The sequence below is a fragment of the Pipistrellus hanaki genome (assembly GCF_964339955.1).
Source record: "Pipistrellus hanaki genome assembly, chromosome: 5".
Classification (NCBI taxonomy): Eukaryota; Metazoa; Chordata; class Mammalia; order Chiroptera; family Vespertilionidae; genus Pipistrellus; species Pipistrellus hanaki.
In genome coordinates, this window is record NC_140507.1 from 43171019 (window position 1) to 43311154 (window position 140136).

The window sequence follows — 140136 nt, forward strand, 5'->3', positions numbered from 1 at the left end:
GTACCTCAAAATTTCTGAGACTAGGTTAATAGCCCTTTGGCCATAGAAAAGGGAAATGGATGATGACAGCAAAATGCAAAAATCACTAAAGTGATTCCTGCCCCCCCACCACAAGTTATTCTGTTGTTCCAATCATGCAACAATCATAGGATAGATAAATCAGTGTATTTTCTGCCCTCTGCACTATTTTTAAAGGGATTTCCAGGAACCTAGAATATGAATTGCTTTTTCTAAATTTTTTTTATCTCAACTTGTCATGTTTTCTTTATTTCATTGGTTCAATATCTATGACCAAATTTGTCTATGCTTCCTTTATAAATGAAATATTTCCCATGATCAATAATAGTATGTTTTCTAGGAAATAGTGACTAGGACATTTATAGCAGGCTTGACACTTTCAAAGTTAACTTTCCTAGCAATACTTATCAGTTCAAAGTACAAACAACAACAACAACGGAATGGAATCATGATTTCTTAAGACTACAGTTGGGGAGAGAAGCCTTTGAGCAATGCAAGAGCCATCAAAAGACCTGAAAAGATCAGAGGAGCTGCCTTCTCCTCATCCTTGTGTGAGACCAGTTGAGAAACAGGTCTCCTGCAAGGAAGTGGGATCGAGGTGAGGTAGGAATACAAGACTGCTGGTTAAATGAAATAACACAGCACGGGTTAATAATAGAAAAAGAAAAGAAAGAATTACTGGCACACGAAGAAAGAAAAAGGTCTGACGCACCCCCATACCATTAATAGGATATATTTAGGAGAAGCAATTTTATAAAAATACAGACCAGTGGCATGGCATACTCTGTAACCATTTCATTTTATTGTTTATTTTTTTAGTTTTGTCATAGCCTATCTAATGGCTCAAATTCTAATATATAAAAATAAATATTGTCTACTCATAATACTTGATGCCTCCTCATTTTATTGACAAATCTGTACATTGGAGAATTAAAAAGAAAACTCATTAAATATTAAGTGACATACAGATTCATGGTCCTTCAATGTTTGCATCCTAATGTACTAAATACACTATGTGAGTGGCCGTGAACCAACTCACTAATCCTCTCCTATTTTACTGTTAATTTGGTTACATGAGGCTAGACTGTATCACTGGATAAACATTTAGGAAGAAAAGATGCCTACTTAGCTGAAATGTCACAAACTAGTTCATCTATTTTGGCCCTCAATCGCCACTTTAAGCCAACTCAATACTAGCACAAAATCCGCAGCCAGTTTGGAACTGATACTCACTCCTGGCAAAGTCATTTATAGTCCAAACAAATTCTCTCATTTCTTATCATTATGAATACAATTACTCTTTCTTTACAAATTATTTTTTTGTTAATCCTCACCCAAGGGTATTTTCCCCCATTGATTTTGTTTGTTTGTTTGTTTGTTTGTTTGTTTTAGAGAGGGGAGGGAAAGAGCAATCACCCCTGTGAGACACATCAATTGGTTGCCTCCCGCATGAGCCCGGACTGGATGAATTGAACCTGCAACCCAGGTATGTGCCCTTTACTGGGAATCTAACCTGAGACCTTTCAGGGAGTGGGCCGATGCTCTAACTACTGACCACCTGCTAGGGCATTCCTAAAAATTTCTCTTAAAATATTGGCTGATGATGCCTGGCCGGCATGGCTCATTGGTTGAGAGTCAACTTATGAACCAGGAAGTTACAGTTTGATTCCCAGTCAGGGCACATTGCGTGGATTGTGGGCTCGATCCCCAGTGGGAGGTATGCAGGAGGCAGCCAATCAATGACTCTCTTGCCTCATTAATGTTTCTATTTCTCTCTCTCTCTCTCTCTCTCTCTCTCTCTCTCTCTCTCTCAGATCAATAAAAATATATTTTTAAAAAATATTGGCTAATGGAGTACTTTGGCGTAGCAATTTTTTTATTTTTTAAAGTTTTTTAAATTGTACTTTTATTGATTTCAGAGAGAAAGGAAGAGGGAGAAAGAGATAGAAACATCCATGATGAGAGAGAATCATGATTGGCTGCCTCCTGCAAAGTCCCCCAGTGGAGATCCAGCCCACAACTCGGGCATGTGCCCTTGACCAGAATTAAACCTAGGACCTTTCAGTTCGAAGGCCAATGCTTTATCCACAGAGCCAAACCGGCTAGGGCAGCATTTCTTCCTTTGAGGAAAAATATAGCAAATACTAACAATATGCAGTAAAATGTAAGAACACAATTCCTGTCTTTAAAACATTTACAACATAAATGATGATACTTAGCATAAAAATCCCACTCCAAAGGTATAGGTATTATTGTTGTCATTGTATTGCCATTATTGTCTTTATTAAAACCTCTTGCCTTAGCAGGGATGATGGCAAACGTGAGTAAAAAAGTCTGTAGGTTAAATGCATATTTTATGTATCTACTATGCACTCCATTAACATAAAAATAGTTAACATTCCTAGAGAGTTTACTGTGATCCAAACACTATGCTTAGAAGTTGTATAATCCTCGCTTCAGGCTTGTAAAGGAGCATTGCCAACCCTGTTTTAAAAATAAGCTGATTGAGCCGAAACCAGTTTGGCTCAGTGGATAGAGCATCAGACTATGGACTGAAAGGTCCCAGGTTTGATTCCGGTCAAGGGCATGTACCTTGGTTGTGGGCACATCCCCAGTGGGGGTGTGCAGGAAGCAGCTGATAGATGACTCTCTCTCATTGATGTTTCTAACTTTCTATCCCTCTCTCTTCCTCTCTGTTATAAATCAATAAAATACATTTTAAAAAAAATAAGCAGATTGAGTTCAGAGAGGTGAATAGAATGCTCTTGGTTGCATCTCTAAGAAGTGGTGTGGACAAAATTTAAACCCAGGCTTAACTAACTCTAACGTTTGCATTGTTTTAACTATTTCTGAGAGTTTACATTTGATGCATTCTAGCCATTGAAGTTTTAGTAGGAAAAAAAAATCTCAGTCTCTAGGAGGTGAAATATATGAATTGTTATACTATATGACAATATCTGTCAGCTAAAGAAACATAATTTAAACCTGAGACTAAACTCCATGTCCTAGTTCTCATTTCAAAATGATTAAATATATTCTTTCCCTGCTGGACTATCATCAGAGTGGCATATGATATGCCTGGAATCTACCATATAGTCCCAAATGGCCTGAGGGCAAAAGCTACTTTCATGCCATTAATTTCTAAGCGAAAGCTGAAAGGCCAAAAATCACAGGTGAAAATCGCTCTGGCGAGATTTTTCAGTTCAATTTCATTCTCCCTCGAGGTTCAAACAAACTTCAGATAATCATCTTGAACTTGGTGATGAACCAAACTCAGATTCAGGCTATGGCTTCTAAGAGGGTCAGCTCTTTCATTTAGAATAAGGCAGAGCTTAAAGTGACAAGCCAAATGGGGTCAGATGTTCAATACTTGGCAAAACCTCAGCTGTCGCACTGAAACAATGTTGACAAGATGGCAGGCTATAAAACAAATTCCCTGGGGAGGCTACTGATATTATTCTCACTTTCCCTTGTGTCGAATGCCCAGCCTCGCTGCTTTCTGGAGCATGTGCCAATCACGGACAGCACATACTAGGAACGGCAAGGACGGCACAACATGCTACGCTGATTCTGGCATCAGGAGCTGGTCCGTGTACATAGGGGGACTTCCTTGGCCCCCAACGCAAGATAAAGCATGCTGCTCACACACCGTCCCAAGGGATCAGAAGGCAGCCAAAGCCATGGCAGTCCTCACGCTCCAGAGCTTAACCCTTTCCAGTCAAGTTCTTTGACTAAAGTGGGAGCCAAACACCACTAATGCTTCCTCTAGAGCAGTGGCTCTCAACCTTCTTAATGCCCGACCCTTTAATACAGTTCCAATGGTCTTAGGCTCTATAGCAGGTTGAGAACTGCTACTAGGGTCTGCTAAAACCATCAGAAAACACAGATATTTACATTACGATTCACAACAGTAGCAAAATTACAGTTATGAAATAGCAACAAAAACAATTTTATGGTTGGGGGTCACCACAACATGAGGAACTATGTTAAAGGAGTCGCGGCATTAAGAAGGTTGAGAATGACTGCTCTAGAGTCTAGAGTCTAGACAATCCACTTCCGCCACTGCTTTGAGAATGTAGATTGACTTCAGTTAGGCAGCCTCCATCCAACTTTCTGATAAACAAGAAGCTAGCTTACCCACATTGAGTTAAACACCATGTAGGGGTTAGAAATCTGGATCCGTTAACTGTTTGTGTGGTGCCAGGTCTCTAGTAAATTAGCTTGGACAGCTTCAAGTATATCCTAAAGCTTTAGCCCAAATCATGGTAATAGTTAAGCTTTGAGTTTCATGAGCTTTCAGGTGTATGTACCATAATCAAGTGTAGGTAGAAAGCTAGCCACACTGTGAGGAAAATTAAGTTTTTGATACATTTTTCTTTTGTTCAGAACTAATTGACTATCCTGAAGACATAAAAAAAAAAAATAGAGAATAATAAGGAGAAAAATATAATGCCAATAAATAGAATTTGATTTAAGGTGAGATTGCTTTAAATGGCTCACATTGTCTTTGCCTTTAGGGTCTAAACTAATAAAAAATTGACAACTCATGTATGTTTCAATTATAATATTCTGAAGTTGGCTCATAGGTAACTCAGTCAGGTTATTGGGGTGGCCCAAACACCAGGATACCAGGTAGATGGCATTATTACAATGAAAAGTTTAAAAACTATTAAAATGATCAAGAGAAACATTGACAAAAGTTATCTTAGAATAACCCATCCATAGGCTATTTATCTTGTTAGACTCTCAGAATATTAAAGCTATCGAGAAAGAAAAGGTTAGACCTTAGCCCTGGCTGGGTGGGTCAGTTGGTTAGAGCATCATCCTGTGCACTGAAAGGTTGCAAATTCGATTGCCTTTCAGGGCCCATGCAGGTTTAATCCCTAGGTTAGGTGAGGTGCATATGGGATGCGACTGATAGATGTTTCTCTCTCTCTCTCTCTCTCTCTCTCTCTCTCTCTCTTCCTTTCTCTCTAAAGTCAATAAAAACATGTCCTCTGGAGAGGATTAAAAAAAAAAAAAGCTAGACCCTGAAAGGGTCATAAGATGCTCTGATTTGGTCATTTATGGATGGGCTACGTTGCCTCATTTGGAGGCTGCCTCAAGGGTGCTAAGGAGAGAGAGCACCTGGCTGCCACATCTGCTTTACCAGGAGGAGCTCCCATCACTCTTCTACCTGTTGGTCTTTTTAAGAAGGTGTGCTCTTGGATAAACAAAATGGTGCTGCTCAGGGAAAAATTAAAAACATGCATCTTGTCCATACTACTCAGTTTATGAGTAAAATGAACTTGACAAAGGTGAAATGATTAGGCCAATGCCACCTACCTCATGAATGACCAGCCGGTCAGCACTGGGATCCAGCACTGCCTGATCCCAGAGCACATCGGCCCTTTCAGAAGAGAAAAGCCCAGTTTTGCTCATGTGGTTGTTTCTTCTGTTTACAGTATCCAACTTCCCTCCCTTTTCTCCTGAGATGTCCAACCCATTTTTCCAATATAAATCCATAAAGCATTTTTGGAACCCCAGTTATTTTTACTCATTAAATCACACAGCTGAGCACTTACCAAAGTCTGAAGGAAAACTCAGGGAGGACCTGGCTTGTTCCTGAGGGAAATGCTAAGTGAGGGTGAGAATTTCTCTTCCTCTCAGGATCAGCATGATTGGGTCATCATCATCATCATCATCATCATCATCATCATCCCTTACATTTAAATTCCACTGTATAATGGTTTGTTAACATGCATGTTGCTTCATATGATGACCAATTAATATGTACTCTTAAGCATCTTAATAAACTGAGTGCTGGGATAATAAAAAATCTCTTTGTACTTTGACATAGATGCCTTGTCACCATTCAAATTGCTTGGCACATGCAATTCTCTCTTTAAATTTTTGAAATCATCTCTCACTCCTCCTGTTACTTTTTTTTTTTTAAGCATCTGTTTAACAAAGAGACATGGTTACAGAAAACAATCTGCAGATTACAGATTAACAAAACTAGAATCACAGAGTCCCAATGGTAAAGAGATAAGAGCTGAAATTGGAACAACTTTGGATGAACGGCAGGGTGCTATATCCCTGAATGACTTCCTGCAACTCTTGATGTTAATGACCAGGGCCTCCTTCTTGAACCTTCCACTCCCTTTGTTTTATAAATCCTGCTCTCTTCTATGCTCTTTAAAACTTCTTTCTAAGAGCCATTTTATAGCTTTGCTGACCTTTCACATATTTTCATATTATACTTTGGGGTACCTGCTCCTGACATTCTTTTCTTTCTTCCTTCTCATCTTCCAAGATACACCTCAAATACCACTTCCTTTCTAAAGTCTTTCCTACCATCCAGGCTGGAATTATGTGTTCCTTCCTCTTTTCTTTTTTAAAAACATATTTAGTTTTTAAACAGGTTATGCATTCACATGGTTCAGAACCCCAAAACACAAGTAGGCATGCAGTGAGGTATTCTGCTATTGTTTTCTATCATCTAATATCCCTTCCCATCAGTTGATTTTTGTGTTTCCAAAGATATCTATAATAATAAAAGAGTAATAATATGCTAAATAGACCGGATAGCTGAATGACCTTCTGGATGGTCATTCTGGACATCCTTTCCAGACGACCTTCTAGATAAAATCGCCGCAGCAGTGGCCAAGGCAGAGCCAGTTAGAGGCAATCAGGCAGGCAGGCAGTCTGATTAAGGGTGATCAGGCAGGCAGATGAGTGGTTAGGGATGATCAGGCAGGCAGAGTGGTTAGGGGCAATCAGGCAGGCAAGCAGAGTGGCTAGGGATGATCAGGCAGGCAGGCAGGTAAGCAGTTACGAGCTAGCAAGTCCCAAATTGCGAGAGGGATGTTCTGACTGCTGGTTTAGGCCCAATTCCACAGAGATTCCAGTGATATCAGGCGTAAACTAGCAGTCAGACATCCCCCGAGGGTCTTAGACTATGAGAGAGTGCAGACCAGGCTGAGGGACCCCCCAAAACATACACATCGTACACGAATTTCATGCACCAGGCCTCTAGTTTATACATAAATAAGTTAAGATAAGTATAATTTTTCTCTGGTTTTACACAAGTGATAGCATATTATAGGGTAAGTTCTCCACATTGCCTTTTTTCACTTAAAAAATGTGTTTTGGAGAGAGGTGCTTTCATATTAATACACATAGCATCATTTTCTTAGGGCTATAGAGTATCTATTGTAGGATTACAACATAGTGTACTTAATTAGTTTCCTACTGTTGACCTTGAAGTTGTTATTAACTTTTGTTATTCTGAGCAATGATACAATTAATAACCTTATAATATGTCACTTTGTGAATATGTTCTAATATACCTATAGAATTGGGGAATTGTTCTTATCAAAGAATATAAGATTTTGATCAACATCTTCAATTGTCTTACAAAAAGTATACACATTTATATTTTCTCAAGCAATATGTGAAGTGTTTTGTCACACATTCTTGACAACAAAGCATTATCAAATTTAGATCTTTGTCAATCTCAATAGGTAAGAGATTTTATTTTAGTGTAATATAAATTTGTATTTTCTTTGTTATAATTATCTTTTTACAGTTTTAAGGGTTATGTATATCTCCTTTAATGATTTATTTGTTTTGATCATTTCCACATTTTTGTACTGGGTAATCATATTCACTGATAGATGCTCTTTACATTTTAGTGAAATTAGATGTTTTTCTATCAATATGAGTTGCAATTTTTTTTCTAATTTCTGCTATTAAGTTTTGACTGCTTATAGTAACCCTAATTTTCTAGCTGCTTATTAACTATTAATTTATTATTGAACTCATGTTATATGTTTCTGTATTTGCTATTATAAAGAAACAAATATTGTTGATATTAGACTTTGAGGATCTCAATAGAAGATATCATTTCTTATTCAACTTTCAATGTCTTTTCTGTGTTAGCTCAATGCCAGGCACCTAAATGTCTCCAATAAATTTTCTGTGAATGGATCATTTGGGTTTGTTTGTATTCTTTTCTTTTGAGCTTAAATTGATGTTAACTTTGTATGGTACTAGCTGCATACAACAGCATTTACAGCACTGCTTTGTTGTGGCTCTACTTCTTTCCCTATTCAATTGACACTTAACTGAACAATAACAAGCAGAAATTATTCATCTGATCGGTTTTTATTTGAGGTACAATTCAAAATATGTTGTGTGTGAACGTGCAATGTGTAGAGGGTAGAAATGGATGAAGCAAGCTCACATAGCCATTGAAGGGCCTCAGCTTCTTTTCAATCTATAAAATAAATTAAGTGCCAGAATAAAGCCTCCTTGAACCTACTGAAGATTTGGGGCTAAGAGCCCTAGTCCCTCAAAAAATCTAATCAAAATGATAGCTTTGAAGTAAGTCAATATAAATTCAAGAAAATAAGACACCTGCCCTTCAGTAAATCCAACATCAGTCAGTACTATGTCTGTTTCTCTTTATTTCCCTCCTTGTATATCTGCACTACAAATTTCAGATTATCTTTTTTTTATGGGGGAAAAAAAGTGAAAAGTTAATTTTTCTAGTGTCAGCCAACTATTCTCATGCGTCTGTTTCTCAAGTGTTTCTGAAGTGGAATGAAAAGTACTGTGACCCCTCAGGTGGACTGTAAAACAAAGGCTTTATATACTTGCAGAAGGTGGAGAAGGAAGGTGTGTGATTCCACACACATGTTCATCCATAACGTTCCCCTTGGCTCGGATGTCCCCTTGCTTATTTGGTCTTAAGGTCTCTGTGCTAGAATGCAATTGCATAAGAGAAATTTACTCTGACTTACCTTCCCTTTGCCATTCTTTCTTTTCTTTCCTTTTTTTTTTTTTTTGTTACTGATGATTGCACAAAAAATAAACAGTTTCCTGAGGGTGCTTACCAGCACTCCAATATGCCAGGGCAAGGACCCTTTTTCTAGAAAATGAAATAAACATACAGAAACTAAGAACTCTTGTCAAAATTATTCCACTGTGAAATTAGTTACATTCCACAAGAAAATATAATCGTGCCAAAGGTTTCTTTCTTCAGTGACTCTCACATAAACTGCAGTGAAGCGGGGATGGGAGGGTGATGTTCAGCTTCAGAAGCTATCAGTGCCATTGGCTACCTAAACCCATTCATATTTGATTATTTTCAGTCTACAGCGAGTCCTAATATAACCTTGGCAGATATTTCTTTGGTTCATTGAATAAAACATTCACATCAGTCTATGATTGTGTTGGCCTGTCCTGGCTATAATGAACAGAGCAACTGATTAAAAATATTCCTCAAAATAACTGGTGTATAATATACTTCCAAACAGAAGACGCATGACAGAGATGATCCAACAGGGAGCTGCCAAGTGTACTGTTCCCTGGGAGGTTTTTTCAATATCCCTTAAACACGCTGCTCGGAACTAACTGAACCACAGCTCTGCTGTCAGCAGAGCATGGGACTCTTGAGATTGTCTCCATTTCCATTCAGGCTCTGCCAGTTCAAACTAAAGACTTCCATGGGGTTAGTACATATTTCCATTTTTTTCTGGTGCTGTCTACTTTCTCTTTAAAATTATTGTATTTTTAAATTACAGTTGACATACAATATTATATTAGTTTCAGGTGTACAACCCCATGATAAAGAAATTTATATAATGTATGAAGTGATCACTCTGATAAATCTAGTACCCATCTGATACCACATATAGCTATTACAGTATTATTACTATAATAGCTATATGTGAAAGCCTATGAAGGCCTGGTGCACGAATTCATGCACTGGTGGGGTCTGGTTGATCCTGCCCTGATGGGGGCCTATTGGGGCTGGATCAGCTGGGGGAAGAGGCTGCAAAAGGTTGGCCACTGGCCCTGCCCCAAATCGGGGCCCAATCAGGGCAAAGCTGGCCAGGAGGAGGAGCTGTGGGTGGTTGTCCAGCTGGCCCCCACCCCAATTAGGATGTAGGGGGGCAATCAGGGGTTGGGCCAGCTGTGGGGAGGGGCTGAGAGAGGTTGGCTGGCTTGTCCCAACCCAGATCTGGCCAGGCCCAGCTGGGGGGAGTGGCTAGTCCCCAATTGGACTGGTTGGCTGGCCTTAGTGCATATCATAGCAACCAGTCATTCCCATCATTCTGGTTGTTCGGGTGTTCCCATCTCTTGGCTTTTATATATATATAGATATTCCCTATGCTGTACTTTACATCCCCATGACTATTAAATAACTAGCAATTTGTACTTGCAAATTCCTTCACCTCTAACCTCCCTCCCATCTGGCAACAATCAAAATGTTTCCTGTACTTGTGAGTTTGTTTCTGTTTGGTTGGTTACTTTGGTTTTTAGATTCCACATATATGTGAAATCATTTGTCTTTTTCTATCTGACTTATTTCACTCTATACAGTACCCTCTAGGTCCCTCCATGTTGCTACAGATGGCAAGATTTCATTCTTTTTTATGACTGGATCATATTCCATTATAGTACGAATGTACCACTTCTTTAGACATTCATCCTTTGATGGGCACTCAGGTTGCTTCCTTGTCTTAGCTATCATAAATAATGCTGTAAAAAACTTATAGATGTATATGTCTTTCTACTTAGTGCTTTGGGTTTCTTTAGATAAATATCCAAAATACTTTCTCCTTTATAAGCAATCCATTTCCCTCTCAATGATGCTTGAGCCCTTTATGAATGTGATATTCTGAAAAGCACTGTGTTCTAACAAGCATTCCCTACCTGCATCATCACCCTCATCTCCAGAAAGCCTTTCTCCTGTGCATGCAGTTGTGAATGGCACTATGAAGATAATCGGCTAGACGCCACCCTCTTTCATATAAGAATGCATCATGGAAAACACACACAGACATATACTGAGTATCTAGAGAGAGAAATGAATGCAAACAGTAAATTCTACTTAGAATCCCCCATTTGATTCCCATGTCCTATCAAGTCAAATATAATTTCCTCAGCCTGTCATTCTGAGGTTTCCACAATATGAGCCTAAATTACTATTTTTCCAGTCTGACTCACCAATCTCTATGAATATCTCCTATTCCTAGTAAACCAGATGACCCGCAGTTCCTGTGTAATGGTGTTTTCCCATTATCTGATCCTGTCTCCTATAAGCAGAGAATCAGGGCCCTGGAGTCAACTAATCTGTAATACAAGGTGTTAGGTGCCATCTCAATGGGAAGGGAGGAGGCGCATAGGAAGGAAGTGGTTTTCTTGTCATCTTATCAAATAAGCAGCTGGGAGTGATCTGAGTCAGAGCATCTCTCAGAGTCACCTATGACAAATTCATGTAGATCATGCAAATAAGTTGTCATTTTAAGTGAGTGCTGCAGAAATGAGGATTCTGTAATGAAACCAGAAAGACAGACAGGGAAGAGGAGTCATGTTTCAAAGTGGAGGGGCTGAGATGCAATGGAAAGCTGTGTAAATGAGAGGAGAGATGAAACAAATTCCTATAGTGGCTGCTGGGTACAGAGAGCTAAGTATGTGAATGGAACTGAATGCACCTCAGTACTTATACCCATGGCATTCTTTGTGCAAGGAGCATCCCCCTCCACTGGTTCAAATCATATCCATTATTCAAATCCCACCATAAATGTCACCTTTTCCATGAAACCTTGTTCTGTCCCTTTCAAAGAGGCCATCCTTCCCTCCTCTGCACTCTATCAGAGGTGGTCGGTGCTTCTTGATGGCCTTCCTTACATAGGTTGTGTTATACAGTCTTTGATCTGTGCCTTTACTATATTTTGTACACTGTAAATAATGAACTTGTTCTTTTCTAATATCAACTATAGCAATTATAAAACCTTGATGCATAATTGTTACTCAATAAATATTGTTAACGTGACTTTAACATGCAGATGACAAACAGTTATGTTTATGATATATGAAATAAGGAGAAGGGTAACGGTCCAAATATAGCTCTGGATAGTCTCCCAGTTGGCCAGTATCATTGGAATTCCTCCAATATGTTTTATAGAGATAACTAGATATGCTCAGCTTGTATTAAATATACTTCCCATTCCTCCTGGGCCTAGTCAATCAATTTGTTAACTTGTCAGAATAAAAATATTCACTATAATCTTGAGGTGTTGAGAGAATATTGAATATATATTACCATGAAAATATAAGAATGTCCACTTTAATTCTCTCTCTCTCTCTCTCTCTCTCTCTCTCTCTCTCTCTCTCTCTTTTTTTTTTTTTTTTTTTTTTTTTTCAGCATAGCCAGGAAACCATTTCATCCCACTGAAAAGAGTGATACCAAGACTACTTTAGGTTATGTTTTAATGAAAATTGAGTGTTCTTTCTTAGTTCAATAATCCTATCTCAATACATTATCCCTTTGTTAAGTTTAGTATTTTAGAAATATTTGCTTGAGATATATATTCATATAAATGAAAGGTAGGATCCATAGAAAAAATCTTATAGTATCAGGAATAAAATACCCCTTAAATGTTCTCTATGTTGGGTGCTGGGAAGATTGAGGAAAAATATTCAGCAAACTTATAGTAAAGACTAGTAGACATTATAAAATGTATTTTATGATTAAATATTACCCCCAGATTTATCCTATTTTCCCTACTTTTTGTTGTAGTTATGTTAATCCTCATCCCATAATATTTGTTCAACTGTTTTTTTTAGAGAGGGTTGAAGGGAGAAAGGGAAGAAGGGAGGGAAAGAGAGGGAGAGAGAAACATTGATATGAGAGAGACACTTCATTTGATTGCTTCCTGTTTGCATACTTGCCAGGGCCAGAGATAAAACTCATTTTTATATTACTTATACCCTTCAGTATGCAGGCCAACACTCCAACCACTGAGTCAAGCCAGCCAGGGCCTACTTATTCTTTCATTCTTCAATTTTCTTATAAAGTTGTTTGTTTGTTTTATAAGCCCTTTAAATACTTTTCATTTAAACAATGTGGGGTACAAATAATAAACACATATTAAAGTGACCCAGTCTTTAGATAAATCTAAAATCTATTTATCTCCTAATTTGCTCCTAACATTGAGGTAAACCTTTTATTTATTCACTCTATCTTTCACTTTATCCTCTAAGGATAAGATAAATAAAACTCATATGCCACCTACCTCATGTTTATAATCTATACTAATAATAGCCTAGGACTCAGGGGTCTTCAAACTACGGCCCGCGGGCCACATGCGGCCCGCAGAGGAGTCTGATCTGGCCCGCCAGGTTTTTTGGGCAGTGAGTGCAGCCGAGGTGTTACAGTAGGAATTAGTAGTTCATATAGTCCGGCCCTCCAGCTCTCTGAGGAACCGTGATCTGGCCCCCAATTTAAAAAGTTTGAGGACCCCTGGTAGGTGGTCATCAGGTCCTCGCACGTCACACCCTAACATTGTCACAGATGGCCATCACAAGATGGCTGTGAACACAGCGGAGATAAGGCCCAGTGGAGAAGGCAGTTCCTGGCAGTAGAGCAGTTATGGGCAATCAGGCCAGCAGGGAGGGAATTGGGTATTGATCAGGCCAGCAGGGGAGAAGTTAGGGGGTGATCAGGCAGGCAGGCAGAAGGGGTTAGGGGCTGATTAGGCAGGCAGGCAGGTAAGCCGTTAGGAGCCAGTGGTCCTGGATTGTGAGAGGGATGTCCCACTGCTGGTTTAGGCCCAATTTCTGCAGGATTAGGCCTAAACTAGCAGACAGACATCCACCGAGGTGTCCCAGAATGGAGATGGTGCAGGTTGGGCTGAGGGACAACCTCCCCCCCATGTAAAAATTTCATGGACTGGGCCATCATAAAGTATAAAGGTGTAAAATTTTGGCTTTCAAATACCTTATAATATTTACAGAACTGAAAGACTATTGGAAATACAGTGGCTACATTCATTAAGGACCTTGCTTTCCAAGGCTACAGAAATCATCAAGAAAATACACCATAAATATGATATGTTATTAGCCACTTGGAATTCACAAGACCCACCTTGAGGACAGTATTTTTTAAATGTGTAATTCCTTTATTAAAAGAAGAAGAAAACTTAAAATTTGAAGCTGATTAACAGTGAATCCTTGCAAGTGTAATGAAATTTTGTCATAACTTTTTTGTTTCAACAGCCCTCATATTCTTAGTAATTTTATTTGTGTATTTTCATTTCCAATTAAGATGTTCCAAAAAATAATATTTTGACTAAAACAAGCATTGAAGGAAGGGCCAGTGCTAAACGCGAAGTTCACAAACAGAGTCTACCCTTTTTAAAATATGTGTAAACTCACTCTCCATGAGGCTTTTATGAACCAGTTATTTAAATGTGTGGAAGAGAGCAAATGTGTTCTATTACTGCTGACTCGAAAGAAGATACTTGCTGTGTGAGCAGAGAATGTTGAAGCTATTTGTGAGGGGAAGAGTATGTCACCTAAATTAATGTGGTAAATTCGCCTCATAAGTCATCTCCACCATCCTGCCTAACCACACTGCTGGAAAGAGTCGAGGTCAATATTCCACTCATTTAGAATCTACAGAGCCTATTTATCTAAGATGGGGTCCATATCCCTTCATGTAGTCCGGATACAATAAGACTCAGATTAAAAACTTCTTTAAGAAACCAATTTTTCAGGGCAGTGAATCAGCCATAAAACTTGAACAAATATTGCAAAACTCTGCTTGCTCTCCTCTGTTAGAGAATGCCATGACTGGCCTACCTGTCCAGGCGAGGTCACCTGCAGACTCAGATGTCAGTGCTGCTGAATAAACTCCTCGCCACATGCAATAAATAGTTTCCTTCTTCGTGTGTTCGCTGAAGTCCCTTTTCCGTTTTCCCGAACATCCTTTAGAAAAGGAAATGATATTATTTTGCTCAATTAGACATAAGAATTAAACTCCTTTATGCAGATGGGCTGCTATATTAAGTGTGGAGGCCATCCTCACAAACAAGCAGAATGTGAGGGCCGTGGTAGAGAATGTCAGAGAAAAGGAGATACTGGAAGTGTCAAAAGCCAACTTTAAGTGGCCAGCGTTTTGGTACTGGTTCACTTTGGCCTGAAGGTAATGACATATCACATGTACCCAGGATAAGGATTGGAGAACTGTTTCTGAACATTACTTACTATATATATCAACACGTAATTCCTAAGGTGTGGAAGGATTAGGGGAGGTTTTTACATAACATTAGCAGTGTACTCAACAGAGGCTACTAGCTACAGTTTTTTCACTTCTCTCTTTTAAATTCTTCATCCATTCTTTTCCACCTGCTCCCACACCTTGCTTCATGAGCTTTCCCTCACCTTTGCAGTCTCTAAGTCTCCCTCTGAGCCCCCTCTGTTTCTGAATATTTAGATTGTTAACTGCTACTTATAGGAAATCATTATGACTGGTCAGAAAATTCACTGAAGACTACACAGATTCTTCCTGGCCCTGAGGGCCAATTTCCCCCAGTAAACATATTCTTGGGACTATTTTGTTCCCATAGAAGCACAAAGGATTGCTGCTTCAGTCTTCTTAGGCAGGGAATCAGCTCATTCAACGCATCCACCTGGTGCCCTAGATTCTATGAAAAGTCCATGAATCATGTGGGTGAGTGGCCATGGGCCACTTTGATGTCCTCCTTTTCTTTTCCATTATGTGGGGTTTTAAAACTTGGGCTTATGCTCATTTGGATTCTAATTGTTAAGCTTGTGTAGCTGGTTAGAACTGTTGGGTGGGAGCTAAGGAGATGGCGGGGAAAGGCAAGAAGCCGAGATAAGATTCAAGGCTGAAGCAGGGGTGTGACCAGGGGTGTGCCCGTTTCCTAATGCTCCACCGAAGTCTAGGTACATCAACCCTTTTCTCCTAAAGTCTTTGCTGCAAAATCAAATTCATTCTCAACAACTTCTTTCAGGGGGCTTTTTAAAAAGTCATTGAGCCCCTAGCTGTTGTGGGAAGCAGGAAGCAGGAGAAATCAGGCTGACCCCCAACATGGCAATTGAGAGCAGAAATGCCTCCATGTGCTCAGCACACATCTACCACTCGTCCTCCCAATAACTGTACCCCCAAAGCTGGTGCTGCATTACTGACATTCATTATATTTTCATTTGCCCAAAATATTTTTGCTCTCAACCCTCTCTTGGCATAAGAAACAGAATGGCAGAATAGCCGCCTTTCTCCTGAAAAGTGGATTTCATCTTTAGTAGCTTGTCAAAAAGCTGACAATAATTCATTAATACCAACCTCTTCCAGAAATCCGAAAATAAATAGTCCACTGCCCTGAAGGTGAAAGGAGGCGACGTTTGTGAATGTTAAATGTGTGAAAAAAAAGATCTCATTGTGACATTGGCTATAAACAGCACAAACAATACGCTGCTCTGAAGATTGATTAAACTCCCAAGTGTTACCATGACTGTTAATCAACAGCACCAGCAACTGACTACTCTATGTGTCATACACAGAGCACCAGTGAGAAACCTACAAGCACAACTAAAGTTGGCTGTGCTTTGTTCAGGTAATCCTGGAAATCTCCTGAGAATGGAAGACAAAACAGATATTAGATGGTAGAGAGACCCAGGCATTCCAATTTCATTATTCCTGCACCAGCACAGCTTGACTTTAAGCTGTAAACATTTTAGGATAGACTTAGATTCATAGTGTGTTCCAGTTTTCAAAGACTTCAAGTTGTCTTATGTCAAAACCATAACCTGCATTTACAGTAAGGTTTTTCCTACCTTTATGTAACTTGGGGAGAGAAAAGCAAAAACAAACAAACAAAAACACTTTAAATCCCTTTCACACCCTTTGTTTTTCCTTTCTCTTGGAATACATTTGAAGCTTAATGTTTATCCACTATAACAGGCATTAACTTTTTTTTTTCTTTGAGAGAGGAAAGGAGAGAGAGAGAAACACTGATGGGTTGCCTCCCTTATGTGCTTCAACCTGGGGCCAAACCTGAAACCTTGGTCCATGATGGGATGCTACACCAACCGAGACACACTGGGCAGGGCTAGCAGGCATCTGAAAAGGCAATGTGGAGGCAGTTGAATGTGACATAAAAAAACAGAATGGATCAGTAGAACTACCTGACACTTAGGCCACGCTAAAGCAGAGGAGTCATCTCTGGTTCTTTTTGTACCTATTCAAATTGTCAAGGACATGTAAGAGGTTGTCAGAATTTCCAGGTGAAATTGGTTAAAGATTAATATGCTTATGTTCTAAAGAGACAGTAAATTCTATTCTGTCACCCACCTCTTTCTCTAGGGAAGAAAGAGACCATCCTGCCTCTCAGGATTGAGCCTTGAAAAGTGGATTTGCTAAGGTAAATGTCAATAAGGAGATCAGAGTTTTAGAAGTATGAGACCTGGCCAGAAACTTAAGTCAAAATGTCTCTTCAAAGAGGAATATGGTCCAGTGGAAAAAGCACTGAAGTCAGAGTTGGCTGACAGAACAATTGTATTATTCTGAATAGATCAATTTATTCATCCTTAAAATGAAGCAAATTGAATCCCAAATATATTCAATCAACCAATGAAGGCAAACATAAGTGGAACAATAAATTTTGTGGGTTTTTTTTTCTAAAATCAATAAAAAATTTAAAAAATGTTCACCATGACATACATACCCTGTTTCCCCGAAAATAAGACATCCTCCAAAAATAAGACCTAGCACAAGGAAAGATGAGACATTCCCTGAAAATAAGACCTAGCACAACTTTGGGAGAAAAAATTAATATAACACACTGTCTTATTTTCGGGGAAACAGGGTATGTATGTCATGGTGAACATTTTTTAAATTTTTTATTGATTTTAGAAAAAAAAAAACCACAAAATTTATTATTCCACTTATGTTTGCCTTCATTGGTTGATTCTTATGTGTGCCCTGGACCAGGTATCAAACCCACAATCTTGGCATATCAGAATGATGCTCTAACCAATTGAGCTACCTAGCCAGGGCCCCAAATTTTTCTAACTAGCTTATTGCCCTTCATCTAGCAAACCAACAAACATAAGAAAAACATAAACTGATGAAGAAAAATAGTTCCAGAGACAGAGAAAGGTTGATCAGACCATCAAACCTCAGAGGAAAGATAGGGGAGGTAAGGGGGAGAGATCGGCCAAGAACTTGTATGCATGCATATAAGCCTAACCAATGGACACAGACAACGAGGGCGGGGGGGAGTAAGGGGATGAATGTGGAGGATAGGGGGTAATGGGGGAATAAGGACAGATATATAACACCTTAATCAACAAAGAAATTAAAAAAAAGAAATGTCATAATAGAGCTCTTTAAAGTTTACCTTTGATAATTGAAATAAAAATATGGTAAAAAATGGGCATCTTATTTCACTTCTTGCCCAGGGCCTTATCTCCTGCATCATCTTTTACTTCTTTTTTTTATGCTGTTAGAACCCAAGGGAAAGTGTGTGCCCCCACTTCTGGTCCCACTTTGGCTATCAGGAGGGCTTAGTTTCTTAGATTTCCTACACGACCCAATTTGTTGCTGGTCCCCAAAATTTCATGATTTTTCACAACTATTTCTCTAGTCCTCCAACACCCTCCTTCCACACAATACTTCCTCAACAAGCCCTCACATTTGTCTATAGTCTAATTACTTCCACAAATTCTAGTACATCCTTTATTCCCATGGAACTTAGAGTAGCTCTTCATCCTGAAAACTGATGGGTACCATGGCATTACATAACATGTTGACCACCAATAATAATCTCTGACTCTTTTGCATTGTGTTTACTCTCTACTTCAAACCTCTTTGAACTTTCCTGACTCTAATATATGCATAATCACTGTATATCTACATATCTATTCTTTACCAGGTGAAGACAAGTTCTTGAAGACTACTTCCTGCTAAAGGAGTTCCTCACCTGTTCTAGGAATAAGATAAGAGAATTAGGTAGGAAAAAAAGAATATTTCTGGGCCATTCTCTTTCCAGGACAACTTCTAAAACTGTTCCTGAAGGGTGGAAGGAGGCAGAAAAATGGTTGTCAGGTGGAACTTTGGTAAGTGTCACTGGATCTCCATACATTTTAAAATCCATTCTTTCTCTTCTAAGAAAAACTAGGATGAAAGGCTGAAAATAATAGAAAACTGAAAAATAGGTATGAGAGAAACATTTGGTTAATAAAGTTAGTATAAGTAGATGTAAAATATATTTTAGAATAAAACTAAAATTACATTTTTAATGACAAATAGATATCAATTGTTAAATTACACCAGAAGCATAATCACTAGTAGTAGTGAGGCAGGTTTGACTGCTTAGGCACTCTGACTCCTTTGTCCTATTATTTTTCCAGTCCATTTGTACAGGGCAATGCCCTATCAAATGCTCAAATGCAAAAGCTTGACTTCAAGTAATTGTCAACACTCATCTGGACTTTTTTCTTATTCCATCTTACATTTCTAAATCACATTTATTTCATAACGTTAACTCAAGCCAGATGAAATCCCTTGACAAAAGAATCGAACAAGTCCAAATTGATCTCTTAAGTGGATCAATAGAAACTTAACTGAAATGGATTGGGGATTTTATCTAACCTGATGTAGTAGAACACTAATAAGATCACTTCCAATTCACACATATAGAACTAAATTTCAGTGCAAATTGATCTGATTACTAAGGATGAATGGTCACCTTTAATAATGGATTAAGGTGGTAGAGATTTCTCTTTTTATAATAGAATGCTTTTGTTTTGCTTTTTAAACTCTTAGAGATTGATGACATTGCATAACATGTTGACCACCAATAATAATCTCTGACTGTTTTGCATTATATTTACTCTCTACTTTGAACCTCTTTGTCCCCAGCTTACTTTGAACTTTCCTGACTCTGCAATATATGAATATATATGCATTTCTTTTTATGCTGAATTTCACTCACTTCTTCCATGGCCAGATTTGACTTAAGGATTGTTTTAATTTTCATAATTTGATCTGAATTATATTTTTAAATCACAAATATCTCCTGAAGTGTTTTCCAAAGGAAGTTTTATGACAGCCAGGAAGCCACAATGACACAAATGCAATGTTCCAGTAAACCATGACATCCCTGAAAGCTATTTGTATAATGATAAAACCCTAACATGTAAATTGACCAAACAGCAGAATGACCGGTTGCTATGACATGCACTGACTGCCAAGGGGCAGACACTCAATGAAGGTGCTGTCCCCTGTGTCAATGCACTTCCACAGAGGGAGTGCTGCTCAGCCAGAAGCCAGGCTCGTTTCTGGAAAGGATAGTAGCAGTAGCAGGAGCCTCTCCCACCTCCGTGGCAGTGCTAAGGACCTCTCAGGGGATGTCCGCCTGCCAGCTTAGACCCATGGGAACAGAGCCTAAGCCAGCAGTCGGACATCCCCCAAGGGGTCCAGGACTGCGAGAGGGTATAGGCTGGGCTGAGGAACACTCCTCCCTGCCCCCCCCCCCCGCCCCCGTGCACAAATGTTGTGCACGGGGCTTCTAATTTGTATAATAAAGCAAATGATAGTGAATAAAGCAGTCAACATGACAGAGAACAGAGGATTGTATGTTTGAAGTGTTAGTTTTGTCCATTTTGTGACTATTAATTTGATAATTTTGATATAGGTTTCTTAGATCAATTACATATTACAGTTTATTAATGTTCATAACATTTATTCAGGATAATTTGATGATAACTATTTTACTTGGTTGAAACAAAGACTTAATATAGTGATGAATAAAGGCCAAAGATTGTATCTCTAAAAATAAATACCCTAATCTAGCTCCAATTCATTTGAAATATTAGAAGATTCGTCCATTCTAACGTCCACCTCTCTATTTCCACAGATGGTAACTAGCTTCTGCAATTGTCTCAAATGTTGACTACAGAATTCTACAAACAAGCTTCACTTTTCTTCAAGAAAGAAAAAGAATGTTGCTATAAAATGCTCAGAATCTAAGCTACTTTATTTATTAGTGAATGCTTGTGGGTATACCTTTCCTGGACCTTTTCTTCTTAGGATCATGGTAGTGGCCTATGACCTAAACCCCTTTAGAAAATTAAAGTTTCTCTTTGCTCCTCCCTCCCCTTCTCTCCTTCTCACTCTCTCTCCCTCCCTCCTTTCCTCCCTCACCTCAACTCTCCTCCCTAAGTGTCTCTCTTTGGGTCTTTGACTCTGTTGACTCTATTTCCCTCCCTATCTTACCTCTATTGGGTAAATATACCCCAAAACAAAAAGCTTTTCTTTGCCTAAGAAAATGTTCAAACAAGCAGCTGATATCTGTCCCTGCATCTCTCCTGCCTATTGTGGATGTGCTCTGAATTATAAATTCTTAAACATATTTGTGCTTCAATAAGAAGTAGGGGGATAGGACACATGGTCTACTTTACTTCTAAGCTCTTAGAGCCTAAATGGAATAGATGGAGAAAGTCCATCTAAAATGCTCTCCATCTTTTTAGTTCAGGATAACTCACAAGGGCTCGGTTATTGGAGTGTGGTTCTAAAGCCCTAGAAAATCCTGTCCTGAATTTTTCCCATGTCTTACCTTCTCTTTTCAGCTTCACACAGAAGCACAAAACAAGGGCTGATTTGTCTAATGTAGATTTAAATGTTTGTGTGTCCCATAAGGTCACATTAACATCTTTCAACAGTTGGTACTATGAGAACTATATAAATGAACAAGATATTATACTCAAATTATTTCCCTGGTGCCAATCTCCCCTAATAGTACTCCTTTTTTATGTTGTTTTTGAAATAATTTTATTATATATTTTTCTAAATGTAAAAAGTGCTTTTTATAAAATAAAAAGTTAGAAAATCTGGAAAGCTATAAAAATGAAAAGAAATAATAACTTATATATAATCCCACAAGCCAGAGACAGTCACTAAATTTTAGAGAAAACCTACTGTGTTGTGTTTGTCTAAAAATTCTTGAGCTAAAGTAGTAAATTGCAAATTCCTTTCTACTGGTAGACCAAAGCCTAAATAATGGTCAATATATTTTCCCATATTTAATGTAAGGAAAGGCCACAATTTCAGGGGGAAAAAAGCAGAAAGAAGAATGATTAAGATATTTAAGAGATCAAAAATATTTATTTCAATTTTTATTAGGAGCTAATTGGTCCCCATTGCACTTGCCCATCCTACCTGGTTATGTGGGAAAGGACCCAAAAGGGAGTGAGAGGATAAATATAAAAGGTCCAAGCATATATAAGAAAGAGGATGCTTCAGGCCACCTCAGGACCAGATCACTCAACACAAAGCAAGCCCCTTACCTTTTTCAGATGAATTATATTGTGCATCTTTGGCTTTGAGTGACACATTTACTAGAGGACCATTACATGAAGTCTTTCTCTTCTTGAATCAGGAGTCAAGAAGCTGTGCAGGGAAAGAGGATTTGAGCTCCTTTAAGAGGCAAAAACCATCATATAGGAAGTGACCTGAATATGGATAATCAAAGTGGCATAGTGGTGGAAACCATTTAAGAAGAGATACAAGAGGTTGGGGGGGGGGTTACTGTTTACTATGAGATCAAATATTACAGTAGTACTTCCCTTTCTTTAGTGTTCCTCTTGGAGGAATGCTTCCACATTTCCACACTGGTGAGTTGGACTTGCTTTGGCCAATTGTATGTGTAGGTAATGGTGTGTGCAGATGAGATGTAGAGGCTTTAATATTGATAGCCTATGTGTGGTGTACCATGTATCTGTGCTTTCTGAGGTGACAAACTTCCAGAGAGAGGGAAGGAAGGAGGGAGGGAGGGAGGAAGGGAGGGAGGGAGGGAGGGAGGACACCATCACCCTTAGTTCTAGAGGAAATACAACAAGTAGAGCTGGAGCAAAGCAGGGAAGAATATGAGTGGAGAGAAATATTTACCATTATAATACGATTTTTGTCTATTACTGCAATGAAAACTAACCTATTTTGATGGATATAAGTTGGATGCCAAAGCTTTCACAAACTGATGGGGGGATGCAATAGATGACACCAACCAGAGGGATAGAGCAAAACACAGCTGGAAGAACTGCGCAGCAGAAGAGATCCTGTGTTTTACGTAAGAGTGACAGTAAATTTCTGGAAGCTGCATAGACTCAATTTTCTCACTATGAATTAGACTCTGATTCATAGGTTACTTTTACTCAACATAATACTGTAAGAAATTTTTAAGTTTTAAACCTTTTTGGAAAACAACATTTTTAATGGTTATGCTCTGTCCTTTTGACTTACTTATTGGGTTGTTACTATATACTTATTAGGTTGTGTACTATCATTTGCCATTGTCAAGGATACTATTAAAATATCTTAATCTTGACACTCAAGGCTTGAGTATATAATTTTATAAGCCTTATTTGACTGAGTTTTACTTATTTAAAATCACTTTTTGTATTATCTTTTGCATTAGATTATAGCTCTTCATATGCAGATATTATGGTTTTTTCTCTTAATCTCTCTTGATAATCTTCCAGTAAATTATACAGAGCTCATATTAATAATTATAACTATGAACATAATTTTCTCTGACTCTTATGGAGATAACTGGCCAAATGCTCTCTTAATATGGGTGACCTAATTGTATGGGTCACCAAACTTTGCAAACAATCCCATGTATTTACATGAAAGCTGGTTCTAGTGTGTAAACTGAGTTTCATTCTACATTTGATATAGATGTCCAAGAAGCTCTCGTAGAGATCTTTAGAAGACAATTAAAAAATTGTCTTAAAATCGATATTTTAATATATCCAAATCTCTATTTCTCTTCTTATTCAAAAATTGAAAGCTATTAAACACAATAAGATTTGAGAAAGTCAAAACCTTGACTGATTCAACTGTGAAAGCCAATTTTCTTACTTGAGCAAAAATATAAACAAATGGTAATGCCATTCTGTATAAGTGGGAATCCCAAGTTTGGTGGAATTAAAGGGGAAAAGTCTCACATAGTTACAGACCTGTAGGAAAATGTGGGACCAGGGCGTTTGATGTACATATATGCACTTATTCATTTGTCAGAGTGGTAATTTCCTGCACCTGTCAACCTGGTTCATGCAGTTCCTAATCCTGTTTACCAGCTAGTTATATCCTGTGATTAAAACTTACAAGAGAACAGAATAGCAGAGGAGGAATAGGAAAAAATTTAACAAGGCAGTAAAGTAGTAAAAATAAATGCTTGCACAATGATATGCTTTAACTCATTTGGAGTAAGTGCCGGCCATTAAATATAGTCAAAACAGATAACGTGCTGTGAATTACAGGGTCTTAAACACCACTTTTAACTGATATTTGACTCGTTAAGTATAATGGTGGGTGGAGAGAGGACTATCACCATAAATAATAGAAGATAAATTCTAGGCCTGTCAGCAATGATTTCTTGTGTGTTATTTTCACTTACACACCGAAAGAGATGACAAAGGCATAAATAGAATGGAAACTAACTTAATGAAGTCTTTTTTTTATATATAGTTCCGTAACATTGACTCTAAACCAGTTTCCAGACAAGACAATTTCAACACTTCTATCAGTCCTCGGGACTGGTTTGCTGGGATCAAAACCGAGCTGCAAGACTAGAATTGCCTTTATCACAATGAGTCAAAAAAGTCAATGTTTTCATGTCATCTACCTTTTGTGGGGTTTTTTTTTTTTTTTCAATCTAATGGTGTCTGCAAACTCCTTTTTGACATGCAAGGTTTATCCTGTAGTTGAAGAAGATGTGCTACAGAATTTTTTAAACCTAGTTACAAAGTTTGAGTACTGCAGAGTGATAAATCTAACATAGAGAAACACTGTAGACGTCCAAAGGTGAAAGGGAAGCTTCCAAGATACTTCCATCTGACCTGCCATTGTTCTAAATTTACGTGGTCATTACAAAATCAAAGCAAGTCAAAAATTGTGCTGCATTAACCCTCCATATACCAGCAATTTTCAAGAGATGTGCCACAAGAATTTTTAAAACATGCAATACATATCTGACTATTTAGACAGGGGCATTGACCTTTTCCCTTCGATTGTCAAAGTTAAAAAATGACAGCAGCCATCACAATAGCTGCTTGATGTAAATGAATCAAAATTATACCTTTTTTTATCACATCAGCAAAAATATATTTTTTGGTGTGCCTCAGAATTTTAGTCATTTATGTGTGGCATGAGATGAAAAAGGTTGAAAATAGCTGTCATACACTAATGGTTGTCTATGAACAAAAGTTGCTTTAAGAAAGTCAATTGGTAACGGATTAATCCTTTCATTTGACCATCTTATTGAGACGATTTTACATCAGACATCATTTCATGTACTTATATCAATATAATAAAAATATTAAGTGCCTCATCCCTGTTTCTATTAGGACCTAGATATATGGCTTGGATCACAAATTCTAAAACACTAGAAAAGCCAAAGCCTTTTTCACAATTGCTGTGATTCCAGACCCCTGCCTGATCTCGGTGCTGTCTGCTTACAAACCTATCTATGCCTGAAACTTGGTTCCTTTAACAGTGGACACACACACACACACACACACACACACACACACACACACACCTGCTTAGTCTCAAGTTTAGTAATGCTATTAAAAATGTAGGACTAACAAGTATAGAATTATATGGCAGAATATACAGCCTTCTCCCATTTCTCTTGTTCCCTGCCTCTCTCCCCTATTATACCTTCCTCCTTTTTATCACCCTCCTTTATCCATCAAGGCCAAAACAAAGTATTTTCCTAGCTGTATGTCTGAAATCTCTGCCTCATTTTATTGACATGTCCTAAGTCAAAACAAAGCCTCTCTCTCTAGTTTGTGACACTCTATTTCTCAGTAATATCTCTAATTTATGAAACAGGACTGTTCAATAGAACTTTCCGCAATGATGGAAATGTCCATAAAATAACTACCAGCCATATCTGGCTATTGAGCATTTGAAATGTGGTGAGTGCAACTGAGGAACTGAATTTTTAATTTTATTGCATTTTAACTCACTTAAATAGCCACATGTGTCTGGTGGCTACCCTACATGACAACAACCTCTCCAGATAAAGTAACCTCTGCCAGGCATTTAGTACTCACTTATTAATCAGAGTTGTATTGCCAACCAAGTTATTAAGTATGTCTTCCTTCATAGACTTTATTTTCTTCATATTAATATTCTAATATCTTAATGAAGAAAACATAAAGGTTAAATTATCAAACCAGACTCACATGAATCCAGAGTTTCAAGCTCTACCAACAATTTTGAATTAAAAAAAAGCCAGAGCCCAGGCAAAGCAAGGAGATGTCAGATCCCTAGTGTAGCTCCCCTGGTGCTTTCTCACCACATCACAATAGCCCCTGACCCTCCTTAACAAAAGAGATCGCTAATGATGCATGTAACTACAGTACTTACTCAGAGAGACCTATTTTAATCATAAAGTATCTCCACTTTATACACAAATAGCTTTCATGACATTTCCTAATAATCTATGTGTACACGTCCATAGATTCCATTTCCCCAAAGCCCAGACTGCCATAAGCAATCAACAAACCAGGTGCATCTGCTCAAAGCAAATAAAAGACTTAGATAAAAGACTCCTCCAGGACTGAGTACTTTAGTGTGTTTCCCAAGAGTTCTGTAATTAAAATGTTTATAAGAAGACTTGACTGGGTAGCCTTTATCCCTTCTTGGAGGCATTTTCAGGTAAAGGGAGAGAATGGATTGAAGTGTGGTGTGTTCATGGATATTGTTGAGTCCTAACTTACATGCATCCAATAGTTAGGCAGCTATGTCAGAATGTATTTATTACTGGTTAAGCAGCATCCCAGATGCAAGCCCATACTTGGTCCAAGTTCAATAATCCCAGAGGAGCACTGGAAATGAAATGTTAATATTGGCTGCAGGTTACCTATACTCTAGAGATCTAGACTTTTTTTTCTAATGTTCAACATGGAAGCCACACGTGGCAGTTCAGCACATGAAATCTGGCCAGTTCAAATTGAAGTCTACTTAAGTATAAAATGCACACCACATTTTAAAGATTTAGCACTAAAAAGGGATGTAAACTATTTCATTAATAATTTTAATATTGATTACATGCTTAAGTAAAATATTAAGTAGAATTAATTGTAATAGTGTATTTTGTTAAATAATACACTATTACAATTAATTCTATTATCTATTTTTACTTTTTTAATGTGCCTATAAGAAGTTTTAAATTCCATATGTGAATTGCCTTTTGTGGCTCATTGCATTTTTATCAGGCATCACTGATCTAAAATATTGTATTTCTAATACCTTTAGTGTATTAAAATTCAAAGCCTCTTCATGATCTCTTCAAATTCCAAGATATTACATTTTCATGGCACTTTCCTCAAATACTTCCTCTATACACAGTTTTGCTCTATCTTAGCTCAGCCAAAAAAATCATATCCTTCATTAGTTACTAATTTAAAATAAAAGATTTATAAATGTAGAAAAATTACTGACAACTTTATGGGCCAGAGTTGCATCTTAACATCTCTTACCTTTTCTTTGCTATCTTTCTTTTTCTATTTATTTATTTATTTGTCTGTCTGTTTGTTTGTTTGTTTGTTATTTATGTTCATTCTTCCTTTTCCTCATCTTTCTCTTCAGGAACAAAAGAATTCATCTCTTTTTCCTGTACAGCAGTTCAGTAATCATTATATTTTGTTTGAGATTGCTTTTGAGGTCTGTCTCTCTCTACCTAAAGACACGCAGTTTTCTCCTGAAGAGGAAGTCTAGTGAATAATATTTTTTTTTGCACTTGCAATACAAAGATGAAAGTCACTGGTTAAATTTTTAGTGTATTTACAAACTAGAAGGGGACACAGAGAAGTTACAACCAAAATGAAAACAGTATGAATGGAACCATCATTGAGCTGTGCCCACGACGCTGTGAGAACACAGGGACCAACAATGCTCACCATTAATTACACAGACCGATAGAATAATTAGTGGGTAGCTACCTTGTTCTGGCTACACTCACACCAAGCCAAGCAGCGATGTGTAATTCATTATTCCCTCTACCTCAAATTCTCTCCTGTAAAGGTTTTCTAATTTTCAGTACAATTTCACAATAAATAAAAACCCAATGAACAAATGTAAATTGGGAACTCAAAAGCATAGTTACTTTGATTTTGATGAGAGATGTGGAGTCCCATCTATTTGCCTCTCTCCACTATGGTGACATAGCAACAACCCCTAATGGGGCTTTGGGGAGAACATTATAAAAACCATAGCTCTGTTCCCTTGGCTCCTGAAATATAGTACTCTCTCCTGATTTCCCATTTCTGTCAAATCCTCAGTCAACATTCCGAATGCAGGCTTCTTCTTACTATCTCACTCTTGATCTCTCCTTGTGCGTTTTTATCCAACACAACTTCAGTTCTGCTCCTAAAAGCTGAGCACATCCAAGTCTAAATCTCCAGCACAACTATGCTCCAGGTTTCGGATTTAGACAGCAGCATGCCTGCGAGAACCTCCTGCTGGCTTCAGGTTCCACAGTCTCCTCCATCTCTTCTGATGCACACCTCGCACCTCAATGATTTTTCCTCTAACACACACAGACCTCTGAGATCTTGTGGTTTTGGTGCCAGACCACTGTAATAAAGCATGTATCATGAAAAAGCGAGTCGTATTTGTTTTGCTGGTGGAGGATCTTGCCTTGAGTTGTAAAACACAACAGCATTATAAAGCCAGGATTGCCTATACTTCATTTCAGCTGATGAGATCCCTTTTCTTACTGTCAGCTAAATTAAACACATGTGAGTCTTTTTACTTTTTCTATCACTCACCCCATACCAGCTTTATATATATTACCAAGTCCTCCCAAATATGTATTGACTTTGTTTCATGATGGGATAATGGCCATCAGATATGCTTATAGTCTAATCCCTCAAACCTGTGAATCTGTTACCTACCTTAACCTACATGGCAAAAGGAACTTTCCCTGGGTAGCCTGCAATCCCAGTTTATGAATTATATTCTCCAGAATCTCATCTGAGGGATTAGATGTTACCTTAAATGCTCCCATAATGCCTTATGTCTGCCTCTATCAATACCTTAAAATACTGTCTTATATGGGTTTATGGGCCTCTATTTCATCAAACTGTTAATTACTTGAGAAAAACTGTGCTTTACATTTGAGAGCACAACACTCAACTTGGCATATAGTACTTTCTTATTACTTGTTGAATGATATTACTGAATTAAACAATATGATATTGTACATGAGTAAAAAGAGCAGTTTCTAGTAAAGGGAAGGGACTTATTTAACAGCAATTGGAATGATATTGAGAAACATATGTCACCAGTGAAAGAAATTTTAAAGCATTTTATAAAACATTACCACTCATTCAGTTATTTATAACCTGGAAAGCTCTTCTAAGATAGGAAATGTACAAAGCAAATCAGGGTTGCAATGGTAAATTTCCAGTTAAAAGTATAAATTACCTTTGCATTTGTATGATGAAGATAAGACTCATGTTTGGTAAATGAAGGAAAAGATTTTATAGGGAAAAGCAGTAATTTAAAATCCATATTCATATTGGAACTCAAATGAAAGTCTCTGGAATGATCTTTCATGGCCACATTTATCTTATTATGTAGCTAAAAGGTAATAAGCCCATCTCAAGTCTTCTTTTTGTTGCTTCATTTACTACAGCATTAAAGGTAAATTGTGGAGAATATCTTATGATTCATGGGTATTAGTGTTTGAAAATTACACTATCTGGGAACTTCATATTATTAGGTCAGAGATTCTGCCAGGCAAGCTGAGAAGTGAGAAAGTCTGTTCTATGCCTGGTTCCCTCTGAAGTCTAGAGAACAGTAGTGAATTCCTTTGATGGTCAGGCAGGGGATTGCTGTAATGCACAGGTGAGATGGACTGACATGGCAAACTAACCATCCTTGGTCTTTTTCTTTCTCTTTCCTTTTTCTTTTAGGGATCTCAGATGCAAAAAATAACTGGAGGGAAAAGTTGTGGTGTTTTACAACACATATTGACAATTATATCCCTGGTACATGTTTTCCTACCATAGCTCCTCAACAGCATTTTAATTTCCTGTTAAATCCTCTTCCATTCTAAAAACTGGTCTTAATGGAACGCATTATCATTGCATTATGTATTTTATTCAAAACTATTGTCTTTAAAAATGCTACTAAGCAGTTCTTCAGTTCATGGTCCTCCATCCTGATCAGCCAGTGTAGTCCCTCTTCTGGTCTGGTTGTTGCTGTTGCGGTGTCCTTGTTATTGGTGTTATTTCCCCCTAGATCCACATCTCCATGCCCCATGCCTTCGAAATTTCTTTCTTAAGATGCATTGGCTGTAGCCTAAAAGTGATGGCTTGCTGTTTTCTTCATTATAATCTAAGTGTTTTTATACCCCAAAATCTCTTAGTGGTCTATTTTGAAGATTACAGATATCTAGACTTTTAACAAATATCCTTTTATTATTAATTTCTAATTTTGCTATATTATTGTCATAGTCTCCAAGGTATTGCTTCCTTGATATTTAGTTGATTTTCATTGAACCCAGTAGAAACTCAATTTTTGTGAATGGCTCACAGGTGCACAAAAATAATATTTGCTTTTCAGGTATTAAATATATGTATACTTTTGCATACAGATATGTAATTCTCTATAGTTAAATAACAAAATATATAACAAAGTATTAAACATGCATACTGACATATAATTGTTATTTTCACTCATTCTATAACTTCATATCTTGTCAGTTTGATTTAACAAATAATACTTCCACTCTTAACATCTCCCCATAGCCAGGTAAGGCATTGTCCAGATAAGCACCAGTATGCCCTATGACCTATAGATTTCCTATACAAGCATTAATATCCACCATCACTCCTCCTATTGATGGAAGTTTCTTCTTTTTTTGTCCAGTAAGCAAATAAAGTTCAATACTTTGAATGAATTGAAAATAAAACACTTGGTGGTCAGGATAGGAATACTTTTAAGATGCATTCATTTAAAATGTGCCAAACACTTATTGTGTGACTTTTGACATACTACTAAACTACAGTTTGCCTTTATTATGTGTTCATAATAATGTGGACTTTATAAAGTAACTAGAGGCCTGGTGCACAAAATTCATGCATGGGAGTTGGGAGGGGAGGGGTTGGTGTCCCTAAGCCCAGCATGTACCCTCTCTAATCTGGTCCTCTTGAGGGATGTCCGACTGTCCATTTAGGCCCGATCCCACCAGGAAGGGATCGGGCCTAAATGGGCAGTTGGACATCCCTCTCACAATCCAGGACTGCTGGCTCCCAGCCGCTCACCTGCCTGCCTGCCTGCCTGCCTGATTGCCCCTAACTGCTTCTGTCTGCTAGCTTGATCACCCCCTAACCACTCTCCTGCCAGCCTGGTCACCCCTAACTGTGTTCCTCTTCAGGCTTGGTCACCCCTAACTGTCCTACCCTGCTGGTCCAGTCACCCCTAACTTCCCTCCCTTGCCACTTGGTCACCCCTAACTGCCCTCCCCTGCAGGCCTGCCCCCCCATTACCCTCCCTTAAGATCTGGTCACTCCCATCTACCCTCCCCTGCCAACTGTCTTGTGTAATGGGGGTGGCCATCTTTGGCCACTAGTGGACAACCATCTTGTGTGTTAAAGTGATGGTCAATTTGCATATCACCTCTTTATTATATAGGATGGAGCAGCCATCTTTGACCATATGGGGGCAGCCATCTTTGTGTGTTGGAGTGATGGTCAATTTGCATATTATCTCTTTATTATATAGGATGAGATTTAAATGAGTATATAGTTAGTGTTTAGAATAGTACTAAAGGCACATAATATGTATTTGATAAATGTTAGTTATTTTATCGCTGGCTGTATTTCATTTTTTTCTATTCTTTTCAACTTCTTGATTTATTTATGCTTTGTGTGCATGTATGTCTATGGGAAGAGGGGGAGAGAGAGAAGTGGGGAGAACTTTTAAAGTTAGTATCATCTCTGGGAATTTTACTTCCCCAAAGCAGTCAACCATTCACTTGTGCAGGGGACCTGAGGTCCAAGGCATAATTGTGTTCTGCTTGGAGTTAAAATGTATTACCTATAATTGTGACTAAAAAATTTGAGTCTTGTCTGAGTTTTTGAGTGGAGGAGCTGTATAAACTCAGGAATTATACAGAGAAAATCAGTACACAGAGTCATACAGAGACATAGAGTTAAGAAATGAAGAGAGCATGTTGCCTGGATTCCTGGAGCTTTTCTTTCCTAGATTTGGGGCCTGTTCTGACGCCAAACTGTGTTCCTGACAAACAGTTCTTCAAAACATGGCTTTATTCTTATAATATTTACTTTTTTGCTTTAATTACTTGAATTTCTGTTACTTGTATCCTAAAGAAACCTAAGTAATATAATACATCTTAACAAGCTTGTTAAGGCAGAGACATGCTTGTTAAGGTTGAAAATTGTGTTTTTGCTTCTGGGATCAGAAGATAACACAGTAATCATTGAAATCTTTTCACTTACCACATACCTCAAATTCCAAAGCTCATGATGGGGGCCAACTTGAACAAAATATAAGAAATGGGATATCAATGGAAGTTATTCTAAAACTATAGTGAATTGTGTCATCCAAAACAGGTGTAACACATTCATCTTAGATCCAAAGAGTCTTAGTAGTTGCCTATTGCTCATTTCCCATTTAGTTCCCTGCCTCATTCTTCTTCCTACCTAGCTCATGCCGGCTTACTCCATGGGCCACCCTCTTCTACTCTTTTTACATTCTCTCAGTTGAAAGCCATCAATTCAGATAATCTTTAATTGCAAGCTAAACTTACTCATTTAACCAAAAACTATTTGTTGAAAGTGACATCTGTGTATGGATAGGAGTGGGGTGGGTGGGGGTGGGGCAATGGTAAGATATGTACACATATAATAGCTTAATAAAAAAATTTTAAAAAAAGAAAGTGACGCCGAAACCGGTTTGACTCAGTGGATAGAGCATCGGTCTGCAAACTGAAAGGTCCCAGGTTCAATTCCGGTCAAGGGCATGTACATTGGTTGCGGGCACATCCCCAGTAGGGGGTGTGCAAGAGGCAGCTGATCGATGATTTTGTCTCATTGATGTTTCTAATTCTCTATCCCTCTCTCTTCCTCTCTGTAAAAAATTAATAAAATATATTTTAAAAAAAGAAAGTGACATTTGCAAAGCACTGTGCTTAAGTCATATTGGGGATACAAAGAACAAAAAATATGTTTTCTGAACCCAAGGTGCATTTCTACACAGAGTGCTCCTAAATGTGATGGGTGAAGGAGATGAGGAGATGGTTCTTTCCCAACCCTAATATTTACTTCCATGTAGAAGAGGGAAACACTCTTAGCCTCATTCTAGAAGAATTTGGGGGGGGGGGGGGGCGGGGGCGGGATTATTATGTAGCTTTTCTCTCTTGGGAGGTATTCTGACCTCAGAGGGAATTAATTTCACCATGCTGCTCCAGCTCATAAGTTTTACAGGGTCAGGGATCCATGGGAAGAGGCTATTGCAGGCTCAAGGCTGCCTGCAATGGGGTGAGCAAATCTTTCTAGCTGAAGAGTTCAATATTAGAAAGCCTGCTTGCCCATAGTCATGAATCACATTCCTCTATATTAGCTGTTATCATCAATGAACGTGGTATTTTGTTCTTCTACCTGCCTGACAATTTTGACTTATGTCTTCATTTATTTATAATTTAAGTAGGGAAGAAAAGTGATGTTATAAGCCTTCCCAGGAATATGAACAATATGTGCCTCAAATCCTCTCCTCTCACCTGAGTTTTTGCCCCAAATCTAATTTTCAGAGAATGTATCCAGATGGAATTTTCACATCCTCAGTCTCAATACTTCATCATGAAAATGTGCTTCAATTTCCTCATAGAAAGAAATCAGAAGTTTACCACTAAATATGCCTGTTTCAATCACATGCTCCTTTATTCACCAGCTCATTCAGGCTTGAAACCCTAATTACTTTAACTCCTCCTTTCCTCTTCCTCCATAGTAAGCCAGGCACAAAGATCTGTTGTTTTTTCTCCAGAATTTCTCATTCTGGTGCTCTTTTATCTACAATCCTAATCTAGACTTCATAGCTACTTGTTACAAAAGCTCATCATCTTGCTTTTGCCGGTTTGGCTCAGTGGATAGAGCATCCGTCTGCAGACTAAGGGATCCTGGGTTGGATTCCAGTCACAGGCACATGCCTGGGTTGCAGGCTCAATTCCTAGTGGGAGACAGCTGGATGCAGCCGATCAATAATTCTCTCTCATCATTAATGTTTCTGTCTCCCTTCCTCTCTGAAGTCAATAAAAAATATATTTTAAAATAAAAGCTCATCAGCTGGATTTTGCTGATTTCAGATTTTTCCTCACTCATTTTTCCTCTCACAGAATTTACAGTATAACTTTCCTCAGTATTCTCTTCTTGAATGCCTTCAGTGGCTTCCATTTGTAGATCAAACTCATTATCCTGATTTAAAGGCTCTATCATAAGTAGACATGATACAATCAACATTCCTGTATTTATTATCCTTGACTCTACTCAGACCTAACTCTTTTATGAACCAAAAGCAGAGTATGCTTTGCATACATGCCTTGTCTCAAATTGTAAAACACACACAGACACACACACACACACAAACGCACACACACACACACACACACTCAAAATAAACTTCTACCCTTCTTCTCCAAATATTTAAGGACTAGTGCCAAGCCCAACACTTTTATATCTTCATGCATTTACAGTGGCAGTACACAGTTTCACAGCCAACCACACACTGCATTAAATGGTGTGTCCTGTGGCTTATTAAAGATTCTTCTTTATCTGAGCTGAATTACTGTGAGTTCCTAGATATAGCTGAGGAATCTTGGTACATTTCCCATACCATTAAATTCATTGTTAATTGTGTAGGAGATATAGAGTAAATATTTGACTTATAAATGAAAAGTAATTGTTTTCACCTAAGAGATTGCTTGATTAAATACTCTGAAATTTAAGAATGAGTTGATAATCAGAATTTCTATTCTGACCTCTGACTTTCTCTGTTACTTTAAGCAAGCCATTTTAGCTATTTTGTACTTATTTTGTTAATCCAAAAATGGAAGTAAGACTTGTCATTTGTCTTATTCACAGAGAGTGGTAAGGAGTATCCTAGTCAATGCAAAGCACATGGCTAATATGAAGTTTAATAAAAATGATAAATAGCATCTATTACAGAATTGAACCATTGTTCAATTTCTTCTGCCCTTTCAGTCCTTTGATTCAATATTCTCTCACTGAAATCTGAGAGCTTTAATTTGAGAAAGGGTTTAACTAATAATCATAGACTTTCTACATTAACCTTTCTTATCATTAGGCACACCTGGATGATATCAAATTATTCTTTTAAGGAAATCAATATGTCACTATAAGTGCATTGAAAAACATCTGGTAATGGAACATCAGGTAAGGGAAACCTGGGTATAAAACACTGTATCAGAGCAGGATGGCAAAATAGATGGCTCCTGACTTTAGTTCCCCTCAGAGAAAGAACAACTAGCAACTGCTTATAGACACGACGCCTTTGTGAAGACCCCAGGTCCTGGAGGTGAGGGTGAAGCACTGATCTTGGAACACAAAAACCAAGAAAAACACATTAGTGGGTTTAGAGGAATGGTTTCCCTTTGGCTGCATCTCCTCTCCTTCAGGCCAGAGCAACGCCACACCCAGGGGGTCACCTCGGCTACGATTTCTCCAGTAGATAAAGGAGAGCCAGACGTGGACACCCAGCTTCCCCACGTTCCAGGAAGCTTCCTAGGAAGCACACTTAGGTGTTGCCTGACAGGGATCCCTGGGGAATCAGTTAGAGAAGGAGATGAGGAACAGGATTCATAGTAACAAGTGTGTAGATTTTGGCAGACAGCATTCCTGCTGACACCGGTGCCTCACCTTAGATCCCAAACAATAGCTCTACCTATCCGTAGTGACTAGGGAGCTTGGTCGACAATTCTGCCCAGTTTAGGTGCACAGCCAGCAGCTATGCCAGTAGCAGAGCCCATACTACGGCCCCACCAAGATAGTAAAGCAAGTGGGCAGCTCCATACAACTGCTGGACATGGCCTCCAGCCCTGCCTGAGCAGCAAACCTGGCCAGAGAACCTGGGCAGCTGAGGCATCCATGCTGTAGCCCTGCTCAGGCAGAGATCCAGGCCAGCAGGTCTATCCAACTGCAGAGGATAACCTCCACCCCATCTCTAAGGAGCCCAAACAGTGACCTCATGCAGCCTTGGCATCTGAGCCTACAGTACTTCCCAATTGCTGAGCACAGCAAGTGGCCTCTTCCAGGCAGAGAGCCCATCTAGCCACCTTGTCCAATCATGGAGCATAGGGTAGCAACCCTGCCTGATCTGGAGCACAGCCTCCAGCCACACCTAAATGCAAACTACAACTGGCAGCCCAACTTCACCAGGGATTCCAACCATAGACCTCACCCAAGAGTGGAGCACAGCCAGGTGACTGTCCAATCATGGAGCTGAGCCTGCAGCCCAGACTGAACACAGAGTCCAGCCAATGGCACCACCTGGCTGGGGAGTTCAGCCTAATGAATATAACAAACCAAATTCACAGCAAATTAACAGGGTCAGACACAATGACCAAGCGGAATTTATTCCTGGGATGCAAAGATGGGACAATATACACAGATCAATGAATATAATAGAGTACATTAATAGAATAAAAGATAAAAATCATATGACCTTCTCAACAGATGCAGAAAATGCATTCGACACATTAGAATATCCTTTTATAATATATTTAACACTCTCAACAAAGTGGGTATTGAAGGAACATGCCTTCACATAATAAAGGTGATACATGACAAACCCAGAATACTTAATCATAAAAGGATGAAGCTTTTCCTCTAAGAGTGCCCAGTCTCACCACTCCTATTCAGCATAGGTCTGGAAATCCTAACTGGAAAAAATAGGCAAGCAACAAAAATAAAAGGAATCCAAATCAGAAAAGAAGCAAAATTGTCTTCGCAGATGACATGATCATACATTTAGTAAACTTCACCAAAAAACTTTTAGATCCAATAAATGAATGTATTTCAGAATATAAAACCAAGATATAAGAATATTCTGTTTCTGTTTACTAATAGCAAACTATCTGAAAAAAATAATAAAGAACATAATCCTATTCACAATAGCATCAAAAACAATGAAACACTTAAGAATAATTTTAACCAAGGAGATAAAAGACCTTCACACTGCAAACTATAAGACAATGATAAAAGAAACCGGAGAAGACACAAATAAGTAGAAAGATATCTCATGTTCACGGGTCAGAAGAATTGACATTGTTAAAATGCCCACACAACTCCAAGTGATCTATAGATTCAGTGCAATCCACATTAAAATTTCAATGAGATTTTTCACAGAAAAAGAAGAAGTAAGCAATCCTAACGTTTATGAAACCACAAAAGATCCCAAATAGCCAAAGTAATCTTGAGAAAGAAAAAGCAGAGCTGGAGGCCTCATACTTCCTGATTTCACACTATATTACAAAGTTCTAGTAATCCCACAGAATGGTACTGGCATTAAATCAGACATACAGACCAATGGAATAGAGTCAAGTGCTCAGAAATAAATGCATACATGAACCATCAACTAGTATTTGACAAGGTCATCCAGAATATTCACTGGAGAAAAAATAGTCTTCAGTAAATGGTGATGGGAAAACTGGATATCCATATATAAAGAATTAAAACTGACACCTGTCTTACACAACTCACCAAAAATAATTTAATATAGATGAAATACTAAAATGTAAAAGCCTGATACCATAACACTCCTAGAAGAAAACAGAGAAAAATTTCCTTGGCATTGGTCTTGGCAGTGATTTATTTTTGTAGATGACACTAAACACATGGAACAAAAGAAAAAAATAAACAAGTGCTACTACAGTAAATGGAAAAGCTTCTGCACAGTGAAAGAAACAATGAACAAAATGAAAAGGCAACCTGTGGAATATGAAAAATATTTACTAACCATATATTCTATAAAGGGTTAATATTTAAAATATAAAGAATTCATATAACTCAACAGAATAAAAAAGTATTTATTTTATTTATTTTATTTTTTTGAAGTATTTATTCTAACAATGGGCAGAGGACCTGAATAGACATTTTTCAAAAAGACATACCAATGGCCAAGAGGTATATAGATAACAAAGGTGCTTAAGGGTCAGGTCTGAACCAACTTGGGGAATGTTTCTAGAAGAGATGACTTTTGGGTAGAAGTTTGCTATGTGGGGAGTAGGATATAAGAATAGAGGAGGAAAATATAATTCCTGTAAATCTGCAGTGTGTTAAATGAAATAACGGCATCATTTCTTTGTTAAACTACTAAAAAATGCATTTAATATTGCTTCAGGGAATACAGAAGTGGTCATTGAAGCTGGAGAAAGAAAGGTGGCAGATTATGGAAATCCCTGTATATTATATGGAGGAGTTTGGATTTTATCTATGGGGGGGGGGTGAAACTATTAAAGATTTTTACAGTATTTCTGTTTCAGAAAGAATGTTCTGGGGAAACATGTGAAGGCTGAATGAAAAAGACAAGAGATGAGATTTTTGTTAGGAGGCAAGAAATAGCAAGACTGAACTGGGGCAAGTGAAAGCAAAAGAAGTTGCTGATATTTTAGACCAGAGGATAGAAAGATGCAGATCATGAGGAGGAAAAGTGTCTACAGTGTTTACTGAAACTGCCCCCCCTTTCATTTTTTAGTACAGGAAATTGATGATAAGTGGGAGACACCAACAAATTCACAGAATTGGTGATAGATAAATAATCATTTAATCCCAAACTTTCAATGAAATGAAATGTACAGTGCTTAAAAACAAATACCAAACCATGACTTTTATTATGTAAACTATCAAATGTTTATTTACTTTCCATTTCAAATATTTTCAAGTAAAAATATGTACAAAAATATGTATACAAAAGTTTAATGACCTGGAAGCATGACAAGTATACTTATACATAAACACAATTGAAATTAGATTCAATGCAAAATTGAGTGACATCATATTGCACCAAAATTTCTTCCATGCAAAACATATGCGTCAAGAGTTTCCACCAGATGAAATCACACTTATTTCATAGTATCTTACCACTTACACAAATAGCCCATAAACACCATCTGGCAGTCTGATTTCTGCACCAGAATTCTCCCCAGAAGGAAATCATTAAGCTGTAGAAAAAATCCATTTTATTTCACATATCACATACTGGTATAGGTATCTGTGCCAGAGAACCCTAGAAACGCAATATAATCTACGAATGAAATTCTCTGTGCACCATTTATATTTTCATAGCTAAATATCTTAGTACTCCAAATATGATTGGAATATAGGTGCAGAAAAGGAGTTTTGCTCCTTAAGAATTTATCAATGCAAGACATTGTGTAAAAGAATAAAATACACACGATCCCCTTTACCAAGTTTCACTAACACAATGTCAAAGTAAAGGACTACAGATGAGGACCACTTAGGAAACTGAGGCCCACTCCTCCACAGCTGGATTTCTCTATTCCTGTATTTTAGATCACTAGGACAAATCCACCATCCCCCTGACCCCTATCAAGTAGGGGAATGGTAACAAGGTCATGACAAATACATTCCAGACCCAAGCTAAGGGGTATAGCTGGTCTGTATATTACAGTTTAAGCACAAATCAAAGAGATGGCTGCCAGCACAACTCGCTGGAGAAACTCAACTACTGTTTTCCCACTGGGCTCAATTGATTCTATTGGTGCAAATTACTGACACATGACATAGGATATAAAAGGCATTTAAATACATTCATACATGTTACCTAATGATATGTTAATATGAACATACACATACAGAATTTTCTATTCCTTGAGAACTGAAAAAGAAGTTACTATTACTAGGCCAAATTTTAACACAAAGCTCACTAAACCCATTTTTATAAAGTAAATACAAAGTTTTAATACAAAGATATTAATGGTTCATCATGAGATGAATTCTGAGTCAGTAACTAAAAATCATCTCTACCAGTGCATAACTACCATCTAATCCACTCTATAATAAGCAAAAACCAAGCTCTACAAAATCTTGTGTAAAATCTTAGTCAGAAAAGTAGGACAAATTAAGTTCCCCAAGTATTCAGTCCAGGCAGCCATGTGGCTTGCCTTTCTATGCTTATTATGCGTGCACAGGTTGCCAGCAGGTAATCACTAATACACAACTAGATGCTTGTTCACCAGTGACACAGAGAGGAGACACTATCTCATGGTAGGAAGCAATGCAGTCTTAGCACATCTGATACTTAGGTTTGCAAATTCTCAAGAGTTGGCAGGTACCATTGGCTATTTTGAACACCAGCATTGGCCCTAAATAGCTTAAAAGAGTTAAGGAATATGCCATTCTCCTAACATGGATAATGTAAAAAGGTCCCAGTTTTCAAGATGTAAGCATGAATAGTTTCGTTCCAGATTTACAGCATTAGAAAAAACATTCACAAGGGAAAACTATTAGGTAAAAAATTTCTCCAAGGAAAGAATCAAAATAATCCCAGCTACTTAAAAATTTTTGGAGGATCCTTGTTGTTGGTGTGATAACCGCAGCTACATATATATTATGCTTTATTTCCAGAGCAATTAAAAAGTGCTATGTGGTAGTGTCTAAAATTATGAATGCACACAGTAGTTTAATGTAGGTCAGTTCTATTCTGTTATAAGCATACATTCATTTGAAACAATCTGTTTTTTCTTTCCAAACTATTTTTCTACTTAAAATAATAGTGTGGTTTTTTTTTTTTATTATATGAGAGGCCTGATACACAAATTCAAACACTGGTGGACCTCCCCTTACCCACCAACTTGTAGGGCTCCAGCCTGCTATCCACATTGATCCTGCACAGCCTGAAGTAGTGTGGGAAGCGGCTGGTGGCAGGGAGGAGCCCAGGCCTGGTGCTGCACTGCTCCTGTTCATCTGGCCCCACTGCAACTGCCACCCTGGAGAGACTTGTGATGCTGCAGCTGCACTCACCAGCCTTAAGCCAGGCATCTGGTGCCTGTTTGTCAGCTGAGCGGTGCTCCTGCTATGGGAGTGCCCTGACCACTAGGGGGCAGCTCCTGTGTTGAGGGTCTGTCTTCTGGTGGTCAGTGAACGTCATAACTACCAACTGGTTGTCCAGTTGTTTGGCTGCTTAGGCATATATATGTGTGTGTGTGTGTGTGTGTGTGTGTGTGTGTGTGTGTGTGTGTGTGAATAAAAAGAAATTTGGAATGAAGGAGAAATGCTAGGGACAAAAGAACTCAGAAATCCTTTTTTTGTTTGTTTGTTTCAGAAATCCTTTTAAATCAGACAGTTTGAACCTAGAACCAGGGAACCACATTGCATTGCTTCCCAGTGTGAGATGAATGAGCTTCTGAGCATGCATGGAAGCATTAGCAGGAATAACTGAGGTCTAACGTCACAATCCTTTAAGTCAGACCACTGACAACCCAACTGTTACAGGTGTAACATCCAAAGGCCTGACATTTTCTCACAAGATACTGTGCAAAATACCCTATCACACAAGGTGCTCAAAATACAGTCGCTGCTGCAAAAGAGATAACGGCATTCATTTTTATTTTTCCTCTAGCTTTCAGCATGGCCTGTAGAGACTTCAGCAGGAGGTAATATGGATTCAGCAAGCAAATCTTCTAACCAATAAATTAATTCACTTGAAAGTCATTCTTTAAAAAAATACCAGTAGTGTATATGTTCACTTTCAAACCGGTGCACCCATTTTGTATGACATTCAGATAGATGCCTAATGCTCCAGTTTCTTGAGAAGATCGTTATCTATAAAAACATAAAGGCGGCTATTGATATTATAAATGTACCCTCGATCTATAGCTGAAATGCACATGTACAAGTAACTATTTGGAGACTGTAACCATCCTCCAGTGATGTTTTAAGTCAATGGAAACAGAAAAAAGGGGAGGGGACTACCAAGGAAGTAAACCTAAGTGGTTGTAAGTAAACCTAAGAATATTGGTAATTGTATAGATCCAAATAAGACTCACTCCTATCTGGAGGATATCATGCCAAAAATAATACAGAAGGAGTCATTGATTCATTCCAAGAAAACAGAGAAATGGTTCAAAGAAATCAAGTTAATAGCCCTGGAGGCTTATAAAGAACATTATCTCACAACATGGAAGACTGGTGAAGTTCCTGTGAGACCATGATTTATGCCTTTATGCATTTATGTCAAATATAAAGCTAGCATTTTTTTATACCAACTAATTTGAAAAATGCAATAGAAAGAAAAGAGGATTATTTCTTAAATATAACTGTTATAATACATTGTTTAAGTACAGTAAGATACTACCTACAGGTTACACTTTTAGGTATTATATATGATGGAAAAGATTAAAAATGCCTTTTATAAGAAAATTATCCTTAAAAATATGTACAGGTAATAATTCTATTAACTATATATAAATAATGTAAACAGAAGCTTTCAAAATGACTCATTATCTACTCTCATTTAGATCCACCATGAGCTTGTTGCCAGTTACACGATGATGTGCTTAATTCCTGACTTTGGTCAAGAAAGTCAAATGTAACCCTGCAGACATTATCAACACCGACATATAGACCATCATATACTAGTAGGGTAAAAGAAACAAAATTATATTTAAGTAACATTAAATTTCTTGACTCATCTGCATGCAAATCCCAAATTTCTCTATTTCCAACCAACCTTTAAAAAGAAAAAGAACTACAATTAGAATCCTATTTATTATTATTCTATCATTCAGAACTGACAAATATGTGAAAGGTGAAACTCTCCCCTTATATATCACATAATGTATATTATGAGAAAGCCACTTATATATAGATACTTTAACTAACTCACAACCTTATTTAAAAATATATTTTACAAATATTCCATGCTATTTCTAATAGAAAAAGCAGTGGAAGTATTTTAACCAAAGGGGTTTTTGATTTTGTAGGGCCAGAAGTATATACAATTTTGATGATTTGCTTCAAGAAAATTAGTACATAATTCCTAAAGCAAAATTAGGTACAGGACCTTGGAAGGGGCATGTCTAAATGAGCAGCACTGAAGCTTAAGTTTCATTAGCTTCTCAGGATGTCCACCTATGTGCAGCAGGCACTGAATTTTTAATATTTCTCTCACTACACTGCATAATAAATTACACCAAAATATTGTTACCTCCAATCATTTACTACTTTCATTTCCTGCCACTCTGAGCTTCAGTTTTCTATCTTTTCATAACATATACCTCAATGAGAAGAAATCAACTATAGGTCAAAAATGCTCCCTTTCTTAGTTATCATTACACTTATCTGGTAATAGAGATAAAATATTGATTTTCCTAAAGAACTGATTACAGTGCATGGAGAATTCCATTGACTGATACAGTGGAATGCTAACCATCTGATGATATTTTAAACTAGAGGCCTGATGCATGAATTCATGCACCAGTGGGGTCCCTCAGCCTGGTCTGCGAGATCGGGCTGAAACTGGGTGTCTGAAATCCCCTGAGGGGTTCTGGATTACAAGAGGGTACAGGCCAGGCTGAGGAACCCCACCAGTGCACAATCAGGGCCGGGAAGGATACGGGAATTTGGCCATCTAGGGAGGGCCCATGGGAGGGCTCCAGGGCATGTCCAGCCCATTTCCCTCAGTCCCAATCAGCTGGACCCCAGCAGCAAGCTAACCTACTAGTTGGAGCACCTGCCACTTGGTGAGCAGTGCACGTCACAGCAAGCAATTAAGTGGCCTTACCATATCATTAGCATATTATGCTTTGATTGGTTGAAGACAACCAGACACTTAGCATATTAGGCTTTTATTATACAGGATAGCAATTGGGGAAATAATTTTACCAGACACATAAGGCAATCTGGAAATTTGTTTCAACATAGTTATTTTAGTGTTAGATAAACTCATGCATTTCTACAATATCCTAATAATCTGTCCTAGTTTTGTGCCAGTGTGGCTGGGGGAGATACTGTACAAGCACATAGCACATGTGTGTGAACACACCTAACATTTATGTGTGGTCTGGAATCGGCCACCTTTCCTAGGATATGATACAATTGTGAATAACAATTATGAATATTGTTTCACCACAGAAAACATGTTTTGTCATGATTAGCCTAAAAATAAGTTATAGTTTAATAATCTCCATTACTTTCTTTAAAAATTACTAACTGACTTCCTGTCTGGTTAAAATGGTATTAAGATGGTATTAGAAGTTTAATAAGGAAAATTCATTTTGATAATGATGAAGGAATTTTCCTTATAGAATCATTAAGAATATGTATTCTACTTAGCCAGTTAAGTCATATATTTAAAGAGAAATTAGAACTCAAAATAAACAAATAAATAAAATGTGGAGACTTATCTGTTGCTATAAGACCATTAGCCTCAGGAATAATCAAGAACCATACATTAGGTTCAGGAATAATCAAGAACCTCAGGATGTTACATGTACAAACCTCTCCATGAGACTCTACCTTTTTTCTCATTACATATAAATCCAAGAAGAGTTTTCTGGTTTAGAATATATGGGCCTAGATTGCAATACCTCCAGCAACAATATAGTGGGAAGAGATATGGCTAAATGGATATAGGAAGTAGAGACTTTTAAAACCCTATGAATTCACTTACAGACCCAAATAGTAGGTTTGTAAAAAAAAAAATAAAAAATAAAATGTCAATCTTGGATATATTTTAAATATTAGCAAGATAAAAAACTGAAATTTTTGAATTAGAATTATCTCAAATTATGAAATATTATTACTTTGTCAATTGTCTGTGAACTCTACATTTTCTCTTAATGATTTTAATCAGTGTCATTCTTTCAAAAATTCTTATTTTCAAATGGGCAAAAAATTAAAGGATGAAACATAACTGGCTATGATGAGCTACTTAACCTTAGATGTGTGTAAATAATAGTTAACAAATGTCACCATAATATTACTATCATTAAAAAATTGCACAATAGTTTCTGAACCTAGCATAATAACACCTGTCTGGATATACATATGCATGCACAATTTCTATTTCTTTTAGTGAATCTGTTATCAGTTATCTCTTTTGCAGATTAAATGATAATTAGGGTGAATAAATTACTGACAAAGCCTAGCTATAGAAGTGGAAAATTTTTAGAAACATCAGTTATGCATCTTATTTAGCAGTGGCATTTCTTGCTCAATTTTTATGTAAATATATGTCATTTCCTAATTGATCTGCACAGTTTTATCTGAAGAAATATTTTAACAGAATATAATATATATATAGGAAATGTACAGCCTGTCAAAATTCATCACCATGTAAATATAACTATAAACTAAAAATATTGTTCAAAATTACTAACATTGCATATAGATATGATTATAGGGTTAGGTATAATATTTGGGGCATTTTCTTTCTTGGTGATTTCTGTCTTACCATTGATATTTTAATTTGAAGATTTGAAAATACACATATTTAGATATATTTATCAAGGGTACATTGTTTGTGAAACAGATAATGATGTTTAGAAGGATTTAATACCGAACTGACTATTGTTTTGCTGGAAGAAGGATGTTACATCCTTTCCTGATCAAATGGGCTGCCATGAAAACAAAATGTCAGACAACCACATAGCTTCCTGACAAGGAGTGAAAAAATATACCCCAACATAGTAAATTCTCAATGATTTTACACAAACATAGTTCCTGGATTTGTAAACAATAGCTCCTAGAAGCTCTTCTTTAATGTATTTAATAAAGTTAGGTATGCCCCCTCTGTCCTTTGTTCACAATGCTGTTAGTATTAACCCTTAAAAGATGAGTCTCATCTAAGTTGGCACCGAAAGGGGAAGCAATGCAATGCCAATGTAACACAAATTTCTCTCTTTCTTCTGTCCATAATGATGATGTATGCTTTTTTTTTGTTCTTTCTCTAGAAGAATAGAAAACACTTTTCACAGTACAGTTTTCTATAGTAAGTAAAAAATGTTTTTACAAAACCCATATATACAGAAAACACCTCAGTCTTCAATTTGAAGTTTCTTAGCCATGATATGTTACAGAGAAAGACCACTGAGTTAATTGTCCATCCCGTAGTCTTTTCCCCTCACCTCAACAGGTAGGTATCAGGAACACAAGAATCACGTGAAGTCATGGTATAGCTGCATATCAGCTTTCTACAATTACATGAAGTTATAACTAAATTTCTTAGAAACCAGTTTGAATACACTAAAAGATCTGAATAAAAATAAATGATTCCTTGATTCCATCACCAAACCTGCAGTCCTCTGGATTTTCATAAAATGAGGTGAACGTCCATACTTTGTTTCAGCTTTTTGGGCAGAAACAAAGCCAAGGATAGATTGCCAAGATTTCAAATGCATTAATTTATAATTTATGACAATCTTCTTCTGGTACAACTTCCAGTATTATTTGTAATGTTCTGGTTATTCTGCCTACAAAGAAATAATGAAGAAAAATTAAAAATGTACAGAAATCAGAAATAAAATGAAACAAAAAAAAAGACATACAACAAAACATGAATTATTTGGAGTTGAATACTGAAAACACACAACTGCTATTTCATAGAGCCCTAACAAGAATTATTTACTTCATTAGAATTCTATCATGCTCAATTAATGTATGCCACGTCTATAACTTCCCATGATGACTTCTCAGAAGAATATGTTAATACTTTCTATTAAAATAAGGACTTTTATTTATGAATCAGGAGACTGAAAATATTCTGAGACAATAGGATCAAGATGTAAATAACTGTTCAAAAACATATTTCATATTCAGTTTAAAATTGCTTTGTTGTTTTCATACCTGTGAGATTACAATCAATTCCTCAGCAAAATCAAGAGAAGAATCAGAATAAAATTTTCAGTCTCAAACTTGTAGTGTTTTATTGAGCAAAAGATTTCATTTCCCAGGACCTCATTTGCCTCATCTATAGGGACTTGAGAGTGACATCAGCAAGCTACTAGTAAAAGGCTAGGAGGTCCCAATGCACATCACCGCCTTAAGAAAAACAGGACAATAAGTAGCTAAAATGGAAGAAAATAGCTCAGGAAAAGCTCTAGACAACAACAGCAAAAAAAAAAAAAAAAAGCAGCAAAAACCTAGCAGAGCTCAGAAATCAAGGATGGCCACAGAGTTAAGTAAAAAAAGTATTTTGCCTACATCACCACATCCCCCAGTCAGAGATCTAAGAAAGTTCCCAGAGAAAGAGAACCGGAGAACCCCAGCAAACCTCACCATTGTGGACATTTGCAACTTTTGTAGAGAGGTCTCCCACAGTCTTGAACATGCTGATCCCCTGAGGGAGCAGCCTGGAGAGCCTCCACCTCTGTATCTATTCCCAGGTGCTGGAGCTGTTGCTGAAGTGAGATGGCCTCGGGTTCTCTGGTTGTTGCTGTGCCCCAGCATCTCACCATACACTAGAATTGAGCTGCCACTTCTCTTTGCCCAGCTGGGCTCAGGTGAGGCAGCTTCCCCTGCTCTGAGTCCAGCCCTCAGGATCCCAAGAACACTTTGCCTGCCATTATTTAGGGCTGTGTTGCTGCTGCCTTTCTCTCCTCTCCCTCCATCCTTGGTCAAGACTCTGTCTAAACTGTCATTGTTGAGATAGCTCTTGCGGCTCCAAGCCCTGCCCCCTGGGTCCTAGGTATTGGCTCTGACCTATTATTGCAAGGGGCACTGTCATTATCCTGTCCCACTCCCCAGGCAGTTCAAGGCTTTAGACCCATCTATTTTTCCCAATACAGAAAAATTCAGAAACAGATGGTTTCACTGGTGAATTCTACCAAACATGAAGAATGAACACCAATATTTTGATTAATATGGCTAAAAACATTATCAGCAAAATATTAGCAAACCAGATTCAACAACATGTTAAAGGCTCATTCACCATGATCAAAGGATGGCTCATCATAGTACTGGTATCCTAGCCAGAGCAATTAGCAATTAAGTAGAAAAAAGAAATATAAGATATACATATCAGAGTGGAAGAAGTAAAATTATCTCTGTTTACAGATGACATCTTATATATAGAAAATCCTAAAGAAGACACTAAAAAGTATCAGAAGTAATGAATAAATTCTAAAATTGCAGGGTATAAATAAACATACAGGAAGTAGTATCATGTCTGGACACTAACAACAAATTATCTAAAAGAGAAATCAAGAAAAGGATTCTATTTACAATATCATTAAAAACAATAAAATGCTTGGGAAGAAACTTAATCAAGGAGGTGAAAATTATAAGACACTGATAAAAGAGATTAAAGAAGACACAAAGAAATAGAAACATATGTTGTGTTCCAGGATTGAAAGAACTAATATTGAGAAAATGTCCATTTGACCCAATATGATCTATAGATTCAGTGCAATCCTGATCAAAATCCCAATGGCATTTATAACACAAGTAGAAAATTTGTCATAAAATTTGTTTGGAAACACCAAATAGCCAAAGCTATACTGAGAAAGAATAAATCTGGAGGCATCATGATACCTAATCTCAAGCTATACTGCAAAGCTGTAGTAATCAAAATAGTATGGTCTTGGCATAAAAATAGACACATAAAGTAGTAGAACAAAACAGAGAACTGATACACAAACCTCCCTATCTAATTAACTTATTTTTGTCTAGGGTACCAAGAATACACAATAGGGAAAGGACATAAAACTGGGTATCCACATACAAGAAGAAATGAAACAATCCTTGCCTTATATCACTCAAAAATTAACTTGAAATAAACCAAAAATGTTAATGTAAGACTTGAAGCCACAGAACTTCTAAAAGAAAACATAGGGGAAAAGGTCCTTGACATTGATCTAGGCAATGATTTGTTGGTTAAGTCACCAAAGCATCTGCAACAAAAAGTAAAACAAATATGACTACATTAAACTAAAAGCTTCTGCCAAGCAAAGGAAACAATAAGTTGAAAAGACAAGTTACAAAATGGAAGAAAATATTAGCAAAGCATACTTCCAAAATATATAATGAACTCTGATAAATCAATAGCAGAAAAAGAAATAATTCAATTTTAAAAGTGGGAAAAAGACCTGAATACACCTTTTTCCAAAGAAGATATACAAATGACCAACAGACATACATAAAGTTGTTCAACATCACTAATCATCAAAAAAAAAAAAAAAAAGCAAAATAAAACCACAATGAGATGTTACCATACATATGTTAGGATATTGTGACTTGATTGATAATACTGTTACCAAGCAGTGCATGAGCTAGACTTGTTTGCAGTCCATACTTTAAGTGGCACTGCCCCAGGGGATGAAGAGACCAAGGTTCCTGATGATTAAATGGAGCATAGAGGCCTGCTGGCCTAGAACATTTAAAGCAAACACATAAGAGAGGCAAAAAAAAAAAAAAATCATATTCTTCCAAAAATATTTTAAAAAGGACAAGAGATATCAAATGTTGGCAAGGATAAGAAAAAAAGGGAATCCTTATATATTGTTGGTGAGAATGTAAATTGGAACGGTCATTATGAAAAACATTATGGGTGTTCCTCAAAAAATTAAAAATAGAACTTCCATATGAGCCAGCAATCCTATTCCTGGGTATGTATCCAAAGGAACTGAAATCAGTATCTTGGAGGGATACCTGCACACTCATGTTCATTGAAGCATTATTCACAATATATAAGATTTGGAAACAGCACAAGTGTCCATCAACAAATGAGTGAAGATGTGACACACATACAAACAGTGAAATATTATTAACCAGGAGATAGAAGGAAATCCTGCTATTTACAGCAACATGAGTGGACATTAAAGATATCATGCCAAGTGAGATAAATCAGACAAAGACAAACACTGTTTGAAATAACTTGTATGTCGAATCTAAACAAACTGAACATGTAAAGACTGAGTAGAATGTTGATGATCAGGGGATAGGGAGTGGGGGAAATGGGGAGATGGTAAGGGTGCAGACTTAAAACTAGTAAGTAAGTAAGTTCTATATAATGCCCGCTATAGTGATTATTGTCAATGTACCATATTATAAAAGTTGCTCAGAGACTAAATCTTAACTACTCTCAACACATACTAAAAGAAGTGATAAATACATGACATAATAAAGCTATTGTCAGCTAATGCTACTGTAGCAATCACATTGCAGTATATACAGGTGTACCGTTTAATAATGCGAATTTTGTAATTAAAGAAAGCATGATAATTTCAAGAGAAACATCAAAAGTGCTTTGTTCAAAGTAATGTCCATTGCTAGCTACACATTTCCCCCATCTTTCAGGTAATCTGTGGATAGAATCCCAATAGAAGTTTTCTTGTTTTGAGGCAAACCAATCAGAAATTCAATTTTCACTTCTTCATAAGTTTTAAAGTGCTGCTTAGAAAGTTCATGTGACATCGATCAGAACAAGTGGTAATATGAAGGAGCAAAGTCTGGTGAATACAGTGGGTGGGTTAATACTTCCCAGGCAAGATGTTTTAGCATGTCTTTAACTGGTTTTGAAGTGTGTGATGGTGCATTATCATGAAGCAAAATTACTTTGCCCTGTCTGGCCTATTCTGGTTGTTTTACCATCAAAGTGTGATTCAAAGTGTGGTTGTTTTACCATTAAAGTGTGATGGTTGTTTTACCATCAAAGTTGTTGGCAGTGATCAGTATTAATGGTTTCATTTGGTTTTAGAAACTCTTAATACACCACACCTTCCTGATCCAACCATTGTCTTCTTACCCAAGAGATTTGGCCTTTTAGTTGATGTTGATGGTTGACCTGGATCAACTGATGATTTTGTGCATTTGGGATTCTCAAAATAAATCCACTTTTCATTGTCAGTCACAATTCAATGCAAAAAAGACTTTCTTTCATGCCATTGAAGAAACATTTTATTGATGACTTTTCAATTTTCCATTTGTTTTTTGTTCAGTTGATGTGGCACCCATTTTCCTTCTTTTAAAATCTTTTCCATTGCTTATAAATGATCAGAAATTGTTTGCTGAGCAATGTTTAATCTTTCAGCAAGTTGTTTATGGGTTTGACTATGATCTTCATCCAATAATGCTTGTAACTTTTTGGTTGACCTGGGCATTGTCTTTCACCTCGAAATCATCACTTTTATAGCATTTAAACCAGCGTTCACAAGTATCTAGAGATAGATCATGCTCACCATAAGCTTCCCAAAGTATTGAGCAGCACTTTTCTTCAAAATAAAGTAATGAATTAAAACTTCCCACAAATACCCTTTTTTTCTGGCACGAAAGTCAACATTTTTAAGCATAAAAATATCTATGATGTTAACACCTTCAGAAAATTTAACATAGGAAGTTTTGAAGCTGTTGTCAATACAACAAAATAGCAAACATATCAAATAGCATATATATCAACATCTGTGTAACTCCATCTATTGAAAAAAATCCACATTATTAACTGGTACATCTAGTAAATGTATCAAACCAACATATTTAACACTTTTAGCTAACATAATGTTATATGCCAATTATCCTATATAATAAAAGAGTAATAAGCAAATTGTCCCCTCGACCAGGTGTTCAACCGGAGTTCAACCAGGGGGTGAGCTGGCCAACCAACCACCCAGAGTCCCTTCCCCCAGCCAGCCCCTACCCATGCATGAATTTGTGCACTTGGTTTCTAGTATCTTGATAAAAATAAATTAATTTAACAAAGAATGAGGGACTTGGACTTGGTCTGTGGTTCTCAGAGTGTATTCTGCAGACCAGCTAAGATATCCAAAAGACATCTTTACAAGCCCAACCCTAGACCCAATGAATTGGAAACTGAAGATGGAACCCAAAAATGTGTGATTCAGATATACTTAACATGAATAAACCACCAGGCTAGATCATTTCTAAGGTCATTTTATCTTGATAGTCCTAGAACTCTGTGACTCTGGTTTCCCAGGACATTACTTCTTGGTCACTTCTATTCTTTGTAATAAATCCCTACAGAACCTCTTCAAGCTACTACCATACTAGCCCCGGAGCTTCTCAAAATACCATGTCATTTTGGTGGCTTCAGACCCAGATCATCTCTCACCTAGATAGCTAGCATTTCTCTTTTATGACTTGCCACCTAAAATAGTCCTTCCAAGCAATATTTAATACCATCATTTGCTTTGTAACAGTTGTTTTTCTCAGCATACTAATTTTTATACTATCCATTGATGATACAGGGCCCAGCACAGTTCTGGCAAATCGTAAACTCTATGTAAATGTTTTGCAAATAAATTATATTTTGTCACAGCCCATTCTACATTGAGATGTCCTTGAAGCACAAGTGAACACTCAAGAGCAATAAAACTCCATGCTTATAGGAAAGGGAAATGGTAAAATTATCCTAGAAAAACGAATAGAAGAAAAGTGTCAATCAATAATAGGAAGAGATTGCTTTATAGGCGGAGAAGGAGCTAGAGTCATCTGATTGGGTAAAACAGGGTTGTAGTTATCTACAGTGGTCAAATGCAAAACAGTGATGTTAAATTGACAATTTCATCCGCCCTTTGTTCCTCACTGGAGAAGTCTTCTGTAGCTAGCTGAACTATCTCTACAGCTTTCGCGCGCACGTGTGTGTGTGTGTATGTGTGTGTGTGTGTGTGTGTGTGTGTGTGTGTGTCCATGCATTTATCAACTGGGATTTCCCTTTCCTCTTTTTTTAATAACTGACTTTTCAATTTAGCATCTGTTCCATGTCCAAACAGAAGCCCCTTCCAAAGTGTGTGTCTCTATTCTGGGACCATCATCCCTTTGTTTTCTTAGCCTACTTGCTTCCTCAGATCACAACACTGTATTGGGTCACAAAGGGAGAGCAGTTCTGGGACCCTGCTGCTTTCCTAGTGTGACATTCTCCTTCCTAAATGTTCAGTCTAAACTTCTATTCAATAGGATATCTGGGCCAAAGATTCTCCCTTCTAGTTCTTCACTCCCATCCTTTCTCTTCTTCCACATTCAACCAGTTTGTGTTTCCTGTGGCTTTCTTATGCCCAGGATTTGGATAATCTTCATCATTATAGAGATTTGGATGGAGTGGCTGATTTTGGCTTTGAGTGGCTGTTGGAGCCACACAAACTTTTTCTTCTAGGTTTTCTACAGCTGTGCTGTTAGACAGGTTCTCAACAGACCCAAGGGTACCTCTGAGGAAGTTTCCTGCTTGCGCAGGCATGTAGCATTCAATTACACTCATGCTCATACAAGTCCTTCGGCTTTGTGGATAATCAACACCATGATACTATTTCTTTAAATAAAGTAGAGCCAATGAGTCTGTATTTGCTATTTACAGTAACTACAAGATACAAGACCAAACAGCAATTGTATTTTCAAGTTTTACCTTTCGTATTCAGTAGATATTCCTGAAACCAGTTGAAACAACAAGTGACCTTGCAGAATCTGATTTCCCAAGCACACCTGGTACAATCACAGGAACTACTGCCAGAAGTCGTAAAATACTAGCACACAAACCATCTTCCCCAGCAGTCGGGATTAGAATAATAGCATATTTGGGTGTTTTGTTTTTTTTAAAGACCTCAAAACCTTTTCACATGGATGGTCTCATTTTATCCATGAAGATGATTTGGGCCCCTCAGAAATGTGGGCAATCTTAACTAGTCTCACATGTGGCACTGCAGTCTTCATGAAGTGTCTGTTCAATGCATTAAAGCAGCTTTCACTGAGGAATCATAAATGAAGTCACCGCAGCACATTTTAAGCAGTGTATGCTTTTAGGACTGGGGCATTGCCTAGTCACCATCACAGAGATGGATACAGTCATTCTGCTGGTGCTGCCCAGTATGAGTCGCTCTAATCAAATACTTTGTTTAAATGCAGCTGTCCTCCTATCTCGCCCTGAGCAACAGGAACCAACTTCCAATGACCCCACTCACTCTTGGTTGTGACGAGGTCTGGCTCATAAACCCAGACTGTCAAGTAAAGTGGCTGCTGGGAGCTTGGCTGGGTTTTGCCAGGATTAGTTTTCACCAGGTTATCTGCTAAATATACCAGTGGCTATTCTGCCTCATTTTCCTTGGGTGAGAAGCTGGTGTTTCTATAAATAAATACATAAAGAGCCAGGAGGATTAAGCACGCTGTCACAGACGGCAGGAGAAAGCTTTCTGTGTGTCTATTCCCTCAAGAGCCCCTCTTCATTTCACCCCAGGAATGCTGTCAAACAGAACGTGGCTCAATACTGGCATCCTGTGGCCAGAGGAATTCATCAAATCTCTGAACCTCTCCCATCCTTGGCCTCAGCACATCCCGTGGCTGTCTGGGCTGAGCAGCCTTACAGCGTTTTCTGAGAGCTGTCCAGTTGCCTCATGTTTTTTATGGAAGAACCCTCAGTGAGATGTGTTCTGATCTACTGACATTTCACAGGGCCAATGGGTTTGTGTGTATTGGAGTAAAAAGAAATGGTAATACAGAGGCTAAAGAATGTTAGCCACCAAGGCACTCAAATCTGTAATCACTGAACTATTAATAACTGCTCCAAGCAGACATTCTCTGGCCTCCAAGTTCACAGTTTGTCTCTGACAAGGAGGTGGCTGGGGGAGAGGTGATGTTTTGGATCAGGACTCTGCTGTTTTGTGTGTCTGTGTGTGAGTGTGCTGTTTTGGCCAAAGGCTAGGAAAACACTGGCTATTGCAGCAATAAATACTATGAATTATTATTTTACTTTATTACAAGAATGCTGCCTAAGAGGAAAATCAACAAAATTGAGGAAAGACTTTCAAGGCAGCTGTAAAGATAAAGGGTGGCAATGATCGCGGTTTAAAAGGCAGAATTGTCATGTTCTTTGGTGAGGCTTAATGGCATTTTTGGGAACCAAATAATCATTAGGGGGCTACTACATTGCTGCTGCTTTCACAAATGCCTAACACTAAATCTGGAGTTCTTGGAGATGATCAAAACATCATTAGAGACAGAAAAACAACCCCAAACTTTAAAATTACATGAGCAGGAAAGCACATCAAAGAAAGATGAAGCATGGAACATAGCAATAGGCATGCACTCACAAAAATGTGGTATAAAGTATGCACATGTTAGCAAAATGGAAGAAGTATTATAGTATGCTGGCTATAAACAGGAGAAACAAAATACCTACTACGTGGGAGCAAGCAAGCAAGAAATTTGCTCCTTCACAGTGCTCCCTTCTCAATGTGGCCCAACCCTAGGGCTGCCAGCTCTGTCATCCTGTATTCTCTTGGTTTGAACTGTGCTCAAGGATTTTAACTGTCTCTGGCCAGGATCTGAGATCTCATGGTGATGAGCATTAATCTGTCCTGAACAATCATAATAGTAAATACTGTTTACCAAGTCCTTTGTTTTTGTTTTTCAGAATCATATTGCCTACAAGTGGAAAAACAAAACTAAAACCATTCTACAGAAAACGAATCTGATCTAACAAGAAATAGAGATTAAATACCCTGCTAGGCGATCAGTGTACCTGTGTTGGCCTTAAAAAACCTAATTTTCATAGTAACACTTCTTGGGGGAATAGTGTTGCTGGCTAGAAAACACAAATTTCAGTTTAAGTGGTATATAAGAGGTCTAAAGATACCAAATACCAATTAAAAACTAATAAAGAGGAATAGTAGCAAAACTCTATTTTAAATGACTGCCTTCTGAAGGAGTTCGTGTAGCACACTAGAGATTCATATTCCAAATTGTTATTTTATTTTTAGTAGCATTGACATTATTTATAAACAATTTTACTAGAAATCTCTCTGAACTTTTAGCTGAACTTTAAAAAATTAGTTATGGTAAAATAAGTACATTAAAACAAATGAGAACAAAACTTGTTTTCTAGCCCTGACTGGTTTGGCTCAGTGGATAGGGTCCCAAGTTTGATTTTGGTCAAGGGCATGTATTATCCTAAGCTCCCTTCCTACTACTGATCTTCTCCTCCATCTTACCTGGTCACCAAGCTCTGTGGGCGTTTCCTCTTTAATATCGTTTCTTTCTCTTGGACCCTGCTGACACCCTGAGTTCAGATCTTCCTCCATCTTCATCAGGATTCTGCGTTAACTAACCTCTATTCTCTGTCTTCTGCCTTGACTCCCTCTGACCCAGCCTTTCTAAAGTATAAAACTGCCTGAGTTTGAGTTCCAGCTCTTCTACCTAATATCTATATGCTGTGTAAGAAGTGGTGTGAGTTCTTCCATGCTATCACTCAAAGTCTATAAAATAGGAATAATAATTTTCCTGCCTCAGAAGATTTTTAAAGAATAAATAAGGTCACGTATGTGCTAATCCATAGAATCACACAGTAAATGAGAGCTGTTATTCTTCTCTTCCTTGTTCTCGCTGGCCTTGTGACCCATGTGTGACTTACCAGGCCTATTAAATAGGGTGGAGTAGTAATCATGATGTTTAAGATCTTTGTAGGTCTCTGCCTAACTCCCTACCAAGTCTTATATCACTCATCAAGGAGTCTGTTATGATATAGAATCACTAACTTGCACTCAACCCAGAATAAAAAGAATCAGGTTAGGAAAGAATTCAGAAGAGCAATGAGATCATTTTCAGAAATGCTGATAAAATTCTTCCTATGAAAGTTGTTGTCCTAAGAAATGACTAAGCATCCCAACTGAATACTGCTCTGAAAGAAGTCAGCGGCTACATCCTAAATATCCTTCCACTTTTCTTTCTTCCAGTTCTAATTTAAATTCAATGATGCATTTGAACTAGCAGCTGTCCCACTTATAAATTTGAACTTTAAGAAATGTGTGTCATGGGTGTCCACATAGATGAGTTTTCTACAACACGGTCTGTAAAAAGGTTCAGAGACTTACCTGACAGTCTTCTGAACCACTTGGGCTTCTTGTCCCAGATAATAAAGAGATAGTATGCGGGGACTCCAGTCATTGTGAGGATGAAGCCAATCCCCGTACTAAAGGGGTCTGAATAAAGGGAGAGGGCGACCATGAAGAAGCACGTGAAGGAAAACAAAGCCGGGATAAACAGCGGCACCTGGAACACAGCACAGAAAAAAAAAAAAAATCACTTCAAAATCACTTCTAACACATTGCAAGAAATGGACAGTGGTTCAAGGTGAGCCCAGCAGTCATGACATTGGATGACATACATGACCAGGTGACAGGCACCATCCTACCTTACCTTAGTAGCAAAGTATTTTTATTTTTATAAACATATTTTTATTGATTTCAGAGAGGAAGGGAGAAAGAGAGTTAGATAGAAACATCAATGATGAGAGAGAATCATTGATTGGTTGCCTCCTGCATGCCTCTACTGGAGATGAGCCCACCACCCAAGCATGGGCTCTGACCGGGAACAGAACCATGACCTCCTGGTTCATAGGTCAACGCTCAACAACTGAGCCATGCTAGCCAGGCAGTAGCGAAGTCTCTTTAAAGGACACTGAAAATATATTAAATACTAAAGGCCCGATGCACGAAATTCTTACAAGGGGCTCGGCCCTCGCAGCCCTGGCTTAGTCAGGAAGGTTGTCTGGAAGGACATCTGGAAGGTCGTTTGGTTGTCCGATCTAATTAGCATATTACACTTTTATTATTATAGATATTCCATTAATTAAAAAAAAATGTTTTGGATAGAAAAAAACCTCTAAAAATAAATAAGTGTGTTTTACTATAAAAGTCCTGATTTATTTTACTAGGTAAGTACTACTATAATTTCTGTTTTGGGTATTAAAAGATGAGCTCTTTGATAATTATGATTAGAGTCCACTTTAATGTGGAGCTAAGACCATGGGCTGCTAGTCACATCTTAAATCCTTTCAGGGAAAATTGATTTTCTGTTGGAGATTCACAGTAAGAGAGGACAGGAACAAAACAGGCCAGCTCCTAGTGGGCCGCTAATGAAGATGTTGCCTGGATTAGGCAATGAATATAATTAGAAACAAATTCTGACAACGTAACTGACAACCTGGTCTGTTATTTCTTCAAAGCGAATGAACAGTGAGACCAAATCAATCTATGAGCATTGGAGGCTGAAGAAGACGGGCAGGTGAGAAGGGTATTCTTCAACCCTCCCCAAAGGAATGCTTAGTTATGGTAACTGTGCTTTCCGATTAAGTGGTAAGTTCATACACCTTTGCTTTCCTTCTATATTTTATATTTTTATTCCTTCTGGGGTGTATAATGTAGAAAAAGAGCAATGTAATACGTCATAACCTTTAAAAATACTGAGAATGCCTATTTTGTACAGCAGCATCCACTTTAGAGTTTAAAGAGTGACACCATTCCATGCGTACTGGCATCACTCTTTCTCAGTCTGGCTGTCCACAAATGTTCAGCGTAAAGATAGATCAGAGTATCCCACGCTTTGCATGTATCAGGTCATTGGACACGTCCTGAAAAATCAGCATAACAAGCATCCTCTATTAACACCACCTCTTCTTAAAGAGCTCAGTACAGCACATAAAACAATGTGATGAACTATTTCTCAGGGAAAATCGGTCCCATCTGAAGGCACTACTGGCAAGAGTTAAACACCTGATGGCGGAGGACTGCCCCCCCCACGCCCACCCACGCTTCCCATCATCAAGCTAGGACAGAGGGAGGACTAGGTATTAGAAGAAAGATTTATGTAAACCCATCGAGATTGCTGAGGTTACCTTGAAAGGACGATGCATATCTGGGCGTTTGTATCGAAGATAAATCAGCCCAGCAACCGCAAGCCCAATAAAAAGCCACCTGGCAAAACTGAGGAAATTCAAAAGACTGTAGAGGTCCCCAGAGAACAGCATCACCATCGTCAGAGGATACTGGGGGGAGGAGGACAAAAACCACTCGGTGAGTTAAAGGGAACACAGGCGATCTCAAAGCATCACATACCTAGACATCATTATTAGCCCTTCCAAATGATTACTTATACTGATAAACTACCACGTTGATTAGAACCTAATCTCCCTTCTATAGTCTGCTCTTAAAACCCCTTTCTATACCAGTAACAGAATGAGAGGGCCATCATCACTACCAGTTACTGAGAAGGGATTTTATATGATGTTTGGTGTTTAGTTGCTTTTACATTGGACAGAAGAGAGTATGTTTTCAAAGTTACAGTCAGAGACTGAAAATGTAAGGACCCACGGATGACTAATAAATAATGAATAATGGGCATCACAAGTGTCCCCTTTTGGAAAGTCTGCAGAAAGCTCTGCAGTGGGGTCTGCGTCACTCTTGGCCACGCAAACATAAAACACGGTCCACTCCTAAGTGCCTCCACCAGGCCCTGAATGCAAAATGTTGACCTCTCCTTCCTCCACGCTCCCTCTCCCTGTGTGCTTGCCACAGTGACCCGCAGGACCGCACAAAGGAAGGCGGCTCAGAGACCAGCACAACGAGCCCCTGCCGTGGCGCGCCAAGAACAGCATGACTGATAGCAGAGGCGTAAAACGAAGCCCTCTTCACGGAATAATACATTCCGTTCCCACAAGTGACCGCTGCCTTCCGCATTCCTCACAAAGGGACCTGTGTACTTTACAAAGAAATTTCAAGGAAATGTTTTGAAATAAATTAAATTATGGAGGAGGGAAAAAAAAAATGTTCCATGAATTCTGGCAGCAGATTGCATTTGAGAAAAATGCTACAAAATGGTAGGCATAAAGGGACCATAACATTGCCAGTGGGTGTTTGAGGACTGTGACACCTTACACAGTCTTTTGTATCCCATGTTTCATGGGTACCGTTTTGGGCGTAAAGAATCCTACGACTGAAATTTAAGTTTTGTTGCTTTTATTTCTTCCCTCTAGGGTGGCTCTCAAGTGTCTCACTTTTAATCCCAGAATCACTGCCCTGTGTAGAATTTCATCGTTGCATTTTCTATAATGATGTGTGCATTTCATTATAAGGGGCCTGTGTGACACCTGGGTCATTTAGGACTGTAGTTTTTGGCTTCGTTCTCTGTACTTAGAATTGGGATTTATTCCTCTGCAATTCAAGGGTCTTCAAACTACGGCCCGCGGGCCACATGCGGCCCACAGAGGAGTCTGATCCGGCCCGCCAGGTTTTTTGGGCAGTGAGCGCAGCCGAGGTGTTACAGTAGGAATTAGTAGTTCATATAGTCCGGCCCTCCAGCTCTCTGAGGGACCGTGATCTGGCCCCCACTTTAAAAAGTTTGAGGACCCCTGCTCTGCATCTTTTTCTACCAGGTCCTTTGTCAATGGTAGGAGCCAAACTAATTTCCCTTACACCTCACTACTTTCTACAAAGGTGAAAAAAAAAAAAAAAAGTGATGTGGCCATTGCCCCGTAGCATCAAATATGCATCAAAATACTGGGTCAAGGGAAGCAGTGGAAAACACCCTGCCTCCCACAGGCTGCCAGGATACACATAGAGCCCTTTTCTCAATGAATGAGAGGGAAAAGCACGCTGCTGTCTGCTGTGAAACCCTCTTTGCTAACCTGCTATTAGAGGTTATACCGAGAGATGCCTGTTAATGTGCATTACCAAAACAATCACAGCTGGCAGAGGAGTGTGCTTGCGGACATGAATCATGGACAGGATTTCTGGAAGGTGACCCTCTCGAGACGCCACATAGAATAACCTGGTGGGAGAAAAACAGGGGGCGGAGTTGACTATCCCATTGATCATTGCAGAGGGGAAATATCCCAGAACCCTAAGAGAAAACTTGCATCTTTTTCACCCCAAGTGGTTTGGACATTTCTTAGATGATTTACTTAGATTTCACTTTTCAGATAAGGTGGAGACCATCATGAGAAGTCTGTCTTAGAATTTTATAAAGTCTGACGACTATTGTATTCTTCTTTGAGAGGGAACAATAGCAACACCTGACTCAGCGTGGCTCTCCCTACATACAAACAGCTGAAAATGAATTTAGTTCTAGGTTCCCAGTACTGTAGGTGTGCTGTCTATCCAACCAAAACAAAACACACGCGCACACACACCCACACACACACACACATACTCTGCATGCACATGAGCGCACACACTGTGAACGTGAATAAAGGAAATCTCATTTAAAATAGAGTTGGGAGGGCTTGAAAGGGTGATCAACAGGAAGAAGCCTTCTTCACTACCCCCATAGGAAAAAAGACATTATCTTCTGGCCCAGCAATAACGCAGCTGGAGGGAAGCCACAGCAACCCTGAAATCCCACCCTCTTCCAATGGCCTTTCAATCAAAACTCCACTCCCAACTCCACTTCCCTTCCTCTGCAAAAGCAAGCCCCTCTCCTTTGTTCTCGGGACTCGCCTGTGGTTTTGCCATAGCTTGCGCGTTCTGAATTGCGATTCCTCTGCTCTTTCTGAATAATCTCACTTTTCTGGTAAACAACTGGTTATTTCAATTTTAAGGGTGACAACACATCTAACATTCATATTTATCTGATTGGGTTTTAATCTTATATTAAAACAAAAGGTACTTTTACATCCAAGAAAGCAATAGGGATAGAGATAGGGTGAAGTGGTGATTTCTGGTGCCTCTTACGTTACTTTTTTTCTTGTCACCTTTGGAGAAACAACAGATTTTATCACCAGAAATAAAATGCTGCTGTTAGACTCTGTAGACAGACTATTAAAAAAATGCCACAAGCCCAGCTTCAGACTCTGCTATGTGTAGAGACGCAGTGCCCTCTAATGGTCAGAAGGAGACATGCTGTTGCTACTTGGACAAAGACTTCAATCCTGCAGGTCCCTTTAAAAACAACAGGTTAGGAGGCACTGTTTCTTTTTGAAGTAATCCTTATCACACATCCAATCTCAAAAACAGAAATACATTTCTGAAAATGCTTGAACTCACTCACCTGGAGACGGCAAATACACCCCCATTCATGGAGCCAAAGCAGGTGAGGGCAACGAAGATGGGGACTGCTAATGAGAAATTTCCCAGGAGCCGCTCAGCAAAGGTCTGGTGAAAGACAGGATGTCAGAAACTAGTGCTTTGCCAGAAAGTGGCATAAAATGAAACAACGTATGCCAGACTCGCTCTATTACTTTCTATTAGCCTAGTGATAATGTGTATGTTTTATAATCCTTCTCTTTGGTCAGGGTCAGACTAACTCCGTAGACAATAATCAAAATTAGGTGCCATGGCATTGCTTGTTGCAAAAATGTGGGCAAAGGTCTAAACAAGCACCTATTCTTTACTTTCAAAAGGCAACGATCCATTTACCGAATCTTTAAAAACTGTGGCCAAAATCTTCTGTCATTCTGGTAAGTGGAAAAAGCTTCTTCAGAAAAAATTTCTGCTTTAGGAGACAGAAATCCTTTTGCACAATACCTTCTCTTTGCCCAGAAAGCCACGTTTTGATAGTGAAGCACAAATGTATACTGAGAAGAATGATGGACACTAGTCTCATATACCAATCCCACCGTCATCATGTAAAAGCATGGCAAATAAATAAATAAATAAATAAATCAAATAACTGATGTCTTAGTCACTGGTATCCTATCTATGAGATGTTCTGAAAATCTTTTGCCCAGAATAATCACACCAGCTGAATCTGTGTTCATCAAATCAATTATCGGGTGATTCCTTCTGTTTCCCATGAAAAGGCTAGACTACAAATACAAGGCTAAGGAAATAAAGCCACAGGAAAGACAACAGATAAAAAAAAATTTTTCCGAAATTTCCTGTTATGCCATGACATAAAGGCTGTATTGGAAAAAAAAAAAAGTGGGATTTTTTACTTGTCCTTGATGCAGCTGGTGCTGTGTAATTAATGGGCCACATTATGTTCGAGGAATAAGTGCTGCCCTCTGTCCAATGAGATGAGATAAGTGGCCGGGCAGCAGTAAGCTTTGTGCATTTGGGTGTCTGCTAGAACTTACGGCATTGGCTGAAGCCTTTTTTAAATATAGAGAACACATACCTAGGTGCATGTGAAATGAGGTCATTTGTTCCCATGGATGTTGCTGATATGAGGTAATATGACTATTTTTAAAGGAACTGACAGCTAATGATTGGAAATTATTCCCCCTCCTCCCTCTCCATTGTTATGAGGTCATGAATGAAGGTTCTCTTACTAGCTATGGCTTTATACAAAATAAAAATAGGTGTCACAGAATAACAGTCCCATAACATGACCTTTTGGAGCAAAGACAGTCCTGAAGTCTCATAAATTTTGTAAAATGTAAAATTATGAGTATCCACTTCTTAGGGAATTAAAAATGCACATTAGCATTTTATTATTCTGAGAAGTGCTACAGAAATGATATCTGTGTAACTTTGAATAACTCATTATTCCCCCAAATTAATAATATCCCATGACTAGTATTCAAAAGGATATAAGAGAAAAAACAAATATATACAGTCAAGTTTGAAATTCTTAAAGTGGTACTTTGGGAAAAATGTTTGAAAATGTTTACAATTGGGAAAGAGTACAGAATAATTGCAATTTGCATACCCATAACTGCATTCTTTTAAATTCTGCCTGCTTGTCCTTAAAGACATGTTAGAAGGCTATGTATATATGGAAATGTGTTTTCAAGCATGTATATATGTAGAAATGTCTTACATGATATTAACACTACAGAGAAATCATATAGGATTTTAGCTGTATCAGTTAAATGGAATATGCTAAGGTGTGTTCTAATTTTTTTAAGATGCTCATTATCATTCAGGTCAAGAAAAGATTACTGAATTTCAAAACCCTTTTCTGCTGGAAGGAACTAGTATAAAATTGCATCAACTCATTAACCTAAATTCAAATTGGCATTTCCCCAACTTGGACTTACCACTGCCACTGCATTTGAAAGCAAGAGCTCTTCAGCACTAATGGTCGTAAAGTAGGCCACATTCGTTAGCACATAGCCGATGGTGACGATGGCCATGGATATACCTATGGCGAGGGGGATGTTTCTGAAATGCACAAAGGAATCGCTTATTAGTTACCTTTCTTCATTTTTTTTTTTCCTCTAAAATCAAGGACGATAGGCTAATTCCAACAAACAATTAAATAGTATGTATGATAATTATAGGCTCCGTTGGGTATGCATAAACATTTCACTGGAGTGAGGTACCACACATTCCTTTGTAATGTAATAAGGTCCATGGGGCAGATGCAGAGATTTCTGTAGTCTTGTTTCCTGCTCTATCCCATTCCTGTACTCCATGAATGCTAAGGCAGTGTTTCTTTAACTTGAGCATGCATCCCTGGAAGGCTTGTGAAAACACAGATAGCTCTGCTCCAGAATGTCTGATTCCGTAGGTTTTGCATTTCTCACAAATTCCTGGGTAGTTCTGATATTGCTGGCCAGGGGACCACACTTTGAGAACCATTGTCTGCTACACCTTTCAAACACTAATTGACTGCCTTTGCACCTTTCTGAGACTAGCTCCCTGAAATGGTCTTTCACATTCGTGGGGTTTTCCCCTTCAGGAACTTCCCTTACCAGCAAATAATACTTCCAAAATATTTTTGTAAGACTGAGAGCAGGATATAGCCACCTTTCTAAATGATAGGAGTAATAATTTCACATGGGACACAAAAAGCAAAGAAGCGCTCACAATAACAACTTTGCATGGCCCTGCTGCAAGTTCAAAGGAAGCTTAAGATCATGAATGTCTATTAAAGCAACAGCGAAGATAATCCCATGAAATTAGAGGCGACGTGCTGGGAAGCACAGAGGGCCAGACAGTGCTGACAGGACACAGCATCGAGAAATACCCAGCGCAGATGCAAGGTTATGTCTTCATTTAATGCACTTGGAAAGCCAGGAAGTTACTGACCCCAATAATTTGATTCCATGTTACCGATACACATTACTTGCTTCACATAATCACCTCTTCAGACTCTTTCCCGTTCAAGCAACTTAAACCTTCAGCTCCCTGCATAAAGGCTGATGGGGTGTTCTGTGTTTTTTTTTTTTTTTTTTGTGTGTGTGTGTGTGTGTTTGGCCATGGAGTTTATCAGCTCTCATGGAGCCTTAACCCTGATGGTGTCACTAATGAAGACCTCAATATAAATAATGTTCTCCAAGATGAAAATACAGTTCAGAACCAGGGGAGAAAAAAGGGGGGACAGCTGGGGAGGCACAGCCTGTCTCACTCACCAAGCCAGGCGGCTTTTAGCACACTAAGTCCCAGCTCATTATGTTAAAGAGTGCTGTAGAGAACAGGCAAACCTAGCCAGTCCGCCTCTGCCATTCATTATGCTGCTTAGAGCCTGACACTCCCCTGATCCCCAACGTCTTAAGCCTTGATGGAGAAACACATTGACCTCTAAATCCTGGCATCCTGTTAGGAAAGGAGCAGATGCTTCCTTTCCCCAGTGCGGGGAGGGTCCGGTGGAATTTCCTCGGAACACCATAACATGCACTGCCAGTTGTGATTGATAAATGCTCAGTTTAAGCAACGGAAATCAGCAGGCCAATTAGATACAAAAGAGTGAATGGCACCAGGCCAATTAAAGATGAGTTCTGTTTCTTTGAAGGAAAGGTTACATGGAAATGCAAAGGGAAATGCAGAGGAACATGGAGGTCTATAGACAACCTTTCAGTCACTCACTGTATTATTATAAACTTGAATCCTTTCAGCTTTCTAATGTGCCCAAGGGGGATGCTAAGTTTTTTCTATGGAGGAGAGAAACAGAGAGAAGGGAAGAGAGACTTTGTATTCCTTGCAAGAATAATATTAAGAAATGAAATGAAATTAAGAAATGGTCAAGCAATGAAAAGGTTCTGGTAATAAAAAGTGAAGTGACCTAACCTGCCCAGGACAGGGAGTCCTGTCTCATCACATGATGCTGCAAACCAGTAAAGAGAAGTAAGTCTCACATTTGGGCTGTGGGCTCCCAGCATGGAAGCCAGAATGCCAGCTTCCCCCTGTTTCCTGCCTGGAGATCATGGTGCTTCTGAGGAAAGTTTTCTAAATTGTTCTTAACAGAAGGGATCCTAAAACGACCAACCAAACAAACAAAACAAAACAAAAAACACCTAACCTTCCAGGTTAGTTTTCTCCCCCATCAGCTTGTCAACAACAAAAAACACCACCGCAGCTGCTGCCATTTATGTGGTGTCTGCTATGTGCCTGTCATTTTATTAGGCACATTACATGTTTGCCTCATTTTATCCTTGGAAAATCCTGCAGGTTGGAAACATCATCACCGTTTTATATATGAGGAAATGGAGTCTTAGAGAATTTAAATAACTGTTCAAGGATACACAGCTGGTAAGTGGAAATGCAGAGTTCAGCCGCAAGGTCTCGCCTACCTTGAAGTCAAAGCACTTTAACCACTAATGTGTACGCACCATCTCCTGTGTATGGGTCCTCAAACACTGACTATTGATTTTCAGGGAAATCATAATTGCTGAATATAATGTTTACTGGAGAGCTTTTTTCAAGGCTGTGTTTCTCATGCAGTCACTGGGAATGCAGCTACCATAAATGAGGGGAAAATACTTATTCCACAATTTCTACAGTTTTCCTATGTCACATGAACTATAAGGTATAGTTTCACTGTGTAGGTAGTAGGTTTTCTTTTTAAAATCAAAAAGACAACAGAGGCTAACTGAATTAATTTTGTAGACATGAAGGAAAAGTAATAAGCATGCCTGTCAGGTAAAATTAACCAGATTAACAAGTTTACTATCAGCTAGATAGACTAGATAGATATCAGGGGGAGGAGGAATCAAAGGAGTCTAAAGTATATGACGAGAACGATGGCATCACCTTGCTGCAATTACTCACACACCTAGTAATTCCTCTCCAGGTAACATCAAGCCCCAGGAATTGGAAGGGTTGTGGCAAAATAGCCACTCTCTTCTGCCCTGAAGTCCTATTTCACTTGGACAAAGGGAAGGAGGAGAGGGATCATGGCCGCCTTTAGAGAAACAGCAATCAGTTGGGAGGAAATCAGTTGATTTGTTCAGAAGGGCTCGGCACCGGTGGTTAATTCCTGGGTTTTAAGCATCAAAGCTTAAGAGCTGCTGGGTGAGCTGATAAAAGCTACTAGGCCATGCCAGAGCATCTTTCGAAAGGCTTTAGATGCAGAGGGCAGATAGGCATGGCTAGTAACCCAAGATTAAAGCAAATGGTACATGATAATAAAAGGAGTTGTAGGAACTGCTAGGCCACTGATGTTTCACAGTCTCTGTGTGACTCTGAGGCAGCCGCTAATGCCAAGGGCAACAAAACCATTGTCTTGACACAGAATAAAAATGACTCACACATATGAGGTCTACTCTTTCTCAAATATTTGTGAGTGTCTGTTATGATTAACAAAATAGAAATGTATTAAGAGTCACTTAATCACTAAGAGCTTTTTGTCATCATATATAGTCTTTTCAAATAACAGGCATTAAGTATGTGAGAATATGGTACTTTTCATATTAGTTGCAAATGGTCTTCAATCAAAAAGTCTTGAAATACCCTTCTCATAAATTTATTTTGAATTGGTACCAATAACCAGTCTGTTTCAATAAATATCTATGAGTAAATACTTGTTTAATTTGAAATGATTACATGAAAGTCTGGAACAGCTGCCTTGAAGCACTTTCTTTCTAAGAATCCAAATGGTCCCAGTAGTAATAGCTCATAGTTTATATTTGTATAATCCATAAAGCACTAGCAAATATATTTGATCTTCAAATCTACATGTCATTTCTTTTTTTTCTCTTTTTCTTTCTTTTTGTGTGTGTGTGTGTGTGTGTGTGTGTGTGGAATGAGCTAGAGTCTGAACAATTAATAAACAAAATTCACAACAAACCATCGAAATAGGAGCTAATACTCCTATTTTCAAACAAGCGAGCCAAGGCTAAGAGGGATTAAGTGACGTGGTCAAAGTAATAAAAACAGTCAATGGAAGGGCTGGAACTTAAACCTAGCTCTTCTAGCTCGAAGTTCCACATCCATGATATATCTTATCATATCATGGCTGCATTGTACCTACTTTAACTCTATATACAAGGTCCCTAGGACCCTTTCATGTTGACAAACAGATATTTTATATAAGTGACATAAATTGATATTGATTGTTACAATGTGACATATTTTAAGCCAAAAATATTTTTTTTTCTACATAGCTAAGAGTCATCATAAATACACATGCAGCATGGGTTGCATTTTTCATATGCTTTACAACTATAATAGATCCAGAAATAACCATTGTTCCCAGGGCTTCATATTGGCTAGAAAGACTTGCTATGGAAGCAGAATGAGTAAACATAGTGTGGTTCTCCAGAGAAATGAGCACATTAAAGGTTACAGGGCTATCTAATGTGCACACCATATGAGTAATTCCATAATTACTTGAACTTAGGATACTAGTAAAATTGCTTTATAACCTGAACAAAATCTTTTGAGATTTGCATGAACCAAAATAAATTCCATAATATCCCCCATGTTTGACACACATAATGGGAATCATAGAAGTCATGGAGCCTGGAGCATCTAAAATTGTCTTTGAGCCATGGGGCAGGGCATGGTGACAATTCTGTTAAAACCTACTCTAGGGTTTTTGAATATTCTGAAATCTTTAAAGACAAGTTGTTGATGCTTCAAATTTTCTATTTAAAATCATTAATATTTTAACACATGTATTTGTAATCAGGAAAAAGGAGGGAGGAATCAAAGGAGGGATTCATAAAGACAAGAAAATGCCAAACTTTTTAATATGTGAGATGGGGGGGGGGGTGGGCGGGGAAGAAAGAAAGAAAGAAAGAAAGAAAGAAAGAAAGAAAGAAAGAAAGAAAGAAAGAAAGAAAGAAAGAAGAAAGAAAGAAAGAAAGAAAGGAAAACAGTGTTTTACAGGGTATTTTTAATTTGGTTAGTAAACTAGAGACTATTTGTTTAAATAATTGAAACATTTAAACATTTAAACATTTAAACAAATAGTCTCTAGTTAGTAAACTAGAGACTATTTGTTTAAGTAATTGAAACATAACTGTGATTCATCTCAACATGAAGTATTTAAAATTACATTAAGTATCTTTTGATTATAAGTATTCATTTTAGAATCATACTTATTTCATATTTTCTTTATAATGACCCAAAAGAGACCTTGAAAGCTTTCCTTTAGATATGACCCATAAATTACTTGAGCATTTATTTTTTTCACTTATAATTTTTTTTTGCAGAATTACTGTTGATTTTATATTACCACTGCTATTAATTTTATCTCATGCCTCAAAATTCTGTAATATGTTACAAAAAGATAAAGTATATATCAAATAAAATTTACCTATATTTTTCATTCATATGATTTTTCTTCCATACATTTTTACATACTTTCCCTTACTCTTGCTCATTCCAAACTCTCCAGAAACCTCTAGAAATGGAGCTGTCCTGTTTGGCTATGTGATATTTGATATTTTTTAGCAGAGATTGGCAGCTTTCCAAACTTGAAACAATTAGATAACAGATGACTGGGCTCATACGAATCCCTTTATGTGTTTTCAGTGATTTTGCCTCATTGTCATTTAGTGCAATTACTATATGTTTGTTTTCCACCATGAGTGAGGATTGCGCTGTTAATAACATTTTTAAAGAAATGCATTTGTGGGAAACACAGCAAGTCATTGGAAAGATGGCATGGATTGTACTGGAAGGAAAAAAAAAAATGTAGTGCGAGAGGAAGAATACATTCAATAAACCTATTTATGGACATCCTTAAAGATCCCTGGTTCATGTTCTAACTTAATGACAATTTCTGTGCCAGAGCTGAACACAGTGATGTGAGAAGCAGATTGTCACATAGAGGTACACAATGATCCCACTGGTTTCAAGCATTAAACACCTGCCCTCTGCTTCTTACAGTAACGTGAGGGCTATGGGTGTTTTCACTGAGACATTTTGCATTTCAGTACCACTAATGTCTCATCTAAATCTCACCATTTTCCATTGTCCACAGATGGAGAACTCCAGAAACAAAAAGAGAAGACAGAGAGACCTGTAGGGAGATGTAAGAAATGAACAGACACAGATTAAGAGACTGCAGGACTGAAGGAGGCTCCTGGAAAAAAGGTACGTGGACACATAAAGGAGGGAGAAACGTGCAGCAAAAACACATGGAAAAATGGACTAAAGTTTACAATTCAGAAACAGGGTAATGAGCAGTCAGAAGCATTACTACGAGCATTTTTATCCCTTAAAATACTTTAGTTTTTAACCCTACTATTAGAATAAATCAATAGCTTAATAGAATTATTCAGCAAAATGTAGCTTGAGAGTAAATTTTCATTTGCTTGCATTTCATACAAGTAAAAATTTGCATGTCTGCATCTCGTTTTTCTCATATTCCAAAGATTTATGTCTTCCAGATATATTACAGTTGTCCATATTTATGGGTAAACATCAAAATATAAGTAGATGGTTTCCAATAAAATGTTAGCAACTAAATAACTGAGACAGAATATTTTAATAACAAGTTAAGTTTCACACTAACGTCCGAGGCTTATTTTTGTTATATTGTTTTTAAAATGTACCTCTTTAATTTTCATTATTTTCCTCAGGATTTGGCCTAAAGTACACCAATGTAATGCAACATCTCAGGGAACCACTTTTTTATAATGGAGTTCCTGAGACTCAGGTGTATGGCTGCAACCATTAACTACCCACTACAATTTTGTGTTGCTCTTTGCAAAGTAGAAGTTATTCCTGAGAAGTAGCAGATGGACCACATCTTCCAGACTCTGTTTTTTCTAGGTGGGAATGTGACTCATTTATGTGTGTCAATTAATGTGGCAATTTAAGGCTGAGGTGAGGTGGTTAAGAAGTGAGTTGCCTTGTCACCCCATTTCGCTGACAACTAAAGAGTAGCAAAGCAGCCGAAACCAATTTGGCTCAGTGGACAGAGCATCGGCCTGCAGACAAAAAGGTCCCAGGTTCAATTATGGTCAAGGACATGTACCTTGGTTGGGGGCACATCCCCAGTAGGGGGTGTGCAAGAGGCAGCTGATCAATGTTTCTCTCTCATCGATGTTTCTAACTATCCCTCTCTCTTCCTCTCTGTAAAAAATCAATAAAATATATATATATTTTTAAAAAAGAGTAGCAAAGCCACATTCTGGAAGGAATCTGGGTCACAGACACAACCTGTGGAAGAAAGCTACCAGTTGCCAGGGACACCAACAATGGACGACTGTTACTTAAGTTAAAAATTAAACTTTTGGTTATTTAAAGCCATTAAAAACGTGTGGTTTGTTTGTTACAGCAGCTGGTATTACCCTAACAATGATGGGCTACATTATATCAAGACTTTCTGTAAATCTCAATTAATTGGTTTATGTAAAACTTAAAATGGGACCTATACTATATTGTTTTATAATAAGCCAGTATGTGATATAAAACTCTTCAAATAATGTCCCAAATGACAAAATCAAATAAAAAATATTTGCATCCAAAAAAAGCTAGGGTAGTGAAAATTTTATTATTCAAACTTCTCAGAAACAGAGGAAAGAGAGAGCCCATTATTTTGAACCATAAACTTTCCAGCATGCCTGAGAACTGCCACCAATGCAGCAAAGATTAAAGTACAATTGCCCCTTATTTTGTCCAAGGATACATAATAAGATAATGAAAATACTAAAAACAAGACCACTTAAAGTAAATATACTCTCTTTGGCATAGTAAATGAGAATTAGAGTAAAAATTCCCTCATGCCATTAACACGTATCTTAGAAGGAACTAATAAGACTTTATATACACATAAGTCAGGTCTAGTCACATTTTTTCTGAACAGCACACAATAGGAAATGGAACAGGTAAACATAGTAACAGTCAGCCATAACAAATGAGACACTGCTTCTACAGCAAAAAATTGATTCAATACTTCTGACCAACAATGATGAGTCTAATCATCATTAATCATTTCAATTTGATATCTGGTGGTCAAGTGGATATTTGGCTTTCCAATTGGGTGCATTGGGAACCAAAATAGAAAATGGACAATTGGCCCAACCAGAGTGGCTCAGTTGGTTGAGCATCATCTTGTGCTCCAAAAGATTGCCAGTTTGATTCCCCATCAGGGCACATACATACTTGGGTTGTAGGTTTGATCTCTGGTTGGGGCATGTCCAGAAGACAATGGATAGATGTTTCTCTCTTGCATTGATGTTTCCCTCTCTCTCACTTCCTCTCTCTAAGCATTTCCTTGGGAGAGATTTTTTTTAAAAGGACAATTAATAGGATTATAGACTACTCTGTTTGCGCTCAACTCAACCAGATCAGTCCTCTTTACTTGTTTAATGTATTAACTAGTGGTCCAGTGCATAAAATTCATGCACATTAAAAAGAATCCATTAGAGGAAATATTTTAATATTGCTTTTGCCCTTTCTCTATAATAGAAGTGTCAGAGATGAAAGAAAATTAGTAAAATGTATATGAAAATCCTCCTGTCAGAATCTGGGGCACGTCTTGGGACCCAGAGTCAAGTCCCTGCTCACCTGTGTATACCTGGAAATTGTGTGAGACCCAGACCTGGCAGGCCCCACCCCCACTGGGCGAGATGCAAACTCGGCCAGCTCCACCTTCCATCAAGCCCCACCAGGACAGTGCAGCCTCAGGTCCCCCGTTAAGCCCCACTGGGCAGGGGGCACAGCCTCAGGTCCTCTGGCCCACCACCTGGGCAGGGGTTACGGTCTGAGGTCCCCCATCAAGTCCCTCCAGGCAGGGGGCACGGCCTGAGGCCCCCTGTCAAGCCGTGCTGAACCAGGGGGCATGGCCTGAGGTTTTCTGGCCTGCCGCTACAGTGGGAGGCATGGCCTGAAGTCCCATCAAGTTCTGCTGGGCAGGAGGCACAGCCTGAGGTTCCCTATCAAGCCCCACCAGGTGGGGGGCATGGCCTGAGGTACCCTTCCCTGGCCTGGCACCACACTGCCTCAGGTACTTGCTGGTGGCTCATTATGGCTCATTATGGGAATCCCACTGGCGCAACCATCTTGTTAGGGCATGACAAAGTGAGGGTGAATTTGCACATTTCATCTTTATTATATAGGATATTCTGCCAGACAACTGAAATAAACCAATGCTTTCAAACAGTTTTAAAATGACTGCTCTAGATTCTGCAAGTCAAATTGTCTTTAGATAATGTTTTTGGACCCAATGATGGCTTCCTTGAGTATTATAAATATGTGAATTGGTTTCATAAAGTGTCTAAATGTGAATGATTATGTATGTATGTATGTATGTATTTGACCCTATGAAGTTGAAATAATTTTTCAATGCTAACAAATTCCTGTTATACTCAGGGTAACTGAGGGGGAAATCCTTAGTGGGAAAACTATGAAGGGATAGGAGAGCCAATAGCTATGGCCTGGCTTTAGTCAAAGAGGTAAATCCACATGGCAGGGCCACAAAGAACATGACACAGTGGCTGGATGGAGCAGTAAAGAAAAGTGAAGATGAAAAGAAATAGAGTTGATGGGTTAAGCACCCTGCCAGTTTAAAGAGATGATATGTCATCGTCAAAAAATGAGATGATGAAGACTTGTGATTGGAACAGTTGACAGCTCCCTGAAAAGGTCACAAAGGCCTACGGAATGGCAGATCCTCCTGCAAGCCCTCCCTCTCCTCTCCTCAGGCTGTCCATTTACAAAGATTCATATTCCCAGCAGAAATGGAAATGTTGTGATCTTTTATCTTTCAGCTCAGAAGTTAAATCTTTTGAAAAATAAGCTTTTGTGCCTTCATTTTATATTTATTATGACTTTTCTTAGACTACAAAGATTCATAGGCAAACCTCTCTCCAGGGATAATTTGTTCAAGTCACACACAATATGCAATGGCCAGGGGACTATTTGTCCTGGGGAAGCAGAGGTGGCCCTTAGATATACCCTCCACTTAATTTCCTTTCTCGTCTACATTTTCTCTTAGTCTCATTGCCCAATTAAACCTTACAACAAAAGACAAAATTATATATATACTACCTCAAGTATAAATGTGTCTTTTCACAACATCTTTTCTCTGGAGTTTCACCTTTGACATTTGCTTTATCTTGATTTCAGAGAATTATGAACAACTCTCTGGACAGCAATCTGAAGGCTGGGCCTAGTCATGTCCCAGTCACTGGCAGGGACACGGGAGATCACTGGACCTCTCTGGGCCTTTACTTTCTCATCAGTTGAAAAAGGTGTTGAAAAAATGAAATCTAAAGTCCACTTCAGTTAAAATTTCATGATCCAATCCATTTAGCAAATAAAGCAAATCCATGAAGATTGTTTAACAGAATACTTTGAAAAGTCAATTGAGCACTTGCTCATCTATCAGAGCATCCTAAGGAAATTTCTGCCTTTGCCTTGTTCTGTCAATCAGAGGCAAGAATAGGACGCCGACTCTACAATCTCCTCTCCTGTGTTCTAAAGATTATGATTCTATCCTCAACCAGGAACACCAGCACATTAAATCACCTCCCATCACTACAACTTCAAAATGTCAGCCTGGCTGGAAGAAGAATCGATCATTACCACAGATCATGTAAAGGATAAGTGGTCTGTTCACTCTTCTAGAATCTAAAATGCGCTCTGAAGATCAGACCAGGCCTCCAAAAGGCAACATACGTGGAGCCTATTTGCACAGACATTCGTGGACTATATTTATAAGTTGCTGTATTTTATACGGGTAGATTCATTAAAACTTAATGGCAAACAGATTTTTTAAATCCATCTGAATTTCAGGAGGGCATTTGCAGTAATATTACTAAGGATGCTGTCATGTGCATTCTATCAAAATCCTTTAGATAGAGTTTACTCATTTAACCAATGTTTATCAAATACATTCTTTATGCTAGCCATTGTTATAAGTAAAGAGATAAAGGTATCAACCACAACAACAAAAAAATGTATTCTCTCATGGAATCTGAAATTCAAACAGATAAGATACGCAGGCCCCTCTTCCTGGAACACAGTTCTCCCACCACCCCTGGGTCCCCACATGGTTGCCTCAGTCTTGCCAGCTAGTCCCAAATCAGAGTCTCCCTCTCTGGGAAATCGTCCCTTCTTTTCCTAATTACACTCCCTACCCCATAATATCCACCCACTACTCTTTTTAATGAGAAACAAACAAACAAAACATCTTCTAACTCCTGTATTTTCAAATAACTTTATTTATGTATCCATACTCACCAAAGTCTACAAAGAAAGTAAAGCCATTCACTGAGCATTATAAAGTGCCTTCAAGGTATTTGCTCTAAATCTCTAGTGCAAACACTTTTGAAAGGGTTTGCCAGGAATGTTTTTAACCCTCAAGGATAACTCTGCTTTTTATGTAGCTTGTAACCATATAGGGAAAGGGTTGTTGGCCTCGTTGGCCTTTGATATTTTTGCTTGTTTGTTTTACCAACCTCTTATTTCTAAGACAAGTCCTAAAAGAAATGGTTTGTTAAAACAGAGAGATAACTACTTAAGAAAATATAACTTGGGATTTAAAAACACACACACAATTAAAATAAAAGCTTATTTCCAGTAGTGATGGGAAGACATGTAAAACTTGACCATATTTAAATGATTTCAATCAAATCAAGCTATCATTTTGACTCTTCCTCCTATATTATTTACACAGCTGTGAGATAAATCTGTACAACCCTCCCCAAAGAATACTTAAAAAAATAAATGGAAGCAGTGAGGAGGAAAAAAAAAATTAATAAACAAGTTCAGTTAAGAAACAGCTTTAACAGAGAAAAGAAATGTTATTTCACCAAATGCTCATATGAATTGTAAATTATTAAATCTCTAAAAACACCTGATTTATGAACAGGATAACAGAGCCCCTAGCCAAAATCATTTTTAATAAAAAACTTGAAACCTCCTGAAGTTCATCTCAGATTTAATATCAAACACAGCAGCCATTCATGAACATTTCCCATAAAACAGGAACACAGCATGACATAACCGGTGGGCAGCCATCAATGGGGAGTCAGCAATACAAACAAACAGGGTGTCAGAACCATGGACAGGATCAGGCCTCAGAGGAAGCAGCTAATGGAAGTGGGCCACAGACTGAAATGATGTCTCCAAGGAAGGGTAGTGGGGCAAGAAAGACTCACTTCTAAATATACTACAGCAGCTGGCTCCCACTCCTGGTCAAAATATTGAGCTTCCTAAATGACTGCTAAATGAAAGAGCAACACAACAGTGTTTTATGTTGATTTCTGTACATAAATTTAGAATATATCAAATGAATTGGAACCACCATGAGAAAACAAAGGGTAGTGCCCAGCTGGTGTGGTTCAGTGGTTGAGTGTCAACCTAGGAACTAGGAAATCATGGTTCGATTCCCTGGCAGCCTGGGTTGTGGGCTCAATCCCCAGATGGGGGCATGCAGGAGGCAGCTAATTAATTATACTCTCATCATTAATGCTTCTCTCCCTATCCCTTCCTTTCTGAAATCAATAAAAATTTAAAAAAATAAAACAAAGGCTAGTAATGAAATAATCTAATATTGCCATTCTCATTTCTTAAGAAGAATAGACACATCTGAGACATGTAAAAATATGATTCAAATATTTTTCAACAGATATTTGGTTCAAAAATAAGGATGTCAAGAAAAAAGTTATTATTCTTTCTAATATATATGTCTTAGGAACTGTATGTATTACTCTGTTTATAACCTATTTGTCAAAAGATTGTTTCTCAGGAATATAAATCAACTAGTTGCATACATACTATAATAACTAAATTTTTTCATTTTTAATCCCTTATAGGCCAGTTTCAAGAGTAATAAGGGTCATAAAGAAATATTTTTTGCATGTTTCCATTGACATTTCCATTAATATTTGGGCATTTTGTTAAAAATATTCTTGAAAATAGAAAATCATTATAAAAGGTACTCTATTAGTAGAATTCAGGAGCTTTGAAAAAAGGCCAAAATGGTAAAATATTAAAACTAATATTATTGGCAGCTACCTTGTAGGTTACTTTCATTGGCTACTGTTTTTTTTAATCTGAAAAAAAAGATAATGAAGAAACCAACTTAACAACTAACCCTAGTACTCAAAAGAAATTTTTGGACTAAAAGGGAGTTAGTCATACATGTAGAATATATACTTATATATATATATATATATAGCACAGATTATATTGAAATAATATAACCAAAATAACTTAAAAACTATGAGCTTTATATTTCAAAGCATTATACAGATTATTTCCCCATGCATGAAAAGCTAAAAGTAGAAATAGCCTTCATACATGTATAAATTATACTCAATGCTGATTTATTTGGAGAAAAATAATAATAATCAATGCCACCTTTCCCCCAGTAAAAATAAAGTATTGAAAGTTCTAATAATAGTCTGGCCAACGTGGCTTAGTGGTTGAGTGAGTGCCGACCTATGAACCAGAAGGTCATTGTTCAATTCCTGGTCAAGGCATATGCTGGGGTTGTGCATTGGATTCCCATTGGAGGGTATCATACAAGAGGCATTCAATTAATGATTCTCTCTCATTATTGATGCTTCTATCCCTCTGTCCCTCTCCCTTTCTCTCTGAAATCAATGCAAATATATTTTTAAAAAACTTCTAATAATACTATAAAAATGTGTAATAATTGGCAGATATATCAATAGAAAGAATAATGAAGCAGAATAGATTAACTTAAAAAAACAACTTAGTTTAAGACATAGGAACTTAATGTATAACACAATGACTTATATCAAAATTTATAATGTATTATAAACTAGTAAAAAATATCATAAACTAAGGGGTAATATTAGGTTGTTTTTTTTTAATATATTGGTACATTTACCCAATGAAACACTATACCACTATTAAAAATGTTATTTACTGCCCTAGTTGGTTTAGCTCAGTGGATAAGAGTGTTGGCCTCTCAGTTTCTATTCTTGTCAAGGACAATATGCCTAGGTTATGGGCTCGATTCCCAGAAGGGGACATTCAGGAGGCAGCAGATCAGTGGTTCTCTCTCATCATTGATGTTTCTCTCTCTCTCCCTCTCCCTTCCTCTCTGAAATCAATTTTATAAAAAGGCATTTACTAAGACTTTAAAGATCTAGGAAAATTAAATGGAATAACATGAAGTGAAAGAAGCAGGCTAGATCTAGATGAATAGAAAGAGCTAAAGCTGAGCTGAGATATAGCAAACATAGGTGGCAGGGCGGACTTCATGGTAGCTTCAAGCTGCTGGGGATACAGCAATGAGTGACAGAGGAGACTCTGGTGTTCATAGGGTAACAGACAATAAACAAACAAGTAAGTATATTATATAGTGCCACAGTAATAAAGAAAGTGTACATTTATCTTAAGTACTATAATGCAATGCTCTCATGCATGTCACTGGGACACACAAACACACACACACACTGGAAAGCACCTAACTGTCAAAATAGTAACAGAGAGTACTTTGATGTGAAAATGAGATGATAGGTAATTTTAATTTTCTTCTCCATATTTTGGCACTTGACAATGGACCACTTACTACTATTATCAAAAGAAAGAGAGAAATGCTACATATTGTTATTGAAAAGATATGAAAATCATCATGTTTTACTTTGACTTTTTTTTTCCCTTTAGGGTACAGAATACATAATTTTTCCCCCTTTCTATCACTTTACTGAATGGATTATTTGATCACAATGATTGGGAGGAGATTTATGTTGTAGCCTTTTAAGAATGAAATAAACAAGCTGTGTCTGAGAACAAACATATTTGGGATATCTTGTGCTTCTTGGTGGCCCTAGATCAGAGGTGAGCAGTTAGGCAGGCAGGGCTGAGAGGTGAGGGTATTGGCCCAGGAGTTGTGGTTGTAGTTGTGGTTGCTATAGAAATGGCAACCACAGGAATAGTATTTACGTATTTTGGGGAGAATAGGAAACTCCCACTCTGTCTAGTCACAGGCTTGCATCAGACATATGACGGTTTGAAAAACACCTAAGAACCCACACTGCAGCTTCCTCCCCACTGTACTTCAGAGTTCAGGCTGTGCGTTGGCATAAAGACAAACAGCTCCGAGACCCAGAGAGGGACATCACTGAGATCAATTAGGAGTTGCATTTTCCCAACATTTGCAACTTGATCACCTCTCCTTGACAAGTGTTGCAGCATTATGGGACCAAAGAGCCAAACACTTATATACATTTAAGACACATTTAACCTTTCTGGCACCAGACCCTGGGCAGCTACAAAACAGGATTTCAAAATCATGACTTCCTCTTCCTCTCTATCTCACTCATTTCTTTTGTCATTTGCTGGTTCAAAACAAAGTTAATTGTGTCTTCTGTATCAATTTCTCTTTTGCTTGCTTCAGGCCATAATATAGGAAGTGAGATTCTGGTTGTTTGACAAGACCAATACAGAAAGAATAAATATTTCTCCCCAAATAGATATCAGAACTATTTAAAGTATATCTGTAAAGATGTTAGAGAAAATAAAAAGCAGCTATTTCCTGATAATATTCTATCATTTCAGCATTTCCTAATCATAAAGCTTCTGTTTTAATCTTATAACCAATGACCTTTAATAAATGACGTGGAATAAATTATTTAATTCTGCTAGCCAAACCTCATCCATTATGTGTTTGAATAACAGCTTTAGAAAGTTGAATGCAAATGTTAATGCTTTTACACATTTTTAAAATCAGTTTTGTTCTATTCTTAAATGACATACAGGTCACTTCTAATGATTACATTCCTCCTCCAGCTAATTTCAAGGCTACAATCTTGCCATATCCATCTCTCTCAGATTTGTATTCAACAACACTAACTATTTAAAAAGAAGACTAGAAAGGAATTAGGATTTTAACTTGTAAATATAGACAAATCAATCCATCTCTATGGCTTCAATTTCTTTATCTTTACAATGAAAGGGCCAGATAATTGAGGGCTACTTCCGATTCTAACGGTCCAGGACTTTGCAATTTATTCTTCCAAGGTCAAGTTCATTGTGTTTTTAATTGTAACAGTGAATTAGACTAATAAACTTGGCCAGCCATGCTAATGTGTGATGGAAAGAAGAAAAATATGTAGAGAACTATTTGTTTACACAGGTCACATGAATTTCAAACAATTTAGAGACATTATCCTATCCTATCCCTGAGAGAATGAACATGATGGTAGAATGCCAGGGAAGGAGAAGTGGCATCATGAAAGGCCAATGGGAAAGACACTTTGGAGGAACTGAGACATGTCTATAGAAAGCATTGTATGGTGAGCAATACTCCAGGATCAAGAAATGACTGCTGATAAAAATCATCCTATATAATAAAGAGTTAATATGCAAATTGACTATCACTCCAACACACAAGATGGTTGCTCCCATGAAGTCAAAGATGGCCACCTCCATGTGGACACAAGATGGCTATCACAAGATGGCCAGGAGGGAAGGGCAGTTGGGGGCAACCAGGCAGCAGGGGAGGGCAGTTGGGAGCAACCAGGCAGCAGGGGAGGGCAGTTAGGGGCTACCAGGCTGGCAGGAGAGGGCAGTTAGGGGCAATCGGTCCAGCAGGGGAGCAGTTAAGCATCAATCAAAAGTGGTTAGGGGATGATCAGGCTGGCAGGCAGAAGCGGTTAGAGGTAATCAGGCAGGCAGGCAGGTGACAGTTGGGAGCCAGCAGTCCTGGATTGTTGAGAGAGGTCCCAGATTGGAGAGGGTGCTGGCTGGGCTGAGGGACACATACACACACACACACACACACACACATACACACACACACATGCACAAATTTTGTGCACCAGGCCTCTAGTGTATTATAATTTTCAGTCTTTTTCTCATTATGTGTTATATATTATAAACTTTAGTTTTTCACTTATTATAAAATATTACTGTTATGCCATAGACTTCATTTCATAAACTATTTTCCATATAATATTGTACATTCTACCGTATAAAACAGTGGCCTTGGCATTTGAACACCAAATGCTCAACTAATGTGCATAGTATTGAATATTGTTAAGCTTTTGTCATAGATAGCTTTTCCTATCTGTTCCACATGTAAATTTTATGAAAGGGAATATGAGAAAAGGGGAAAATGAGAATATGGCATAGTAATAAACAGTTGCCTGGGAAAAACATCTGATTTTTAAAAGCTATGAGCTTGTCTCCAAAGAAAAATCAATGACATACTATATGTTTTTGAAAAACAACTTCTAAATGTCAGAGATTAGAAATGCCTCACTCTGAGACTGAGGTAATTTCTGCTTCCCATGGTAAATGTTTCAAATAAGGGTGTCCCTTACTTCATCATAATGGTTTTCAAACCCAAAACATAGGCAACTATAAGCAAGGTATTGTCAGATATACCGATCAGTATGTTATTTCTAATTCTCACATAAATGTTGCAAAATAAGCATTAGATTGCATGTTAGAATCCACTTTACCATTGGGTAAGGAATAAATATAAAACTCTCTCTTTCTCCTTCCTTAGGTAGACAGCATAAAAAAAATAATGCAATCTTAACTGGATTATTGGAAATGTCTAATGCTTAAAGTAGAGCTATCATCTTTGGCTAGTGTGGCTCAGTGGGTTAGCGCTTTATCCATGAATCTTATTCCCAGTCAGGGCACACATTCAGGTTGTCGGTTTGATCCCAGTTGGAGGGTATACAGGAGACAACAGACAGATGTTTCGACCTATCAGAGAAGATACCTCTTTGCATAGGCAATTAACTCAATATGTATGTAGAGACATACTAAAAGGCTAGTATGAACATCCTGGAGCACAGAGGTTTGTAAATAATTTTATTTCTTCTGTAGGTATATATGATAATAACAGTGAGAAGAACCCAGGATTTATCACCACACACATTACAGATTGCCCTAACAAGTCTATTAATATCTATATTCTTCCTGGTGCACTCCACCTATCACGGACCCAGTACCTAGCAGGGGTCCTCAAACTTTTTAAAGTGGGGGCCAGATCACGGTCCCTCAGAGAGCTGGAGGGCCGGACTATATGAACTACTAATTCCTACTGTAACACTTCGGCTGCGCTCACTGCACAAAAAACCTGGCAGGCAGGATCAGACTCTCCTGGGGGCTGCATGTGGCCCGCGGGCCATAGTTTGAAGACCCCTGACCTAAGGTGACCCCACTAAATCAGATGCCAGAGCTTGATCTAACCCTAGATCTTCAGACCTAATAATTGAGTTCCCTTGCCACTGGGGTGTCAATCTGGCTTCATTGCCCCCATGCATCCTTTCAAACTTACCATTTCTAAAGTAACTCAAAAAACTTTGGTCCTATATAATCTTCCATTCATCATGAGTTCCAGAAATTGGCCACAGAATCCCTTTTGTGTGTCAGTATTTTTTGACATTTTTAACTCCTGAGACAGATCTTCTACCTATGTTTCTATTCCTTATCCATGCTTCCAAAATAATATCTTCTGCTTGTCAAACCAGATACTTGTGTGTCATCTACAAGAATCATAGCACATATTAAGTCAGTTGAAAGGAAACTCAGAATTTGCTACTCTACCATGCCTTTTCTGTCCCTGAGAAATTTGAGGCTCGGAGAGGATAGAGGATGTAGCTAAAGTTACAAAATTAAATATTTCCAGATCAGAACTAGAACCTTAGTACTTGACTCCAAGTTCAGAGCCCCTTTCCTAACAAGAGTGTGGATCTCTTTTTACAACACCAGCGTGGGTGAATCATGCCGTGCCTGGTAGTGCCAGTTGCCTCCCAGGTCGACTCTTGTCCTGTACTGATTTTACTATTTCCCTCTTCTCCCAATCCTACCTTTCCCCTACAGCAGTGTTTCCCAAACTTTTGACATATGTGTACCCCTTCTATAATTTTCGTAATGCTGAGTATCCCTAGTACTCATGAGAATGTAGAATTAGGCCCAGCTAAGCATGATGCAGTGCATATCTCCACCAAACTCTGGTGCAAGGTGTACCCCCACCAAACTCTTCCCATACCCCTGGGGGTTCGAGTACCACACTTTGGAAACACTGCCCTAGAGCAATGGTCAGCAAACTCTTTGGTCAACAGAGCTAAATATCAACAGTACAATGATTGAAATTTCTTTTGAGAGCCGAAAAACCGACTCTGTGCATAGGCCACAAAGTTTCAGTAGCACTGTGCGTGCGCGTCCGAACATGGTATTTTGTGGAAGAGCTACAATCAAGGGGCCAAAGAGCCGCATGTGGCTCGCGAGCTGCAGTTTGCCAACCACTGCCCTAGAATACAAAATGTTTAAAAGTCAGATCTTTAACAGATCTTATTGAAAATATTTCCAAACTCTGATTTAGGATTTCCATTTGACCTTAAAACCTGAGGGTTTCCTTTATCTTACTAGTACCAGACACTCTTGTGTACTACATGCTTCCCCACATTGGTTCCTATACATTCACCAGCCTAACAATAGAGCCATAATATTATAGAATTGGGAGCAAACTCACACAATAGTCTGCCTCATCTATTCAACCTGCATATCTAAAGAATTACAGCTAAATGATATATCTCTTTTGAGAATTCCAATGCCTAACCAAATTCCCTTTCAACACTTTTGAACATACATTTTACTCTAAAATAAACTCTCTTCTCATTTAATTTAATCTCATTAGCTCTCCCATTAGCATACAGAATACTAGTAAATGATAGCACTTTTTTCATAGAAAAACAAGACAATCTGATGCTTTTGAAGAAAATATGTGAACACTATGTTGACTCATCCTCTCTCTCTAAGCAGTTCTGTAGCCCATATCTTTGGCCTGGGACAGTGTGATGCTATTTACCTGAATTCTCTGCCACATGATATATCACCTTGTTTGACTCCAGCAATGGTTCAACTCTAGGAGGCAATTAGCTTTTCAATGACATTTGTGTTTATTAAAAATAAACACATAAACACATTGAAATGCAACTTTTCAGATTGTAATTCCCTTTAAACTGTATATATAATATGTAATAGCAAAAAATCTACTGAACATGCAACCATGTTCATCTTTCCCTTGCACTGCTTCACATATGCTCAAAACTTGCAACATAACCCCCCCACACCCTGTCCCATTGGCCAATCGATCAGGTCCAAAACTCTTATAATGGAGGCTAAGGTTCACTACATCCCAGCTTCCACACATTACTACCATTTTGTCTTCTACTCTTCACAATCCTTTGCTTTAGGGACAGCAGTTTACACATTATTCCCTGGAACCACTAAACAGTTCCTGGCTTGAGGTACACCCTTCTCTGTCTCAGATGTCTTCACTTCTCTATTCAACCTTTCTGAGTTCTACTTTTCCTCCAACTTCCTCTTCGATAGCAAAGTTACTTCCTTAAATCAGTCATTTCACCACCTAGCACACCCATGCATCACTTCGCTTTGCTTCCCAAAGAGACAAACTGGAAGGTTGGAAAGAGTATGAGCATTGGAGCCAGACAAATATTCCATGCATTGAATCAAATATGGATTATAATCCTAGTCTTTTTGTGAACTATTGGCATGGCCATAGGAAGTGACTCACTTTTATGAGCTTCAAGTTTCTCAACTGAAGAATGGAAATAATATATTGTATTATTAAAAGTGGTACCCTGTAATCCATCTAGTATTCAGATTGCAAAATACCATTAATGGTTTTAATAAAAGTTATGCAATTTTAAATTAAGCAAAAATTCATAGAAACAATTTGGGAGTAAATTAACACTGGTATTCTTGTTTTGTATCAACTCAATAGCTTCTTTTCTACAAATAAAAATAACAGCTTAGGTACATGATACCAGCCACTCAGATCAAGACCTTGTTTGTCAGATTTCATAGACTTTCTTGGTAAGATAGTGAACCTAAAAATAGGTGACTGCAGCGCAAGTACAAGTCGCCCATCCATTATATCTGCACCATCAGTCAACAGTGTGAGAATGACAGTTTGGGTGTGGGCATAGAAATATTTGGTTGAGAAGGGGGGAAAAAAATCTGCCAAGAAATTCATTCTGATTATGATGCGTGAGTGTATTCCCACCTGAAGGAGGTTAGAGACTATTAAATAAAAAGCAGTTCTCATCATCTTCTGAACCTTTTAACTACTAATAATTGGTACTTTGCTGATAATGCAGAACAACTTTTCAAGCTGATTAATAGATTATGTGTGTAGAAGAGGCACCCACGTTCATAAAACAATTATGCTAATCCTCTAAATTTTTTTCAAAGATTATGAAATATTCTAATCTTTGAAGAATATAGGTTTTGGTTGCAGATGGTGTTTGTATATTGCCTGTTGAGCTCATTAACATTTTGAATTTCACATATTTTATCCTCACCATCCCATGAGAACTGTAATAGAAGGATTATTACCCTCTATTTAAAAGTGGTAAACACAAGTTCAGAAGCAATTTAGAGGTCTATCCAAGGTCAAACAGCTAGTTAAAAGAGGTCAGGATTCAAATGTTGGTTTCCTGAACCAGTCCTATTTTCTCAGAAAGTGACTAAGGAAGTGACTGTTTTTACAGTTCATCAAAGTGAAGGAAATCCTTCTGTATTTGAAAGTCTCAACCTTACTTGTCTCACTTCAGATGTTTACGCTGGTAACACATTCTAGCTGCACCTATATAAATTCAGAAGTTACTCAATTTCCTGAGTAGATCGATAAGCAGAGTCAATGTTTGAATATGACTAGAACAAAACTATCAAAATTATTTCAGTGCATGGCAAGTGTCAGTGTAATGGCCTTGATGCATCTTATCTCTGCCTATAATAAACAACATGGGATATTATCCTATTTTTGTGAGAATCTTAAAACAACACTGAATCTTAATGAATGCCACCCAGCAGGCCACAGACTAGAGATTAGTGATCTAAGAAGTTTGTCCCCAAATATAATTCAGAACATAAAATTTATTTATGAGCCACCTATTGGGAATAGCCATCAACTTTTAAATCCAGGCATAGAGAAGGACAGCTGATTTACATAAATGAGAATATGAATTAAGGGAGTTACTAAAGTGTAAACTCAAAAACAGAAGCTGTACTAATGGCTAATTTATTGCTTCTGATTGTAGAAAGTATTTCCTTTTAGTTAAGCAGATTCCAACTCTGTTATCTCCAGTGTGTGTCACTTAATTTCTCATTTGTGTTGTGCCTATTACAGTCATGACATTTGGCCTACCCTACTATGCCACCCAACCCACAATTTATCAAAGTTTGAAATGGTCATAAAAATTAGCAGGTTGCTAATCACGTGCAAGTGAAAATATTGGTAGTTCAATTCAAGGAAGTTACAGCCAGAGTCTCATTTCATTGTTTATGGATTGTATCTGTTTAAAGACATTATAGAGGAGATCCATGCATGTGGTGAAAGGCTAGATTAAGTAGTATCCATATTCTCCTCTAATTCTGAAAATTTTTGAATATTTTATGGATAACTAAAGAGAACAAAAATAGAGGGTAAAATTAAATCCATCACTATTATTGCTCCTAAAGAATGAGTCAACACTCAAAATGTAAATTTCAATAATATTAAAGCTCAAACTTAGAAACAACTAACATTAAAGGATGTAGAATAGTTAAAATTTTAAAAATTAAAAAATCTAAATGACTTCCACAAAGCACTTGAAGGATTAGCTATCTTCTTTGTTTATTGCCTGATAAAATATTATAATATAATACTATAATTTTTGTACCACATATTTGGCACATTAACCTTATATGAACAAACTTTTTCAACCAAATGCATTTTTATACATATATAAAACTGAGAAATGGAAGGATTTTGATCCCAGGACACATAAACACATGTCCTATTAGTGAGAAATATTTGAACTGAGGAAAGGTGAGAATAAGTAACTTGATAACCTTGATCTCTGAATACAGAATCATCTATTTTCTGTGACATCTGGCCAAATCTCAACCTTTTGCCTGCCTCAGTGGCTCAACCAGTATAATTATACTCCTGCTGTGAAACATATTTAAAAATTGATTTGCAAAACTTTTTCTGTTTCCAGAAAAAAAAATGCACCAAATAGAATGAATTTAATTTAGGTATTATTGATTTCAACAATTGAAGAAATGTACTGTCACATATTAAGATATTCTAACAATGCTTTTTTTTTTTTTTTTGCAATGGGTAACTTTTTGTGACAATTAGTTTCCATACCTTAAGAGCACATATTATTTGAGTATTTGTGAAAGAAATGTTAGAAGTTTTCTGAACTTTGTAGATAGATAACTTTGTAATTAAAAAAACAGAATGTTGATATAATCTGCACATACAGTTGAGACATTATATGCTATTTCCTAGCACCTGTTAAATTAGAAAGCTACAACACATAAAAAGGGAGATTTATCTCTCATAGAAAACTGCACCCTTAAAATGCCAAAATGCAAGATCAACGACTTTCACTCAACTTTTAATGTGCTGCCCTACAACTTCACTACAGCACATTTGGGCAAGATTTTTAAATTGTTTTGTTTTGCTGTTTTTAACCAGGTTAATAGTTTTATATGTCTTATAAGAAATATAATATTATTAATAAACTAGAGGCCCAGTGCACAGATTCATGCATTTGTGGGGTCGCTCAGCCTGACCTGTGCCCTCTTGTAATCTGGGACCCCTCTGGGGATGTTGAACTGCCAGTTTTGGCCTGATGCCATAGGCCATGGACGGGCCAAAACCAGCAGTCCGACATTCCCTGAGTGATGTAGTAGTACACAAAGTTGCAGGGAGTCAGGGAGGAGCCCAAACTGCTGCCAGCCCCATGCCACTTCTGCTCATCCTGGCCCTGCTGCAACTGCCACCATTACTCAGTAGCACACTGCTGCAGAGGTGGGAGGCTCATGCCACTGCCATAGCTGTACTTGCCAGCCATAAGCCCAGTGCCTGGTGCCCATCAGTCAGCTTAGTGGTGCTCCCTGGTGGTCAGTACACATCATAGCGACTGGTCAAATGGTCCTTTGGTCATTCAGTCACTTAGGCTTATATATATATATAGACTAGAGGCCCGATGCACAAAAATCGTGCAAGAGTAGGCCTTCCTTCCTCCAGCTGCTCACACCAGCTTCCCTCGCAGCCCTGGCTTTGTCTGGAAGGTCATCTGGAAGCATTTACAGTCTAATTAGCATATTATGCTTTTATTATTATAGGTACCTTTACATTAGCTTAATACAAATTGATAGGGATAAAAACACATATACTACAAATGCATGCAACATCTGAACTGAATGAAAATAACATGATGCTGGGCCATTTATGAACCAGTCTGATACCATCACACTGTCTTAAATGTCTTTGGGCATTTTTCCCAACCCAAGTTTCTCTCCTTTGAAGTTATCATTGGTACAAGGTGTGATGTGATGACTTTCAGGCATCAATTAATATAAATTGGCAGCAAGCGTAGTATTAATTAAACATGACACTCTGATTATTTAAACCTCCTATTAAAGTTGATTATTCAGAGCATGTTGATAGCCTGCTCTTCAAAAATGACTGATGATATCAAGCTTTACTGACTTCCTCCAAGTCTACTATTTCCAACTCTTCAGAACAGAAGGAATAAATGAAGTGAGAAGAACACCGAAACAAGGCTAATAGGCAAACCGACTAATCTCAGACTCCCAAGGTCAAAGTAAAGCAATTCATTTCTTGCCTTTCATCAACACAAGACATGATTTATCAATCTGAGAGCAGGATTACAAACATTATACATCTCAATAATATGTTCTTTGCACTGTGTAACTTTTTGAACAATGATGGATTGCAGTCGCCACAAAAGTAATATCATAGGCAAAACCTATTAGATTTGCAAATAAAAACATTTCAATTTTTAAAAGCAGAGGTACTTATTAGCAATCATAACTACTACACACTTCATTGAGGGGAGGAGCAATATTATTTTAAAAATCAGATATTCATTGGGATTCTATCACTTATGTGATCTAAACTTTAGACTTTTATGCTCCTCAACATACTATTCTTACTTTAATATATTCATTTATGGAGCCAGTCACCATGCTATAGATAATTACTAAATGCAACATTTTTATGTTATTGGAAAATGTCAAAGATATTATTGCATTTTCACATAAAAATGGTAAATGTCCCTTAAGGATTGCTACTTCTACAGTCCAAAGCTGTTTTTAGAGAAGAAAACATTATAAGGAAGATCATTGGAATATTTTTTTAACATTATAAAGGTAATCATATAGCAGGAATTTTGCCTCAAATTTTAGGATTAGTGTTTCATAAGCTATTAAGAATAGGTGAGATAATAAGAAAGAAGTCACAAACCAATTATTTTGATGATATTAATCTCCCAGATTATCTCTCACTTGCTATAACACTTACAGAACTGTTCCATAAGCCATGCTCCTAATGGAAGTTAAGAAATTATTCTGTAGAGTAATATTAGGTAATTTGAAATATTTTCACCAATGTTAAATTATATATATAAAGGATTGTCAATAGTGATCACGAAACCGTATTCGCCGTTCAACATATCTTAAATCACATTTTCACTGATTAAAGTAATGACCACTTTTTCTATTCGGTCACAATTTAAGGCAAAATTTATTGCCTAGGTGGAGGAGGATACTACAAGATGTTGTACCTGCAGCTGATGATTCATTTCACCAGCTGCCAGAGAGCTGCGCGCTGCCGAACACCTGGACATACGCACTGCGGCTGTTGGGGAAACACATTTATCTTGGCACATCACAAAGGAGATGAAATTATAATTTTTCTCCCTTGTAACGAAAAGTACTTTGGAGCTGTGTCGACCTACAAAATAATACAAATTACACATCTGGAATAGGTCCACATAATTTTACCATCTGTTCTCTATTTTCAACCATGAATATGTCCCAAAGCATTCTTTGTGTTTAAAAAAATAAGATTTATTTTTTAAAGACTTGGACTGGTTGTCAACATTGCAGGGAAATGCTATTTTTTTTAAATTTAATACACTGAATAAATTGCTCAAAACCCTGAATTTCTTTGGTTGATAAATAATGCATAATACAAATTTAATCAGTAGTTTTCATTAAGGGGATTTTGTGGCTATCTCGGATTCTGATTTTGAGAAAATAAATGTGTTGGCTAAGTCTTATGCAAAGTCTTCTGTGCAAAAACTAAATATCTGAGTATCTAGTATGAAAGAAAAATGGTATCAGACAGGTCTTTCTTCAACTGAAGTTTCAATAGTTTCTCATTATCTTGACCTAAAAATCCAAAGATTCTTACTTAATTTCTCCTGAGAAGTTCCTTAGTTAAACACATTAAAATATCATATCAAAATAAAGGTATTTTAGGAATATTTAACACAGTTTTCAGAAATATCAGTTCCAGAAAATGAAAATATTTCATCCAAGGTAACAAGTGATAATAAGCTTAGTCTACATCAGTTTTGATAGTTACTTTTAATTTATTATAAAACTCTTATAGCTAATGTTTCTCTTTTAAAATGCAAGTTTATTTTCTCTAAATATAAAAATTCAATGAATCTGTACACAAGATAGGAGAGAGCACAATTTTGATGCTGAAAGTTTAAAAAACAAGCTTCAATATGGTGTGAAATAATTTTTCATATTTCTGCCAAAAACACTGAAGAAAAAGAACAGCTTCGAATATTTAAATATAGAAAACACTCTTATCTGGGTAATATTTACCTTTCTCCTAAAATAAGGACATAATAATAGTAACAACAACCAAACAATTATCTATAAAAATAAAATGGTAATATGCAAATTAGACAGGACAGCCAAACGACCTTCCGGACATCATTCCACATGTCTTTCTGGATGAAGCTGTGGCAGCAGGGATCGAGGCAGAGGCAGTTAGGGGTGCTCAGGCAGACAGGTGAGTGGTTAGGGGTGATCAGGCAGGCAGGCAGGTGAGCAGTTAGGAGCCAGAGGTCCCAGATCATTAGAGAGATGTCCAACTGCCAGTTTAGGCTTGATCCCCAGAATTGGGCCTAAACCAGCATTCGGATATTCCCTGAGGGATCCCAGATTGGACAGCCCAGATTGGAAATGGTGCAGGTCAGACTGAGGGACCATGAATTTTATGCACTAGGCCTCTAGTATTGAGAATAAAAATCAATAATCACTAATCTAAGTACTAATCTAAGTACTTAATATACATTAACTCATTTCTACAACCCAATGAGGCAGATACTATTAGTATTCTTATTTTTTTTTTTTTTAGGTGAAAACTTTCTTTGCAATAAAAAAACACTGAATTAATACATAATTGTCCTTCAATATTTGTATATATATGGAAACATCGATATTATTAATGTGTGAAACTAAGGCCCTGTTAAATCTATGTTAAGTATATGTATAGATATAAAATAGGTTACCAAAATATAACTCTATTCTTTTATGCTTTCAGGTTCTATAATTTAGTGCCAAATGTAGAAGATGCAATAAAGTTATTGGCATCTTGTTTATGATAAAATCAAATAAAGTTTATCTGCCTAAGAAAATTATAATTATGATAAGTATAAAGTTGATTAGCCCACACTAAATTTCTTCTTGAGGTCTACATTTCAACTATATAGCCTTACATTTATTCCTCATAAGTATTTCAGAGTAAATATGGCTACTTACTTTTCAGGATTTTCTACTTCTTCAGTAACGAAGTTGAGATAAAACCTAAAAAGATACAAATTATAAGCAATTAATATATTTTATGATCATAATTCAAAGTTTCAAAATTTGTTCATTTATTTATTGAATTTATTGGGATGACATTGGTTAATAAGATTATATAGGTTTCACGTATACAGTTCTATAACATGCCACCTGTATATTGTGCAAATGTTTAAAATCAACCTGAGAATTATGAAAACTTTATAAGCAAACACTTACAGTAAGATGAAAATGTTCCACAACCAAAAGCTCCTTCAAATCATTTCCCTACTAAACTGCATTGATGGAGTTCATTTTTATTTAACATTTTTATAAAGGTATAACATACTAACAGTAAAGTGCACACATCTTAATGAGTAAAGATGGATTTTTACACAACTGTGTAGCCAACAACAAGATCAAGAGATCAAGCATGTCTGCCTTATAGCCCTTCCCAGTAATACCTTCTCCTCCACTCTCCTGCAAAGGCAGCCACTGTTCTGACTTTTATCACCATAGATTAGATTTGCTTATTTCATCACCACAGATGGATATTTGCTTGTATAACAGTTTTACAATGTTTATTCTTTTGTGTCTGGCTTTTTTTTGCTGGCCTTTGTGTTTGTGAGTCTCATCCATATTGTGTGTAGCAGTGATCTAGTATTTTTCATTGAATGAATGTAGCACTATGCAGTCTATTGTTGATGCATATTTGGATTACTTCTAATTCATAGCTATTTTGAATATAGACACCATGGATATGCTTGTACATGTCTATGCATTCATTTCACTTGGTTATATGCTCAGAATAAGATCGCTGGATCCTAGGGTGGATATATGTTTACTGCCAACTACTTCCTACCATTTTTAAAATCTGCTCCAGTAACAGATGAGATTACCTAGTGTCAGTCACTGGGGACATGAAAGCGGAAAATATTTAGTCTCTGTCCTCAAGGAGCTCGTGGTTTATAGAATAAAATAGTGTGATATAGCATAGGGGGCAATGCTGGAAAGCAAATTGGGCAAAATGGGAGCCAGGGCAGGTCTAACCCAGATGGGCAGGTCAGGGAAGATTTTTTTAGAAGAGGCATCGGCCCAGTTGAGTCCTCAAAACTGTTTAACATTTACCCTGGTGAAGTGGTATAAGGACATCCCAGACAGAGTAGAGCACATGAGCACCGGGCCTGAGTAACGCATGATTGAGTATTCTACAGCACTGAGTGTGGCACGGGAGTGAGGACAGAATTTAAGTACACATAGCTTTTGGCTTCAGAGAATCCAGACTTTAGTAGTGGTGTCAAGTCTTATCAAAACTAGTAGGGCAATAGAAGTATGACAAGACATTGCTCAGTTTTAGGGAACCGGCTTTCTAGATATAAACAGAGGCTTACAAGTGGGAACTGAAATGGGATAAAAGATAATAAATTCTCAATTCACACATGTCCCTTTCAATTCACTCTTTTCCAGTATGCATCCTACCAAGCAACCTAAAGTCACTAGCTTCTGAAGTTGCTATTTTTCTTTTTTGTATATTTAGGCAGCTAAGGGTAGGAACATTGTTAGGCATTATACAAAGTTGATAACTAAAGAGCAGAACTTGTTTTTGAAATCCTCACCCAAGGACATGCTTAGAGAGTGGAAGGAAGAAAGAGAGGAATTGATTGGCTGCCTCTGTACATGCCTCAATCAGAGGTCAAACCCACAACCTGGTTATGTGCCCTGATGGAGAATTGAACCTACAACCTTTAGGTGCAAAGGACAACACTCAATGAACTGAGTCACCCTGGCCAGGCAAGAGCAGAACTTTTAGAATATTTCTCAAGGCCTGCACACTTTTCTGGGCCTATTACATGACAAAAGCATTCTGGGCAAACATATTACATTTTCAAGTTCTATAGGATTGCAAATATTGCCCTAAAAGCATATCCCAAAAGAATTTAAGGATTCTTTTACTCTGTCACCCTGCTTGTCTCATTTGGGAATGTCCACCACCTTGCATACATGACTTCTTTTTCCAACCAAAAGGACTGCTGGGGACCCTTTAAAGTCCTGTAGTGTCCTCTCAGGGTCCCAAAATATAAGTTGAGGCAGACTCCATCCTCAAATACACATACATACATAGATAACTGGATCATGAAGGTGGGAAAACTAAGGGTTTATAATAGGGAAAGCTGAACATATAAAGAAAAATACCTTTCTACCTCTTCATTTCATAGGTTAGGAAATTTCCACAAAATAAACAAGTGATATTTTCAACGTACCCTTCTGCTCTCTTAGTGTTCCTTAGGAGGTAAAATGTCAATTTATTAGTTGCACAAAAGCCTGGGGTCACAGGTAGAAACTTTTCATAACCTAAAACCAAATGGCTGGACTTCAACTTTCTCGTGACTTACAACAAAGATGAGAAAGCCTGTCACATTCCATCTTTATAATACACTTATCTATTATAAATTAATAAACAGGTAGTTAATGCTCATGCTTGTTCAAAACAAGGCAACAGGCCCCCAATGGAGTCACTTATGCTAAGTCTCATGTCACCAAAAGGAGACTTAATTACAGTTCCAGCTCTCTCAGAAACGGAATCTGAAACCAGTCTATCAGGAATCATCTGACCAGAACTAGTTAGGCCATCTGCCTATAGACAGGTAAGTAACCTTGCAGTAACCAACCTACTTTTTTGTGTAGCCTAACTTTCTTGTTCCCACTTCCTTCTACCTATAAAAGTCTTTCATTTTGTACAGTTCGTTGGAGCACCTTTCTATCTGCTATATGGGAAAATGCCCAATTGGAATCAATTTTTGTTCAAATAAACTCTTGAAATTATTTATTTTATAAATTTATATTTTAACAAGGTTAAGGTATCTAATATTCTAAAGATATGTTTTAAGTGGAAATAGCTTAGAAAACAGTAGTGATAATGTTGATCTAAAAAGTTAGCAGCCTACCTGGATGGCATAGCTCAGTGATTAAGCATCAAACTATGAACCAGGAGGTCTCAGGTTCAATTCCCAATCAGGGCACATGCCTGGGTTGTGGCTGAATCCCCAGTAGGGTGCGCGCAGGAGGCAGCCAATCAATGATTCTTTTTCATCATTGATGCTTCTCTCCTTCTTTAAAATCAATACAAATATATTAAAAATAATAAAAATAAAAATAAAAAGTTAGCAATCAGCCAGGCCAGTGTGTCTCAATGGTTGAGAGTCAACCAATGAACCAAGAGTTCCCCAGTTTGATTCCTGGTCAGGGCACATGCCTGGGTTGCAGGTTCAAAACACAGTAGGGGCCATGCAGGAGACAGCTGATGGATGTTTCTCTCTCATCAATGTTTCCATCTCTCTATCCCTCTCCCTTCTTCTCTCTCTAAAAAAAAAAATAAATAAATAAATAAATAAAAACATTTTTTAAGTTAGCAGCCAAAGATGTATTTTAATGACCAAAGTATACATTTTAAAAATAGAGGTTGTAGTTATAGCAGGAAGGCAAGCAGCAATCAATACTTACATCTGGAATATGCACTCTTAGGGATTTAATGTGTTTGTTAAAAGCCCGAGGCAATAGGAAGTACAGAAAGAAAATGTAAATAAAACAAAACAAAAAAAAGCACACAAACGAAGAAATATTTCCAGGGTTCTCATATAAAAAATAACCAGTTCTGTCTTAACATTAGTTTTAGAAATGTCTTTTCCAACAATGTTAAAGCAAGAAAGGAAATATTTATGAAAAAGAACACAATTTCAAATATTTGTCATGGCTCTAGAGACTAGAGACAAGGAAAGGGCTTGGGGCAGGGAAGGGGTGAGGAGAAAAAAGCTTCTTATTTTTGTCCAAACTTCCCATCCTGCGGGAAATACACCTTTATGTTCTCCTGGCCTCTAGCAATGAGTCCAAAGCATCGTCTTTGCCTCACATCTCCTCAAGGCCTCCAGAGAATGTTCACAAGGTCTATTGTCTCAGCTTTTCCACGATTGTGCATAAAAGGCACAGCAATGCTAACAATGCATTCCAGTATCCAACCGTGTGAATTATTTTAAAAAGAATCTTATTCTTTAGATGGGATTTGACACAATGGTACAAAATAATCCCCACAGGTGCTTTATCGATAGAAAGACCAAATCCACTGAGGATAGGATTTAAAAGGAAGAAAAAAGACACCGAAAACCTATTTTCTATCAAGCAGTTAAAAAAATAATAATAATAATCCCACCAACCAATATTTAGCTTTGGATCAGGTATGAGGCTGAAATTGGTTGAACTCCCCTGGGCCATAAGGGAAACAGGCAGGCATATTTCTCTGAATACAGACATTGGCAAGAATATTAAAGTTGTTCTGACCCAACTCTGTGACCTGGCTGGGTTAATGATTTCTTTCCCCCTCATCATGTTTCTCTGAAGGAGTTTTTATCATTCTAAAAAGGTTCTGCACTCCTCACAGCCAAGATCCTATGGTATCCTAGCCAAGGTTTGGCAGTGTCTTTTTTCCCATTCAGCATGCGGGAGGTGACTTGCCAACGGACCCGGACCTCCAGGACATCCAGGCTCCTGCTGCCTTTTCTTACACCCCAGGTGGTTGAGTTCTGATGGCAATTGCAGCTTCTTTCTAACTTCTGTGCAATGTCCCCCGTGCTTACCCCCCACCACCACCGCCACCACCATCCAACACTGTCACAGCAGCGGAGGGAGTGGAGGCTCATTTAGGGCCCCATTTATTTATAATTCCACAACCCAGTCTCGTAAATATCTCATGAAAGTCAGAGAGAGGTCAGAGAGAAAGGATCACATCTGAAAAATTAATAAACACCCCTCTCCCTGGGAACTCTTTTAGTCTCCCTCTTGTTCCATTTATATCCAGATATTAACTTTTCCTCGGGAACTTCAAGCCAACAGACTATTTCTTCTAAACACAGCTTCATTTTTTCCCCCCTAAGGCTGATGGCCATAGATTAACAACTAGGCTATTTCTGCCTGTCCACAAAGCAGCTTTCAGGTAGCATAACCACCTGTGATCGAAATATAGTTACTTTATCTGTCCCCTACCTAAGCCACTTGTATCAGATGACATTTCATTTAAAATCCTGGCCTTCATTTCCAGAACGATGATTGAATCCTCAAGAATATAAGAAAATCAACAGTTTCCTATTCTTTAAAACAGGGAGTAGACATGAGGATTATATGGGTAAAAGGATGAAGGTTCATGTAAACCCCATTTGCCCTGCAAACAGTATGGAGATAAGTGTTTAGGCCCAACATGGAGTTGCTGGGTCCCCCAAAACCAAGCCAATGCTGGGCTCTACACTTATTTCCTTGCTCCTTATTCATTTTCTGCTTTTCTCTTCTGTGTTCCTTATTCTTTATCCAATAAAAGCTTCCTGTCTGCCACTCCACTGTGCAGTTTCTGTGGACCCTTGAGAGTGGAGACTGCCCACTTTATGAAGTGCTAAATCACAGTTGTTTGTATCACCAACATTTTCCTTTTAAATCATTTTAACAAGAGTAGCGTTTTGGGTTCAATGTCAATAAAATTAAATATAGCCTGGCCGGCATAGTTCAGTGGTTGAGCATCAACCTATGAATCAGGAGGATGGGACACATGTAAGGGTTGTGGGACATATAGAAGGTATCCAATCAATGATTTTCTCTCATCATTAATGTTTCTATTGCTCCCTTCTTCTCCCTTCCTCTCTGAAATCAATAAGAATAGTTTTTTTAAAAATAAAAAAACAAAAATTAAAGTAATAAGATAATTCAACATGAAAAGAATCTGTCTTCATAAAGAAATCTATCAGCCCTCAAAAGCCTACAGAAGTAGAGATTTGCTCCAGATAAAGAAGGTGACCTGAATATTCAGTGCTGGTAGCAGCGGGGAGTGAGCGAGGTAGGATAATATTTTAATATTCCGTGGGAACAGATGCATCGTACTCACAAGCAAAAGAAACTTCATTCAATAGAATTAATCAAATCTCCCTTGTGACTATCTCCACATTCCACATTCTTGATTGAATACTCCCAGGCTCCAGGCACTTGGCTCTAGCTGAAAGCTTTTGCCACCGCCCCACTTCGTGCTGGTGTCTCCTAGTGACCTTCCCAGTAGCTTGGCTGATGCCCCAGGGCTCCCGAGCTCTGATCCCGGCTGAATAGCCACAGAATAGTTAATTCCAGTGCTAACCCTGTGATCACAACTCCGTTCTTTTCTCTGCCCAGCACCACATTGTGCTTTGGTCACAAATTAAAAGGACTTCAAAATACTGAGGGATTGAAGACTAATGCTTACAAACAATGGATATAAAAATATTCCAGTAATATGCAAATATTTTATGCTAGATTCCTTAGAGCTACAGTCTTTTAACAACCTTCAAACAGATTTTGCTGCAAAAAGCCATGTTAAAGTTTTAAGTTAAGTTCCTGTTCTCTCCTAATTCTCCTCTGCTGCTATATTTTCATAACTCAATGAGATTAATAGGGTAAACACTCCATTTACTTTGAAATATATTTTTATATGCCATGCATTAGCTGGGAGGTAAGATGTTAAAAACTAAAGAAACAGAAGAAAATTGTACTTGTGTTTGAAATGTATTTACATAATTTTTGAACAAGTATGATTTCCTGATATTTTTAGACTCACAGAACACTCTCACAGCTAAATCTGTACAACTATTAGCTCTATAAATAAGAAAAAAGAAATATTGCTACAAATCACCCCAAAACAGTACAATTCAATTTGACTACAATAATTTTGATATTTAAATTATACTTTTCTACCTACTGGGCTTTCTAGCTAAAATCTCTTCAATTAAATCTTACTAGGTCAGCAATTTTCAACTGGTGTGCCACAAAAATTTTTTAAACATGTAATATCTGACTATTTTGTCAGGACCACTGATTTCTTTCCCCTTAGTTATCAAATTAAAAAAAAAAAATGGTAACAGCCAACACAACAAAAACTGTCCGGTGTGAATGAATCGAAATTATATCTTTTTTGTTGTTGTTGTCAGATCGGAAAAAAATATATATATATATATATTTCTTGGTGTGCCACAAAATTTAGTTTATGTGTGCCATGAGATGAAAAAGATTGGAAATCACTGTACTAGATCAATAAAATTAAATTAGGAAAAATCCCACTCTTCTCCATGGTTATTGTTATTCACATTTCCAAGCAAAACAAGGCACAGATACCAAGTTCCAATGCTTACCCCAGAAGGTACCACAGTTAGAAGTACCTCAAAGGAAATGCACCTCCATGGCTTGGTGATTTTCATGAACCTGGCTGCATATTTTCTTTTCAAATGTTGAGAACGTTTTAAGTAATTTGAAAGATCCCTTAAAAAATGTAATAGATTATCTAGTACAACTGATTTCATCATTGGCTTCTCCTTCCATGCCTTTTACCTCCTGGGAGCATTTTACTTATTTCTATATCTGCATTATTTATTTCTCATGGAAAAGTGGAGAAAAGTCAGTCGCTATTTCCAAACACCCCTGAAAGGCCTTTGGACAAACAAAGCAGCAATGGTCAATATCTCCCGGCACTATATCTCCTTCCTGATCCACGCTTACAAGTGATTTGCACTGGTTTGTAAGGCCCAGCTTTTGTTTGATTGTTTTATGACTTTAGGCTCAAACTAGTGGTCACCTCAACTGGGAGCCTCCGTTATGTTTGCATGAAGTTACATGCTCAGGAATGGGCTTGGTGGAGGGAGCCACGCCCTCTTCTTCAGATAAATGGCACTGGGTTGTCACATTTGCCTAGCACTTTGCTTGGCAATAAACTGAAGCACTAGAAGGAGTTAATGAACCAGACTCACTACCATCTACAGTTAGGCACTTACCAGCCAGCATATGCATACATTCCGTAATAGAAAGCCAGTGGCAAGCCCATGATACTGGCGTCTCTTCCTGAAAAGGCATCTTTAAAGTGTTGTGTTTGCCCTGCAATGAGAAGGAGAAGATTTGAAGACTTTTCAAAGAATTGGTTATTATTCATAAACATGAGAAGGGGGAAGGGAGGGTTTGGGTAAAAACTATACTGTTTCGGGTCTAGGTTTCTTACCATCTGCCCATTGCCAATGTCATCTATTAATACTGTATTCATTCCAGAGATGGAGTGCCCAAAATGTATTGGTCACCACCAGCACTACTTTACACTTCTTTTTAATAAAATTATAGCAGAGGAAAATTGTATTTTTTTTAAATCCCTTATTTGAGCGTGTCTCTACTCTTGACAGAGTTTGACCATGAGTGAAGATTAAAGGATATTTGCTAATCTACAGTTTACAGGAGTATGACAGAATTCTTTAAAATGAAGATAACAGAATGCTTGGGAAGAAATATCCATGATTTATTCTCAAGGAGGAGGTGGCAAGAAAGCCCTGAATCACATTCTTACGTTATTTAACTTCCTGCTTCTCCCCTATAGTTCATTAGACACAACAGGGATTGGAAAACCTTGTAACTAAATTCGCTCCACTCCCCCCACCCCAGCTTCTTTGGTAAATAGTTTTATTGGAGTGCAGCCAGGCCACTAGTATTATGGTTGACACTGCCAGCCTATGGGTAATGTCACCCTAAAACAGCAGGGTAGGGTCCTTGTGACCGAGCCCAAACGGCACGCAAAATTAAGAAGATTTCGTATCTGGCCTTGTGTAGAAAGTCTGCTGATGCTGTTCTAGAAAATGGCATGGGTTCCTTCTAGAAACACTGAAAAAAAATTATACCGAACTTTAAAATAGATACATTTCAACAAATTTTGCATCAACATGTGGATTGTACACTTTATTGATTGCATTTTTCTCTACTTTGTGAATCATAATGGGCCTTTCCTTGTATGTCTTTTGGATAATAACAAAAAAAAAAAACACAGAAAAAAACAGAAAAAAACAACAACACAAGAATTCAGATTTAGTCAGCCAGTATCTGAAATGAAGCATTAAAAAGTCTCTTTCCCAAAGCAAATAGCAAATGAGATTATCCTAATAGAAAGTGTGACATTGTTTCAAAATTGGTCTTCACCTAAGTAAATTAAAGGTATATGAGACCCTTTATCTTTAGTCCTCTCAGTTGCTGCCTGGATTGGCCAACAACAACAGATATGTCAACATAATATGTGTGAGTTTTGAGACCAACAGTGGAGAATATTGAATTATACTCTAAATGATTTTTATCCAATTCCCGAATTTAGCTCATGTTTTAAAATGATACAGTGAATTCAGAAATGCCTATTTTACTGAAAACACCTCTTCCGCATAAGTGGGAACTATAAAGGCTGGAACTCTGATAAAAACATCTGTTGCATTTTTTTGTTTTTGTTTTATCATGATCTGTGGTCTCCTTGGCCTAAGAATTCCTCATAGCACTGAATAATCAGTAAGAGAAACCAAATTTAATAAAGATCAGGTCCTAAGCACAGATCGTAAGAAGTGCCTTCTGCGAGTATTTCAGAAGAGAGGCCTTGCTGAATCCCAGGGATACTGCGACCGCATCAGAGAGGTCTCAGGGAGATGGAAGTCAGGATCTTCAGAGGAAAGCTTAGCACATCCTCAAAAGTAAATACAGACCATAGGACTATTTTCAGGATCTGATTAGAGTAGACAAAAAATGGCCTAATCTAGATTAGTAAAAAAAATAAAAATAAAAAAAACCACACACACACAAAAAAAAACAAACACCATTTTCCTCTCTGGAGTTTCAAATTCATGTGGAAAATATATTATCTAGTTAGAGGGGGAAAAAATCACTATTTCATAATTCTAGAGTAAATATACTTGCTAAGAATGCTCTCCAAAATGTTAAAATATTTACTTTGAATTGGTAATACTCTCGGGGCATTTCTCAGATTATGAGGAAGCTTAGTCATATTAAACACGGATATCCTAAGATTTTATCCTAAGGATCATTCTAGTGTAAAGTGCTGAGATGCTTCCAAAAGGTATCTCATGACTTCTGCTCTCAAGGATTCTACAACACAGTAGTTTTTGGGCAACCTCTTCTCATCTCACACACACATTTAAGTGGTAAAAACTGACTACAGTCATACATTACACCAAAAAAGATAAAGGGGGGGAAGGAGAAAATCTTGTTTTCAAGGATGATATATCACCTTTTGGAACCTAAGCTAGACCCAACGTGGGTCAATGATCCAGAGTTTCTACACTTTCCAAAAATGGAAGAAGCTCCCTACAGAAGACTAAAGAGCTAGCCCAGAAAAAGAAAGCACCAACAAAACATCATTTTCCCTACATTTCTCATGGCTCAGATGAAGTCTGAGCAGGCCAGCTCTGTGGAGACCAACGTGAATGAGGAGAGCCAGCTCCTGTCTTCTCTTTGTTGTGTTTATTCTGCGTAGGCCAAGATTGCTGGATTGGATGCCAATGTTTAGCCAGGAGGCCTCTATGAATTCCCACTGGGCTCATTCAGTGGACAACAGCAAATCCCTTTCCCCCACCTTTTGCCATTTGTTATTGTTGAATGCCTCTACCCATTTTGCTGAATTTTGGCATATCTTTTGCCTTGTGTAATTCCTCTGCAACTTCATTAAACTTCCCAATAAATTTCCTTTCTTGGAACTGACAATGTCCATTTGAAAACATTAAATACTTTACATGCTCAAGTTATAGGTCACTCCCTTACAATTGCATCTCACTTTCCTATTTACTTCCTACTATCCTGCCCATGGCTAATTAAATAACTCACCTGGGCCTGCTTCCTTTCCAGCACTTTCCCCTGAGCCCAAGCTATTGCATGTGCCTCCTTCCCTAAAGCAACTGAAACTCAAAATTACAATACATCACCCCCTCAGCCACCTCAGGTTTCTTACTAGTCAACTCTGTAAGGCAAGTACTCCCATAAAATGCTCTTACATTTCTGTTAAAATGCAGTATGCATTAAAAAATAATGTAACAATGATAACTGAGTATTCACCACTATTTTTGTCACATAATACTTGGTTTTTAGGAATGCTACTCCCTCATCTGTCTCCCTGCCAAAATTCCATTCTTAAGGTAAAAAGAATAGTAACCATAAAGGAAAGGAATTATTGATCATCTTTTATTATGATCCAGATATCTTTAATCTTCATTTCTGTCACTGAACTAGTTTCAAGTTTAACTGCATATTTTTTTTCTTTCCCATTTTGAGTTTTCACTTCAAACAGTTTACACCAAGAGAGAATTCACTGATGCCTTATTTTGTTGCTTGGCCCAGTCTTAATGCTCTGGTTGCCATTTAGCTCTAAATACCAACTCATCCTCAGGGTAGCAGGCTTTCATATCAATTAGATGACAGTATAGATTCCAAGATCCACAAGCAGAGACTAATTAAGGATTCTGCTAGTACAAGCGAAAGTTAGTGCTGGAGAGACCAAAAGCAGATACGTACTTTAAAAAGCATTTATTTTCAGTCCATACCTTTAATTAGCTGCATAACTCCAGGGACTATAATTATCAGAATTGCTATGAGCTTGCAAAAGGTTAGGAAAATCTGGATCCGGGCACTCCAGCTGACACTCATGCTATTTAGGACCATCACTGCAGCTGCAAACAAACAAGCAACAAACAAAAAACAGATTAAGTCACAAAAGGAGAATCCTTATTGGCATGAAGATATCGTAGGTCCTGATTACTCTAAAAGCCATCCATGACCAGAGGTGTTAGCATGACCTGGAAGCATTGTGGAAATGCAGAAACTCGGGCATGGCCCAGACCTAAGAAATACAAATCTGCATTTCAACAAGAACAAGGGTGATTTTTATACACATCAATGTTTGAGAAGCTTTTAGATAAAAACCTCTGGACAGTAAGAAGTCATTTCTTGTTCTTTTTTAATATGAGTGAATAAATATTATAGTGCCTTGATGATTATATAAAAATATCTTCTAAGCAAATCCTGAAGTCTTTGCAGCACACAATCAGGTTGCTGAATGTAACTCTTCAGCTTGCTAAGGCAGCAGCTACCTCCTCCCTCAGTGATTCTGTGCATATTCACCTCTCAGTGCGAATCACCCTCAGGAAGAAGTAAGATGTCAAGTACGTGGCTGGGACCTTATGCTTCACTCCCAGGACTAGCCTCAGCCAGCAGTTATGCTGTTCCTCTTTGCTGTCCAATTAGCACGGCCAAGAGTGACTTTCAAGCTACCCAAAACAAAGAGTCTTCCAAGACATGTTTTGGGACTTGGACAAAAACCATTGTAAAGGATGCGTCCAAAATAGCACCCAGGTTAGGATGAGCCCTGGGTCCGAAGCCAGCGGGATGTCCCTTTCTTACGGAGGCTGCCTGTGGTTTCCCAGCAGCACGCAACCAGCTACGCTCCCCACCAGGTGTGGACCATGAGAGCCTCGAGGAGAAAACAAGCCGCATCCATCTCTGCATTGCTAGCATCCAGCTGCATGCCTGCCCCAGGAAGATCATCAGCACCATTTGGTTGAATGAGTGAATGAGCTGGATACTCAGTTTAAAAAACTAACAAAACCAAAAACCACTGCCATGGGCCAAAAAGACATTAAATGAATGGTGATAAGATGCTGCCTCGTATACTCTGCAGGAATGACTGGGGTTGTTTTAGGCAGTGGATTTCAATTATGCTCTTTACAAAACCTTATGCTCAGTGTTAACCATCTCTTCCCACCAAAAAAGCAACTCCACATTTGCAGTTATTATCTATAAGCTTTATTTTTAAAAATGTATATTCCTCCCAAACAAATAAAAAGTGTATAAAGGCATTTCTCCACAGATAAAACAAAACACAGAATTCTTATTCAAATTGCAATAGGAAGCTTGCCTTATGTGCAGCAACGAGTTATCTTTTTATCTTCCACCGCATGACATAATCACTGACTCATTTCAGAATTTAAGAATCAATACAAATGTTATCAACTTAATGGCCTAAACCCCTAAAAGAAGGTTGATTAAGGGACATTTTTAATGGTTTGCTATGCACGCATTTAAAATCATGATGTAGTCAGATATTTATAATATGAAAGGGTGTTCAAGATATAATACTGACCAATAGAGCAAGTGACAGAGATGGATAGACACATATAAACACACAAAGGCAAAAAGGAAATGAAAAAAATCTAAAAAATCATATATCAAAACATTAACAGAAGGTATCTATGAATGTTAGAACACTAAATAATTTTCAATGTTCTTATTTATTTTTCTGCATTATTTCAATAAATTTATAATGAACATTTTAAAGCAACAAATAAAGCAATTTTCATTTTTGAAAAAATTCAAAGATGGAAAAACTAAGGGCTCGGTAGATTCCCCACACAGAGGCTAGGAGTTTCCTAATGATGAAAGGCTAAAGGAAGGATAATCAGAAAGGCTGAGCCTGGAATAAGCTACACGGGAAGTTAAGGGAAAGTTTTTATGTACGTTTGAAGCTTAAAACTTGAAGAAACAGACACAGCATTAATAGCACAGTGCATCATTTTATCAGAGAAAGGATAAAACATAAAATTATTTCTCTCCCCAATATAAAGCACTTATATATCAAAAAATAATATGATGCGCTGAGACCGGTTTGGCTCAATGGATAGAGCATCGGCTTGGGGACTGAAGGGACCCGGGTTTGATTCCGGTCAAGGGCATGTACCTTGGTTGTGGGCATATCCCCAGTAGGGGGTGTGCAAGAGGCAGCTGATCGATGACTCTCTCTCATCGATGTTTCTAGCTTTCTATCTCTCTCCCTTCCTCTTTGTACAAAATCAATAAAATATATTTTTAAAAAAATAATAATAATATGATGCAACTCTGCTCTCATCTTTGTCATCCAGTGATTTCTTCCCCTGTTTCTATGCAAATGAGTCTGTAATAAATTAATCATCATACAAAGGGAATTATTTTTTCAGTTAAAGAGATTCAGCATTGGCCTGCAAGAAAATGGAACTCATGTCCACCACCAACAAAAGAGCAGTTTTCTTTTAAACAGAGCTCCTAAAACCCCAAACACTATTTCTTTTTTTTCTTTTTTAAATATATTTTATTACTTTTTTAGAGAGGAAGGGAGAAGGAGAGATAGAAACACTGATGAGAGAGAAGCATAGATCAGCTGCCTCCTGCACACCCTCCACTGGAGATGTGCCCACAATCAAGGTACATGCCCTTGACTGGAATCGAACCTGGGACCCTTCAGTCCAAAGGCTGACGCTCTATCCACTGAGCCAAACCAGTCAGGGCTCCAAATACTATTTCTGGTAGTACTTCACAGTAGAAGAGAGCTGTTGCATAGAGATGAAGGGAGAAAAAGGAGGAGAAGAAGAAAGGGAAAGAAGGAAGGAAAGGGGGAGGGAGGAAGAGAGGGAGGTAGGGGGGGGAGGGAGGGAGGAGGGAGGGAGGAAGGGATGGAAAAGATTAGAGGTGGAAGGAAGGAAGGGAGGAGGGGAGGGAGGGATGGGGGAGGAAGAAGAAAGTGAAAGAGGCATTCTTATTTTTTTTTGGAACCTCTATCTATATATTTGAGAAGAGGAAGAGGGTTTGTTACTTTCATAAAGAATGTAAGTATTCAGTGCCTATTAAAAAAGAAAAAAAGTATTTGGGATTTTCTTTTGTATTTTGTTAAGTCTTCTTAGAAAAATGGAAGACAAAATTAAACTGGTATTACGAACTGATAGTCTCACCTCACTTTGCTCTCAGACAGCTAAAATAAAAATTCTGGTGAAGACTGATTTCTCTCAAAGGTTTCTCAGAACGCTGCTTTACTTGAGCATCCAGACATTGCGCTCATTGTGTGGTACAGCTGGGTGTGCCTCTGCCACCCTGAAGGACACAGCTGAGCAAGGAACAGGCGGCCAGTACAGAGGCGCAGTGAAGGTTCTCACGTGGCTGAAGCTGCTGTTTCATCATGTGCCCTTACAGAGAAATGTAAGTCTATGAATGCTGCTTACCCAACAAAATTGAAAAAGGATCTGAGATTCAATAGAGCAAGAGTTTTCTGAGTCTCTGAGACAAATGATACCTACTTTGTTTTTGATACACTACCCACAATGTAATAATCAAAGAAATCTGAGCAAGCTCTCTGGTCCTAGTTTTACCTTCATTGAAAAACAATTGCTAATTTCATACATTAGGAATAATTTATATAAATTTGGGATGATGATGATGATGATGATATGGTTACTATTACTGTGTTGCTTATCCTATATGTTACCAAAATGAAAATTCAGGGACCTAGAGTTTTTTGGAACTTTTTTAATGATACAGTGTCCTAAGATCTGAAATGCAACCAGGAAAGCCATATGTACAAATCCTGGAGAGAAGAAATACATATTTGAAGGGAACTGTATCTGAAGAAAATGTTTTAGGTGAATGTTAAGGACTGAGTCTGCGACTTAAGAATGGCAAGTATGTCTTGCTGCACTTCTGTAATTCAAGTCTGCCTTTGCTTTTGCAGAGTAAGATTACTGAGCCTGGATATACTGGTTTTTCCCTGGCTCAGACTTCTGACTGCTTCAGGTTACCCTGGCAAAAAATATATTTATGCTGTAGGGAAGTTATATGGTGGATTGTGTCATTGTTTTCCTAACAGCTGCCTGGACTGCCTTTATCTCTTCGTTAGCATTTATTTCCTGGATGCATTAATTTCAAAGAAAATGTGTAGCAAAAAATTGAAACAGAGAGTCCATATCTAGGGAACTTACTATTGGGAATAAAAGTGGTAAGCATTAAATCATATGTAACTGTGTAGAAACTTAATTTCTTAATATGACCTTTTCTCCTCTCTTTCCTTTTGATTCTTACTGGCCACACTGGGCATCCTGACTCACCTACCTCCTTCTCTCTTACAGGGCCACTCCCTCAGTGGTTAAGCCTCTGGGACAAAGAAATTCTGATCAGCATCAAATAACCTAAGGAACAAAGCCTCCGCCTCCGGTGCATTGACCCCAGAGATAGAGTTACAAAAGTCAAATGAGAGATAACAGCTAAGCTTCAGTTGTGTTGCAGCTCCAGGTCCAGAAAAACAAGGTGGCAAAACTAGAGAGATGCCATGGCTCACACCAGGACCAAATGCACTGACTAATGACCCCCTATTCTAGCTCTGACCAATCAGTAGAGACCATGACGCGAACTCCCTTAGTCACCGTGATTAATGATCTTTCCCCAACATAACCCATGCCCTGGAAGTCATGGGGGATCCATGATTTGAACATTAGCTTGCCCATGTCTAGGCGTAGGCCACTTCCTAAAAATAAACCCTTCCTTTGCTACAAACTCCTGTTGGTGGTGTCTTATTGGGCCTTGATGTGTGCAGGCAAAGAAACCGCTTTAGGCTGGTACCAAATGTAAACTTGATATTATTACATGGCAGACGCAGTGCAAAGACTTTACACGGATATGTTATTTAATCTTCACCTCTCTATGATGTAGTTACCATCACTGGCTTTGTTTTTCAGACGAGACTCGGAACATTAATGAACATGCCTATGTTCATGCAGGTAAGTATGAAGATGGGATTGGAGCCAAGGTAGGCTGCCTTCAGAGTCCTTACTTTTGCCACTGGTTCCTAGGTAGCAAGGAGGAAGTAGCTCGAAGACATATAGGATCTCACTAGAACACCTGATTCTTCCAAACTCCTGGCAACTCCCCCCCTTCTCTGCTTAAGTTCACGTTTGTCTTGGCTGGGATTTCAGGACACTTCAGGGACACATTGTACTGTTATCCTCCTGAATAAATGGTTGTTGTCTACAGTATTTGTGCATTTAAATACTATGCATATCTACCTAAGACTTGGCGGTCTTGGTAATTTAGTTATGATAGAAAAGGAATAAGTATAGCCAGACTTCAAAAGATGAAACAAATTCACTCCATGTGCTCATATTTGAAATGCTACCACAGAACTGGTCCTAGATTTTCTTTCATGTAAGTTACTGATGCCAGGAAAATACAGTTTTAAAAAAGAAAATACAGTAATGCATTTACAGAACTCGCTAATTTTTTCTTACAATGCAATCACATGTTATTTTTAATTTGTTTGCTTCCCCTAATTATTCTCACAGGTATGAGAGCTGAGCAGGGCTATTTACTCACCTACATAAACTAAACTCAAACTCACAGAGGCTGTTAGGGTTGGATCTGGAAGTAGATCTCACATTTTGAAAAACTATTTTTATTATATAATTCTTCCTTTAGAGTGTTGGATTTAGTTTTATGAGACCAAAGCAACAGACCAAATATCATTTTAAATATTCAGCATATGCATATTGTGGACGAAAGGGGCCATATGCTGACCTGACAAGTTCAAGTCTTACAAACTCAGAAACCTAAAAGAACCACAAAGGATGGCCTGAAATTAAACTTTAACTAAATGCAGTTATGGTGGGCAATTATACCCTAAGTATACCTTCACTGATAAGGTCAACCTTTACCTTATCTGAGCCAATCTGTCTTTTTGCATCTATGATAACATACCCTTGAAATGTTCCTGCACCCACCTAAGTATGTGTCCATCATTTTACTTTTTATCCATTCCCAGGGGTTTCCCCACTTTGCTATTTCCTGCCTCTCTAGTCTATCACCAATGGATTTCATGTAACTCACCTACATCCCTTTCCTTTGATTGGAATGTATAAATATAGATGTAACCCGCCATTCTCAGGAACATTATTTCTATTCATTGAGGTTCTGCTTCCCGGCATATGTCTACAGTTTGGCTCAAATAAACTCACAAAAATTCTTTACAGGTTTCAATGTTTGTTTGTTTTTTACATTAACATCACCAATGCTTCTTGAAACTATAAAAAGAGTGAAAATTCACGGGGTTCCTCCGAAGGTAAAGGGAATACTGTCAGTATTGGGATAGAGGGGAATGCCAGACATGAATATAAGATTTCCCAGTTACACTTCCATGTGACTCACATGTTTACCCCAATGGAGAGGGCTTTGAATAAACACAGCTTCTCCTCCCTCCAAATTTCAGAAATGAAGTAGAGCCCAGATGCTCCTATATTTACCATAGGGTTACATCCAGATAAATCCTCTGTGAGATGAAAATGTTCTAAGTGGAAAATGCACTTAATACACCCAACTTCCTGAACATCATAGCTTAGCCAAGCCTACCTTAAATATGCTCAGAATATAGTAAGAAATTATTAAAATCAAAATTTGAAGTATAGGTTCTACCAAGTAATGTTAATGTAAAAAACCATTGAAACCTGTAAAGAATTTTTTGTGAGTTTATTTGAGCCAAATTGTGGACATATGCCGGGAAGCAGAACCTCAATGAATAAAAAGTAGAATGATAAAAAGTAAAACGGTGGACACATACTTAGGTGGGTGGAGGGACAATTAACATGATAATGAAGAAATTTGTGGTATCTGTCCTGTCACCCAGAACATTTGATTGTGCTCCAGGGGCTCCAGAAAAAGGAAAGTTACAAGTTACCCAGACATTTCAAGGGTATGCAAAAAGACAGATAGGCTCAGTTAAGGTAAAGGTTGACCTTGTCAATGAAGATACCGGCCTAAGACGTAACTGCCCACCCTAACTGCTTTTAGTTAAAGTTTAATTTTAGGCCACCCTTTGTGGTTCTTTTAGGTCTCTGAGTTTGCAAGACTGCCATGCAGGCCTCCCCTGAGCTTGTCAGGTCAGCACATGGTCCCTTCCATCCACAGTGTGAATCATTATCCCATCATCATAAAGTCTAAAAATCGTAAGTCTCCCTGGCCAGTTTGGCTCTGTGGATAGAGCACTGGCTTGTAGACTGAAGGGTCTCACATTCAGTTCCAGTCAAGGGCACATGCCTGGGTTGTGGGCTCGATCCCCGTTGCGGGCATGCAGGAGGCAGCTGATCAATGAATGATTCTCTCTCATCATTGATGTTTCTATCTCTCCCTCTCCCTTCCTCTCTGAAATCAATAAAAATATTGGGTCGGCAGCTAAGTAATTGCGGGTTTCACACATATATGGCTTCAGTTGAATTTTTAGGTTTGCAGACGTAGTACAAATGTAAAACACATTTTGTTATTTGATAGTTGGCTATTCAGCTGTTAATCAGTAAAAAAAGTTTTTTGATCTGTTTTGTAGTTTTCGTTTGGCGTTCGTTGAAAAATGGAAAATCAAAAGGAACATTTTCGTCATATTTTGCTTTTTTATTTCCGCAAAGGGAAAACGCATCGCAAGCTCATAAAAAGTTATGTGCTGTTTATGGTGACGAAGCCTTAAAAGAACGGCAGTGTCAAAATTGGTTTGCCAAATTTCGTTCTGGTGATTTCTCACTCAAAGATGAAAGACGCTCTGGTCGTCCAGTTGAAGTTGATGACGCCCTAATCAAAGCAATAATCAATTCGGACTGTCACAGTACAACACGTGAGATTGCAGAGAAGCTTCATGTATCACATACATGCATTGAAAATCACTTAAAACAACTTGGCTATGTTCAAAAACTCAATACATGGGTTCCTCACGAACTGAAAGAATCACAGTTAACGCAACGCATTAGCAGCTGCGATTTGCTAAAGAAACGTAATGAAAATGATCCATTTTTAAAATGACTGATAACTGGCGATGAAAAATGGGTTGTTTACAACAATATCAAGCGGAAAAGATCGTGGAGCAGGCCAGGTGAACCAACTCAAACAACATCAAAAGCTGATATTCATCAAAAGAAGGTTTTGTTATCAGTTTGGTGGGATTACAAAGGAATTGTCTACTTTGAACTCTTACCACCCAACTGAACGATCAATTCTGATGTCTACATTGAACAACTAACGAAATTAAACAATGCAGTTGAAGAAAAGCGGCCCGAATTGACAAATCGAAAAGGTGTTGTATTCCATCATGACAATGCAAGGCCACACACATCTTTGGTCACTCGGCAAAAATTAATGGAGCTTGGTTGGGATGTTTTGCCACATCCACCATATAGTCCTGACCTTGCACCATCTGATTACTTTTTGTTTCGATCTTTACAAAACTCCTTGAATGGTAAAAATTTCAATAATGATGATGATGTCAAATCGTACCTGATTCAGTTTTTTGCTAATAAAAACCAGAAGTTTTTTGAACGTGGGATTATGATGCTGCCTGAAAGATGGCAAAAGGTCATTGATCAAAATGGGCAATACATTACAGAATAAAGTTATTTAGTTCCATGAAAAAATTGTCTTTGATTTTCTTTTAAAAATCCGCAATTACTTAGTTGCCTACCCAATATATTAAAAAAATAAAAATTATAAGTAGAACCACTATAAGTCAGGGACCTCTGTACTTTTTAAAAGGGGTGAGGAGTAAATTAGCATTTAGTAACTCTCCATCCCCACCCCACTCTCATTTCTTTAATGGTTGGCTAACATTTCAAAAAACTTGAAATTCATTTTTTTCTGTGAATGGGTTATAACACAAGGCTTCAGGTTTGCTCTTCTACGTACATTGAAATACCACAATGATTTCCTCCCCTAGGGAATATAAGAAGCAGTTCATACAATTAAACTCTACTTTCTACCTCTCACTAACCTTCCACCCCACCCCTAGCAGGCAGAGAGTCACCTATCTCAACTTTGAATAATGCAGACTGTGAGAAATTTGCCCCCCGGCTAGTTTCTCCTTCTCTATTGCCATCTCCAGTTCCTGTTGCTCCATGAAAGCTAAATTCTTATCAAAGGGAGTTTGACTTTCCCAATTAGCCACTGACTTACATTACCTCCCACTGAGTCATAAGAATATCCGTGCTTTCTCTCTCTCTCTTTTAGTGCTTCTTATTATAGGAACACATTTCCTCAAAATTTCAAGCTTACAAAAGAACATCAGAATTTGTAAACTAATGTTATAACTAATAGCAGAAATAGAAGGGAATGTCTAGCTTCATCCAAGATTTACTGACCCTTTGTTAACTATTCGGTCACCAATCTCTACTACATAAAGAAGTGTTGCAAACCATAACATACTTAGTTATCCTTACATATAATTGCTTTAAAATTTTGATTTGAATGGTTACCATTAACTTCCCTAAAATTCAAATTTTCCCTTAAAATAATTTAATAGAATTTGGGAAAATAATAAAATAGTCACCTAGACTTCCCAAAATAGTAGTAATGTATTAACCATTCTCCACCTTACTTCCAGGCCAAAATGGGCAATATTTGTGGTTTTGTAAATGTTTACATAGAATGTATTCAGAGTTTGCTGGTTATGGTTTTCAATTAGTAACTTCTATTGACAATTTATAGAGAACCTCAAAAACACTACCCTTACCTTTCTCTTTTCAAATATAATAATTGCAGTATGATTCTGCCTCAGTCAATCGAGGAACAAGAATAGAATGGGCACAACATTGGCTATTAGGGTGTCCCAAAGTGGAATACCAGATGTATCAAGAATTTTCTATGAGCGGTTCTGCTAAAGGCCTTCAGTATTTGACATAGCTTCATTCAAGATAAATGATCTTTTCACAGATATTTTACCAATAAATAAAACTGACGTTTAAAGTGGTTTAATATTTAGGCCCCAATCACATAACTAAGAAATTGTGACATGAAGTTTCAATTCCAGGTTGCTGGCCTACAGAGCCTGAGCTATAACCACTACCACATTTTTATGTGTAATTCCTCTTTCCGGATAACTAACCACGCACATTTGTGCTATCAAATGTGCATTGTCCTCATCCTCTTCATTGTTCCATTGAAATACCTGAGCTACACATAAAAATTCTGAGTATGTAATTCAGTTATTTTTATGTAGCTTTCTATTTCTGAGTAATTTAAATAATCAAATGTTGATTCTTAAAATAGTTTGACTCCATTAGCATCTAGAATTAGGTTATCATTTCTAGGAAGAGTCAAAAGTTTGAAAGCTACACCCTTTTAAAAACTTAGCCATACTTGATTTTTATATCACTTATGTAACGTTGTACAAAGTCTTCTTTTTCATTTTGTTTCTATAAATTTTCTACTATCTGTGCACATTGATAAAAATGAGTAAGTCACTAATTTGGAGATTGTAAAGAAAACTACTAGCTGAGAAATGCTACTAATAATCAAATATAGAAAGAAAACTCATAGTTATTACCAATAGGCAGCTAAACCCATAACACTGAGAGTGACAGCTGCTAACACCATAAAATGTATGAACACTATTATACATACACACCCAACACATACACATCACTCCATGAGGATAAATGAGTTATAATTCAGCATGTTTTATCACTGAGGAAGGAGAATTTCTAATATTAAAAATCCCTAAGAAAATTGGGTTTTTCCCCTGCTGGCATGGCTCAGTGGTTGAGTGTTGACCTAAGAATCAGGAGGTCATGGTTCAATTACCAATCAGGGCACATGCCTGTGTTGAGGGTTCTGTCTCCAATGTGGGTGTGCAGGAAGCAGCCATTCAATGATTCTCTCTCATCATTGATATTTCTCTCTCTCCCTCTCCCTTCCTCTCTGAAATCAATAAAATATATTTTTTTTAAAATAATAATTTGGTTTTCATCTGTAATTGTTCCTACCCCCTCCCCCATGCAATCCAATTTCTAATTTTCCAACAAAGTGGTTTTTCTTGGCCACTTAATGATTAAGCCAATGGAAAACTGACATGCAATATAATGAAGTATCTCTCCAAATACTATTCTTTTCCAACACAAATTTGGCAACGAACTATAAGCAAAAAAAGAACACGATGTGAAAAGTAGGTTCGACCATGCAAAAAATCTGAAGAAACTATCTCCAGTCATTTTTGTGATATGTTTTTGTTTTTGCTTTTCATATTCATACCTATCATACTCACTTAAACCCACAGCCGTAACGAGCTGGATTGCAAGTTCAGGAATTTCACAATGAATAAAAAATGGTTCCAAAAAGTAGCGTCCAAATGCCAGAGATATCACAGCAGTGCCTGCAGGGCTAGAAAACATATATATTTAGGTTACTACAGAAAAGAAATAGCATCTTCAATAAACTTTTTTCTACTATATGAGGTATTTTTATTCAGCACATGGAACATGTTAAATATGAGTATATAATTTTCAGAAATCCATATTTGATTAGGTTGTCACCCACATTTCAAATAAAATTTTGTCAATAACTTTGGTGGATAGTTTTGAAACCTCCCATGTCTTTGTAAGCAAGGCTATGTTCTTCTATATTTGCCCTTTTCCCCCTTAAAAGTCTAGTTTATTACCTGAGATCCTTACAGAGCTGAGCTTCTCCAAAAGCAGTCTTCTCTCTCACTAAGCCACAGAAAGAATGTGTTAACAGTGCATATCTAATGGGATGGGCCATGATCAGGAAATGAATGCAAAAGTCAATAAAAAATTAGTGCTTTATGCAAATATATGCCTACATCCTTGACACTGTTATTTTTCCAGTACATACAAAAACTTGAAGAGCCAAGTGATTATTCTTAATTCTTTAACTCCATGGAAATATTTAGATTCAAAGTATAAGCTGAAAGATAGAAATACTCTTGTAATTTTACACAAGTGAGAAAATGTGTGAAATAAGAAAATGAAATATGTGTAGGTATATAGCAAAATAGGTAACACGCCTTTTCATTTTTAATTCTTCAAATATCAAATATTTCTCTTAAAATTATACATGACTATATATATATATATATATATATATATATATATATATACACCCCTCCTTTGGATACACAGAAAAGCCATGGGGTTATCTAATCCCTTCCAGTTTCTCCTTTTTCCTGTGGTCGCCCAACACCCATGCCTAGTCCCTAGACTGTCAGACAACCAGTCACCACTATGTGTTCCAACCGTGGCTTGCTGGTACGAGACAGCATTACAACTTTGACATCCTTCTTTTCCTGGAGACCCCCTTCTTCCTCCAAAACAGGCCTATTTTTCCTGTTCTCCATCATTTATAAATCTTTTGATGTGTAAATTAAAATCTGACCATGTCATTTTAGTGCTTTTGAAGCATACTCCAGATATGCAAAAATCCTTCATTTCTAGGCTCCAACTAGAGTAAACTTTCCCTTTTTTCTTCAGTTTGCTTCTTCCCACTAGAAGGATAGGCGTACCCTTTGCCTGGAGCCTCTGCAACTCTTTGACAGCTTTTTCTACCTCAGATCTAGTTCAATCTTCCTCCAATCCTCTGATTGTGTGAGATCTCCCTGGTATGCCCTGGTGAACCCCTTAGCTTCCTTTTCACAGCACTTATTATGCTTATTATAGTAGCAACTTTACATTCACATGTGATTTCTTGATTGATAACTATTTCCCTCACTGACCCTGAGCTCCATGCATATAAAACTGTGTCCATCTTAATTACTATTTTATCCCCCCGTGTTCAGTATAATGTCTATCATGTAATAGAAACTCAATAAATATTGAATATAGCACAATGAATGTGTGAATTCAATCAAATGGCTCCTGCTTTGTACTGATGTGTGATATTTCTTTCCTTTAAACCTATGTTTTACAGGTAATTACTGGCAATTTTAACAGAGAACCAGAACACAGACTTCTAAAATATTAAGTACTAATAAGTTCAATGTCAAAGGAAAAGCAGAGACTGCATGTTTCACAAGAATTAGAGAAGAAAGACCGTCAACTAGGGTGAACAGGAAATTAACTACGAAAAAGACGGAATTAAGTTGACCTTTGAGGAGTAAGATTTAGATAATCAGAAAGGAGTGGAAGGCACATTCTGGGGGAAATCTCAGATTTTAGAAAAAATGATGTAGAATTGCTTAAAATGAGAACAGATTTATCAAAAAAGTAAATTCCATTCTGAAGATCTTTGTTTAAAAAGAGATTCCTAGGACTTTAAAAATCAAGATCAGTGTTAAATCAATGCTTATAAATCAGTGCTGTCTTTGCCATTTAGATAAGATAAAAGCTCATGACCTCTCAAGTATGTATTACTGGTAAATTTACAGGAAGAAAAAGTTTTCCTAGTCATTTCTGTTAAACTCTGTGATCAGAATGTGCAGAACATGTTTTCTGGAAGCAATTAAACTTGAGGAATTGGGATACTTTAAATGACATCATAAGTTTCCCATGGAGTTGTAAGGAACTTTCTAGTCAGGGTGACTTGGCATAACTGGGCTTGATTCTAAACCAAGAGTGTCAGGGAGAGGAACACATTGCTACAAGAGTAAAATCAAAAATGATTTTCACAACTGTAGGCCACTGATTTGTTTAACATGAGGATGTGAGTCATTTATGTCAAGTCAAGTCTTATTTCTTTGTAGAGCATTAAACTTGGTGACACACTAAGTTGTGAAGAAGCACAGGAAGTTCCTAATCACAAAATCTGAGGAAAGGGAAATATCTTAGTGGTGTAATCCTCAAGAATGACAACTCCAGTTTCTAGCTTAGGGCTCCATTTTCACGGGCCAGTCAAAAGGAATGATTTATCAAGCTCGGTTTTTTGTTAATCCTCACCTGAGGATATTTTTCCATTGATTGTTAGAGAGATTGGAAAAGAAGGGAGACACATAGAGAGAGATATATTGCTGTGAGAAAGACACCTTAATTTGTTGCTTCCTACAGGGCCCCAACCAGGATTGAGCCTGCAACTGGGGTAGGTAGCCTTGACTAGAACTGAACCGGGGAGTTTTCAGTCTGTGGGCTAATGCTCTATCCACTGAGCCAAACTGACTAGGGCTATCCAGGTGGATTTAGATGTTTCATGTCCTTTCAGGTTAATATCTTTCCTAAAATGTCATAAGGAATAACTGACAATTAGAGAAAAGTAGCTGCTAAAAAGTTTGGCATGGTTGGCAAACTACTGCCTGAGGCAAAACTGCATTTAAAACATTAATTGAGAAAGGTATTTTATCAAAGACTGTATCCTGAACTGGACATATCTGCAGCATAGTCACATGGCATGCATGATTTATTTATTTATTTATTTATTTATTTATTTATTTATTTATAATATATTTTTATTGATTTTTTACAGATAGGAAGAGAGAGGGATAGAGAGTCAGAAACATCGATGAGAGAGAATCATCGATCAGCCGCCTCTTGCACACCCCCTACTAGGGATGTGCACGCAACCAAGGTACATGCCCTTGACCGGAATCAAACCTGGGACCTTTCAGTCCGCAGGCCAACACTCTATCCACTGAGCCAAACCAGTTTCGGCGGCATGCATGTCTTAATTAGTTTTAAATAATTATGGTAATTCAAAGAAGGGTGTAATGAATAGGTTAATTTTTCCTTAATTTTTTTTTTTCCTACTTATGCACTTACCGGATTATGAGCAGTTCCACCCAAACTCTTACAAAAGCTGGTAATGGGCCAAAGACTTCCAGAATATATGTGTAATGACCACCAGATTTCTTTATACTTGTTCCCAATTCAGCATAGGACATGGCTCCTGTGAAATATATATAATAAAGAGGTACAAAGATAAATATCACCAAGTAATTCTGCAGTACAGTTAAAACAACAATGTTTATATTGCATGGAATATTATTACATCCTTTGGTATAAATGACATCCTATTTCAAAACAAATAACGGTCATCTAATTGCTAAAGAGCCACCAAATTCTTGTAACTTCCTTAAATTTGACATCTAGTTCATTCAGTTTGAACAGTGTAAATTTACTTGAAATAGTAAAGACAAACTCTTAAGACAATATCATATTATTAAGAATTTTGAATCACAAACCTGGGAACAAAGGAAAAAGAAGAGATAGATGCCAATAATAGTAACCTGTTTTTAGAGCATAATTTCATACTAAGATATAATCCCAAACTGACCTCATGCTATTGAAAATCCTTTTAATAAATATTTCTGTGCTATATCAAAATAAAGATTTATCTAGCCCGAGCCCAGTAGCTCAGTTGGTTAGAACATCATTCCGATATACCAAGGTAGTGAGTTTGATTCAAGGTCAAGGCATAGACAGGAATCAACCAATGAACGTATAAATAAATGGAACAACAAATTAATTGCTCTCTCTCTCTCTTTCTCTTTCTTATCAGTAAATAATAAAAGAAATTCATCTGTTTTTCAGAAAAGTGTGAATTCTAGGTCTTGAAAAGCTTTAATTATTTTATAGGATAAGTTTTGTGTGTAACAAAATGAATTTAATTCAGATATTCTATTTCTGGAAAACATTTTCCTGGATGTTTTTAAAGAATCTACTTCTGGGTGGTTGAAACAACATGCTTTTAAAAAAGAGATGCTATAAGTTATATTCATTGCATTTGATAAAATTCATTGTGAACCAAATTTTAACATTTAGCAATACAATTCACATGGACTTACGTAATGTAACCTTCCAAAATTTCAGTTTCATGTTTTGTGTGTCAATGAGATAACAGGTGCCAAGGACATTACTGGGCCCCACACCTGGAATAAGTACCTCTTGAAAAACAGCTATATCCATTAATTTGCACAATTACTTATCAAGAAAATGAGAAATATATCTTGTTATGATGTAAAAAGTTTTACCATACTGCTAAATACTTAAATGTAACACTCATTTTTTTTTTTTTTTTACTTGTGCTTCTTCAGAGGATAGAAGTATGGGAAATTATCACTAGTCAGCAAGAGTTTAGGTACCACTGTCCAACATGAATAGAATTTGGATATTCAGTGAAATCTTAGTATCACTTATCCTATTCCTGAGCCTAGCATTTTATCAGCCACCCAGGAAGAATTTTCTATTTAAATACAAACAAAAAACCAGTTTCTAGGGCCATACCCAAGACCTATTCTCTAGCCAAGAGAGTTTAGATTCTCCAATAAAAGAATCCAAGATAATCTATTACTTTAAAATTTGCACAGGTGATTCTAGAGTAACTAGTCTGCGGATTGATAGTTGGGAATCACTGACAGAGTTTGCCTGTTTATAATTAATTATAACGATCTGCAATTTACACTCTGTTGGAAACCACTCACCATGTGGATAGGCTATGCAAAAAAGCATCCAATATAAAAATATATTGGAAAGAGTCTTCAGTACCTCAGTATTGATTGTCAGGGAACCAATACCTAGACCTGTGCATGCTTTGAAGAAACTCCAGGATGGTTATCCTAGGTTTAAATTGAGTTCGGGGGGAATGAGATTTTCATTTAAAATTCTCAAGCTCATGAAAGAAGTTCAAATCAGGATATAAAAATCCATGTATTGACCCTGGCTTTAAAGAAGAATTGTAAACCAGATATATAGATTCTTTGGTCCTAGAGTTATAACGGAGTTAGTACCTTTACAGGGTAGTGCCTTTTGAAATCAAAACACACAACTTGCCAGAGAAAAGCAAATATATCTTAAACATTTACCCCACAGCAAAAAAAGAAAAAGAAAAAAAAAAAAAAGAAACTTATTTTTTTGAACCATTCACCAGTTTTTGTCACCTTTACAACTAACTCATGTTAGCTTTCTAGTAATTTGTTCACCTCATGAGGGGACATTTATTACTTCTTTACTATTAACTGTCAAATCGATAGAAGAAATCTTGATCTCGAAGGAAAATTCATAATCATATTTCTCCTAGCAGTTCCGTTCAGTGAGCAGGTAGACAAATGGTCTGCGTCTCTAGAGACCAAGGGGACTATAAATGAAGAAAACAGATCTGAGCAAGGATAGCAAACGAATGCCCAATTCCAGTTTCACAATTTATATTGCAAAAATTTATAGGTGAGAGAGGAATGGTAAAAAAAAAAAATCTGTAGTATGCTCAGACCCTTGCAATACATCCATTCATGATAGAGATTGAGTCACGTGCCATCACACATCTTTCCATATCAAGGACTTTTGAAAGAATCCTAGGAATTGACAAGCACATGAAGTTAAAAAAAAAAAAATTAAAAGGAAAAGACTGCCACCCATTTGTTTTGCCAAAAAAAAAAAAAAAAAAAGGCAGTAAAACTTCTGCTGAACACTCAGTTCCGTGTCTAAATAGGCCACGCCAGCTTTCACTTCACAGGTGTTTCATTCAGCGTGCCAGCTGCTGAGACGCCCCAGACACGCATAGCCAAGCACAGCTGCCCGGGACAGAAAGCTCGCATAGATTGCACTGGGTCATCAAAGTTAGCCTTTCCTTTGGTGATCCCAGGGAAAAGTCAGGAAACTGTCTTAGGAAAAGGGAATACAGCCCGCAGGAATAGATTTGAAGGAATTCAGGATCCTGTCAACAGTGGGCACTGCTTTTGTACAGTCCGCAAATCTAAACAGAAATCAGGAAACTGGGAGGATAGCCTTGGCCATTTCATTCACTGCTTAAACATTACCCTCTGCTTTCCCAGAGAGAGAACTGCCCAGCTCCACAGACACACCCCCTGGGAAGAAGCTGCACTCACCAAACAGTGACAGGACCCCACAGGCGGTCCAGACAATCAGAGACATGCCCACACTGCCCGTGTTCTGGAGCACGCCCTTAGGAGAGATGAAGATTCCCGATCCAATGATGGTGCCAATGATGATGGAGATGCCCCTCAGCAAAGTGATTTTCTTCTTCAGCATCACTGTCTCCTGCCCAGGGGGCTCCTTGCCCCCCAGGGAAGGCAGGCTCTCTTTAACAGTCCCCGGCAGGTAGCCTCCATTGGGGATGGTGGCCACAACAGGCTTTCTGGTCATTGTAGTGACACACCGTCGTGGGAAAAAGGAAACAGAGGAGGGGAGAAAAAAAGAAAGAAAGAAAAAAAAGGTAAAAACCTGAAAATTTCAACTTTGGTGTCTCTTTGGTGTGAGTAACCAGTCTCTTCCTCCTTGTTCCCAGACTGTCTCTCAGTGCTACTGTGTTCCCAGGTAAAAACTCAGAGGTGTACTTTCTCCTTCACAGCTATGTAATTACTCCTCAGGAACACCTGCTCCTCCACCTCCTCCAACTACCTCGGTGCTGTGGCCGCCACGGCAGTCTTATCATTAAGACCAGCTCAGCTTCCTCGTGGGCTGGTATTTAAGCTCTGCCTGTCACACAAACTTACTCCGGCTAAATGATGATGCAAATTCTCCAGGTTTGCATCAGCCACATGAGAAGGCTCCAGCATGACTCAGCTCTTTTTTTTTTTTTTTTTTTTTTTTTTTTAACAGTAGCAGGATGTTGCTCAAATGACCTAAGCCTTTCAGAGAACAAAGCAAAGCACACACACTTAAAAGGGATCTTAACCAATCCAAGAGGAGTAAATGCGTAACAGACCTTCCCAGAGAGTTAAAGCAACGCCTAGGGAGCAACAAAAACTCTTGACTCAAGAAAGAAAGTATGAAATGAAGCAGGAAATGGCCCCAGCATTGTGGAGTTCCCTTTTTCTGTTACAAGCAACTGTTTTGATAATAGAATGAAACCCAGAAGGCGCTGCTTATGAAACAAAATTTAGATTTTTTTTATAATCTGTTTCCTGCGAATTTTATTTATTTATTTTAGGGGAGGTTTCCTAGCAACACAATCAAATCTAATATTTACAAAGTTAGAAAGATTCTGTATGGCCGCTGTCATGCACATAACAATTATGAGCCTTACTCAATACTAAAAGATAAAAAATTCCTACTGCCAATAATAAGCCAGTAGTTAAAATTACCATCTTAGTGTGACAAGTTTTAAAATCCTAATGATTCTAGAAAATTGTCATTTTCTGATTCTCATTAATCCTAGGTGATCACCTAAACTAAATAAAAGATATATAGTCTTCATTTGTATGTTAATCCATTGAATTACTAAAATACACTAATTTTAAAATTGAGTAATAATTACAATGGCATAAAAACATGAATATAGCAAAAGCTTTAAAAGGGACACACAGAATAATAGTTTGGAAGGTAATGACATCATGTATAAAGTTTTTTTTTTCTAAAGTGTATGAACTACTGTTATAGTATGATTATAAATTTAAAGTGAATGAAAAAGATAAGCTAAGATTAAATTGTTTACCTTGAAACAGTAAGAAAAGCAAAATATTTAAAAACCCTACTAACTTTCTTAATTGGGCCCATAAAACAAATACCAAAAAGAAAAGAAATCCCAGATATCACGTTTGTGGTTTAGGTGGTTTGGGATTCCATGAGAATTGCACATTAACATTACCCTGAAGCTACAGTTACGCACACTATCAAATATGCTTCGGAATGTCTGAACAGAAACAACAGAAGGGGTGGGAGAGGTTCGGGATGACATAAGAAAGAAACAGCCACTAGGAGAGCAGTGTGCAGAAGGTAAGAACTATTTTGTTCTGTTGGCACCTGAGAAGATTATACCACAACAATAAATACTCTGCCATCCAAATAATTGAGGCTACATCATTCCCTTTTATATTGTCTACCTGACCCTACATAATTTGCTTTGGGTAGACCTAATCTGGGTTTTTCTACAGCCAAAATAAATACTTTAACCCAGATTTTAGGTTTAAAAAAATGGTAGTTTTTCTCATTCAATCTTGGAAGGTCCTAAAAGAAGAAAACTAAGGAAAAATTCTTCTTCTATTTTTCCCCCTCCAAGTCCTTCCACTCACACAATTCTCCTGATGAATGAACATAATGGAGAGAGGAGGCCTTTGTCTCCCCACAAGGGGAACATATTCACTCTGAAGACATATGAGTTAAAAGTAGAACATTCAGCATCCCAGGGAACAGCGTTCTGGCTCCAACTAGGACAGAGCACACTGTAATTTTACATTTTGTGCTAAATGACTGAACTAATAAATTGAGACCAAGACCTCACTCAGAGAGAAAGTTAGATAAATTCTAAAGAAGAGGTGGGGGGGAGGGGGAATGTTCTTTCAATATAAAAGAACATTCTCCTTCTTTGCATTTTTTTTTTAATTAATGAAGAAAAATTACTAAAGTTAGACTAATGGCCAGAAGGGTTGTGCTATTGGATAAGATAGAGCCAAACTAAAAAATTCTATAAAGTGGCACATATTTACCAAAGACACCAGCATACTTCTTCTAATACCTAGATATTGGCAGAAAATGGAGATTACCAAGAAAATGCTGTTACTTTTGGTGTTGACAAACCCTAATAGTCAACAGTTTTAAACACATAAACTATGTGTGTATCACAAAAATGAGTTCCAAACAAATGCATTTATATTCCTCCTCCTGCTTTAGACCTTCTTTTAAACCCTCCTGTCAAGTTAGGAGACCATTCTTCTGCTATTTACAAATATTTATTTAGTGCTTACAGTGCACAAGGAATAGCCTCAGTTCCCTAAACACGTCTCATGGAAGAAACAGGCATGATATACTTAGGTAGCTTCCCCTTTGTGGAAAATTATTTCTGTCCCAAGATTATAAATATGGGCACATAACGACCCTGGGCAAAAATAATCATCTCCCGGGCAGTGGGGTATAGGAATGTGACCTGAGCTGGGCTCTTTCTAAACAGGATTAGATGTATCTTTTCTCATCTCTTGGAAGTTGTGGAGATGTGACTTCAGAACAACTAGGTGCCTTGTCCTCTGTCATGTTGAAAAAATGCACATGAAATAAATTGCGACTATGCAGAAATAAGAAACTTAGAATGTGCCAGCATTGCGGGGCCCTGTTTTAGTTCCTAAGGGATCCTGATTGGCTGTGGGTGCTGAAGATCTTTGATTTCTATAAGCTACCTCCTTTCCTTGCTAGATATGCTACCTCGTGCCACACACCCAGAACAGTTACACAAGGATGGCAAGGTTCAGTGGAAGTGGTATGTCATTTAAAGCTCCTAAATGGGGTTGATATGATACAAGACAGCCATTCAACACATGTGGTTACAGGCGCTTGAAATGTGGCTAGTTCAAAATGGGATGTGCTGTTGAGTGTAAAACATCCACTGGAATTTGAAACCTTATTTTTAAAGAATGAAGAAAAAATATCTTCTTATAATTATATTATTTATATTAATTCCACCAGTTTTGATTTGTGTTTTTAATGTGGCTACTTAAAAATTAAAATTATATATGTGGTTCAGATTTGTGGCTCACAATATATTTTTATGGACAGTGTTGATTTAGAAGAAAAGAGGATATAATTCTCAACATGGTATAAGCAAGGATTTCTTAAAAGGGACATACAAATTACTAACCATAAAAGATGATACATTAGAATATAGGTATTAAAATTAAGAAATTCAGCCAAAATCGGTTTGGCTCAGTGGATGGAGCATAGGCCTGCGGACTGAAAGGTCCCGGGTTCGATTCCGGTCAAGGGCATGTACCTTGGTTGTGGGCACATCCCCAATGGGGGGTGTGCAAGAGACAGCTGATGGATGATTCTCTCTCATGGATGTTTCTAACTCTATATCCCTCTCTCTTCCTCTCTGTAAAAAATCAATAAAATATATTAACAGGAAGAAAGAAAGAAAGAAAGAAAGAAAGAAAGAAAGAAAGAAAGAAAGAAAGAAAGGAAGGAAGAAAGAAAGAAAGGAAGAAAGAAAGAAAGAAAGAAATTCAGCCCTGATTGGTGTGTTTCAGTTGATTGAGTGTCATCTGTGCACTGAAAGGTCAAAAGTTCAATTCCGGGTCAGGGAACATACCCAGGTTGCAGGTTTGATTCCTGGTGGAAGTGCATATGGGAGGCAACCAATCAATGTTTCTCTCTATATATGTATCTCTCTGTCTCTCTGTCCCTCCTTTTTCCTCTAAAATTCATAAAAATCATATTTAAAAGGAGAAAAAAAGAATTTCATTTTATAAAAAAACATGATTAAGGGATTGTCAAAGTGAACCATGAAATGGGAGAAGGTATTTGCAACTGGCAAAGATCTCATATCCAGAATAAATAAATTCCTACAAATCAAAAGGAAAAAGACAGCTTTAATGGGTAATACATTTTAACAGACATGTGATAAAGTGGCCAATACATTTGTAAAAAACTGCTCAATAGTACTAGTCACGAGGCCATGTGCCTGGGGAGGCACATGAGCATTCCTTTAATTATTGTCAGCTGAATCTACTGGAGTTGGCAGAGCACATCCTGGAAACACACCTTGCCAGAGGCAGAAGTGTTGTCTGCCTGACCTTCAACTCCAGGTACCAGGGGGTGGGTTTCATTATCTAAACCCAGACAAGCATCAGGAACAAACACGATTATCTGGGCCCACCAGAATATCACACTGTATCTGCTCTGGGTAACTGTCTCTCCATCAGAGGACAGCTGTCCCACCCAACCCCAGCTTTTTCCTCTATCTCTGTATCTGTCGCTTTCTTTCTTTTTCTCAATCCCCAGCAGTCCCTACTCAGGAAACTGATAGCTCTCTAGCCACAGTGGACATGGAAAAGAAATATTAATAGCCAATTAACACTAAAACAGCCATGGGGTATTAATTCCCAACATCATTGGGGCTCATTTGAGACTGACAATACCAGGAATGGAAAAAAATGTGGAGCATCTAGAACGCCTACATTCTGCTGCTGGGAATGTTAGCTGTTGTATCTTTTTGTTTGTTTTTGGATTTTATTGTTTTATTCCAGGGGAAAAGGGCAGCTATAAAATACAGAGGCCTCTGTAACAATGACTTGTTTTTTCTTAAAGGGAGAGAATGATTGGAATCCAAGGAATCAAAGCAATAGATGGGACAAGTCAGAGCATCTCCAAGTTATTTTCAGGAAACAGCAACCAAACACAAGCTAAATATTCCAAGCCAGGAATTCTTCTAACAATTTGCCTTGTCTTGTAGATTACCAACACTTCCCCCCTTTGGTGGGAAAGCATAATTTATTACTCCAAACCAATGACTCCACTATAAGAAACACCTTAGAACAAAGTTTTGAATCAAATCTGTGTACCTGCAAAGCACAGGCAAGGAATGAGGCAAATACACACACACGCGCACACACACAAAATAACAAATATAAAAACCCTTCAAACAAGGACAAAGATTTGACAAAAGGTGCCTGAACTGTAGAGTGTAAAGGATCATTAAGCATTAAATGCAACTGTGTATCCAAGACCCAGTTTTCCTTAATATATGGGATAACCAGACAGTTTTACCCTCTATGGCTAAGCCCATTTCTTAATATAGACGGACAAAGCTAGCCCTGCTCTAGTAATAACTAGCAACATACTGCTTTGTTCTTTAAGATGCCACACTAGGCTGAACCCCTAAGCCAAGGTTTTCCACTAAGGCTAAGAACACTGCATCTTTGCAGGGATGAAGAGCTTACCACACACTCACACTCACCCATACCAAATCTATCAGCTCTTGGGAGTCAACCTCGAGTCTGCATTTCATTTATACCAGTATATCTTTTATATTGATATGTGTTCTTCCAGAATATTCCTGTCGTACTCAACACAGTAAAAATCTCAACACACTCGCACCTGGTTATGGTTACCCAGTAGTTATTACTTGTGTGCAATAAAACAAGAGACCAAAAACCACAGAACAAGTGCACAGGGTGGGGACTGCTGGATAAGGAACAGATATAAAAACACAGATGTGCAGATTTCAGAAGAAACCTCAAGTATCCGCCTCCAAGTCTGCCACAGTTCAGATCCTTCTCCCCAAAACAGGGTGAATGCTGCTACTTTTGAACACCCTCCAGCTGTGTGAATCTGGTTGAAAACAGATGATGCAACAAACCTACACCAGCTGTTTGTTAAATTTGTGTTACAAAAAACAAACTTTAAGGTTTACCATTGTAACTTTGTAAACCAGAGAAAATAGCATGCTCCGTGGGGAAAGGTGAAGGAGTGAGAAGACAGGCCCTGGGGAGAAGTATTGTGGCAGCACCTGGAGCTAATAGGCCTGCCTAGGAGAAGCACAGGTACTGCCACATCCCCACAGGGGACAGTTCTTGTCTGGGGTTCGGCAAACCAGCTCACACATCACTCAAAGCCGCTATAGATCTAAGTCATAAGAGCCTTCCAGCTCATCGTGAAACAAGTTCCACTCATCTTCAGAGTCAGTCAGCTCGTTGCCCCGCCTGTAGCTAAAAGCATAAGCAGCATCTTGTCCAGCTCAAAGGTGACAACCTCTTCTCCATCGTTGTCAAAGGGGTTGCTCTTCTCTCTTTCCTCAATGAGCTCCCAGAAGTGGTTCCTTTGTCGGGCCCGGTGTCTGGTTGATGATCCCACTTTCTGCCTCTGTGGCTCCTCTCTGTGGCCATCAGGGTTCACATACTTGTAAAGACAGTTCCCTCCGAATGGGCAGCTCCCCCATCCTTCATCAAAATGCCTGCACACCTTGTTGCTCATTGCCTCCTCATATTTCTGAGTGAGTTCCTGCTTCTCTTCTTTCTCCTCCACCCAGTACTCTCACTTGGAATGACAAAGTTAGGTGGGATCCAGCCTTCTGGGAAGGACTTAATGGTCTTGCTCTCAAATTGCTTAGCACTCCTCCACTTGTGAATGCACTTGAGACAGTAGGTGTGGTTGGGGTGGGAGAGGATCCAAAAGTGGTGCTCACTGAGGTTGGCTTTCTCATAGGTTGCCTCTACACAGATCCCACACACTTTGTCCTTACTGCTCTAGAAAGCAAAGGAGAGTGCCATGTCCTTCTCATGGCCTTAATGCAAGATTTTATGTGCTGTGACCTCTGGATAGCCCACACTTGCCACAGGAGTCTCCATGGAGATACACACAGTCCTCCCCATAGGAGCACTCTTCAACCTCAACATGGGGCAAAGCTACTTCTCTGACCCCATTGCTGTTGGCACCTTCTCTGATTCTTCTTTGATCACTGAGCCTTGAAAGGGTGCTTTAGTGCACCCCAACATCAGCATAGGGACAGTGCGGCTACAGTAGGGCTGGCAAGGAACAAACTCAATGGCATTCCCTCAGTCTTCTGAACCTGCTCCTGCAGTTGCAAAGTTTGAATTTCTTGATTCAGCTTTGCCGGTGTTCATTTCAACAATCAGTCCAACTGGAACTGACGAGAGAGTAGAGGAAGGAGCAAGAGGTGATTTTGCAGTTAGATCTTTAGCAGTTGCTTCTTTCTTCCTGTTTCGATGGTTTGTTATGTTCATATCTGCAGCGGTCTCCATGAACTCCATGAACATGGTACCCTCGCTGAGCATACTTGAACACTACACCATATGGACTTTCAGAGAGGTCATGTGAGTAGCGACAGTGTTCTCCTTCCTTACAAACTTCATGCATGGAATACATAAAAGGGTGGTCTAGGGAGGAGGCAAGATGACATGGGTATCCTTTGTGCCCTAAAGCATTCTAGGACAGAGCAGTTGTTGCATCTTTATACAAAGTTGGGTAGTATTGACTAAGTTAAACATACACATATTCTAGGAATATGCCCAATAAAAATGCAGGATATCCACATACCAAAAGACATGGATGAAAATATTCATATTGTTAACTATATAATAATAGAGAAATATGCAAATTGTCCAAGATGCTGTCACGTAACAGCAACGACCAGCAGGATGCATGGAGTGACCAGGCCAGCAGGGCGGTTAGTGAGGGATGACCAAATGACTGAACAGCAGGCTGTGTGGGGCAACCAGGCCGACAGGAAGGTTAGTGAGGGATGACTACATGACTGAACAACAGGCTGCATAAGGCGACCAGGCCAGCAGGGGGGGTGCATTTAGGGGTGATCAGGCTGGCAGGCAGAGGAGGTTAGGAGTGATCAGGCTGGCAGGGGGGACAGTTAGGGGCAATCAGGCAGTCAGGTGAGCAGTTAGGACACAGCAGTCCTGCAATGTGAGAGGAATCCCGGATTAGAGAGGGTACAGACTGGGCTGAGGGTACCCCTTTCCCCCTGTGCACGAATTTTGTGCACTGGGCCTCTAGTCATTTGCCATAGCCAATACAGATCATAATGCAAATGTCCATAAACAGCAGAATGAATTCATGTACCATTGTATTTATTCAATGAAATACTACAATACAATAAAAAAGAATTAACAATAATTGTACAATAATATGGATGACTCTCATATAATGTTAGAAGACAGATACAAAAATATATATACTATTTGATTCAATGTATGTCATGTTTAAAAACAAGTAAAAGAACTCTATTCGGGAGGACGCTGATTGTTACCTTTGGGGCTAGATGAATTCTAATGATTGACAGTGGCACAGAGACAGTTCTAGAGTCCTAGTAATATACTACTTTATTACCTGAGTGTTTTAACTTTATGATAATTTTTGTACTTTTCTTTATTTATGTAAAATTCAACTTTAAAAAAGGGAAGAAGAATTTTATTTGAAAATTTATGATAGTCTCTCAAAAATCAAGCAGACAAATAAGCAAAACTATAGAAAATTTGAAGAGTGATTCAAAAATTTAGGACAGTAGTTCCATAGAGAACTTTCTATCCAACAGATTAAAAAATACAGATTAATTTTAAACATATATACACAGCATTAATATATACAGACGTTCTAAAGGATTAACATGAAAACTATACACTCTTACCATAATGTAATAAAATTAGAAATCAATAATAATTATAGAGCTAAAAAATAAATTGTGTATGTCTGGGAAATTTAAAAAAATCAACTTATCTACTGATTAAACATTAAATGTGAGGCCCTAAATGGTTTGGTTCAGTGGGTAGAATGTTGGTCTGCAGACTGAAGTGTCCTAGGTTCGATGTTGGTCAAGGGCACATGCCCAGGTTGTGGTCTTGATCCCCAAGAAAGGATGTGCAGGAGGCAGCCAATCAATGATTATCTCTCATCATTGATGTTTCTCTCTCTCATTCCCTCTCTTTTCCTATCTTACACCAATAAAAATATATTTTTAAAAATTAATAAATGTGAGAAAATAGTCACAAAATATTTAAAATTGAATAATGAAAAACCTTTTCTAATTTGTGTGAATCACTAAAAATTACTTAAAGAAAAATTTAAAGCTATAAGTTATATTAATCAAAACATAAGAAAGATTTAGAGAAAATAGACTAAATAATCAACACAAATTTTTGGAGAAAAAGACTATATTCAAAGAAGGAAAAAACATAATTCTAAGACTGAGAAAAGTAAGAACAAAAAGTGATAGAAAACACTCTTAAGAGCAACTTTAATTATTTTAAAGACAAATAATATACACAATTGAACAAGAAAAAAAATAGGAAATTAATAAATGTGAAATGAAAAAGGGAAAATGTCTTAGAGACCTGGAGTTTGTAAATAACAAAGGAATGTAATGAACAGCTATCTGCCAGTAATATGAAAACCTAGAATAAGTGCACATATTTCTGGAAAATAAATACTGAAATGGCACTAGGAGAAATAGGAAAAAATGAATAAGTGGAAAAATTGAAAAATTAAATAACTATTTAAAAGTGGTAAGCAAGGATATATTTGACTCAAAAAAAAAAACAAACAAAAAACTAGCAAAACAAAACTAGGCATCATTTGTTTTATAGGTAAGGCCTACCAAATTTTCATGAAATAATCTCTTTCTTAGAGAAGTTATTTAAGAGAATGGAAAAAAAAAAAAAAAAAAGAAGAAGAAGAAATATCCAACTCATTTTTTTAAAAAAAATCTAGTGCAGGAGTTGGCAAACTTTTTGTGTGAAAGGCCAGGTAATAAATATTTTAAGCTTTATGGTCACATATGGTCTCTGTCCAATACCATGCACGTGCCTGTGTGCGTGTGTGCATGTGTGTGTTTTATAACCCTTTAAAAATGTAAAAATTGTTCTTAGTTCTTGGGGAACTTGCCAACTCTTAATCTGATAATATCTTGATTGCAAAGGGTAAGACACTCAGAGCTATTGCAATGGCTTATGACAAAGGTTTTGTAAGTAAATTTTTATTAAAACCCCATCCCTTTCTATACTGTCTTTGGCTGCTTTCACATTGCAACAACAGAGTTGAGTAGCTGCAACAGACACCAAATGGTATACAGAGTGGAAAATGTTTACCATCTGGCTCTTTACAGAAAAAGTTTGCTGGCCCTGGCTTAAAAGAACATGCAAGAACTGACAACCCATTTCTCCCTTGATTTTTCTCTCTTACTACTCACTCCTCTTGCTCATTCAGAGCTTGTTATTCCTACAAGATAAATATGCTCCAGCATTATGGCATTTGAAATTGCTATTCCCAGTGCCTGCGTTCTATTCCCATAATATCTAGACATTTCAATCTCTCACCTCCTGTACTCCCTTTTATCACAGTAATCATTACATTGCAGGGTTACTTTGTATTACTTTTCTCTGTCCCTCATTTGATCATGAACAACCTGATCTTGGACTAAATTTTTATTTCTGCATCTTAAAATGCTTAGCCCATGTGTCTGTTTCCAAGTGGTAAGTACTGGGTATACATTGGATCGTTATTAACTCCCGGAGACATAAAAAATGTTATTATAGAGTTCTATTGGGAGAGTGCAAGGGGTGGGTTAAGGAGAGAGAGGAGTTGCAAAAAAGCTGAATCATCATCTTTCACAGTAGAAAGTTGATATATAACATATAAATATAACTATAAAACAACAGGAGCATATTATTTAAAGATCTGGAGGCCAAAGAGCTTGCACAAGGCAGTGCGTCCCTTTCCAACTGTTTTATCCCAGTTCACCCCAGGTGAAAGTCTTAATAACTGCAATAAAACAGCCTGACAGGGCTATCAATACTCTGCTTGCCACCAGTGATGGGGTCCTTCCTGCCATTTGATAGGTGAGAGAATAAAGTGCAGATCCTTTTTTTAAAGTTCCCATTCTAGACTATAATACTTCCAGGTTCAATTGTCTTAGTTTTCAGATAGAAAAAAAAATCATCAATTGATAAATCCTACCCAAGTGATTTGCTAAAGCAATCCTTTCATGAATACAGGTAAGGGAATACTGAAAGCAGAGCAGGGTTAGAAAAGAAGACAAGCAAAGATACAATTTCAGATAAAGACCCAGCTGATCCTGCAGGAGGAACCCTGGAGGGTAAATTATATCTTAGAGTTCACCTCAACTCGAGTCATGGGTGTCAGTCTTTCACATTATCAGATCAATGGGTCATTGGATAACATTCTAGAGCGAAGAATGAGAAAACTCAGATTCAGAGGAAATGTGTTAGCCCTGGGGAGTAAGAAAAGGGGTACAGAGGGAAAGGAATATTAAAAAACAAGGACACCTACTTTTTACCAATACTGTCACCACTTTAGGTGACCAAAATAAATATAATCAATAGTACCTATTGACAGAACCTATATAGGAAACCCAATATCACCTATGTAGAATTCTTGATAAAATTGTTTAACCTGAGTCCAGTGATGAGGTAACAATCATAAAAATCCATAATAGGAGAAAATCTACTCAATGACCAGTCTAGAATTTTCAAAGAAGTCAATATAATTAAAAAATAAAGGGAGAAGGACTGTTCTATATTAGAAGAAACTGAAAATCATATAAAAGATATCTGAGATAATTGAGGAAATTTGAATGAGAAATGCATATTGAATGATATGGAATTTAAATATATATATATATATATATATATATATATATATATTATTGATTTTTTACAGAGAGGAAAAGAGAGGGATAGAGAGTTAGAAACATCAATGAGAGAGAATCATCAATCAGCTGCCTCTTGCACACCCCGCAACCAAGGTACATGCCCTTGACCAGAATCAAACCTGGGACCTTTCAGTCTGCAGGCTGACACTCCATCCACTGAGCCAAACAGGTTTTGGCAGATGATATGGAATTTTTATTAATTTTCTTAGGTGTGTTAATAAAATTGTGATTGCATAGGAAAATATCATTATTCTTCAAAGATATATGTGAAATATATATGTCATAATGTGGGCAATATATTTTCAAATGATTCAGCAAAAAACATGTGTAAAGAAAGATAAGCCAAATAAAGTAAAATATTAACATTGCATCATAGTCTGTAGAAGCAAAAGTTTAAAAATAACATCAATACCCATCAAAACTGCAATGGTCAAAATAAGTACCCAAATATATAATGGAATACTAACAAGCAGTTTTTAAAAACTTCAAATTTCTAAATGTTGATATAGATTTCTAAAATTAATATAATATAAATCACATTAAGTAACTAAAACGGACAATAATTGTGTGGGTGTGTATAAATTATTGTATTAAAACTCCAATGGAAATTGAGAAGATAGGGTAAGAGTAGGAGAAAATTTTTCACTATATATTTTTTATGTTAATGCTCTTTGATATTTTAACAAGAAAAGAAATTGTAGCAAAGGACAATGGAGAAAGCTCCAAAGATTGCAAAGAAATAGAGAGTAATAAAGTAATAATAGAAATTGACATAAATATGATAAAACAATAAGATAAATATAACAACAAAAGCATCATATGATTCTATGAAAATCTAACAATTAAGCATACTTTTGATAGGATGTATGTATCAAGGTAAAAAGAAAAACAGGGTATTTTTCATCACAGCAATTATTACCACTGCAGAGATGGGCATAGGGATTTTTGTCTATTCCTTTCATTCCTCTATCCCTTAGACTAGTAACTCTGATGTAGTATTCACTCATTTGTAGAATTATAAAAATACCAAAAAAAAAAAACATTAAGAAAAGCATTACAAATTTAGAAACTCTTCTGCTCATTAAAAATTACCATAACCATGGAAATAGGCCTATCTGAAAGATAATATTTACATTTCCTAAAAGAGAAAGACTTAAAGTCCTGCACATATAAAGATAATATGCAACTCTATAAGAAAAAAACTGACAACACAGATTGGATTTAATCAGACTATTCACAGAAAAGAAAACCTCATTGGCAGAAACATAAATACATTTACCTTTAAGGTATACAAACACATTTCTTGACAAATGGCAATAATAAATTTGACTGAAAAACCAGCACCACTTGGGAAAATCAAGTGAGGTTACCTACTTAAAGCATAGAAAAGGGAGCAAGAGCATTCAGGATATACCTCAGAGATTTCAGTTACATTCTTCAGCACAGATGGAGGTTCACATTCACTAGTTGGAGATCATAGCACATGAATGAGATGATTGAGGTCACCCTAGTTTTCTGCTCTCCATGCCTAGCCTCACATAAATAATTCTGGAGCAATTCTGCATGTAAGCTACTCTGGGTAAGTGCCAGGATAACTGATCTGGATCAGGTTTATCCATCTATCTCAGAAGTGTATAATCCACAATTTGATTACAAATTACCCTACATTATGCCTAGACATGAACAAACCTCATCCAGCCACCCTAGGCTAACATAGTCTCATCCAAAAACAGAATCAGAAGAAGAAAAAAAAATACTCCTCTTAAATGCAGATGGGAAAATTACCACATTTAAACAAACATCAGGCCATAAAACAAACATCACAACTTTTCAGAGAACCATGTTCTCTGACCACAATAAAATTAATTCAGAATTAACAGATAAAAATGAAAATACTATATCTAAATTTATGGAGAACAGTTAAGACCTCTCTGAGAAGGAAATATACAGCCTTAAATGGTCACATTAGAAAAGATGAACAAATAAAAACTAAAGAATAAATATCCAAAGTGGATAAAAATAAACAAAAACCTGTGCACACATACATATACAAATGCCCAGTGCACAAATTTGTGCACAGGTGGGGTCTCTCCAGGTGGCCTGTTAGGATCAAGCCCAGCTCACACCTTCAGCCTTGCAGCCCCTCAGCCCCACAGTCCGAGCTGGCCTGGCACTACCCCCTCACCTGTTCCACCATCCCACCTATAGGGCGATGGATCGGAGCTAGACACCCCCACCTGGTTCCCTCAGTACCTGTGAGCTGGGAGGCAGCCCTGCCCCTCGCTGCTGTCTCTGGTCACTCTCTGTGGGGCAATTGGCAGGGCGAATGGCAGGGCAATCAGGCCCCTGCTCATACCTACCTTTGCCTGGTGCCATCTGCTCACCTGCTCCACCATCCCACCGTGGTCCCGCTCTTGTCAGAGCCAAGATGGTTGCCAGAGTGAAGAGAGTTTGGGGGATTAGATGAAAAAAGTGAAGGGTTGACAAGTACAGTTTAGTAGGCATAAAATAGTCATGGGGTGTAAAGTACAGCATGCAGAATATAGTCAATAATATTGTAATATGGTGCCAGATGGATACTGGAAATATTGCAGGGAGCACTTAGCAACTTATGTTATTATCTAACCACTACGCAGTATACCTGATACCAATACAAAATAACATTGATTGTAAACTGTAATGAAAAGTATAAAATAAAAAAAGAGTAAATGTTCAATATAAAAAATTAGAAACAAATAATAAACCCAAAGAAAATAAAGAAAAAGAGATAACAAAAAGAATTAAATAGAAGACAAAGATGAAATAAAGATGTTCAATAAACTCCAAGTCTTTCTTTGAAGGGTGACAAAATAAAAGCAAACCTCTGGTAATGCTTATGGATAAAAAGAGACAGAGATTGTACAAACAAATAATACTATAAATGTTAAATGAGACATAATACTAATGATTCAATTAAAATTAAAAAGATAAGTGAATATTACCAACTCATTCAATTTAATTGAAAACCCCGGTGAAATGGACAAAGCCCATAGAAAGTTAACGTAATAAAACTAACCTGTGAAGACTTAGACACTCAAATGGCACTATGAAAGGAAGTGAAGAGTTATAAGATTTTAACAGACACAGATCCAGACATGTTTGCAGGTGATCTTACAACAACTTCCAAAAAGCTTAGTACAGTTGGAAATTTGCATACCTTATAACCCACCAATGCTACTCATAGCAATTTATTAAGAGAAAGGCTTGCACATGTGCACTCTGAGATGTCCACAAGAACAACCAGAAGCAAAACTTACAAAAAAAAAACAAAAACAAAAACAAAAAACCCACACAACAACCCAACCCTACCAGTTCCCATCTATTGGAGAATGTTAAATAAATTGAGTTTTATGCATACAATTGAGTGTGAAAATGAAAAAACTATAGCTGCATGCAATAACAGGATGCATCTTACATACTGTTAAGTAAAATATTCTCAAAAGCTTTTCAATATGATACCGTCTTCATGAGGTTCAAAAAGAAGCAAAAGCAGTAACACATACACTAAATTTCTAAATGGCAAGGAAATGATAAAACTCTAAAGTTCAGGGTTATAAAATGCAAAGGGAGAGGGTTTGAGAGTTCAGGGGTGTCCAGGACATTATTTATAAACAAACAGGTAAATTAAAAAATGGCCACTCATGGGCTAATAATGATTTTGTATCATGACCCTAGGAATACAATAAATGTAATTCCTTATGCCTGACATCTTAAAGGAAATAAAAAGGAGTAATAGTATCTTCTGGTCTCATAGTCACAAATCTTGACCATCTCTTTTTCACAGGATAATAAAAGAAAAGTTAATATTTCACGCCTCTTAAGTTGACAAATATTTAAGATGGATAACATGCACAGGTTGGTGAAGTTATAAGAAAAAGGAGACCCAAATATTGATCTCAGAGTGTAAATTTATACAACTTAGGAGCAATTTAGAAAACTCTAGGAAAGTTAAAGTTGCACTTGCCCAATGAGTTATGAATTTCACTTCCAGAAATCTACCTTGAAGAAATTCTTATGCAATTGCTCAAAGGAGGTAAGTGCATACAAGGATCTTACATTGCACTAACTTTCACAACAGCCAAAATGTGTAAACGTCCTAACTATTCAACATAGGGGAATGAATAAACTGTAGTTTATTCCTCTATGTGACACAAGTGGTAAATATATGAACTGAATTTACATATATTAGCATCATAAAAACGTAAGCTTAAATGGAAAAAAAGCGAGTCGTAGTCGGATGCACACAGTATGATACCATTACAATTTTGCATATTGTTTATGAATCCATTCCATATGTAACAAAAGAACAAAAAGCACTCACGATGATATAATTGACTCCAGAGGAGTGGTTAACTTTGAGGAGGCAGAAGGAGAAAAAGTTATGGGGATGAGCCTTTGCTGGATTCTTTAATGTTTTATTTCTTACGAATAAAAATAAGGTGTGAGAACGAAGAAACATGGCAAAATAACATATGTTAAGTTTAAATTGTGCACCCTGTGTCTGTTATATTATTTTATATATTTTTTTATTTTATCAATAAAATTTAATTTAGTTACAGGACAAAATAATCTGACATCTCAAACTCTATCCAACATTCCAGTGCTCACTGCAGTAAGGATTTCTAGCACACCCCAGTAGGGAAATCTGTGGAACCTTTGGAATAATAAGGTGTCCAGCCCTAACTGGTTTGGCTCAGTGGATAGAACGTTGGCCTGTGGACTGAAAAGTCCCAGGTTCAATTCTGGTCAAGGGCATGTACCTTGATTGCAGGCATATCCTGGAGGTGTGCAGGAGGCAGCTGATCTACATTTCTTTTTCATTGATGTTTCTAACTCTCTATCCCTCTCCTTTCCTCTCTGGAAAAAAAAAAAAAAAAGAGGTGTCCAGCCTTGTCTGCAATTATTTTTCTCAACTAAGCCTAAATTGTGACATGGGAGAGATTTGGAGAGTACTTAATCTTCTACAACATACATTTTTATTAACCATTATTATCCATCAGGGAATGCCTGAAAGTACCCTTGTGTAACAGATGGATGAGGTTATATTAAATCTAAACAAACAAAAATCATCCATAAATGAGCAATTTCAAAACACCTGGAGTAAAGTAATTAAGACCTTTAATTTTTTATACTATGACTTTTTTGAAAATGTGTAAACTCTAGAGAAAATATTCAGAAGCAATAAAATTATGTTATACTTATAAATATGGCAGTCGTGTACAACTGAAATGCCATAATCCTTATGGTATTTCCATCTCAAAAATGCAAGTTATAAAAGAATCATGTGCTTTGATTTCAATCATGTATTGAGTCATTACAATATAACTACAGGCAAGTCTCAACTTGGCTTTCCACTCCTTATGTTTTTAGGAAGCAGAAAATCTTATAATCTCCAAAAAGGGTACACCTTTCATCACCACTGACAACAAGTCTACAATATGATTTACATCCACTTTCACTAGATGAAGTCGTTAGAGGCACTGTACTTACACACTTTGTAATGGGACATGCTTATTAAAGGAACTTGCCAGAGGGTAGTTGCAAACACAATAAAAGCATTCTTGAAAGTAGGGGAGGGTGGAATCTCTGTCTCTAACATAAACAAATGCACACATTTTCCCTATTTAAAAAAAAGCAATAAACTGTGAATTCAAACCTAGTAAATTCAGTCATGAGTCAGATGAAAATATCAATGTACTAGTAAAAGTCAGGGCCAGAACTCACCAAAACAATTTTTGTAAAATGGCTGACTCACTCTAGCAGGTATCACAGTTATAAATAAATTGCAAAATAAAAAAATGTATGGACAACAGTGTGGTGACTGGAGGGAGGGGGTGGGGCCACAGATGGCAGGAGGGTGATGGGAGGAGGTGGGAGAGAGTACATGGGGAATAAATGGTGATGAAAATAATATAATATAGTGAAGAAGAAAAAAGTTTGCTAATATTGGATTAATTTTCAAATCTGTTTGTAAATATTTGAATTAATTTTGCTAACCAAATTCCCTTTAACTTGATCTTCTTTGAAGGCATATAAATTATATACAGCCATATACCTCACTATATGTCCCCCTTTAGATGAGAACATGCCCTGTGAAAGAACCACCCCCATTTACTGACCTCTTCAATTTATGCTTTTTCTCTGTGCATCTGTCCATTTATTCCTTATTTAAGAAAACACAGTGTGTTTCCAAATTGTATATGCACTTTGAATGATTATAAAGCCAGTGTTTATTAACATTCAGTTCATTTTCAAAATTTAAAAGAATCTACAGAAATGAATTATTTTTTTTGTCAATCTGATGATCATTCTGGTCCAGGCACTGCTGATAATGCAAAGCAATGAAATCACAAACATCAAGAATCATTTCATTAGGGTATTTGTGTGCCCTCATTTAGTTGACTGTTGCTGGTCTTATACCGTAAACTTTATCTTTTATATACCCCCATAAAGATGTCTGGTGGTACTTTAGAATAAATTTTCTTTGTTCAAAGCTTAGTCTGGCTTCACCCATTATTTCAAATCAGTTAAACCTGAAAAGGAGTAAAAATTAGGTTATCAGCTGTTAAATTGTGCACTTTTTTTGGGGGGGGGACACCTATATTTAATGAATATTTACTTTACTATGTGCCAGACATTATATTGGGTGGGAATATTTAGTAGTTGATGATGACGATGATAATGTGTTATGAGCCAATACTGTATAAATACTTTAAAAACCATGCCTTCATGAAGTTTATGGTCTAATTTATAATCTAAAAGGGAAGTAGCAACTAACAAATTGGTTGCAATGACAATAAATGCTAAGAAGGAAACCTATAGGAGCCTTAAGTGTCAGGGTAATGGTCTGAACGTCAGGGATAACATCCCTAAGAAAGCTTAGACATGCTTCCACCAACCACCCTCTTCATCTTGCTCCAGTTGTTCAATACAGCTTTTCTCTGACGACCAATGCTATATCCCCAGGAAGGCCCCTCAGCCTTTTCCTCCCTCTCACCCCTTTCTCTGCTGTGTCCCTGCCTGCTCTTCAGTAATGAGCCCACACTCCATGTCCACCTCCATATTTAGGTCCGTACTCTTCATCCACTGAACATGCAAAGACTCACATGAGAACTCAGGCACAGTTATTTCCCTGCATCATGCAGATAGAACCAAAGGGAAGGCAGGCATTGCTGATTGAAAGCTACTGTTTCCCAAAATTCTTACACACAACTCCTAGCCCCAGTCTGTTCTCTTTCATTGCTAGACAGAAAATGAGAATGGGAAGTCAGGAAGAGGAAGCGAAGAAAAGAAGGGAAAAAGAAAGAGAGATAAGGGTACTGGCATACCAGTAAAGTTCACAACCTCTTTAGGAAAACTCTGATATGCCTTTTGACTTCCTCCCTTTTTTTTTTTCTCTTTCTCTTATTTTTAAATTCTACTTATTTAACTAAGAAAAAACAAATAGTTCATCTATTTCTCTCATTCCCCCCTCTGCCTCTGGCAACTATCAATCTGTTCTCTCTATCTATGAGCTTGGTTTTATTTACTGTTTTTATATTCCACAAACAATCTCTGA

General features: G+C 37.7%; 1 protein-coding gene and 1 pseudogene across 2 annotated transcripts; both read right to left on the reverse strand.

The window, feature by feature from the left end:
- Positions 1–38680: 38680 nt before the first annotated feature.
- On the reverse strand, positions 38681–121153 carry SLC7A11 (solute carrier family 7 member 11). Its single transcript, XM_084884265.1, has 12 exons — positions 120502–121153; positions 117440–117566; positions 114004–114119; positions 102692–102817; positions 99119–99218; positions 91272–91316; positions 63584–63707; positions 61651–61754; positions 60336–60432; positions 58502–58651; positions 56700–56877; positions 38681–46364 (listed from the first exon to the last, which is right to left on the reverse strand). Exons 1-12 carry the CDS (start codon positions 120776–120778, stop codon positions 46297–46299), a joined length of 1512 nt encoding a protein of 503 aa, XP_084740391.1. The 5' UTR covers positions 120779–121153; the 3' UTR covers positions 38681–46296.
- Positions 121154–126959: 5806 nt separating this feature from the next.
- On the reverse strand, positions 126960–128218 carry LOC311623726 (E3 ubiquitin-protein ligase makorin-1-like; annotated as a pseudogene). Its single transcript has one exon. The product of its transcript is annotated as an E3 ubiquitin-protein ligase makorin-1-like (transcript).
- Between the last annotated feature and the right edge of the window lie 11918 nt (positions 128219–140136).

Excerpts from the sequence above, each read along its gene's own strand:
- SLC7A11 (XM_084884265.1), bottom strand. The coding sequence starts at position 120,778 with ATGACCAGAAAGCCTGTTGTGGCCACCATCCCCAATGGAGGCTACCTG. Across the intron at positions 61,755-63,583 it reads TTTCAAATGCAGTGGCAGTG|ACCTTTGCTGAGCGGCTCCT; the intron begins GTAAGTCCAAGT and ends GTCTTTCACCAG. Across the intron at positions 46,365-56,699 it reads GTGGTTCAGAAGACTGTCAG|GCAGAATAACCAGAACATTA; the intron begins GTAAGTCTCTGA and ends ATTTCTTTGTAG.